Source organism: Durio zibethinus, chromosome 1, assembly GCF_047325235.1.
Source record: "Durio zibethinus cultivar Kanyao isolate XHJ-2024 chromosome 1, ASM4732523v1, whole genome shotgun sequence".
In the NCBI taxonomy this organism is placed as follows: domain Eukaryota; kingdom Viridiplantae; phylum Streptophyta; class Magnoliopsida; order Malvales; family Malvaceae; genus Durio; species Durio zibethinus.
The window spans coordinates 6,836,854-6,979,077 of NC_143162.1; the positions used below are offsets into that span (position 1 = coordinate 6,836,854).

Consider the following 142,224-nt stretch of genomic DNA (forward strand, 5'->3'; position numbering starts at 1 on the left):
CACTTGGATGACAAAAAAAATGAATAATTTAATATAATTGTGAAAAATTAAATAATTTTGAGATATAAATTAATCATATATATATATATGTATATGAAGATAAAAGTTAAAAGAAAATTAAATAAATTATTGTTTCAATCAAGGTGAATAATTCTTATGACAATTTTGGATCTAATCCTAAATTATTGGTAACTCCATCACCCCTTAAATCATTTTAATTCTACAAGTGAAAAGTTCAATTAAAGTGTAATGAATCATATTGTACTAATTGTTAGTGAAGAGTGTGCAACTGAATTGCATTTGATTTAATATTAATTTTTATTTATAGGAATAACAATTATAAAATTTTAGAAGAAAAAAATACAAAAGAGAAATTAATTATAAAAGTTAGACTAAATTGTAAGAATGATATGTTAAAAAATTATTTCAAGAAACTAAAAAAAATTAATTATATTATAAATAATCAAATTAAGTGATCAATTCATAAAACATATAACTAATAAAATCACTATAATACATATAAGTTAACAAATCTATTAAAACAAAAAATTGAAAGGCAAAAAATAGAAAAAAAATAAATATGCTTCAATGACTTAATTATGATTTAGTTTTAAGGAATTTATTTAAAATATAAACTACATATACAATTATTTTTCAATAATTAAAGAAACAAACTCCATATAATTATTCTATTCTTATGCATACTAAGTTTTGATCTTGTTCTATTTGTATTTTTATTTGATGTAAAAAATCATTTTAATTATAAAAAAGGAATCTAACAATAAAAAATTTATAAAAAATGACTAATGCTTTTTAATCAATCACTTTTAACATTTTTGAATTTATATTTTATTAAGGTAATTTTAGTTAATCATTTTTAATACTTTTTTAGTCTAATTATAAAAAAATTTAATAATAAAAAAGAAAATTTGTTTCAATTAAAATTTATAAAAAATTTACTTAGGATATTTTAATAAATCATTTTTAACAATTTTAAATTAAAATTTTAAATAATTTAATGTTACATAAATTTTATTTTTAATTTTAATTTATTTAAATTAAATTTAACTTAATTAATAAAAATTATATATTTAAAAATAAATTTATTAATTTAAAAATTATTAAAAATATTTAGATCAATCACTTTTAATATTTTTAAAATTACATTTTCATATATAAATAGATAGACTAAAGATTAGTTTTAGTTTGTCACTTTTAGCCATATTTTCATCTTTAATCGAGTATTAAATTTTGAGAAAAGCAAACAAGAGAGCGAAAAAAAAAATCTAAACGAAGCTTCAAATTTTTTTCATGATTCAAAACCATATTAACAAATAGTAGTAGGAACTAGGAAGTTCGAATCACAAACAAGAAACAATTTCATCTTCAGGTAAAAAAGAAAAAGTAAAAAGTATGAAAAGGAAATTCACTATGCTAGCGCGCGATTTTCATCACCAATTATAACGAACTAACGAACCTGACCTGAATCTTTTTTGGATTTTCCAATCTTCAACGTTTGAATTTCTTTAATGTCGTTTTTTCCAAACGTTGAAACGGGGAGCTGATCTCTTCATCTCCATCATCGCCATCGCTAATCACTTCGAAATCATTGTTAAGATCAACGGCTTCTCTGTTTCTCCAGCTGCCTCTGTTACCGTTCGTCGAATCCTCTTCCACGAACACCTTGAGTTCATCAACAGGCCACTCAAATCCCTTAACTTCTCCCTTCAATTTTGTCTCTGTTTTTGCCTTTTTTGAACGACTGATCTCGGATGAGACCGCCGCCAGTAGGAATGGATCTAAGTAATCCTCCAGCTTCTTTTTAACCGTTCCACTCTCTATCAAATTCACTTTCAATTGCGAAGAGTTTAAGCCTTCCCTGCAAAAGGAAAATTTCGATTAATCAAACCAGAAATTCAAAGGAAACGAAGCCGCTTTGGATAGACACAGAGATAAACAAAGAGTACGACAGAGAGTGAAGCAAGGAAGGGCGAAGGAGGCGTTTTTGGATGTCTTCTACGGTGGCCAGAGGACTGGAATCTTCCATTCTTATGTTCTCTGTCATTCTTTTCGCGCCTTGAATTCGAACGAGCGTTTCAGTTATGAACTTATAAACCCGTAAATTCAATCTTCAAGCCTTTTTTAAAAAAAAAAAAGAAAGAAAATATTAATCTACAGAAGAGTCTGATTAAAAAAGAGCTTAGACTTTATAAAATTTAAATTGTACAAAATAAAAAAAAAAATTCACCGTATTTTGTAAAATTTTTTTTTGCTAAAATAAATTTGTGCAAAATTAAAAAAAAAAATTTAGTACTGAAATGGTCTCATTATCTCCGTAACCGCAATAAACATAATATGAAAAAAAAAAAATCGTACCCACAACTTAAATCTCTGGTTACTGTTATTGTCTTTGGATTTCAAGTGACTCTTTCAATTTCCTATTGCCATTGATGGAGGTTCACCTTTTATAATACCAGGCCATGGAATTGCTACAGAAACATCTTTAAATGGGAAATGTTCGTGACCTCGAGCAGTGATCACAGTTCTTTTCCCTGTGCCTGTATTTCGAGGCTCCAAACAAATACCTGAGAATTTTCACTTGCACTTGTGACATATTTTCCATCCGAAGTAAATGAAGCTGCAATTTGACAACTGATATTTCGAAGGCCTGATACCATGAAACATATGCAGTATTATTGACTGAAACTAACCAGTACAAAGTTTAAAGCAAGAATGAAAATAGATAAGAAAATAACATATCAAATGTTGTTTGTTGAGAGGGGTACCTCTAAATTTAAAGAAGATTTCTGAACCATTCAAAATTCATATTCGAGAATCAGCAGAAGCAACGAGTACTTTAGATGGACTGATTGGAGAAAACTGTGCAGAAGTAAGTCAGGTTATAAGTGATTTAACTCCAAAAAACAATGTGGAATGTCAGAGTATATATTTATGGACTTCAATGCAACTTGTAAGGTTACCTGGAAACCAGTATCTTTTTAGCATTAACCTTCTTGTTTTGAATGTTAATTTGTTCTAACTGAGTTAATTTGCAATCTACATCATCAATTAAAACGAGAATATATAAAAATTTGATGGTGAGATAGGAAATTTAAATAGAAAACGATATACAAAATTGATTAAGAAAGAGCAAACCATACCATCAGTACTGTACATTCGACAACTGCCCTTATGTGAACCAATTAAGGCACCCTTCAATAATGAAAACATATCTTCAATTTAGAAAGGGAACGAAATTATCTATGATGTATTTGAAGAAACGATTTCATAAGAACATTTTAATCAGGTAAAAAACCAACACGGTTAATGATGACATATGAGCTTTGTTCAATTGAAGCAGTTTCAATGTGACTCCATTTAACTTCAAGGAAATGACAATTACAGTATAAGGACAAGACTATGACAACCGTTTGGTTAACATTCAAATCTTTTAAAGTACCAAAAGATGGTTCATTAATGTCCATTTATTTAGATTCCTTCCCCCTTCCCAACTACACCTAATTATACCCATGGGCCATGGTGAAGTTGAATATAACTACAGTCTACAATTATCAGGAGATAATTAAGAGCCAAAGCCAAGTAAAACCATGACTGTTGTACCAGGAAGAACAGTTTCAAGCAACCACTAGACAGCAAAAGTTACTTAGAAGTTAGAAGGACCTGGCCATCTCGGCTGTATCACGCAGCAATAACCATTTCATGTAGATCAGTCCAATAAAAAAATTCCTATCATGTATGTTCCAAATTTTAACTTTTGCATCAAGTGACCCACTTCTGAAATAATCATCGTCCATAGGATTGAAATGTATGCAAGTTACTGCCAAAGAAAAAACAAACCAAAAGCCATAAGTAGGTTTGTAGTTTGATAGACTCAAACTTTAGTTGAAGTTAAAATGGAATGGTATCTTACCATAATCAATACGGGCAAATAACTCTAAAAAGTTACTGGTTTCCAGTTCCCATAACCTTACAGTTTTGTCCATTGAAGATGAAAGCAGTTGCTGCAACTCCATCAAAGTCACCCTAACAGGTTATATAAATTAAATGTGGATAATATGTGACAAACATTAATAACATGGGCCCATTGTTTGATAAGAAAAATAAAATTACTCCATGATTTTATCAGGATCTGTTAACATATGCTAGCAAATTCCTTACTTTCTAAACATTAATGGCAAGAATTCTGAGAATCAAACCTGAGATCTAGACCAAGACAAGTCCAAAACATCAACCAAATGGCCCTTGAAAGAACGGACTAGTCTGTCTTATAGCGAAAACACAGTTTAAGGCACATGGACATAATCTGGAATGTGATTGCATTTTTTATTAGATGAGCCCTATCCCTTCTTCTTTTTCTCATGTAGATTACCTGCAGCTTCCAAAAGTCCTGATTATTCCTGGGACAAGGATAGAGATGGCTGAAGTGGTGAACTAGCAAGCGATGGATGAAGAGGTGTTAAACTCCCTTCATTCATCGACATAACCTCACATTCCTGAACTTCCCACACATGGATTACCGTATCCTCTCCAGTACTTGCAAAAACCTTGTATCTGTGCTAAACCTGATGGTCCAAATCGATCCCTCATGAGCCTGAATGTCTTGGTATAAATGTAAAGTACTCAACTCCTTATAAGATTTCCCTGTTTGTCTAACTTTCACCCACTGATTATTTCCATTTTTGGCATTCTTTTGATCCGTTGCTAATACATCTTTCTCGCCCCTCAGTATCATAGAATTTGCCACCCTTTTTATACTTCTCAACACGGCCGCACCTCTTCTCTTGCTCATCCTCAAACGTTTGGAAAGATACTAATTAAACTTCCGATCATTGGCGGGATCATTCATCATCCTGTTAACATTTTCTCGACTCAGTAACTCCTTTACCACCGGTGAATATGCCACACATTTCTCAAATTCTTCCATTGTCAACTGCTTCCCTGTTTGAAGATCACTCAGCTTGTTCCACATCCCATCTCGATCGTACTCATTAACTATAAACTCTTTCCCTGTATCCAAATTCTTAATCAAGAAAAAAGCTCCGAACTTATTTTGCAAAAAAGTGCAGCGCTTTGCTTAATTGCACGACTATTCCCTGAATCTTTTGTTGGGAAAAACAACACCCACACAGCTTTGATACCATTTGTTGAGGATCACCACAGCTCTGATACCATTTGTTGGAGAACACTACAACTCTGATACCATTTGTTGAGGATCACCACAGCTCTGATACCATTTGTTGGGCTAAAAGCCTCCAATCCAATCACACCAGCGGAAGCGAAATCAAACAATAAATCAAACACACAAGAGACAACAATTTAACGTGGTTCGATCTAATTGACCTACATCCACGGATGAGAAACAAGATCCACTAGTTGTAGAGAATTACAAACTTACATCAAATCATCAATTTCACTCAACAATCAATACTCATAAGACACTCTCAATCTCCTCTAGTCCTATGGAGTATTCTTAACCCAAATAAACACAAACCCAAATCCTTGTGCACTCTTTCAACATAACCAAACACGTACCCATATGCTTTCATACATCATACCTATGTGGACCCTCTCAGTCTCCTCTAGTCCACTCACAAACAAACACACACACCCATAAGACGTAGGGCCCCAATACGCTTATGAGGTGTCTATCCCATAAAACCCTACAACTCTCTTACATCTTTTTCTCATACCTAACCCTGTAGAGACTTCACATATTTATAACCATATAAACTTGCCCATTAAGAATCCCTTTCCTCTTAGAATTCTTCTCCTGTAAGTCAAACTTGCCTATTAAGAATTCCTTTCCTTTTAGAATTCTTCTCTTACAAGTCAAACTTACCTATTAAGAATCATCTTTCTCTTGGAATTCTTCTTTTGCAAGTCTTCTTATCCATCAAGCAATATCTGACAAATCCCAAACAAATCTCTAACAAATCACAAACAAATCTCTTATAGGATTTGAGTCATTATTCCCAACATCTTTAGGGGAAGCTCTAATGCTTTCCTGGTACGGAGATGATTTTGCATGTGGGGTTGATATTAAAGAAGATGTTCTTTTGAGACGTTGCTTTGATATTGAGCCAAGAAGTTCTTCTTTTCTTTTCTTTTGAATTGAAAGTGACTCAATCTCACTATCGGACCTGGACTGTACGAACAGGAAGGGAAGCGGAGAGTGAGATAAATCATTTTTCGAAGAATCTTCGTTGTTTTGTTGATGTTATAACTGCCCCGGGAACTTCGGGTGTTATCTGAACCTGACAGTTAGGGACCTTGTTGGAAACGATCCGTTTGAGACTGAGAAGTTCTTTGTCAGGAGATAAGCCCGTGCCTTGGAAAAGCCGCTGTCTACGCTCCTTAATGGACCCTGGAGAGGCCATCCAGAATTCCACATATCGTAGTAAGGAGACCTTTGGGTTACCGTTGTCGTTGCAAAAGCTCGAAACTTTGAAGTATGAACCGATGACACCGCGGAAGCGACGGAAATCCTAAAGTCATCGAAATCTTCATTGTCATCGCCTGAACCTGAAGAAGCAAAGTCAAGAGGCACGGCAGAAGATATTCTATTATTCTATCGAAGGATTCAAAGAACTTATCGTCATCGTCGCGTAGGCTATCCCAATTCATGGTCATGTTTTTCTTCGATCCATTTTGCGAGACTCCATTTTGGCACTTTTGAAAAAAAAAAAAAAGCACCCTTTGAGGTTGAAAGTTATGTTTGATTCCACTACTCTTTGTTCTTTCTTTCTTCTTTTGGTTTTCTTTTTTCTTTTTTTTTTTCTTTGAGGTGTCCGGGAGGGCATTGGAGGGAAAAGAGAAAAAGGAAGGTTGGAAGAGAGCAAAAGAGGAGAGATAACCGTTAAGGAGTAAGGACAAGGACGAGAAACGGTCAAACAAGGTCGTTTAGTTCTGCGCACATTGGGCTCGGCGCGTTCCTGCGTGGAGGTGCCTCTCCATGAATTCGCCACGCACTTTTTCTTACCACCTCATTTTGATGGATCGAGATCATGGACTTCCACTAACTTGTTTCAGCTCCAATTTGGTCAACTCAACAACTGTTCAAAATAATGTTCATTACTTCGATTTGTTTAGTGTATAAATTTCAAAACCAAATCAAATTTAAGAAAATAGTACCATTCTGGTTTGATTTTAAGGTTTAGAATGTCATATCGATTGACCAAAAAGCCGTTGGAATGGATAGGCGTCGAAGTGGGAATTGGGCCTTGTCTTGAAGAAACAAAATGGTTGGGTTTTAGCAATGTTTAGGCTTAGGTTTGAGTTGAAAAGGACAGTGATTTATAATCGGTTTTTTTCTTTTTAATTTTTAATCTACCTTTAAACTTTCATCTTATTACATATCTAACGAAAAAATTATTAAATATCTAAATTTTTTCAAATTCGAAATCTTCAAGTGCTAATCCAATAATATAGCAATCGATCTAAAGACTAGTCGGTTGTTATATTGGAAGAACTAAAATACATACGTCGGCAGTGAAACCTAACAGTAGTTTTCTGGTGTTTTATCAATCATGATTATCAAACTTCTTTCTTTACCTTCGATCAAAAAGACATGGCTTAGGTTTCCCTTATTTCTTATGGAGTCCAAAGACCAAATCTAAATCTAGAATAAAACAATAATCAAAAAGAGAAAGAAGATTAAACTAAATTAGAAACTTGATACCAGAGATAGCAACTTTTGTTCTATTCCAAGTCTAGGAACAAATTCTACTTTTTTAAAGGAGCAAATAAAGTTGGAACTCATATATATATATATATATATATATACATATACATACATATCCATCTCTTTTTTCTTGGTCTGTGCTCTGTACCTTCTTGTTTCATCTTTTCCATGCTTTAACTTTATAACAACATTATATCATAAGTTTCCTTACACCAATTCCCCCAAAATTATAGAAAATGGAATATTAGAAACAATAATCAATATAAACAAATAAAGAAACAGATTGCCATTTTCATATGAATATCTTTTATATATATATATATATATATATATATATATATATATATGGATTCTCATTTTACATAAAAAAATTTTATTACCAAATATAGATAAATTGATACTACTAACAATTTAATATATTGGTAAAAATCATTGATTATGATCTTGTGATCGAGCTATCTTGACCTTGCAGTGTAAACCAAAAAGAAGAGCACCAGGACACAAGGACTCGACCTCTTGTGAAAAATCGAGTTGCAGATTCCTGCGTGTGCGTGCACTATTGCTACTACTAGGCGATGCTTTTCTTTTATTTGATGGGAGTGGCTTTGGTTTTCTTGGTGCAGGTGGGCATTGTTTGATCACTGGGATTTTGTGATCCAAAGATGTTGGAGTTTTGAACCCATCATCGTCATCATCCGTTGCCTTCAATTCTCCTAAAGATATCATCTTCTTCTTCTTTCCGCTTTCTTCAGAAGTTGCTGTAACGTTGTTTTCTTCTCCTTTTTTCTCTTCATGATCTCCCTGTATTTCTCGTTCTTCATCATCGTGTGAAGAAGTTGCAGCAGCTTGACTCTCCTCTTGAAACTCCAATACGGGTCGTTTCAGAATATCGAATTCAGACCCTTCTTCTTCATCTTTAACGAGGAATAACCCTGAATTTGACATGCTAAGAAGGGAAACCCGGCTGAATTCTGCGTACATTAAGATCAAACTATACAAGGAAAATGTTGAGAAAGAAAGTGAGAGAGAGGAGCTGCTAAGAAACACAAAGCAAGGAGAAGAAGCTAAGAAGGGAAAAGATGGCTTTGGTATAGAGATCCTAAACAAAGAATGGGAATATAATCATCAAATCACCGTCTTTGTTTTCCTAGAATTCCTATTATTTTAGATTTTCTTTCAGGTTTTTTTCTACACTTTTGGTGAGAGTAAGAGAAAAACAGGAGGAAACAGTTATAGCAGAGAGAGAGAGAGAGAGAGAGAGAGAGAGAAAGAGAGAGGGGCTTATAAAGAGAGAGGTTTTAGTTTTTTGTGCATCGGATCCTTCGCCCCTAGAGTTGGCTTTGAAAGCCTCCACATTCACCAACTGCCCTTTATCTCCTTCTCTCTTTCTCAAGTATAAGTTATTAAATACAATATATCTTTGGTTTTCTGGCACTTACGTTTCGATCTTTTTTGTTTTTCCTTCGAACTTCGATGTAACTATGCACGTGGTTTGCTATACATTGGGGACCATTCACTTGATTGATATGATTATCTAACCCCATCCGATGGAATTATTAGGGAACCTTACATCAGATGCTTCGTTTATCTTCTAAGGAAGGGAACAGCTAACTTTGACTTTAATTTGTATTATTTTGTTATTACCCAACTCTTGTTTTTTTCATTTTAAATGCTATTTTCATACCAATTGAAATCATGTCATCAATCAAATAATTTTAATGATCAAAATTTTATTTTTTAATAATTTTAAATATTAAAAATATATCTTGGAAGAGAGTTTGATTTCAATTTTCAATCATGAAAATTATAGGTTTGATGAATTTGTCCTTGTCCAACGTACAAGGGATATGGATCACCTTTCTCCACTCGTGTGGTATGAAAATATGTTGAATAAAATCTTACATTGCAGTCAAACCAAAAACTTAATACACGGGATTTTCTTCACCAACTCCCCCCAACCTCCAACCCTTTAACCATTCGAGCAATTAACTTGCTAGGTATAAAAATTATTATTATTTTTTTGCTTGATTTAGGCACTGGGAAAGAAGGGAAGGCTTTATTTTTCTATTTTCCCCTTTTTTTACAAAGAACTTGAATTTTCCTTCGACTCAAGCATATGAAATCTGAGAAGATTCAGGGTTTTGAAAGCAAATAAAATCAGTAACAGATATGGTATATCTTCTGATCAACTGGTTCAGCTAACTTTATGCAGTTATTACTTATTTTTGAGAAAAGGTCAATAAAATTTTGCTTTCATCTAATATTTGAGCCATCAATGCTACCCAAATAGGCCTTTTTTTTTATTTGTTGCTTAGCCAAGAGAGTGTTAAAACATTAGGGACCATCGCAAAAATCAAAATGGATGGCACCACAATGTGTAAAAGCGAAATTAATGTACCTCAGTTAGTTGCATTCAAAATTCAATATTGAACTAGAGGGAAGGCATCTAATTGTCAAAACCCCTTTTTTTTTCTGTACAATCAAATAACTGAACATCTTTTAAACCAAAAGGACCACTTCCTTTCAATACCAACAGTGATTTATTCAAAAAATATTGAAATTACCGTAGAAAATTTGAAGGCAAAAATAAAAGATAACAAAGAAAAAAAAAAGAGTTCTCATCTGAATGATGCTGCTAGCTTGTTAATGACTAGCAGTATAATGAATGAATTTGTGTTGCTTTTTGGCTGTGACACAGAGAATAGATTTGTGCTTTAATTTCGTATTGGATACTTTGCTTTGGCAATGAGTCGCTTTCCATAATTTTCTTGCAGTGGAGTAACTGATACGCAGTCTTTGGGGATCAGTAACTTTGGATTCGGAGTTGAGATTTGGTAAACCTTCCATACTCAACTAACGACTATCACCACCTCATATCTGTTATTATCAATTTAATGTAAAGATATTGTAGTTTCAAACTAAATAACTAAAAAAAAAGGTAAGTACATATTGATACATCAACACTCTCTTGAGATGATAAATTGAAGAGAAGAAAATGAAGCAATCTTCTCATGCTTTGAGAGCTTAGCTGGGGACCGGCCTTGGGGGCGCATGGTTTTCATCATCAGATTGTTTTACATTCTATCTTTTTTTCTCCCTTTTCGAGAAGTGAAGAATATTCCAAGCTTTTGTGTGTGCCTAATCTTTTCTTGAGTGATTTAAAGGATGTAATCTCTTACTTCGAGTCTTCGACACCAGAAATATAAGATTTTACTTTTGAAATATTCTTGACAGGAACCGAACCCATATGGATAATGGATTAACTCATATTCATGTAGACAGTAGATATAATCTAGCTTTATTAGAAGTTAGAAATCCGTCACCCCACTCTTCCTTCGTTGATGTAAGAAGATTTACCCAATCAAATTCTGCCAGCTTTGCAGCAAATGGGTTTTGCTTCTTATGTGATTGGAGGGTGTGAGAATGTCTGTTAACGAGGGAGGTGAATCCTGGAGGATGGAACGTTTTTGGGTTTAGGGATTTAAGTACTTGTTAAAAACTAGTTTAATTAATAATGTCTGTTTAGTAGGATAATGAGGGAAGAAACTGTTGAAACACGCTCTCTCTGGGGCAGAATAATTGCATGCCAAAGCACATGGATCATGATTTTGCCTCCATTGCCAACCATCATGCATGTCCCATGCCTCTCACTTATCTCTTCCAATTTCATCTCCCTCTTGCTTTTTATTTTCCTATCCAACCAGACAAATCTCCATTTCTTGTTTGGTTTTACTTTCTTTAAGTAATATCCATATCCCCTTTCTTAATAAGGCTGCCATCTGGAACCCAAGACCCAACTATCTCTATTTTTGGACCACCCCTAGCATATCAGAGCTTTCATATTTTTTTCTGGGGTTTTGCATGTGAACGCTTTATTTTATTGAAACTTTAAGCTTGTGTTTTTTAGGGAAAAAGGTAGGAGAAAGGTTGGCGTTTGTGGTGAAGAGAAGGAAAAGTGCTGTCAAGTACACCTAGGGAAGCAAATTAAGCTTGTTCGAGATGATTAAAGAGGGACTAGTTCATTGTCTCCGAGAGAGTTCCTTAAAGCAAATGTTGCTACCAATCGAATCATTAACCCAATTTCAAATTCCAAATATTGGGCTGTTCAGTTTAAAGATTATAAATATATGCAAGAGAGATTCCTTGCATTTGAATTGAAAAAAGCATGACTGTGAAAAGGAAAAAAAGAAAAAGGCTATTACTTTGACTGCTCCTAAAACCTTTACTGCTAGCAAATAAATCGCAGTCAGTGAGGATTTAAATGATGCATGAGATGTATTGAATTGGACACTCTCATGAAACTTCTACTGCCGATCACTTTCTCACACATATGACAATGTTTAATCAATCCAGGAAATTAATGAAAAGCCCTGTAGGAGACAAGGAACGTGGGAAGATAAAAGGGTCTAGGACACCTAGAGATCAATGCTAGCTAGGGGAGATCAATCAACCAAACAATATTTACTCGATTATTGAATAGAATCATATACCAAATACCCACGTAATTAACATTATAATTACCAAGCTGAAAGATTGTTTATCCTTCAGTCAGTGTGATTATATACACTTTTATTCCCCACACAATATTGCCGGCATGCATGCTAGGTGCAGAGAGCAGTAATTATGTCCTTGGAAGGCTGACACCATAAAACTGTTTACAGTAAGGTTTTTGGATGAAATTAGTATAAAAGCTGTCACCTTCTTACTCTACACAGCACGGACAAGTTAATTTTGAACTTTGAAGTTAAAGAATTTAGTACAGAATATATACATATAGACGTTTTATCAGATCAGTAATTCGAAACCTAGTAACAATTTGGACAGAAATAAGATTTGCTGCTTCTGGCTCGGTTTCAAGCAAGTTTGTGTATATCACAGCTTGCATCACAACAACCGTTCAAGATCTGCCCCTCATCATTTGATCACCCGTTCCATGCGATTTTCTGTAAAAATAGAAGCATTTATATATGAAGTAGAGATTAGTATGTATAATCTGATGGGGATCTGGGTCCATAGATTCCATTACTTTTTCAAGATGGCTTAGCCAATTTGCCAGTAACGTTTTGTTGTTCAGAACTTTTTCTTTAGTACACAAAGTGATGTTGTCCACTATGTTATGTCTCTTGTGACTGACTTAGGCATCGGCATGTCAGCATTCCAACACAGCCATGTAACCTGTTAGGCAACCTTTTTATCATCATGATTTAGACTTCTAAGAAGATTTTAATCACTTTATTTCCTTTTTCTTTTTAGCAATTTCCTTTCTTTTGGGTGTGTCGATCAATCATATCCTCGTCTAAAAGTCAGAAATTAAACCATAATGGAGGGAAAATTCCTCAAAATTTCAATTTCCATGCGGGTCACCTTGAAAAGCAGCTTGGGTTGACTTGAAACTTGATCATGGAGAACCATAGTGCAGAAATTGGCCATTTAGTGGAAACAGGAATAACAGATTTGTTCGACTCAAAGACATAAAACAAATTCAACATTGGATTCCAAAATAGTTTTAATTTCTTTTTAGTGCTTGATCTAACTCTATCTTGGGTAAAAACCTGGTAACAATATCCCTTTGATGATTTGGGATTCTCCCAAGTCTTATCCCAAGGTTTCTATGAAACCAAAGGTCCAAAACTAGAAATTAGAAAGTTTAAAGAACTATGCTTCAAGTCACGAGTTCCTAGAAGGCTCTGAAATTAACCATTGCATGACAAAAACCACTCTATGAGCTATTAAAGGAGCTACCAATAATAGTTTTAAATCAATTTTTACCATTAACATGTAACACACTCCTTATATTCGAACTCGTCGTGTTAAGGGTGAGGTGTGCACGAAATATAAGCTTAATATATTCCTTGTATATTTTGATTCTAGATTACTTACTAAAAAATCCTTCAAAATCATGTTAAGAATCAATAATTATAATAATGATTGACAAACAAAATGAAAAAGATTTCATAAAGGTTTTAAAATAAACTTTGGATATAACACATCTTTATATCCAATTTTTGAATGGTTAAATCATTTTCTCTCACTCTCATTTTTTTCATGGTTTATGTGTTCAAAAAACTCTTGAAGTGCAATCTTAAATTTTTTTCATTTAGACATTATATCTTGAGCATAATATTTTCAAAATTTTATTTACACGAAAGATTATTATCTTAAAAAAAATTTTTTAAAAGTGTCTTACCTAAAATTTTCATTTCTTTTCCCAATTTGGTTGCATTATATATTCTCAAACCATAATATACAACAACTTTAAGATAGCATACAACAATATCATCTTAAAAATTCCTATTATCGTTTCTTTTAACATTTTCCTATGTTAATTTCCATGTCCTAAGTAAAAAACGTTGTAAACATCCAATTTGGTCCAGACCCAGATCAATTGAGCTTAATCCAAATGGATAAGCCCATTTGTAATTTTATTTTTATTTTTTTATTTTTTAAAATTTTAAATTTTAAATTTTTTATTGCTATTATTATTTATTAATATATAATTTATTATTATTATTTATCTATTAACAAATTTTATTATTTATCTAATAATATATATTTTTTTATTATTATTTATCTATTCATATATTATTATTTATCTATTAATATATATTTTTTATTTTATCTTTTTTTTTATTGATTCCTAATTGGGATTAGGATAAGAAAAAATTGGAATTCTGGCATAAATTTGGGACTGACAAAGTTGAAATTGGATTCAAAGATTGAATCCAAATCCCAGAGGGAATTGGGATTGATAAAAAATTTTTATGATCAATCCCTATAAATAGGTGCTGGAACAAACATAGAAAGGACACACATAGAGAGGAAACAGAAGCTAAAAAAGGGTTTTGGTGCATTAGAACAGCTTTAGGAATTTGTGAGAATTTTTTTTCGAATTTTGGAGTTTTTTTCTGAAAATTTTTTTGAAATTTTTTAGAATCCGACAAAAATTTTTCAGCGATATTCAAGTTTTCCGACGAGATTCCAGCCAACTTTGAACTTTTCGACAAGTTACCCAATTTTCAGCATAACTTTTCAGAAATCGATCAACTTTTCAATGACTTTTCGGTGAGAAACCCAGATTCTAACGAGAATTTTCAGAATCCAGTTAAATATCAACTGGTGATCTTAAGGGGGTAGAGAGAGAGGGAGAGAAAAAGAGAAGTAGAGAGAGAGGGAGGAAGAAGGTTATGCTGGGAAAGATTGAAATTAACTTTTTATAGCTCTCCAAAATGATGTCGTTTTAAGCTTAAAAAAATCTCAGGATCCGCGCGTTTTAAAATCGGACGACCCGACCCGAGCGTCAACCCGCGTTGACCCGAGTGCTAGCCAACCTTTGGAGCCAACCCGAGATCCCTGAGCGAAGTCTCCGAGCTGCATTTTCTGTCTTGAGCCGAGCAGTTCAAAATGTTTTTTTTTCTTATTTATTTATTTATTATTATTATTATTATTATTTATTGATTAGATTAAAATTATTTAGTATTTCTTATTTTACTTTATTTTTATTTTTGATTTTCTTTAAATAAAATTTCAAAAAAGATATTTTTGAGGAGAAGTTGAAAGTATCAATTTTTCTTGAAAATAAGTCTTCAAAAAAATATTTTTTTCTTAAAAATAAGTTTTCTAAAAAATATTTTTGAGAAAAAGTTGAAAGTATCGATTTTTCTTGAAAATAAGTTTTCTAAAAATATTTTCAGAAAAAAGTTGAAAGTATCATTTTTCTTTGAAAATAATTTTTTAAAAATGGGTTTTTTGAGGAAAAGTTGAAAGTATCAATTTTTCTCGAAATAAAAGTTTCAGAAAAATATTTTGAAAAAAAATTAAAAGTATCAATTTTTCTTGTGCAAAAGTAATAAGTTTTTTGAAAAGAAAATGATTTATATCAAAGTTGAATCATTTTTTTTATTTCTTTTTCTTTTTGTTTCTTGAATTTTTTTAATGTTAAATAATCTGATGATAGAGTCTCCGTAAGTGAAATAGTAGTTTCCTTACATACTCTTGAGGTGAGAAAATTTTTTTAATTTTTTGCTAAAAATATTAGAGTCATTGAGAATAATTTTCAATAATTAATTACTTGGTAAATTTTTAAGGCTTATTGGATAATATAAAATTAAGCTGGGATCATCTTTCGATGGACGTTGTGAGGGTACTACAACCTTTTTCACACGTAATCGTATTCTTGAACCCTGTTCTGATTAGTAGACCTGAACTTATTTTTTTAGGGACCCTTAAGCTTATGTGTTTTTTAAAAAGATAAATTTTTTAAGTGACCAATCGCATATAAATAAAAAAGATTAATAATGACTTTTAAAATAATATCTAACGATAAATTTTTGGATTTAAACGTTATGACAAATATAATAAGAATTGAAAAAAAAATATTAAAAGTAATTACTCGAGCTTGACAGGTATCCCCATCCTTCAAAGCTTAGTAGCTGATCTGCCTGATTTATGGTTATTAAATTGTTGGGTGAGAGGACAGGGTGGCCTCATTAATCTCCCTTGAAGCACAAATATTTGCATGAAAATAAAAAATTGCTTAATTAAACAATACTCCTAAGTCATAGCCCAACATAAGTGGGAAAATTTTTTCGTCGTTTTTACTGACCACAGCCTATTGCTATACTGGTACAAATCTGGCATTCTAGTGGTTAGGAACTTTAAATTGGACCATGCCCCTTCACTCCTTGCTTTATGAATGTCAACTTTTTGGGGAAAAAGAAAAAGATTTGTTATGTAAGAAAAATACATGAAAAAGATTTAACACATAATACTTTGTATAATTGCTTTACAGTGCATTTGTCTCCATCAATAACGGATAGTTTTTTTTTTTTTTCTTTCATAGTTTAACATTGCTGTTGTGGATAGAAAAAGTTTAATTTGAAAAAATACGTTTGAAAAGTGTGTAAAATATTATTGTGAAAAATTTTAATTTATGATTTTTTTTTTAGTGTTTAGCATTATTACAAAATTTGTTGTAAAAAATTAAAATGTCTAAAAAATCCGTGATATTGGAAAAGAAAAAAATAAATTATTTTGTCAATATAAATAATTGAATTGGTATTTAATAATTTTATCTCCAAATTATAAATTTCAAATCACAACTGCTTCTCATAATTAACTTTTGCAATTGATTCACTTTTAACATAAATCAGAGTGTATTTAGAGTTGTTTTTGCATTAAAAAATTAAGTTTTGAAACCCAAACATAATCTTAAACAAAACCTAAAAAAGGGGAATTTTATGAAATCTAGGGTCTAAACTCAAACTCTATATATAATGCATCCAAGAAATTGCAAAACTAATCACGTAACAAATAATTAGAAAAACCATCAGCCTTATTATTGCATATCATTACTTATCTTTAGGTCCCGATATAAGTCCAATTGTACATGAGTTTAATTTTTCTTTCCTAACTCCCAAAGTTTCTTACTAAATACCAAAATTAACCCTTTTAATAAAAATTTGAATCGAAGACAATAAAAAAATTAAACAAACAATTAATCATTTGCCAAAAAGAAAAAAAAAAGCAAATAATTGATCAGAATTGTTAAATATAAAAAATAAAAATTTATCTTGTTATACTTATAGATGTTAAATGTACTCCATCTGATTTGGTAGACGTGGCGAATTTTACGGAGGCACACCAACCCAAATCACTCTTTAATTCCACGTGGAGAATGGCCCCATCGGTAAATATTCACAAATATTAAAGGCAAAACCGTCATATAAAAACTGACAGCTGGATCTCCCACAATCGCCAGATCAGACTAGCCCCACTCACCTGGACCGTAGCTTTTTGTTAATGCACCATCACCGAAAAAAAACAAAACAAATGGTCTGGAATTCGCGCGATACCGAATTTACTGCACATTAAAGTCGCATTTGATTTTTGAAAACTTCTAGTATATATAATTTTTCGGAAAACAAACAAACTTTGTCTGCTTCTAGTGTTTTGTTTTCGTTAGTTCTTTTCATTTTTTGAAACAACGTGAGGCTCTAAACGCGGGTGGTAGCTGAGAAGACAACCTCAAAGAACGCGAAATCTCAGACTTCTTTTTTCTCTAGAAGGATAATCTTCGATCAATTTTTAGGTTCTTCTTTTTCGATCTTTGATTTTGTTATTCGTTTGATTAATTTCTAGATTGTTTTTTTCCCACATTTGGTAATGTTTTTGTTTTGGAGTATGTAATTTTCGATCTCTAACGATGTTTTTTTGATCTGTCATGTTCTTATGTTAAATCATGTTTTTATTACGCAATTACATTTACTTGTCATGTTTTCTTACTGATATTTTAACCGTTTCTGCGATATCTGAAATTTGTTTCCTATTAACTGTGCGGATCTATAGATTTGCAGGCAATGTGGTGTTATTTCTTTTGGCTATTGGTTTGGTCTTGTTATAAATTCAAAATGTTATTGGTTTTACACTCTTCTTTTTCCTTTTTGTTTGGTTCGTCTGCCTTTTGGTCCAACCCATTTTTAGTTTCTGAATCGAAATGTTGGTTGGGTTGGAAGATGTGAGGGTATTAGTGATTGAATTGTTCAGAAATTTGTTTTCAGACCAATTTATGATATTGTTAGATATGATGTCTGTTTTGAAATAATCTGTATCTACCTGGGATTTTGTTACTCCAAGTGCAAATTATACTGATGTTATGCTATTGGTTCTCTTTTAGGTTGTAGAAGATGGCTGATGGTGAGGATATTCAGCCCCTTGTCTGCGATAATGGAACGGGAATGGTTAAGGTACTAGACCGGATTCCTTATCATTTAAGTGCTATTCCAATAATGCGTTTACAACTTTAATTTAATATGGTTTTGAAAATGGTTTCTTAGGCTGGATTTGCTGGGGATGATGCTCCAAGGGCTGTGTTTCCTAGCATTGTTGGTCGCCCACGTCATACCGGAGTGATGGTTGGCATGGGACAGAAAGATGCATATGTTGGCGATGAGGCTCAATCTAAGCGTGGTATCTTGACTCTAAAGTACCCAATTGAACATGGCATTGTCAGCAATTGGGATGACATGGAGAAAATTTGGCATCATACCTTTTACAATGAACTTCGTGTTGCTCCGGAGGAGCATCCAGTTCTCCTCACGGAGGCCCCTCTCAACCCAAAGGCCAACCGTGAGAAGATGACTCAAATCATGTTTGAAACCTTCAATGCACCTGCTATGTATGTTGCCATTCAGGCTGTTCTTTCCCTTTATGCTAGTGGTCGAACAACTGGTAAGCTGTTCATTTAGTCTAAACTATGATCTATTTCAATTTATCTCTCAATGTTTTGGGTCAATACCTTGTTTTGGGATCTAAAGGAAGGAAGATCACCTGACTTAGCCAAGTAATAATGATTTCAGTGTTGAAAGATCTCTGACTAGAAAGCTTTCTTTCTAAGTTTCATGCTTCTTTGCTTGTTTTAATTGCATAACCTTCCTTGTTCATCATTGAGGAAGGAACAGACAGTTACAATTTGGAAGACATGAAATTTCAAGAATACATATGATTTATAAAAAATTTTATGTTTAGCATAAACAAAGGGATCTTTTTTCTTTACATCCTATTGCAAATCAAATTATATAGTCATCCTTGGCAGGTAGTACTAGGGTAATGCATAGTTATGTGAGATCTTTGTTCTGTGTGTTTGGTGCAGGTATTGTGCTTGATTCTGGAGATGGTGTCAGTCACACAGTCCCTATTTATGAGGGATATGCTCTTCCACATGCAATCTTGCGTCTTGATCTTGCTGGTCGTGACCTCACTGATGCCCTGATGAAGATTTTAACTGAGCGTGGTTACTCATTCACCACAACAGCTGAACGGGAAATTGTGAGGGACATGAAAGAAAAGTTGGCTTACATTGCCCTTGACTATGAACAAGAACTAGAAACTGCCAAGACCAGTTCTGCTGTTGAGAAGAGCTATGAGTTGCCTGATGGTCAGGTGATCACCATTGGGGCTGAGCGATTCCGATGTCCAGAAGTCCTTTTCCAGCCATCTATGATTGGGATGGAAGCTTCTGGTATCCATGAAACAACTTACAACTCCATAATGAAGTGTGATGTTGATATCAGAAAGGATTTATATGGCAACATTGTGCTTAGTGGTGGCACCACCATGTTCTCTGGTATTGCTGATAGAATGAGCAAAGAGATCACAGCTTTGGCACCTAGCAGCATGAAGATTAAGGTGGTTGCTCCACCTGAGAGGAAGTATAGTGTGTGGATCGGAGGTTCCATATTGGCATCCCTCAGCACTTTCCAACAGGTAAGTTTATTTTGCGTGTATCTTCAAGTTATTTTATCAAAGTGCTTTATGAAAAATTTCTAACATGGGACCCGACTTTTCCCTTAATTGCAGATGTGGATTGCCAAAGCTGAATATGATGAATCTGGCCCTTCAATTGTGCACAGGAAATGTTTTTGAGCACAAGGGAGGAAAAGATGGGCTTAAGCTTCTTGCATTTTAATATTTTGGTTTCGTCATCTGTTTTTCTTGTCCCAGCACCTTGTCGTTTGGACAATAACCTTGAAGGATAGACGATTGTTGGGGTATTTATATTTTCAGTTATCATTTTTTTTTAAGTGAGGGATAATTGCCCAACAAACTTGTTGCTAGTATGTTAATTCATATAATCTGTACGTTATTTGCTGGCTACCACCAATTTGATGAATGAATAATCAAAATTTTCGTAGTACGAAACGATTTACCAAATTGTAAAGGTTCATCCATCATATTGATTGCACCATGCAGCTTCTACATTCAATTAAATTGACAATGAGATTTGACGGGAAACTAGTGACCATAATTTTTTTTTTTACAAGGAAGATTGTAGATCTTATATTGAAGATAAAAAATGAAATTACATACATTGAAATTTTAATTTTAAATTTGTTAAGAGATTAATTTAGTTGTTCGATGTTTTTTTTTATAAATAATTTCATGAAATAATTTAATTAAAAAATGAATTTATTGTAACTTTTTAAAAGATTTTTAATTTATTTTTAGATTTTTTATTTTATTATTTATTTGATTAAAAAAATATTATACATATAAATTTTTTCAAACTCGTAATTTTAAATACTAATTTTAATGATATATTAACAGATTAAATCAGATATAAATTGATTCAAAGGTCAATCAGCCAACGTAACCCCCTTCTCGACTGTGAAACTAGTAGGTACTTTTATGGTAATTGGCTTCTCGGTTATCAGCCAAAAAGCTACTTTTTCTTTGGATGATGCTAAAATGTAAAAACGACTCGTTTTGCCTTGTGGGAGAAACCCAATAAATCACCACCAGCAGCACAAAATAAAACGGCGTAGTTTACTTCATTTTGTGAATAAAATTGCAATACCGGCCGGCGCCGACACTGGTGCCCATCCGGACTCCCTGAATTAAGCATGAAAAAAAAATATATATATATATATATATATATTTCTTTTCGTCGCCAAAGCTTGAAAAATGGTAGATTTATCTTGTGAAGTTACTGGGATATCTGAACACCGCTAATAGAAGATAAAACATGGGTAAAATAGCATTGGCGGCGATAGTGAGCGTTTGGGTATTTCCAATATCCATCCTGGTGAGTCGCATTGTTCCTGATCCTTACATGGTAAAGAAAGACTGTCAAATTCTTACTTTCCAATTATTTTAATCGTTACAACAATAGTCAATTTTGAGTCGATTATTTCATCTTTTTATGTGGGCAGGATGAGATTTTCCACATACCTTAGGCTCATCAATACTACAATGGAAATTTCAGGAGCTGGGATCCCATGATCACTACCCACCTGGCCTGTGATGTTCTTTCTCTTCTCTGTTCTCAATTTCATTATATCCCTTTTGTTTATGTGAAAGTTCGGGATTTACTTTACTGAATTTTAATGGGTTGTTTTCAAATATTATAACAATGGGATGGGTTGGCTCTATTCAGTTAGATGAATTGATGTTGCATTAGGAATTTCTTTGCCCCTTCTGCAAAGATGGGGTTTTGAACTAGTTGCTTTCCTTTCATGATTTCCCTATTATTTTGACTCTATGCTCAAATGTTGTAGATTTTTGTTGACACTTAGTTAGAACTGCTTTTACAGGAACTGTCTTTCACTTATGCATGTTGCTGCTTTGTTTCCGGGCGAGTATATTCTACAATTGGTTTCATCATTCCCAGAAGTTTGTTCTACTGCACTGCTTCGCTCTATAAATGGAGTCTTGGCGGTACTATGCAGCATTCTAGTATACGAGATAATAACCCACTTGAGACCTGCTCTTGATGATAGAAAAGCAACGCTTCTTGCTGCAGTTCTAGCCCTGTATCCACTCCATTGGTTCTTCACTTTTCTTTAATAGACTGATGTTGCATCACTTACTGCTGTGCTTGCCATGTATCTTGCATGTCTGAAGAAGAAATATCTATTCAGTGGATTGGTAAATGAGTCAGCTTAAATTTTTTCTTATGCAGTCAATAAATCTTAAAATTTCCTGGATATTATTTCACACGCTGCCTGGGAACAAGATAAACTAGCTATGTATCAGATTGCATATGGAAAACTGAGTACTAAGGTGTTCTTAGATGTCTAACTTTGTAATCTTGCTATATGTGGTTAAAAAGGTACTAAGTTTTGAAAAGACTATCTAATCGAATAGTTTTGGCGTAGATTCACATTTACCTTAATGTTGTCATATATTTCTTCTTTGTTGTTGCATTTAGGTTTTTACTCATTTCCACCTGTGTTCTTGCAGCTTGGGGCAATGGCAGTTGTTGTTCGACAGACAAATATTGTATGGGTGCTTTTTGTTGCTTGCTCTGGGGTCATTGATATTACTCTGGCGCATCAAAGAGATGATGCAAAAGTAGATAATTTAAAGGCATCAAACAAGGGTGCCACTCTGTCAACCATCAATAGCAGTGTCAATGTGAGTTCAATCTTGAGGAAAAGGAAGCCCAAGAGAAATGCAGAGGCTAATAAACATTCCTCTTACTGGACAAACACCTCTTCAACATCCCGAACAGCAGGTTCTTTTTAACATACCTGGTCTTACTTTTGTTAGTTTGTAAAACCATGTAAGTTGTATTGTTATGGACTTACTCGTCAACTGCTTGTTCATAGGATTTAGGCAATTACTCTTTGCAGAGAAAGGGTCGCTATATGCTAATATGATGTCCTTTTGGCATTATAATGCTGGTCTGCTTCATGAGATTCAGGCTATTGCTTTGACTTCATGGCGAATAAAGTGGGACTTTTGGTCTTCTTTAGCCCATTCTTTTTTGTATTGCTGGTATTTGTTGCTTTTCTCTTTTGGAATGGGACTGTAGTTCTAGGTAGTATTCATTTTGCTGCGCTATTTGGTCCCTTTCCCTTCTGTCTTTTCTTCTTCTTTCTCACACTGCCTCCTAATGTTGCAGGTGCAAAAGAAGCTCATTCCGTTTCTCCCCATTTTCCACAAATAATGTAATTTAGCCTCATTTCTGCTCTTTTTGCGGCTCCTCTGAATTTCACAATAGGTCATGCCCTAGATCTGTTTCAGTCATTCCGGAAGAACAAGCTGCATGGTTTTTTCCTCGGATTCTTGGCTTTGATTGCTTGTCTCCTTTCTGTACACTTTTTCAGGTTAGTTCAAACGATCAATGATAGACTGATGCCAGATTATCTCACATGAATTTGGAACTCCTTGTACTCTTCTTTTTACCTTTTTGATGAAACACTTGTACTCTTCCATCATGTGGCTAATGGATTCTTGCAGCATTGCTCATCCTTATCTTCTTGCTGACAATCGGCATTATACCTTCTATCTTCGAAGGAAGATCATCAAATTTCATTGGTCAATGAAGTATCTTTTGGTGCCAATTTTATGTTTATTCATGGTTCTCATTCTTCCATTTATTGGGTTGGTACATATCATTTTCTACCTTATTTTGTACACAGTTTGTCCCAGCTTGTCTAAGGTTGCAATATATCTTGCATTGGCAGACAAAGCGCAGAGGGGATATGGGTATTGGTGTATTTCTTGGCGACTTCTGCTTGTCTTGTTCCTGCTCTGCTAATCGAGTTCAGATACTATACCATACCATTCTATATACAGTCCTTAATGTCTTTACAATGAGAGTGTTCTTGTTTCGGCCATTCCATTGGGATCATGAGCCCGGGTTCCAAAGGTTCATATGGTAGATACGAAATAATAAAAGCTTAAATGAGGGAAGCGTTAGCAGGTCGTTGTCGTTAGTAATCTTAGTATTCTTTAATGAAGTATCGGCATCTGAACTAACCCTATTATTATTACATGTAATTCCATTCATGTCAAGCAAATGAAAATTTCATGTTTGATATGCAATTTTTAACCAAATGATGGTGCTAGTGATGAGCATACTTTAGATTCTTGCAGTTTCCCATATGGCATATAATGATGATTTTTTTTTAATTTTTAAAATATATTTTAAAGGAAACAAGAAATATTTAAAGGAAAGACGTTGAAATAAAATTCAAAGTCGCCGTTTTTATGAGTTCGGCAATCCGTTAAAGACTAAACAGTGAAATAATCTAGAAATACTGAAGACACACTCTACTGCAAATCTTTTAATACTATAAATAAAATCAGCTTTAATGCGAAGAAAAGCTTCTTTTCAATGGCAAATCCGAGGCTTAGCGCAGCTGTCGGATTCACCATCATCTCTCCACTTCGATTCTCGAAAACCCCAACAATTCCTCATCTACCTTCGGTCTCCACGCCACCGATGATCTCGTTCCCTCGACTTTGCTACACAGAGCCAAAGCTACAGGTGCCTGTACCCTATCCCACCTCCCTTATCTCCAAAATTCAACCTTTTTTCTTTGTCTCTAATATAAAAATTAATTATTAGTATTTTAACATTTCAATTAATTTTATTTTTCAGTTTGCTTAGATGGAAGTTTACCTGGATACCATTTTCAGAAGGGCTTGGATCTGGCTCTAGTAATTGGCTTCTCCACCTTGAGGTAAATTCATTACTTTTACTTAAAGTTCTTTTTTTTTTTTTTTAATTATTGCTTTTTACAATAATTTGACTTTTTGTATTCAAATTTTCGTTTCTTGGGTATAGGTTGGAGGTTGGTGTAATTCAATAAAAACATGTAATATTCGAAAGGGAACAGCTTTAGGTTCTTCAAATTACATGGACCGTCTAGTTCCATTTGCTGGGATTTTAAGCCGTCACCCTTCTCAAATCCTGGTAATTTTTTCCATCGTTAATTTGATTTTCCCTTATTTGATAAATTTATGTTGTTTAAAGAATGTGCTTTCAACATGAGTGAATTTTTTTTTTCAGATTTTTATAATTGGAACATAGTTAAGATACGTAATTGTGATGGTGCATAAAACTTCTTAGTTACTTATATTGGGTTTTTTTTTTTTTTTTTTTTTCACATTGAAAAAAGAAAATTGGATTACATTTTTGTTATTGGTGGTTTTGTTGTTGTCTTTCGTGAAAGAGTTTATATTTGATATACTGTTAGTATATGAATTTTATATACTATTAGTGAATCAGATAATGACACTTTATTAATGAACAAATATTAACTTTTAAAGTAGATGTACAAAAATTAAATTTTTTTTAAAAAATTTACTCATTAATAAAATATCATCATCTGAGTCATTTCATTGATAAAGTATCAACATCTGATTCGTTGATAATATATAAAATATACACACTGACAGTGTATCAAATATAAACTCTTCGTAGAATGGAACAAAACTTTTATTTAGAGGCCAACTTATATGGGGAAGCAATTATGAATGTACTCTTATCACTTGGCTTGTCTAAGGCAAAACAGGTAGCGACATCAATGCTTTGTTAGAGTTTCATATTTAAAGGTGAAATTGTTAATAAGTACATTGTTTTCACTTTTCACTATTGTTGTCATGCAATTGTTTCGTTGCAAGGTGATGGATTTGATGACTTTGCAGGCACTTCTTTCAGGATGTTCTGCTGGAGGGTTGGCAACTCTTATGCGTTGTGATGACTTTCGAGATCATCTGCCAAAGGATGCTACAGTGAAGTGTCTTGCTGATGCAGGTTTTTTCCTTGATAAGTATGTTCTTATGGTACAAATCAATGCTTTTTAACTACTACTTAAATGGGTTACTGTTATGAACAGCCTTTAAACATAGTGAAATGTTCAATATAGTATCTAAATTTTAAAAATCTCTAATGTGGTAACATTAACCCTACTTAAATTGATCATACTTGTCTATATACATCTGTGAATGTAAAACTACAGATACATTTATGTTTCTATGTATTTAATAATAGGTGGATGTATCCATCAATCTATGTATGCAAACATGCAAGCAAAAAAGAAGTCATTCTGTTGTTGCAACAAAATTATAGTGGGTGCTGAGATACTTAACTATCCTGATTTAGCAAGTAGTGCCTCATTTATCCATATGATTTGAGTTCATGCATCCTAATTTTAAATTTGGACTTGACTGCATATGTTGAAATCACACCATGCTTGCTTTCTATCATGATGTTGTCCAACTTCAGGTTCTGCTTCAATCTCCTTATTTCATACTTATGTAATATCTTGCCCTGGATTATTCATCCTTAAAATGTTATATCAGTTGGTTTTGGTCATTTTGATGTTTGCCATTAAAAATTTTAGGTGATCTAGGGTACATTCCTTTTGGTCCTTCCTTATCAGTGGTTCCTATTATTTATTTTTCCTTTTCCTTCTATTACTCAACCTTTTAAAAAGTTGTTAATGTCTCTTGCCTGCTTGTCATGTCAGGGTATAGCAAAAAGTTTGCACAAGAATTGTGTGAGAAGAATGGAACCGTCTAAGGCAAGTTTTTGCTTTGTTATCTTATATTTGTCTCTTGTTTCCTTTTGGTATTCATATCACCGTTATATCTGATCATTGTTCTCCTTTGATGTTCAAGCGCAACAAGTTTACAATCTTTACCTGCCTTGGCCTGCTATAAATTGCCATTGCAGTGTATCTTTCCTCAAGAAATTATAAAAAATGTTAGAACCCCGTCATTTATTGTCAACCAGGCTTATGATTTTTGGCAGGTAACTTGTTCAAACCGGACATTTTGCTATTTTTGTAATGCAATTTTCTTTTCTATTTATATGTTCTAACACTGGCAAAATCTTTAGATACAACATATCTTAGTCCCTGTTACATCAGATCCTCATGGCTACCGGAGCAGTTGCAGATTGAACATTCAGAAGTTTTATTCTACCCAGATTGAAAAACTACAAGGTAGTTGGATATGTAATATCTAATATGTGCCCAATCTACTTTGCCTGACAATCCAAGTAGACTTTAGAACATTGAAATTGGAGTTATACATTGTAATCAATATTTCGAAGCACTGAAGCAGCTCTTATGTGGTGGCTTCTTATTACTTCTGCCATATAGGTTTCCGTGGTTCTCTGCTTAAGGCACTAAGTTTGTTTCAGAAAAACAAGGAAGGGGGTATGTTTATAAATTCTTGCTTTGTTCATTGCCAGAAATGGATGGCTGAGACATGGCACTCGCCCAATTCTCCAAGAATCAAAAATAACTTAAGGAATGTTTCTTTAATGAGATCAAATGATAGTTTTCAGCATCTTTCATGATTCTCAGGATGAAAAACTTTAGTTGCAAGTGAGGTAGAATTAAACACAATTGAGTTAGGGCTTATGATTCTGGTTGTATGAATGTTAGCATTCATGGCTTCAATCTGGTCTACTGATGCTTTGATTCATATTTGCTCTTCACTTGGGATTTGAATAATTATTCACCATTTTTGTTGGGTGACGTTTTTGAAACAGACCATTGCAGAATCTGTGGGTGATTGGTACTTCCAGCGGAAAGTATCAAAGCAGATTGACTGCCCTTATCCATGCAATCCCACTTGCTATAACATGGATTTCACGCGAGGTTTATGAAGCACATCTCTAGTATTCTAATTTTAAAATTACCCTGGTGGATATTATTGCAACTTTCATTCAAAGAAGCATCTTGGATATTGAAACACATATGTAGAATCAGATCACTGTTCATTGTTGATTTCAGATCGTCCCTTAATTTGCGCTGTAGCAATGGATTTTATGTTTGACCAGAGGAAGGCAACTTCTTTCATACCGAGACTTTTTGATACCCTGCCAAGTTCGATGTACTCTTCTTTTTTCTTTCTTTTTTTGAGATATTCTTTTTTCTATTTTTGAGATAACTTTGATATACACTTTGTATATCATCCTCCTTGTTACTTTTATACCCATACTAAGAACTTTGCTAATGTTCAAGTTAAAAGGTCTTAATCTTCATTCAATTGCATTTAATTCTAATGTTTCAATATTTGGTAACTTAGTTGAGTGGATGACTTGAATCAAGAACAGTATGACTACCACCTCATAACTTTCTGATTCTTTTATACTCAAAGATATTTTTTCTTTGAATGCACCAATAACAGAACAGAAAAACTAGGTTAAAAATATTGTAACATATTCATTTAGTTGTAAATAAGAAAATTACATGTTTATACATTTATGAGATCAGTCAACTAATAAATTTGTTGGCCAGGGTTGGCTTGTGCCACGTAAACGAGGGAGAAGGCGTTGGTTGGCGGGTGAAGAGCCATCTAAAAGTAGAAATCTAATAAAAGGGAGAATTTTGATTCAGAACCAGACAAAACCAAACCACATCCCCCCTCAACCCGTAATCCATGCTTCAATTCTTTGAAATTCCTTCCTTTGTCTTCTTCTTTCCTCTGATATATACATTTTTTTTAAGAACCAAACACGCAAACACAAGTTGCTTTCCAGCCAATCATTTGACTTCTCAACAATGGCTGATGGCAAAAGCAATGACTTTGGTTTTTGAACATATAATTCTCTTGTCCAAGGTATTATTTATGAAATATATATATCAATATCAGGGTCTCTTTTATGTGTAATTCAGGTTTCTTAATGTTCACTTGGTGATTTTGATTCCTTTTTTTGTTTCTCCTTACTTATGTCGTTTGGTTGCTGGAAATGGGATGTTGGGAAATTTCAGATTAATAAAACAAAACCAAAGGTTTTGGGTTCTGTTTTTCTCCTCTCATTTCAACTTACATGTTATTTATGCTGATTTTAGTATATATCATATATGAAAGGCTGGTTTTAGTTCTTGGGAAGAAAATCAATGATGAGAAAAAAACTCTAGCTAAGGTCCTTATTTTAGGATTAGCAGTATTTCTCACAGCACTTTTTCCCTCTTCCCTTTGTTTTCATGGTAACCAAACAGCAAGTGAAGTTGCAAAATTCATCTTAAAAGTTTGGAAGTATCCAACTGTTTACTTTGTAAACACATATGTCATTACTATTCATTGTATGATGGAACATATCATTTCAATTTTACAACAAATCGATGATTTGTTCCAATCTAGTGGTATAAAATGTTACTTAAATGAAACAGCTATGATTGTTACTTGATAGCATTTATTTCAATTTGAATCAGGTTCAACAAGTTCGTAGCTGAAGTTATTCGTCCGTCAAGTACATTTAACAGGCAATTCTCCGAGCAATGGGGAAGCACATGCAACACAGGAGCACTGGCATCTCAATCCCGCAAGGTTATCCGGGATGCATGTGGGGTATTCTTCATGTACTTAAGTACCAACATTGGCATTGGCGTTTTATTAAGAAAAGACTTCCACATAAGAAGCGTGATGCTGGTAAGCAGAGACTTGGTTTTCATTCGAAACCGAAAATTGTCCTATTATTATATATATTCTTCAATAAAATTGCATTACATTGGAAAACAGATTGAAACACTATAATCAAAGTTTGGTACTTGAAGAAACTGATCATTATGGGAAAGCAAAAAGTTAAAATGATGACGTAACCATCTTTGTTCTAATAGCAGGTTGAAACAACATGATTAATATAGGTATTGTTGCCTTCTAGGCATGCAGAGGTTTGCAGTATCTGTTTTTCTTTCATGGATGCTAACAGCTAATAAGCTTCCTGGTTCTAGGGGCTGAAAATCCAGAGGATGGAGTACAAGCCTCAAATACTGATGATCCGTCAAAATACATGAAAGCTGAAGTGGCTAAATCTAAGGTGAGTTGATATAGAAGTTTTTCTTTGGCACATTTCTGGACTTGACTTGTGCCTTGTATAATGTAAATCATTTCAATAATACACAATTGAAAAGTTTTGTTCCTGTTCACATTGTTTAATAGGAGTTTGATCTGTAGTTGCATATGAATTAGAAATCCACTGATTAGGATTCAGCTATTTCTTATTTTACATGCACAAATAGAGTCATATATAGTTGTATCTAAGTTGAAACTGGTAGGTTGAAGGAAAGAAGAAGCAGTCCAGTCCAGCAACTAAAAATTCAGTGAGATCTCGGCTGAAGGCACTTATTACTGAAGATATGTCTAGAAGGAAGGGACGAGGCCGGCATCACCGAAGTTCAACCTACCCTGCACCCTTACAGTTGAAACGAACTGGTTCAACTCATCATGCAGAAGCTCATATCGATGATATTCTTCCTGAAATAGCTCTAAATGATGGAAGTCCTGGAGTGGCTAACAAGAACAACGAGATCTCCTCCGATAGCCGTTCTGAGGATCAAGTTTCACCAAAGTCCTCGGAGGAACCAATTACCAGTGATGAAAGTGATGAAGAGTTCGGTATCATGCTTAGTGGGGAAGACTCAAGCCTTGATCAAGTTGATGAAATTGAGAATGCCAATTTCTTTCAGGAAGATCCAAATGACAAAAAGCAAGCATTATTGAAACAGAAGTCGATCGCTTCAAAAGAACTTACTCTAGATGCTGCTGCATATAAGTCAAAGTATTTAATAGATGCTCTGGATATAATCAACATGAACAAAGGGTTTTTACTGACAATTCTACAGGATCCAGGCTCTCCTTTGACTCACCATTTCCGTAAGCAACAAGCTATCAGTGCTAAAATGGGAGTAACCAGGTCTGAGACTTTCCCTTCACCTGGTTCATCGAGCAGAAAAGGTTCTGGTTGCTCATCGAGCAGGAAAGGTTCCGGAGGAAGTAGACAAAAACATAAGCAGGAAGCAACTGAGTTTCATGCTAAAGAAGAGGAGTCTGATGTTTGTTTTCATGGACAAAAGTCATCCGATCATGAGTCTGCCGAAGATATCTGTAGAAAGTCAATTCCATTGATAGCTGCAGACCACAGGGCAGATGGAATTCACAAACTAAACCAAGCAAAGGCTGAAATGGCTAATATCTCTTCTTCAGGTTCATCCCACTATTTGAAGCAATCCAGTGGAAATCAAGTGGCAAAAAGGAGATTCAAACATCTTAAACAGAATATAAAACAAGCAATTAAGGAGAGCAAGAAAGAGAGGTATCGGATTGCCATGGATGCAGTCCTTCACAAAATTCCTCACAGGAAAGGGTTTTCCAAGGACTTGACAAAGGACATTGTTGATTATTTTAAGGACCTTTCAAGGATTAGGAATATTTTTTCTGAATTATCTACCGGCAAGAGAAGAATCCAGCACGAGAGAAGAGCATCATCTTTTAATGAGTCTATGGATAGATATACACAGTTGTATGAATCTAGTTTCAACAGAGAAGCCAAAGAACATATCTCCAAAAGGATGCAAGAAATAGGAGAAGAAGAGATAGTTTTGCCTCGTAGGAGTGCAAAAAAATCACTGGGAAGGATTCTTTCCTCTCCTGAACTGCATTCTTATTTTTATCAAAGTGAGGACTCTTCTGATGCATTTTCTTCAGATATGCAAACTGTTGTTGCAGATAGCACTTTGAGCATAAGCAGCTTAACTGAACAAAAAATTCTAGATGTTTCAGAGGCTTTGTATTATCGCTCACACGACACACTAGGAAAAAGTGAGTCTGAAGAGAATATGATAGACATCCGGGAAAAACTTCCATTTTCTTCAGATTTGTTAGCAACAAACTCATCTACAAATAGTAAGACAATAGCTCAAGTGGAACAAACTAGTGATGAGTCGGGAAACTTGATGATAGGGAAAGATGTTTCTCAGAGTGAACAAGACAGTAAGCATGGAATAGTACCTATCACAAAGCAGGAAGAACCAAGTTCTATCCCTTTGCTCAACATCACTTTTGAAGGGCAAAAAGCCAGTCCTGCAGAAATTTCCAAATCACAAGGTATAAGCCCTGTTGATTCTTTCTCTTACCTTATGGGACAGATCATATTCTAGGACTTTGTTTGATCTTTTTGAACTGTTATATTCAAGATTACATTTCATTATCAATTTATCTTCCTGTTACTGGCTGAAATGAATGGTTTCATGTTTAGAAGCAGATTTGGAGCTAAAGCAAAGTCAGGGCCTTCCCAACGTAATGAGGTTTTTGGATGATGGGCAACATAAAATGAGGGATACCCCTAAGGTGGCTGAGGGCATAGTTGAATTAGAGAAAGTAGAGGCCTCAAAGAAGGATTTAGACAATGAACTTTTAAATGACCGAGTAGACGCAAATGACAAGGATAAATTTACATATGTGAGGGATGTACTCGAACTATCTGGATTTAGTGGGAATGAAACGCTTGGCACGTGGCATGCGGATGACCAGCCATTGGATCCTTTGGTGTCTGAGGTAGTCAGAGATTGCATTTTCTGTGATCCCCATTGTTCCAGGGATGAAGAAGTTGGTTACTGTAATCACCCACTTTTGTTTGATCTAATCAATGAGGTATTGATGGAGCTTTACGAAAGATCATACAGTTATTGTCCCAGAGTTTTGTCTTCATTATGCCACATCAGTCCGATGCCAGTAGGACACCGAGTTCTTAAGGAAGTATGGGCAAACATAAGCTGGTACTTGAGCTATGAATCTGGATTTGATAAGCCATTGGATTATGTTGCCAGTAGAGATCTAACAAGAAGTGATGGGTGGATGAACCTACAGTTTGAAAATGAGTGCCTAGGACTTGAGCTTGAAGAGTTAATTTTTGACGATCTCTTGGAGGAACTTATCTTAGACTTGATGGCCTATGCTTGATCAGGTTCATTCTTATTAGAATCATCTTCACTAGCATTAAAAAATTTTGTAACTTGATTGATTTTGTAATTAATACTTGTTTTACCCAAACTCCGAAAGAGATTATGCAAAATATAAGGAAATAGTTACTGGTCGTTTCATTCATACACCTTGTAAAATCAGTGACAAGTGGGAAATACTACTCATAAATTTGTGTATACAAAAATAATTAATGTTAGAAAGGTACATAAAGAGCCTAAAACATGTTATATATAGTTGCCTAGTTCCAGGGTTTTATGGATTTTCATCCCAAGAAGATTCTGTTTCTAATCCTGTCTTACGCTCTGCTGTAACTTTACATAACAAGGAACTCTAGCGAACATTAAGATTTACTCGAGGTTGAAGGTGTAATCTTTGAATGTCTCAATAATAATCGCACCCTTAACGAGCAACAAAGCCCGTCTAGCTCAGTCGGTAGAGCGCAAGGCTCTTAACCTTGTGGTCGTGGGTTCGAGCCCCACGGTGGGCGTATGTTTTCATTCCGTACCTTTTTGTTCTGCAGCTCAACTGATCAAGATTGCCATCCCATCCAGGTCCAGGCGAACAGACAAAACACATCCAATGAAAAATCGACGCTGCTGCTTCCACAATAAATCAACTTCACCAAACAGCATTTGCGTGACCATTGACCTAACACATCCTATCCTATCTTACCCTATCATTAAAGTCTGGAGAATCTAAAAACTGCAAATTTGATGTCTCTTTTTGCCAAGCGCTTAATTTTTACATGCATATTCATTCAAAAAGCTTGGTTTTTTTTTACTTCTGTAATCCAATAAGCAGCATTCTGATGAAACCTTTGATTCTGTCATGGCAAAGTAAACAGATAAATGGGGCTGGGTGCTTCTTGATTCTGTCATAAAGACAAAAAATCTTTGATAAACAAAGAGATTGTTAATGTTTCTTTGCAGTGCAAATTAAACTCAAATGTTAAAAACATGCATATATGGGGCGAAAGAAGACGCATGGGATGTCAAAGTGATTGTTCCAAATGCAGTGATCAAATTAAAGTGAAAGGAAGTGCTTTCAGAAATGATAAGTGATTGAACTTGTTGCCTTGCCCTCCATATCAAAAGATTAGTCTCACATCCACACCAATCGGGCTCAGTTCATTTTGGACCCACCAAAATAGCAATACCGACTGTGGCTGCGTTTTGCTACCTATTCGTTTAGCCCTTGTCGGATGAGACCCTTCACTCTTATGGCTAAGAGGGAAAAAATAAAATAATCAAAACCGTCCACGCATGGTGCACTGAGGGAAAAGATTCGAAGATAGGTAAAAGAGAGGGAAGCCTCAGCCAACCTTTTTGCCAAGAAGTGCATAAGAGAATCAAAAGGATTTCTTCATTATTTGCCAATTTCTAACTTGAACAAAGAAAAATGAACAACTTGGTTATACTGCCGGGGGAAAAATGCCCTAAAAATACTCGTTAGGCCATTGGTGACCTCAGAAAAGGGGCATACGACTATGAGAGCGCTTCATTATTAACTTTTAACCGTCTCATCCGTTGACAGATTAGTGAAAGGTCATCTTCTACCCTTACTGTTTAATGTTACAGATTTAAGAAAAAATCTTGAATCATACATCAAACATAATAAAAGGGTCATTAAGGTATAAAAGGGTTCACACTACCTCTTTCTTGTGAGACATTTTTTGTAAGACAAAATCATAAGATCAAGGAGGTCAAAGCGGACAATACCTCACAAGAATGTGAATCGTGACAGTCAGGCTGATCTAGGACGTCGGATGACTAGATGCCCAGGTCTCGAAGCCGCACGGGTTCGGAGTTTAAGTTTCGACCTGTGATAAGTGATATCAAAGCCAGTCCTAAACCGTTCGATCCATGCCAAGCGCTTTGAGGAAGGTAGGCAGGGTGGCCAACCTCCGTGACGAGGGTGTCACCAGGTTGGGTGAAGGAAAAACCTAAAGAGGAGTCTTGAATCTCACATCGAATATAAAATGAGGGTCACTGAGGTATAAAAGGGTTCACACAATTTCTTCCTTGTGAGGCACCTTTTGTAGGATTAAACCGTGAGGTCAGGGGGCCAGAGCAAACAATACCTCACAAGGGTATGAATCGTGGTAAGTAGACTGATTTGAGACGTCAGATGAGTGGATGCTCGGGTCCTGGAGCCGCACAGATCGGAGTTTAAGTCTCGACCTTCGATAAGTGGTATTAGAGCCGACCCTAAACCATTTGATCCACGCCAAACATCTGGAAGAAGGTAGGCAGGCAGGATGGCCAGCCTCTGTGACGAGGGCGTCACGAGGTTGGGTGGGAGAGAATGTCATGGAGTTCTAAATCCCATATTGAACATAATAGGAGGCTCATTGGGGTATGTTTGATCCACGCCAAACGTCTCGAAGGAGGTAGGCAAGAGGTTAGGTGAGCGAGAATGTCATGGACCTAAGAAAGAGTCTTGAATCTCACATTGAACATAATAGGTAGGCAAAAGGTTAGGTGGGGGAGAATATCATGGACCTAAGAAAGAGTCATGAATCTCACATTGAACATAATAGGAGGCTCACTAGGGTATAAAAGGGTTCACATAACTTCTTTCTTGTGAGACATCTTTTGTAGGATAAAACCGTGAGCCCAAGGACGCTAGAGTGGATAATACCTTATAAAAGTGTGAATCGTGACAATCAGATTGATCTGAGACGTCGAATGAGTGAATGTCCGAATCTCGAAATTATATCGATTTGAAGCTTAAGTCTCGATCCGTGACACTAACACCTATATAATTTCATCTACATACTATTTTTCTGTGCAATACGGACAAAAAGAGAATTACTTATTTTGTTAAAAATGTTTGCGGTATTTCAAGAATAAATGGTAAAATTTAAAAAAAAAAAAAACGGAAGAAAGATAAAGATACTTATGATATTAACATGAAAAATGAAAAAAAAAAAAAAAAAAAGGAAAAGAAAGAGAACAAAAGAGGAAGAAGAAAGAGTTTTTCTCAATTGTTGAGGACAATAAAGGGTTTTTCTGGCATTGACTAAATTATTAAAAAAAAAAAAAAAAAGAAAAGATGGAAGGTTTGGAAGAAGGGTGAACAAATATGGAAAAACAAAGTAGAGAATGAAGGGAGGAAAATAGGGAAACATGCAGATTTTTTTTTTTTAATTTTGATTATAATATATGTGTGAGGTTTGGTATGTTTGGGATTCTTTTGAAATTGATTGTGCCATTGGTTTGGGGAGAAACATAAAAGATAAGTAAGTTTTTTTAAACATTTCTCCTAAAAAAACTTTCGTCTTCTCTCAAATTTACCTTATGTATTTCTTTGTAATTGTTTATAGTTGGGTTTGATTTTTTTTTTAGATCAATAATCAGTTCGATTTTGATTAGTTTATACTTAAAATTTTTTTCTGATTTTGAGTTTTTGCTTTTGATTTTGTATTTTTAGACATTTTATATTTTGTCTAAGCAGCTAAGATAATGTTGAGAAAGTCTACTATTGGCTCACGGGTTCAGAATTGAAAAGCAAGGAAGGATTTTTTTTTCATTTCTTTAAATAGAAAGTTATTTTTATTTTTAAATTATTTTTTAAAACTATTTTAATATCTTCGAGAATCTTCTACATTAATTTTTTTTTTCATTCTTATCTCTTTGAAGACGTGCATTGTTGATTGGATGTGAAGGCTTTTATCGGATAAGATTGATTTTCAGGAAGTAGAAAAAGAAGGATAGATACGAGTTTTTTTATATTAATAATTGGTTATTTCAATAGATTAAATTTAATATTTTTTTATAAAATAAAGTTTGAATTTAAATTTTATTTATGATTATTTGTTAAAATCATTTTAAATGTATAATTTATAATTATTTATTTTAAATTATTAATTATAATATATTTTATTTTAATTTATAAAATTAAATAGTTTTTTTATATAAAAAAAATGATATGAGTTCTCTGTAACGTCAGAGGTTTTCCATCACGCTTCTTTAATTTTACTTTCATTTTAGTTTTCTTTTCTTATTTATATTACATTCAATTTCATTATTTTTTTATTATGCTTTACGTTTTTTGTTCTTTACATTTTTTGTACGAATTTTATCCTGATTGCTTCCTTTATAATTTTTTTAGTTTGATTGTAGGGTAAGAATTTATCTTGATTGAAACAAGAGCATGGAATTTTTAATTTGATACAACGAAAATAAATTGACTATTTTTTTTTAGTAATATTTTTTATCTTTTTTTTTAAATCCCTTTTTTTACTTAGTCTAAGTGATTGTTTATCAAATTCATCATGATTTTATAATTTTTTAAATTTACAAGTTCTTTTTTCATTCATTTTATTTCATCAAATTTTGAAGTATATAAGTAAATAAAGGTGAACTTATTTTTGATTTATTTCTTTAATTTTTTTTATTTTTTCTTGAAATAAATTTAAGTTTTAATTTTTTTTAAAAAAAAAAATTGAGTCACGAGTAAAAAAGAAAAAAAAGACAGAATTGTAAAAAAAAAAAAAAAAAAAAAAAGAGTGTGGAGGTCAATGTAGGCTTATCAAAAGGAAAAAGGTTGGTTGGTAGGATAGAAAAAGGAAAATATGTAAAAAAATTTTTTGCTAATATAAAATTTTGGAGAATTTAAATTTTGATAAATTTTTGTATTTTATTGTAACTTTTTGCAGATTCTAAAATAGAATTGACACACGACTTAAAGGTATGTTTTATATGTGTATTTTACTCTTCATTGAATTATTTTATAAATTGATAAAATTTATAATATTATTTTTTTATCTAACAATTTAAAACGTTTTTTATTTATGTGTTTTTAGTTACATATATTTCACTGCATTTAAATACTTTTAAAACTTACCATTATTATTATCATATATCATTATAATAATATAAAATATTAAATTACCATATACCATTGTAATAGCATAAAATGTTAAATCAATAAAAAGTTGATTTTTACTTTTAAATTTGTGTGATTTCAAAACTAATAATTAATGTAAGAGATACACTCAAGTTACAAAAATATGTAAAAATCTACTTAAGTTACAAAACAGTAAAAAATAATCTAAAAATTATTGAATTAAAAAATATTTATTTACTAAGTTAAACTTATTATCATTAACTTTATGAAAAATAATATTTTGTAGCTTAATATTCATATGCGTAATTCATTTTATCACTTTTTTGCTTGAAAAAGAATGTGTTAATATAAAAGTTAAAAATATAAATATTTAAAAATTTAAATATAGTAGCAATAATAATTATTCTCTTTACTCTATTTTTGTTTCCCACTTTCATTTAATAAAATATTATAATAAACATAATCTTACATGTTAAAAATTATTATCGAAAAGTTTCATATGTTCAAAAAAATAAGTAGTAAGATTAATGACTAATCTATTATTTGACACCTAAGTAGAATCTTTGCATAAAGTAGGATGTTTACATAGTTAAACTCAATACATAATACAAAAAATCTAATGAATCAAATACATATATATATTGTCTATAAATGATATAAAACCAATTTCTTTATTCAATGATTTTTTCTTGGCATAACAAAAAAAAAAACCTCTAAATTTTGTTTTAGTATTTGAAAACGATGATATTGATAAAAAAAATGATTAAAATAATTAAAAAATGTGAAGTAAATAAAAAAAGTTAAAAATAAACAATAATATTAGAAAATAAAATTAATTCAAAAAAATGGACATACTTTAATTTAATTGAAATATTGATCAAACCATTAAAAAATTATTAAGAAATTTGCATTAAAAAAAGAATTTGAATAAAAATAATATACTTCTAGGATTATTAGATGTGGAAATACATACTTTATATTTAATCAATAATCAATGCAAGTTCAATCAAGAAAATATTAAAAGATTTTGAAATTATAAATGATATAATAAGTGATTTTAATTTGTCTAAATTTTTTTAAAAAATATCAAATATTAAAAGATCATGAAGAAATATATAAAAGATATTGAAATTTTCAAATTTAAAATAGATATATGTATATTATTGGAAAATTTTATTTTAAGAGAAATATATCTAAATTATATTTATTTTGTATACTTTACATATAATTAATCTAAATATTTAAAGTAATATACGTAGAAAAAAGTTAAAAAGTTAGTAAAATTATAATGATTTAATCAAAAAATTTTAATATTTAAATGTTAGCATTTGAATTTTGGATTTGATATTTATTGATCGTAAGAGTTAATTGAGATTTTTGTGATTTAAATTAAGTTAAAGTTTATATAAAATTGAAATATTGGATAAATTTAATTTCAAAAATTGTAAAATTATTTGATAAATAATTAAAATTAAAGAATTATCTTATGTATAGATTGTACATATAAGTGATTATGTTAAAATGCTTATTTGGTCGTATATTTAAAACTATCTTATGTATCATCAAAATAAATTCTACACATAGGATTAGACGTGAGCAAATCTTATAAGTTATTCTTGTATGTTGTAATATAATATTATATATAATATATGATTTATTTTTCATTTAAATCTTGATAAACTTTAATCCATAAATATATTTAAACAATAATTTTATCTATAGATAATATCTAATCAGATAATAATATTTAAATTTTGATGTTTTATACCTTTATCTTTTAAAAAGAAATATCTAATCATATAATTACTTGATAAATCTAGACTTGAGAAATTTCATCAAAGTAACCAACATGGCTTATTAGAGTTTAAAAGTTATCTAATATAGATTTTTTTTTTACTGTTATTTAGTTATGTACTGTGATTTTTATGCATAAATAAATGAAACAAATTTATTTAGTTCACTTTTATTTGTTTTTAAATCATAATAAAAAAGATATTAGTGTCATAACATATAGATTCGTAAACCTATAGTTAGACTTAGCAAAAAGAGTTGCTATCAATCTTTTTTATCTATGTGTGATTAATCATCTAAGAAATCTATTTTCTTAAGAAGCTCCTAAGCTTGACTAAGGATCCTTAAAAGAATAGGTTCAGGTCTATTAATCAAAACAGAGTTTGAAAGTTCAGTTACATGTGGTAAAGGTTATAGCACCCCTCAAATGCCCATCCAAAGGATGGTACCATATTTTTTTAAATTTATCATAGGGTCTTAGTTCTAATGGCTTTAATTTTTATGTTGAATATTGAAAATAATTCATAAAATTCTTTCATCAATCTGGTAGAATTTTTAAAAATATTTTCTCACCTCAATAGTATTCAAGAATCTCATTTGATTTCTTAAAAAGGCTCCGTAGTCGAAAAAATATTTAATTATTTTTTTATTGTCAAAAATATATTTAATTATTTCACCATTTAAGTCAAATTAAAAGTATTTTTTTATTTTGAATTTCTAAATTCTTCATAATTTGGGTTTATTTAGAAATTTTATTTATTTATTTTGGATTTTTAATTTTTTTAACATTTGGGTCGATTTAAAATATTTTTTTTTGAAATTTTTAAATTTTTCATCATTTGAGCCTATTTAAAAATTTTTTTTATTTCTCTCTTTTTTTAAATAAAATAATATGACAATTATTTTTCTTGAAATTTCATTTAAATTCTTTCACAATTTGAGATAAATTTAAAAAAACTTCTCACCTATAGATTTATTAAAAAATTTACCATTTAAAATTTTTAATAATCTCATCATTGGATAATTGTCATATATTTTCAACCAAAATTTTATTTTTTATTTTTTATTTTTTGATTGAAAATAAATATTAATTATTGTTATTGAAACTTTATCTAAATTATTCCACAATTTGGGGTAAATTTAGATAAAATTTCTCACCTAAGAATTTTGTAAAATTTACCATTTGAAATTTCTATAAATTTCATCATTGGATAATTAATACTTATTCTCAAAAATATTTTATTTTTTATTTTTTATTTTTTTAATTTTTTTGTAATTTTCTCTAAAATTTGATCATGCAAAAATATTTAAAAATAAATAAACAAATAAAATAATCAAATAAATAAATAAATAAAATACCAAAATGTAATATTATTATATATTTTGTCCATATTAAATATAAAAATACCTTTCAAGAATTATGCATAAAATAAAGTAATTAAATAATCAAATAAAGAATGATGAACTAAGAAAAGTTAAAAAAAGTATCAAAGTTTGACTAAAACGAAGACAAGCATGTGGGTTTCCTTGGGAAAGTCCTCGAATCAATTCAAGCTTTATCAAATCACTTTACTTTCCTTGCTTTTTTTACTTACCCTTCCTACGTTGTTTTTTTTTAAAAAAAAAACCTTCTTTTTTATTATTTCTAGCACATTCTCTCATTCTATCTTTTTACAAAAAAGTACTAGAAACCTAGCCTTATGAAATTGGTGGGTGATATAGGCATGTGGCTACTAGTAATAGTACTAGGCATGTTATAGCTTGTATAAATTAGGAGGAAGGTTCGGCTAATAATGGACTATCCAGGAAGTAACTGATGCTTATTGGGATTTGCTCGATTGCTTCCTCTTTCTCTTTCAATATTGTTGTGTGATTTTTCTCTTTGATCGCTTGTTTTTGTGCTTTTTTTTTCTTGTGTTCTTCTGTATGCTTTTCTGTTTGTATTTATAAAATCAAAACCACAAATCCTAATCCAAACAAAAATTCCAATTCTTTTTGCATTTCAACTTCAACCCTTAAATTCAATTCAAATTCAAATACCTAACTTCATTGGTTTTTTTCATTTTTTAATTTTTTTAATTTTTTTATTAACAGAACTAATCCTAATAGACCCCTAGACAGATTGGGGTGTCTACAGCTACCCCTTTTTGTATATTTTTTATAAAACAAGAATTATGCAAATATGTAGACAACCTAATCAACTCGACATATTTTTTTTGTGATAACCGACACTATAACTGACTGAATAACATAAGGCTCCCTTAAGTAGAGACTCACAATTTTGAAAAACAAATACAGCTCCTCTAAACAGAGGCTTAATGACTTTTTGAAAAATAAATTAAGTCCTCTTAATAGAGGCACCACAACTTTAAAAAATAAAATGCTCCTCTAAACAGAAATACCATAACTTTGAAAAATAAAATACTCCTCTAAACAAAGGCACCATAACTTTGAAAAATAAAACTCTCCTCAAAATAGAGGCACCATAACTTTGAAACAAAGGCACCATAACTTTGAAAAATAAAATGCTCTTCTAAATAAAGGCACAATAATTTTAAAAAATAAATTCAAGCTCTTCTACAATCATATCCAGAGGAATCATAAATCAGGTATGATGAAATTTATAATAGAAACTCAAATATTTATAATTTGAGTTCGAAATTCAAAGGTTCAGATTTGCAAGAACCTTTCAGCTTTGTAAGAATTCACTGAAATTTAATTTTTAAAATTTTAGTTGCACAAGAATTCAAATTTGCAAGATCTTAAGATTTGCATTTGCAATTTGCAAGACTCGCATCCAATATTTAAAGATTTTCATTTAAATTTTTAAAAATTCACATCCAAAAGTTTAAAATTTCTCATTCAAATTCAAAGGTTCACACTTGACAAATTTAGGGTTCACATCCAAAATGTTTAAGCTATTTCATTTAAATTTTAGAGATTCATATCCAAAAGTTCAAAGCTTCTCATTTGAGTTCAAAAGTTCACATTTGACAAATCCTGGAGTTTCACATCTAAAATCTCAAAGGTTTTCATTTGAGTTCTTCTTAAAGATTCTCATTTGAAAAACTTAAAGATTCTCAAAGATTTTCATTTAAAAAACTTAAAGCTTCTTAAAGATTCTCATTTGAAAATGTCTTAAAGATTATCATTTAAGCCTCAAATATTCTCAAAGATTTTCATTTAAAAACATCTTAAAGATTCTTATTTAAGACTTAAAGATTCTCATTTGAAGATTCAGGACTTCGTCAAAATATTCAAAATTTCTTTTTCAAATGACTTTCAAACTTTTACCAAAGTTAAAATTTTGTATGTACTAAATGTCATGATCAATGATGCAAATATTTTCTTAATGATGCAAATGCAATAATCTAGATTCTCATAATATCATATTCTCAACCATGATTCAAATGCTTATTGCATAATGCAAATGCATAGCCAAACCAAAGTTTCAAATATTCTTCAAACAACAACGCAAATGTAATGCATGTAATGCGGATGTCCATATCATGAAATTCTAATTAATTGTGGTAATATAGTTCTTAAGATTCCACTATTTCATATTTGTCTTTTATAGCTCCTTAGTATTTTAGAACAAGTTTTGTCAACTGATCCTCATTATTTTCATCACTTGATCGCCATTCATAGGTATCTCAACACTAGCAATTTTAGAATAAATCCTGTCAATTAATCCACGTTATGTTCATTACTCGATTACCATTCATAGATTTCTCAGTACTAGCCATTCCAGAATGGATTTCATCCATTGATCCTCATCATTTGATCACATCTCACAAGTTATGTCGATCAATCCATCACTACACACATGTCATTTTTCAAGTTTTACACATCTTTTCATTTTTTTCGCCCCCTATCATCCTAGATTTCTTTTCAAAAGAATGCAAGAATCTTTTATGCACATTATCATTAATTTATCATCATTTCAATTTTTGACAACTATAATGCAATCAGACATTTTCTTAATTTATTCTGGAGATACGACAATAAAAGAGCACAAGAAGAATTTGAAGAAAGATAATAAATGAGGAACGGGTTTAGTGTAAAAACAAATAGGCAAAGGAACAAATTTAGAGCATGTCTTTATGAATGATATTGAACAAATAGAGCAACAATATCCAATTAATGAATACTCAAACAATTCTTAACATTAATCTAGAATTTTTCTTAAAAACTCATTCCATTGACTTTCAAAGTCATTGTGAGTTCATTGAACTCTGCCCCAGCTTTGATAGATTTTCATGTCTTTGATCTTCCATTCATGTGAACTATTTATTCAACTCTCAACTCAGAGATTTTTTTTACCTAAATTACCTTTTTAGGTTTTCAATTTGAGTATTTTTTTCTCTCATTTTCACTTTTCTTTTCCATTCTTTCATTTTTTTTTTCATTTTTTCTCTTTTTTTTCATTTTTTTCATTTTTTTCATTTTTTTCATTTTTTTCATTTTTTCATTTTTTTCATTTTTCATTTCTTTTTTTTTTCTCTTTTTTCTCATTTCTTTTTTTTTTCATCCATTAGTGATATCTCTCATCAGTCAATCTCTGAAGTAATGTTAGAGGATTATGTTGTTCCATCACGAGCATGCCTTAGCCTAATATATGATCAAACAATCAAAATGGTTAGATAAACACAATTTATTCCTTTTTGTGTCTTAGTTTTGAGATATATCTATCACTGGATAGGAATGGCTCTATCTTAGGGTTGGCCTTTTAAGTGTACAATATATGTAGGGTTAAGTGATTTTGACTTCTAAAGATTTTTAAATTGTTCCTTATATCATTGTTCATCACAAACTAGTAAGGCAAACCAATCCTCACCCATCACAGGCTACTAACGAAAAAAATTTAATTTGAGTGAGAGTATTTCGCTAGTCATTGTAGAGATTATCATCTCATGAAAGCATAAGTACTTTACTTCCTCCTAAGAAGAACGGAACCTGAGTATAGAGCTCATGTAATACAAATGCATGTGATAGTGTGTGTGAATGAAGATATAGGTTTCATGCCCCAAAAATAAAAGATAGATAACATAAATTATTACAATTTAAAACCATTAGACCAAAGAACAAAATAAATTTAAAAGTTTATGGCTTGACTCTCTATAGCTTCTCCGGTGAAGCTGTTAAACTATCATAACATATAGATTTGTAAATCTATAGCTAGACTTAGCAAAAAGAGTTGCTACCAATCTTTTTTTATCTAGGTGTGATTGGTCACTTAAGAAGTCTATCCTCTTAAGGAACTTCTAAGCTTGACTAAAGGTCCCTAAAAGAATAAGTTCAAGTTTACTAACTAGAACATGATTCGAGAGTTTGGTTATATGTGAAAAAAGTTATAGCAACCCTACATAACTATCCAAATGATGGTACCATATTATTTTAAATTTATCCTAGGGTTTTGGTTCTAATGGTTTTAATTTTTATGTTGAATATTAGAAATAATTCATAAGATTCTTTCATCAATCTGGTAAAATTTTTAAAAATATTTTTTTACATAAAAAATATTCAAAAATCTCATTTGATTTCTTGAAGAGGCTTTATCATCGAAAAAAAATTTAATTATTTTTTTTATTGTCGAAAATATATATAATTATTTCACAATTTGGGCTAAATTAAAAATATTTTTTTATTTTAAATTTTTAAATTCTCCACCATTTAGGCCTATTTAGAAATTCTTTTTATTTATTTATTTATTTATTTGAATTTCTAAATTTTTCACCATTTTAGCCTATTTAAAAATTTATTTTTATTTTTCTTTTTTTTGAAAGAAAATAATATGATAATTATTTTTCTTGAAGTTTTATTTAAATTTTTTCACCATTTGAGATAAATTTAAAAAAATTTCTCACATAGAGATTTATTAAAAAATTTACCATTTGAAATTTCTAAAAATCTCATTATTAGATAATTATCACATATTTTCAACCAAAATTTTATTTTTTTATTTTTTCTTTTTTGATTGAAAATAAATATTAAGTATTGTTATTGAATCTTTTTCTAAATTATTCCACAATTTGAAACAAATTTAGATAAAATTTCTTACCTAAAAATTTTATAAAAATTTATCATTTGAAATTTCTATAAATTTTCATCATTAGATAATTAATACTTATTCTCAAAAATATTTTATTTTTATTTTATATTTTTAAAATTTTTTTTTGTAATTTTCTCTAAAATTTAATCATGCAGAAATATTTAAAAATAAATAAACAAATAAGATAATCAAATAAATACCAAAATATAATATTATTATATATTTTGTCCTTATCAAATATAAAAATACCTTTTCAAGAATTATGCATGAAATAAAGTAATTAAATAATCAAATAAAGAATGATAGAACTAAGAAAAAAAAAAAATCAAAATTTGACTAAAATGAAGACAAACACGTGAGTCTCCTTGAAAAATCTTCAAATCAATTCAAGCTTTATCAAATCACTTTACTTTCTTTGGTTTTTTCACTTACCCTTCTTGCATTGTTTCTTAAAAAGAAAAAACAAAAAAACCTTTTTTAAAATTATTTTTAGCACCTTCTCTCCTTCTATCTCTCTACAAAAAAAGTACCAAAAACCTAGCCTTAAGAAAATGGTGGGTAATATAGGCAAGTGGCTACTGGTAACAGTATGAGGCAGGTTGTAGCTTGGATGAATTAAGAGGAAGGTTCGACTGATAATGAACTATTTAGGAAGTAATTGATGCTTACTGGGATTTGCTCGATTGCTTTCTCCCTCTCTCTCAATACTGCTGTGTGATTTTTCTCTTTGATTGCTTGTTTTTGTGTTTTCTCTTTCTGTGTTCTTTTGTATGCTTTTCTGTCTATATTTATAAAATCAAAATCACATAATCCCAATCCAAACAAAAATTCAAATTCCTTTTGCATTTCAACTTCAACCTTTAAATTCAATTCAAATACCCAACTTCAATCAAACTTTATCACATATTTTTTGGTTTTTTTCATTTTTTAATTTTTTTATATTTTTTATTGACAAAACTAATCTTAATAGACTCTCAGGAAGATTAAAATGTCTACAATTAGCTTAAGTAAATTCTAATTAAATTTATTATGAATTGAGAAATAAAAAAAAATATTATAGTTGATTTAAAAAAAAATCTTACTTGATAAAGTGAATAATATATTTAGTAAAATAGTGTATCTCATCATAAATAAATATGTTAGTTCTTATAGTAAGAATAAACTAATAAAAAGAAGGATTAAATTAATACTAAAAAAAATACGTTTAGCATATATGCTTCATAGGACGTTGAAAAAGTTATATAATTAAGAATTACAAATAATTGGGGTTTTTCTAAGTTGTTTTGATATTTATACATTTTTTTAATATTTTCTTGAAACATTAATACTAAAAGTTTATGACAATTATTGATTTAAATTTAAATTTTATTTTAATTTAAATATATCTAAATTTATTTTTTAAAGCTGATAGATTGTTTATTATAATTATTTTTATTTATTAAAAATATTAAAGATATTAAATAATATTTTTAAAAATTTTGATAAGTTTAAATAATTATGTTAAGTATAGATAAATTAAATAGATAAATTATTTTAAAATTTTTTAAAAATTGAGATTAGATGATGTACAAAAATTTTTTTATTAAAATTTAAATTAGTTTTTTATTAAAATTTAAAATTTTTAAAATATATTTTTATAAATAATTTAAAATTATTAAAAATCTTATGTATTATCTTAATAAAAAATTTAAAAAATTATTTTATATATTTAAAAAAATTATCAACATAAATATTTATTTCAGTAAATACTACTATCAGAATCTGCCGAACAATTATTTCATACATTTTAAGAGCTGTCAACTAACGATTTTGATTGTTCGGCAGATTCTGTTTCAGTACATTTTGACCTTTAGTATCGCGTATTGTCGAGGAGTTTGTTATTCTTACACTCGCATTCAAGGAGCGTGGAAAGCACTGTCAGGTTGTTAAGTGCAGCATTCATTGAAGAACGCGCCATGGAGCGTGAATATTGAAGTCAAGTGAAGATCAGACACCGCCTTTCACTGATCGAAGCAAGGTTTCATGGGAACCCAGAGGCAAAATCATCGGTTGCCTTCGCGACAAATTATCAAACATAAATGAGTTTAATTGGTATTTAAGGCTCAAATAATTTTTTTGTATAAAGGTATGACATGGAGCTTAATATTTATGAAATTATGAATTTCTTATAATAATATATTTTAATAATTTTGCTACAGTAATTATGCCCAACTTATTTCAAATTTTATTTTTTTTTCTAATTGTCATAAAAAAAATTTTAATTTAATTTTTAATCAAATCTTAAATGAACCGACCACGCGCATGTTTTATAAGACAAGAATAATTGGTAAGTAAAAGTTCTAAATTTTTAAATATAAATTTCAAAATTTACAAAGCATGTGTTTTAGTAAATACATATTAATTTGTAAGTTTTTTTATTTGCTTGTTAATTCTTTTTTTATATATATTAAAAGTTATTTGATTATGATGGCAGTTTTGATTAATACATACAATCTCATAAAAAATGTCTCACTTTATTGAAATAAAATTCATTAATAACTAATTTTTCTTTATGATCAGCTGATTTTTTCTAAGTTTATTGATACATTGTTTAGTAAAATCAAAAAATTATTCTAATGAGAGTGTGAAAAATGATTTGGACTAAGTGAAAAATGTTATTACATTTGATATTAAGGTTAAAAGAAAAACTTGTTCCACTCCCAAATGATTAAATAAATACATATTTTTCGTAAAAAATATATATAAATACGTTTTACACATAATTATTATTATCATAAATAATAACATAGTTAAGATTTTTTTGGATTTTTTTTTTGTTTGAGATTTTTTAATATTGAAAGTTATTTTGGGCTTTGATTAATCTAAAGTCGAATTGGGTCAGACTTTATAAGAGGAGTAAGTTTTCTTAAGTTTATTTCTTTTTATTTATAAGATTCGAAACCGAAACTTTACTTAAAAAAAGTTGAATTTCTTACTATTTTGAATCAAGATTTTTTTGAGTATTTACTTTTTAGTTATGAACTGAGTATTAAGTAATAGTAATGAGTGAAGTGGTTAAAAAATTATAAAAAAATAAATTTAGAGAAAAATTTTAAAGGTATCAAATAAAAAAATTATTTTTTAAAATTTTAGTTTTTTTAATTTTAAAAATATCATTCTATTTTTAGATTAGCATCCGCCTCGAGCAGTAAATAATTTTTTTTGTTGGCTAAGGATTAAGGAACCAAAGCATTAAAATGTATATGTAAATAGATATTTATAGCTAGGCTTTCCCATTTTTCTAACGTGTTAGAAAAGAAACCTTATCAACTATAATTACTATGCATTAGAAAATAAATTTAATGCCTTATTGATGACCAATGTCACTTCTGGTTTCTTGATTTTGAAGTTAAATTTTTTTCAAAATTCAAATAAGCAAAAAATTGACATTAAATTAAAAATGTCACATGAAAATAATACCAAACTAGAAAACTTACCTCGGGTCACAATTTTTTTAATATGAAAAAATAGTAGATATTTATAAAATAATATTTAATGTTAATAAATCAATAAATTTATTCAATTGAAATTATAATAATGCATAAATTTAATTTTTTAATGATTCAAAATAAATAATTTATACTTTTTTAATATTAAAATATAAAATAAAATCAAATTGAAATATACAAATTTTGATTTAATTTATAGATATTTATATTATTAAATTGATTTTTTAAATTTAAATTATATTAAATATTAATTACATTCATCCACATTCAATAGGAGTCAATTGAATTTATGAATACCAAACATTCATTAATGATTAAGTTCATGAATAATTAAATTCAAGTAATTTTATTTTGATTTATATTTATTTATATTATTCAATAAATATATGAATTTAAATTTAAAATTCAAATGATATAAAAAATGAAATCACTTTTAATTAATTAAATTTATAAATATTGTAAATTTATAAATTATTAAATTCATAAATAATTAAATTTATGTAATATAAAATAAAAAATAATAGTATTAACTAATAATAATCTAAACATACATATCATACAAGAGAATTTATATAATCAAAATATAAAAAAAATTCAATATTATTTTTTAAAGAAAAAAAATCAATAAAAAAGATTCTGTAGAGAAAACTAAATGCATGATTTTTTAGAAATAAACGTATGTTAGATGACTTGACCTAAACAGGTTAGGATTACCAAAGGGTTAAATTAATGTGGACCCTTGATTGGAAATTGGAGATAAAAGAAACACGTCTCAAAGGCCCATCACCTAAATCATCACCACTGATCTGACTCCTGATCAAACCTACTTAGATCGGACGGCAAGTCATGATGAGTAAGAGGAAAAACGTAGAAAACACTATAGTAGTCCACACTGGCAGTAGAAAAGCACAAAAGGAGAGAGAGATAACATCGACAGATAACGTGGAAGAGCCGGTAAAGCGTTAATTGGAAAGCGGATAACATGACGTAATATCATAACACGTGGACGGTTGATATTTAACTTCTCTCGTCTCTCCCGATCGATAAATTCATAGGCCTATGGCTTTTAGCAAACCCGTTCAAGTGTTTCTCTCTTCATAGCTGTTTTATTTGCGTCAAAATCCTTTAAATTTTTAAATCAGAAAAGTGAAAATGTCTTGCTGTGGAGGAAACTGTGGCTGCGGCTCTGGCTGCAAGTGCGGAAGTGGCTGTGGAGGGTAATTAAACCATTTTTTCCTCAGTCCTGCTGTGAAAATTTCCCTTCTTTCTTGCAGTTATGCTTTTTAAATGACTTAAAATTTTTTTTTTTTTTCCATTGAAGAGTATCTTCAAAATCGTGTATTTTTGTCATTGATCAAGCTTTTCTTGCTACTTGTTTTTTTTTTTTTTTTGATCTTGTAGATGCAAGATGTACCCCGACATGAGCTTTGCCGAGAAGACCACAACCGAGACTCTTGTTCTTGGCGTGGCACCTAACAAAGCGTACGTATCGGAAAGATCAAGACAAGAAAAAGAGAACTTGCTTGTAAAAGTTTTTAAGGTTTCTGATCCCTGTTTTCTAATTGCATGCAGGCACTTTGAGGGAGCTGAGATGGAAGTTGGGGCTGAGAACGGCTGCAAGTGTGGGGACAACTGCACTTGCAACCCCTGCAATTGTAAATAATGAAAGAAAAAAAAAACTCCCTGGCCTCTCTTTTAACAAATAATAATTAGTATGTTTTTGAAGTTGAGTCTCTGGCTTTATTAGAATAAAGTAGCCATGGCTTGTCTATCAGTAAATCTTCTTCATATAAATAGATATAATGAAGTAATAGTATTTACTAGTTTTTATGTCCAATGTGAGCGTGTTTGCTTTCTCAGAATATATTATGATTAGTTATGTTTTGTGTAAGAAAGTAAGTCAGTTTTCTAATGAATGAACTGAAAGCTCGGTGTTTCTCTTTGATTTTTCGATGTGATTTTTGTGATGAGGAATATGGGATTTGGATGCAGAATTTTAAGATGATTTTCATTTAGTTGTAATTGAGGTGTGTGATTTCGGATGGAAATCAAAACCCAAGACGAAGACTTTCTTGCCAGTTTAAATGACTGAAAATAATGGAAGAATGGTCCTTCATTTACTGTGAACTGTGCGGCATGCATGTTCCTGCAATTTCATTTGGCAATGAAAAAGGATACACAGGTAACCATTAATTAAGCTCTCGGGATGAGTTGAAATGGACGTAACATTGTTTAACACGGGATGATGCTATAGCTATGCACATGGGAATACATATTGTAAAGTGCAATACTGGGAAACTATCATGTAAATAAATGATTGGTAAATTTTGGGTCTCTAGAGTCTGGACAGAAATGGGATTGAAAGTATGTTGCAATAAGAACATTTTACTGCTCTAAACTTAACTTGAAGTACAATAGTAAATGTACTGCATGAAAATGATTTCAAGAATGCTACTAATACAATCTGAAGTGACAAAGCAAGAAATAATGATTTGAAGAATGTTAAAGATTGGCCTCATTTTGTCTTAATTTAAACAACATTAAAGTCTATTAGATTAATCTCAGACCGTTGCAATAGAGAAGATTAAAATGCAATCCTTTGTTATGAACAACTGGTTCTTGGTGTTGCAATTTCTGGTCTATCAAATATTCCTTTAGCAGCTTTGCTGAACAAGTTGTAAACCTGCAAAGATGATGATAATAAGCAAATTAGTTTCCTTTGGTCATATTTGTTTCATGACTATGGTGGGAAATGAGAATTATTCTGTTACCTGCTTTGATGAAAGGCCAATCTTTTCCAAGTCACTTAGCTGCAACAAACCGAAAGTGACTGCTCAGTTTTACTCGTTAAAACAACTTGTTTGAAAATAGCGTAGAAAAAGTCTACTCTTTGCTTACCGATCTTAAAGGGCTGGTTTCTCTGAGTTCAATTATGTACTCGGTCATCTTCGATCCAATCCCCTAAACCATATACAAAATGACAAATGAATTACAGAAACAAGGACATTAAGGTGTTATCTGAATAGTATTACTCAGCTGAACTGTACCTTTAGGCCCAGTAACTCTTCTCTGCAAATATAGTAGCCAATGAGGAAAATCAGATTCATTTTTCACCAAATAAAATGAAGACAATGCTAATATGTAGGAAATGAAGAGATTCTGACATAATAAACTAACCTGCTAGCAGTATTTAAGAACTCAATATATTCTTGAATAAGAGAGCTCTACACAAAAATTTTATGAGGTCAGAACAACGGCTGAAATAGGGTTAATAGGGATTTGGTAGGTAGTATAAGACATATAAATACCTTCAAGTTAGAGCTCCATACGTTAAATTTGTCAAGTGGGGTGCCAACATTTTGGAATTTGTTGGTTGCACTGGTGATGGAAGGCGTTTGGGGAGTGTGTGGCTCATATAATAACGAAAATTGATCCTTGGATGATCGTTCCTTGAGGGGTTCTGGAATTATATTGGAATGAATGGGGGATAGGACCTTTCTTAGAGGGCTTTGCATTGCAGTTTTCCTCTCATTAACTGGGGACAATTCAATGGTATCAACCGAGTTTTTGACTGTTGTATCCTCTTCCTTGCTAGATAGTTCTTCTACAAATTGACGCAAACATAAGAAACTTTTTGCCAATCACTTAAAAAAAAAAAAAAGGTCAAAAGTTTTGATTAATTCAGCACTAGGCACTAGGCAGTCCAGACAGATTGATGTCCATAAATCTTATAGATAAATAACATACCAGCTAAGTTCATAGTTGATTCCAACATAATCTCCTCAAAATCAGCTCCAGTTTCCCCTTCATTGCCCTCAACAGAAACATGGAAACTCTGGAATGGTACTTTGACATTTTAGTAATGTAGAAATGTAGATTTAAGAAAAAATGTTCTCCTATAGCTTAAGCATAAGCAAAAACTAAAGTAAAAGCTAATACTGTTTCTTAGTTAATAGAACTTACCTCCAAATAAGAATTAACAACCCCTTCTTTGTTGAATAAATTTCTGGAAGTCACAGATAAACCACTGCATATATGTTTAACGAATCAACTAGTGAATCTGTCTATGAACACAGCTAGCTCTGAAGGAGGAAATTCAAATGCTACTAGTTATTCTATACCTGTGTTTGGCATTAGAAGTACAATCTTTGGCAGAAGTTTTGACTTTACAAGAGCTGTTATAATTAAGCTTCTTCGCAGAGCTTGCTTTGCTGAGGAATCGAGAAGCAAATGGTCCCATTCTTTGTGCACTCTTTGTCTTGCCTTTTGATTCAAGCCAGGCTTTCAGTTTTGCTTCCATATCAACTTTATCCTTTGGAGTCTCAAGTTTTCGAGCTGAAGAAATAGCATTTGAAATATGACGAGACCTAGCAGCCAAGCTAACAGTGTGAACAGATTCTTGGTACTCTCCAGGATTCTGTTCAAGAAACAAGGAGAACATTGATAAAAAAAAGGGACATTTGTAAATAACATGGGTCAAAAGGGTACATGTTTTGGGCTAACTGGGAAATCCCCACCAGGCAAGCAACCATCAAGGCACGGCTAGTTCCTCCAAGAGAGTCCTGCAATATTCGAGTTAATTTGCTTTCTCGATAGGGTACTCGTGGTTTGTTGTTGTTCAATGCATAAATTACATTTGACAAAGCAAATAAGGACTGGTTGATCTTAGCGCTTTCTTGGAGACGGATGCCTTCATTGCAGGTCCTCCTATTATCCTCATTACCTAATAAACCATAATGCAAATTAGTAATGTGACCTGCTAGACATTACCTCAAATACAACAAAAATTTCAAAATGTGCTGAATCAACAACCTGCTAAGTCTATGAGGTTCAGCTTGCCCATCAAAAAAGGCCCAGAACCATCACCAGGAGGAGTGGAAACAGAAATCACAAGGACACCATGACTTCTACTAGAAACATCATTGAGACCAGTATGTGCAACTTTCCTTCTTTGAATTCCACAAGAGAATACTTCATGAAATTCAGACATGGAATTAATAGGTATCCGAGATAGGCCCCTTAGATGAATCTGCCCATCTTTGTCATCCAAAATCGAAATTTCCTTTGTTTTGACTTCTAAAAGATCATAACACCTATCCATGTAGACCTCATAGTATGAAACCTCCGCAATGCATCCTGTGCTTTGGCATATAGACAAAATTGTGGTCATGGCCAAAGGCATTAGACCTGGCAGCTCTTCTGTTCCCTGCAAAATCAAACATATCCCCTCATCTCTTCACCATTAACATAATATCACCCTAAAGACAAGTAATTAGAAAGAAGCTGAACTGAACCATTCACTTAATTAAAAATTTAATTGTAAGGATCAAGGGGTTCGAAAGATTGGACTTAGCAAAGGCCTTGGGATTGAAACACCTAAAGATTTAAATCACTAGACCATTTGGCTACAAAGCTGTGATACCTTATAAAAGCAGTAAATCTCGGAAATAATAAGAGCTTTTCTTTTCACCATACCTGCATGGTATAAGTTTTTCCACTACCAGTAGCCCCATAAGCAAACACAGTGGCATTGAAGCCATGAAAGATTCCTGGAATCAAAGAATTGACTTCTCTGTAGAATATCCTTCTGACATTATCATCTTCTTGGTCAAAGAAAGAGTCCAATCTGTAACATTCATTTCGGCTACGATCCAACAAAAAAAAAAAAAACCCATAATCAAAAGCCAAATAAATTTCCTGTGCTCAAACATCAACCTCCCCTCCCCTCCCAACAAAAGAATCAATCTCTCACCTGGTGTTAGGATCTTTGAGATGAACAGAAACTTCATCATAATTGTCATTTTCTTGTTGATCAAGAAGAAAAATGCAGGACTTTGAATTGCCATTTCTTGCAGCAATTTCTTGAGGAAGAAAAGGACGAACTCTAACAACCACCCGGACCTTAGAAACGATGGCTTGTTTTGAAGGAGTACATAGTGTAACACTTTGGGTTTCCATTAAAACAGAAAATTTTAGGAGTAAGATGGAAGTTTTTGCAGAAAAATGTTAGAGAAAGAGAGCAGTTGACAAGACAACAACAACGACTAACAACGTTTTTCAGATGAGGATTTTGGAATTTAAAAGATTTGACCGTTGGGAGCTGCAAGGGAAGGTCATTTGAATTTGTCTCGTCAGTTGGGTTTGTGGGGTCCACCATCATTAAAAATAAAAATCTCGGTTGTTTCCAATAAAGATAGAGGAAAACGAGAGGGCTTGAATACAAAGATCGGAACGGAATTTTTTCAAATTACCTATAAGTTAAAGGATCTATGAGCAAATTTTTCTGTAATTAATAGGAGCCTTTTTCCCGTTACTTCTGTTACCTGTTAAAAGTAAACTAATTTTTTGAAAAATGGGCAAAAGACTTTTGTTCTTTTTCCCTCTTTTTTGCTGCTGTTCTTTTTAGGTAATACTCGTATCTTTTGATAATTTTATAAATTAATAGTAAATCAACGATCAATATTAAGATGGTCCAAGTGATTTTTAATTAACTTAAACCTATGATAATTATGTTAATTCGATATTCAATAAATGAAGGAGTATAGTTAAGGGACTTTAACAATACGAAGGACTGTCAGGAGAAGTGAAATGAACATACTTTATGTATCACATGAATTCATGATTGTAATTTGAGAAAACATAAATAAATAGGTTAATGAGTGTTTCGAGAACACCTATTTCCTTTAAGATCTAAAGGGGTAATTGGAAAAAGTTTGAGGAGGGATCGACAACGACAATGACAATGAGATGTGTTGGAAAATGGGAAAGCCAATTTGTCCTAATAAATTTTTAACCCTTAAAAAAGTAAGTTAATATTGATAACCTGGCAACAATAATGGAAAATGTTAGAAAATGGCAATAAGGCCAAGAAACAGAGATTAAAAAATATCACAATTTTCTTTTGTTCAAACTCCAAATTGTCAAAAGCAGAACAACATCCTCAAAACACAGCATTTGGAGGCCAAATGTTGATGACATAAAGACAATGTCCAAGAAAGAGCTTAGTTAGACCTTCACCTTCCTTAATTGCCAAAAGCCAAATCGAATGAAGTAAATTTTTGAGCCACTTGGGCTTCATTCAAATGATAAAAAAAAAAAAAAAAGAATTTGGGACTTAATTTAATTATTTTACATATTTCTTTAAAAAAATGTTTTTTTTTTTTAAGTTGAAGTTGGATTCCTAACAATTCTACCTTTGGCATTGGCCTAGAGATTTGGACAAAAATCTTGTAATTATGATCCTTTTTATATGAATAATATTATTATAAATTATATTTTTATTCTCAAACTAGAGCAGCAACAAGATGTGTCTATCATTGAAAAAAAAAAGAGTCCCCATAATTTGACATCCTACCTCCCAAGTTATTTATACAAAGGGTTTTTCATTTTTTTAACAGTAGAAAAAAAAAAGTCAGTCTCATTAAAGTCTAAGCTAGGAAATTTAATTTTTAAATATTTTAGCTTTTCACCTGACCACTTGATTATCTAATTTGCAAGCTCTAATTAAGTAATAGGAAAACTATGTCATGCCTTGTTGTTGAAATTTAAAAATTTCACCCATCTCTTTGGCGATTGTCAAATATATTTTAAAATATTTAATAAACAAATATAATGAATAAAAAATATACTATAATAATTTTAAAATTTAATTTAACCGATTTATTTAATAAAACAATTAGTAAGTTTAAAATTTAATTTTAATATATATAATTTTACACTTTATTTTTAAACTGTGATCTTTTTAAAAAAATACAGAATAATATTATAATTCAATAGTAAAACTTTTCAAACTCCACCCTCATATATAATAATAGTATTTTTTTTTTTCAAAAGGTATAGAATAATAATAGTCCTAAGTAATAATCTGGTGCTAATTAAATTTACTATTTACTGTGGTTACTTTAGAAATTACACAGTGAATTTGATCAAATTAAGTGCTTATTTTCACAGTCCAGCAGGTCCAAAATAAAACAAAAATAAATAAAAAAAGCTTGTAATTACCCACCATTGATCTCCAATCATCAAGACGTTTGGAATCAACATTGAATTTTTTTCCATCGAATAAGAAATAAAGAAAGAAGATGAAATTTAAACTCTCATTTTAATCATTAAACCAAAAAGCTAACGCTAAAATTAAAATCAATTAAAACGTAACTTTCTATTCTCGCCGCCTTTTAAAACCTCGAACACTATTCCTAAATCCAACGGTTCAAAAATACCCGCGAAACCTCATGGCGGCTTGATCACTCGCCAAACTTGTTCGACATTTAACCAACACGTGGGGCTTTGTCAAAGCTAGAGTGCCGTTTGAGGTTCAAACCTTTGCCACCACCCAACCCCTAACGTTAACTTCAGAACCGTTAAGCGATAGGTTTTGAAAAAAAACGTTAATTCCCCATAACGGCAGCTAACGGAGACGTCGGTGGTGATATATTCGTTATAATAAAACCTTCACTTTTATATTTTTAATATTTACTCACCTTTTTGTGTTTTTTTTTTTTTTTCTCTCTCTCAGTTTCAACGGGCGAGGATTTTTCGAAACGAAGGAAGCAACGTTGGAGTTCCTTTTAACAATGAAACGTTTTTCTTTTTGTTTGGCTTGAAAACGTTTTTTCTTGAAGGAGCTGGAGTTTGATTCCCGCCACTCAGGTGAGTTTAGCTTCTTGAATTAGAATTCTATGGTTTTTTTTGGGTTCTTTTTTCTTTTAATTTTTTATTTGTTTTCGCTGCTTTGATCATGTTTCTTGAACCTCAGTACCCTGGATTCGTGAAAATTTTATTGGGTTTTTACTTTTTTTGTGGTTTTAAACCCTAGAATTATTTTTAAGTGATGTGGGATGTTGGTTTTTTTTTATGTGTTTTGATTTGTTTTTATCTGATTAGTGAGTTTAAGATCTGGGTTTTGTCTTTTTCTGTGTCTGACGGTGGTGGGATTGGAGATTTTGGTTAAAAGATGGAATTTTAAGGGTTTGGAGTCATCATGAATAAGTTATTAAAGTTTTTCCTTTTATTTGTTTGTTTGTTGGTTTTTTCTCTTTATTAGTCTTTTTAGTTTATTATAATTTTGGGGTTTTGGAGATGATTGTAGAAAGAGATGATTGACTTAAAGATAGAGGAATGTTGTCTTGAGAATAAACAATTAACCACCGCATCAAGTTCTTCTGTATCCGAAGGCGGTGGCAGTGCAGTTGTAAAGTCCCCAGGCATATCCAGTCCTGCTCCAACATCACCAAATCAGCGGTACTGTCCCTTAATAACTTCTTTAGCTTTTTTGTTTTTTGCCTATAGCTAAACTTGCTTCATAATATTGTAGTTCTTTGCATCACAATTGGGGTTGGATTGTTTTGTTAAATGTAGTGTTTGGATTCTGTTGATTTCGCTTTTACATGTTCACACTTTTGTTTTTGGTCAAGTTTACAATTGCATGGATTACATTAGATGTGGATGCACCGGTACTGATTGTTGAGCGTTTCTTTGTAGTGCTCGAACTTGTTGTTTAATCGATTTGCATTGTGTTTTATTATTTTGAACAATGTTTCTGCCAGTTGAGAGTAATTGTGTTATACTGTATCTGCAGGAGGACGACTGGCCCTATTAGACGTGCAAAAGGTGGATGGACACCAGAGGAGGTTAAACATTTTTTCTCTTTGTATTTGCATTAATTTATAGGAATTACTATGTATATAAAATGCTTCTTTTTATTTATATCCTATCATTTGGTTAGATAATCATTAAGTCCTAGTGAGTTGTTTAATCATCTAGCATAGGTTCTAGAACAATTGAAGTTTCATTCAATGTTTACTCATGTTCATGCTTTGCTGCTGCAGCCTGTTTTTTAACATTATTTTCTTTTTTTATTGATTACAGGATGAGACATTAAGAAATGCTGTCGCAGCATTTAAGGGGAAGAGTTGGAAAAAAATAGGTTTCCTTCATTCTAAGAGTTTGCTTATTTGTTATTTGTGCTATGTTTATCTACCAGCTGTTTTTTTCCAATGTGACAAAGCTGATATTTGATTTTTTTCTAGAATTTATTATATCGTATCTATGTTGTCTAACAGAAAATTAACTGAGGGTCATGCATATTGGATAAAAGCATCACCTTGACCTTTTCACTGTTGTAATTATAGTATCAGATTTCTATTTGAAGGTCTTAAAATTTGCGTATGCTTGTGCAGCTGAATTTTTTCCGGATAGGTCAGAAGTGCAATGTCTACACAGATGGCAGAAGGTCCTAAACCCAGATCTTGTTAAAGGACCTTGGACTCAAGAGGTAGGCATTTTATGCTTATTCTTTTATGCTATCTATATTTGCAGTTCATAAAATAATCATTAGACTTTCTGTTGTTTTTTTTCCCAGGAGGATGATAAAATTATTGAACTTGTATCAAAATATGGGCCCACAAAATGGTCTGTTATTGCAAAATCTTTGCCTGGACGGATAGGGAAACAATGCCGTGAGAGGTGATTTATTAAACTTCTTTTTATTTGCATTCCCTAAGAGTCCTTGAAGTGCCAAGGATTTAAACGTTGATATGATTTTCCCTCACTTCAAATGATTGCCTGCCTTTTATTTTTATTTGTTATTAAGTAGACTATGTACTATAGTTTATTGACTAAGTTTTGTATGATGAGGCTATTGCTGTTGTTTATTTTTTTGGTAATCCACTTTGGTGTCCTAATGCTACTATGTTCATGTAAAGCAATGAAATGGTTTGATTATTCCATGCTTAATCAATGTTTCTGCAGATGGCACAATCATTTGAATCCTCATATAAAGAAGGATGCTTGGACGTTAGAGGAGGAATTGGCCCTTATGGATGCACATCGGATATATGGGAACAAGTGGGCTGAAATAGCTAAAGTTTTACTGGGAAGGTATCATTCTTTTGTAGTTTCTGACACATGTTACATAGTTCAGGTTCTAAAGCTTAGTCCAGCATAGTTGACAAATGAGATTTTGGTAAATTATTTTGAAATCCAGTTGAGGTTTTTGTAATAGCATGCTAGCTTTAACTCATATTGAATTTGATTTATGCAGGACTGATAATGCAATTAAGAATCACTGGAATAGTTCATTGAAGAAGAAGTTAGATTTCTATTTGGCTACAGGGATGCTTCCACCAGTTGTGAAGAATGGTCTCCAAAATGGGACTAAGGATATAAATATAACTGTTACAACCAGAAATTTAATTGTTTGTTCAAAAAAAGAATCAGATTCAACAGCACAAACATCATCAGGAACAACAGATATATGTAAGCCAGAGGAAGATGGAAAAGATCGGTTGGAGTTCTCTGCTCCAGTTCAAGATATGGCTACTTCATCAAGGGTTATTCCAAATGACTCTGCTGATACTGAAACTGCAGAGTGCAAGCCCTGGCCATCTGATGGAAGTCCCTGCTGCTGTAACTCAGAGTCAGGAATGAACTTTGAGAGTTGCAGGGTCAGCTCTGCAATTGTTGAAGACAAAGTTGTTGAGAAACAAGTACGGTGTGGTACTTCAACCTCTGGTTCTTTATGTTATGAGCCACCTAGGTTGCAAGGTGGTACTTCATTAGATTCAGATAATTTAAACAAGAAAGGCATGCAGCATGAATGCACCTCTACTCCTATTACATCACCCATTAGTTTCTTCACTCCGCCTAGTGTGAAGGGCAGTGGTTTAAGTGCACACAGTCCTGAGTCTATTCTCAGAATTGCTGCTAAGAGCTTCCCGAATACACCTTCTATATTTCGAAAGAGAAAGACAGGAGCTCAATCGCTTACACTTCCTAATAGAATAGGAAAAATAAATGAGGAAACAGTCAAGGATAGGATTCAATTATCTGGTGAACAGGAAAGAACTGAAAATAGTCTGGAACAGGCTCAATTTCGTGATGGGAGTTCAGTTGAGAATCCTGCTTGTCGAGGCAATGGCAGCATTGGACCTAATTGTACAGCATTTAATGCATCTCCTCCATACCGATTAAGATCTAAAAGAACTGCTGTTTTTAAGTCTGTGGAGAGACAACTTGAGTTCATATTTGATAAAGAGAGGCATGAAGATAATTCAAAATCTTCGGATGTATCAGTGAATGGTAGCTCTCATATTGAAGATTGCTTGCATGCAACGAAGATGGGGGTCAGATAGAGCTTAAACTGTAAGTTATGGTGTTGTGATTTCTATATGTTCAATCTTTGCTTAAAATACAAGAAAGTAAAGAGAAATTTTATACTTTTTTTCTGTGGTTTTCTACATTGACTGTAAGTCAGTTGTCTTCATGCTTAGGATGAAATATCTGCAGCTCCACTTTGCTTGAAGATAGATTAAACTACCACGATAAACATTACCCCCACTGAAACTTTGCAATCACCATAAACACAGAATCATGTTTTTCCGTGTAATAACTTTTTGCTCTCCTTAATTCTATTCAGTTCTCTATCGGCTTACTGATGATATCAAATTAAAGATGTAACAGTTGTCATTTATTTTCAGCCTGTTATACACATAAACACACACCCTTCTAAATCCATTTTGAAAAATATTGACTGACCATTATGTGATCCTTTTTTCACGAATAGAAAATTTGTTACCTATTTATAAGTGAGTTAACATGGAATAATTGAACATCTTAATGGTAGAATTTGGTTTTCGAGCTAGTCTGCCAATCCTGATATAATGGCCATTAAAATAAATTTGAACAGAAAAAGCTAGTATCTCTAAACTTTGGACTTTCTTTGGTGCAGAAAATCTTACTAAAAGAACCAAGGAAAATCAAGAGATTAGAAAATGACATTAAAATTCCTTGTCTTAAAAGAAACTCACCTACAAGGATGAATCCAACATTTTTTGGGGGAGGGCATAAACAAAGCAATGGCGGAGGATGATGGCTTCCCGAAGATTTACATTTATTATCTCGTAAATTTGGGATGAGTTATATCAATTCCTTTTCCTAGACATTTTCGATGTTAACCTTAACAAACACTAGAAAATAGAACAGAGTGGATAGTATTATCCGTAACCGAACAGAAGCCAAAGCAAAGCCCTTCTTTAAAATTAAAGTGGCACAAACACATGTATTAAACACTTAAAAAGCCAACCCAAATCCCCAACCATGTAAAAACAATCAATCAACCGGCTAGAGTCTACATATATAGATGTAGCCATCTACTTAAACCAGCAGAAACATTTAAGGGAAGAGTTGCTGTCTCGTGAAAATGTTAAAAACTATTTTACGACATGCTACGTGCCCGCATAATTGAGAAAGATTTAACCGCTTTACATTAGAAAATATAGCTCCACTTTCCTGAGACGAAAATGGAAGCCATTTAAAGAGCATATTTTTCATTAAAAATTGTTAAAAGCATTTTGGAAATAAACTCAAAAAATTTATAGAAAAAAGGATCAAGAAACTCCCCAAATAAGTAATGTAGCTAAATAACACTAGTTATGGACTTCACTAATCTTTTCCACTATAATTCCTCTAAAATTTATTCAAAATTTCCAAAACTTTTTGTTTTTACTTGTATATGAAAAAAAAATATATTTAGGAGTATTTTTATTAAAAATCTCAAAGAATAAGTCAAAATATAAATAAAATTGCACTAAAAATAGGTATGAAAATAATGAAATTTTATATATGGGAACAAAGCTTATTAGCAATATGAAACTTTGGATTTGGGTTTAATACTAATTAAGTAACTGCATTTAATATTTTGTCCAAATTCTGCAAGTCTGTTTCTTACATTCCTTACTTGCCACTCTGCTCCTCGTTGCATGTATTTGACAACTCAAAAAGAATCTTATTTTCTCTCCCTCCCTGGATTTTCCCTATATATTTTTTTTCTTTTTTTTTTTTCTAATAGTTATCGTTACTTATTTTCCTCCGCCTGCATTTTGATTAACTTTGGAGCCCCAGTTCTGTTCTGAAACCCAGGCTTAATTTGTTTGAGTGTTTAGAAATGGTGGATACCACCGGGGATTCAACATTAACGCAAAAATTATCTGATAAGAAGGAGCAAAAACCAGAAGAAAACCTAGAAACTGAGCCCAAAATGGATGAAACTGATGATGAGATTATAACTGAAGCACAACCATTGGCATGGAAGCCACCTGCAGATAATTTTCATTACCAACTACTTATGCCTGCTTATAAAGATGGGCAGTGTTATGGATTGCCAAAGGGATGGCAAGTTGAGCAAAGACCCCGCACTTCCCCAAAGTACATTGGCAAAGTAGACCAGGTTGCTTTAACATCTCTCAACTTTTTAATTTGTTTTGGTAATAATTGCTTCTTTTTCTTTGGCTTTTGAATGTATATTTTGTAGCTTTGATTGGTGGAGATGCATTAAAAAATGAGATATGTCAATCTGACCATTTTTAGATCAGCAAATGTTATGCTGATGAGCTGATCTATTGATTATGACCCTTTTGGAACTTATGTCCAATATATTTTTCCTTTGGTCTCAATAAAAATAATTAAGTTCTTTTCTTTTCATAACTGTAACTGGTTCAATTTCCTCTCACTAATGAAGGACTTGAAGGCTCAAATGTAAGATTTATCAAATCTAAGAAAGTGATATACATATAATACTAATTGGTTTTTTGATTGCTCATAATATTGATTAAATTATGCAAATGAAGCACCAAAAAAAGAGACAAGCGACATATAGGAAATCTTTGTTTTGGGCTCGTGGAAACAACTTAATCAAAAGTACGAAGTAATGAATTCCCTATATCAGTTATAAATATAGGAGGCAATGGTGATTTTTCAGAGACCTACAGTAATGATATTTCCCCCAAAACTCTGAACTAAGCCAAACTATTTTGTTGAAAATTATTGACATATACAAGCCTTTGTTCACCTTGATATATGATATTCTATATAAGATCTTACTTTTGTAATTCTCCTCAAATTTGTGCATGAAAATTACTCACCTTATGATCTTCAAATGAGTGGCATGCAATGAAAATTAAGCCTTTCTGTTGCAGCAAATGTTAACAGATTTATCACAGTATATGCTCATTTCATTTCAATGAAAGACTCCAAATCCATAACAAAATGCAATAGATGCTTTTCTAATCTCCATGAAAGCTATGTATGCTTATTGTTATTCTAAAATGATATTTTCATACATCCATATATCTATCATTTGTCGTTATATTTGTTATTAATATTATATATATATATATATATACGTGCATTCACATGCACACACATATTTATCGTTACCCTGTCGTTAATATATTAATATATGTGTATTTAGGTGCATATATGTATGTTTGTCATTATTTTATCATGATATCTTTATAAACGTATACTATTTGTCGTACTTTATCAGTAATATATCATATATACACGTGCATGCATGGGCACATGTGGACATATACCTAGGTATGCAACTTTTATTAGTTGATTCTCATGTTTACCATCCATTAAATGATAATGATCATGAGATTAGAAAAATGCATTTAATTATCAGGGCCTTGCTTCATATATGTGCCAATTAATCAGGACTTGGAAGTAGTAACTTGACAAGGCTTATCCTCAATTGCAGTATTACTATGAGCCCGGGACAAATAGGCAGTTTCGATCATTGAAGGCTGTTCGGAGGCACTTGCAAGTAATCTCAGGGAAACAACATCAGCAACTACCTCGACCTCGACGAGAAATTGATGAGCAAGCGTCAAAGCAAAAAGATGAGCATACACCAGTGGCAATACAACATGGACATCGGTCTGATGAGGTGAGTAGGGGATAACATTGTAACTTAGCTTTGGCTTCTTTGCTGCCGCTTTGGCGGCTTGGCTGCTATAAAATGTACGTTTATATCTATATGTAGGCTTCGAGGAGCTCCAATGGGCATTCGAGGAACAAACTTAGGAGAAAGAGGAAGAGAGCTTCCAGCAGTTTTGAGTTTGACCATGCAAACCCTCCGGAGAAAGTAACATGGGCTCTTACTGATGCTGAAAGTGATCAGTGGAACCCCTTTGTTGGTGAAAAAACCGTTCCAGAAGCTGTCAAGGATTTATGGGTTGACACATTTGTGTCTCTGATCTATCAGAAGAACAAGCACCAAAGCTCTAACTTGTAAGGGTAATCTTCCCTTTTCAGCATTACAAGACAGAAATGCAATTAGAACTTCCCTACAGTATCGATGGTGCAAAAGTTCCCTATAGAACTTTGGACATTGGTAGATACGCCTGGACAGAAATGCTTACATAAATGTGGAGAAATGAATTCCCATAATCATCTTCCGCAAAGTTTCCTTGAAAGAAATCATATAAGCTAAAATACAAAAAGATACAACTTCAATTTCCAAATTACATAAGCAAGGGCTAAAGTGAACAAGATAACAATAATATACAAACATTTCGTCTCTCAATTCACAAACCCCCCATTGGCAGGTATTACAGACATCTGCCCCCATGTATGTGAAATCAGATTCCTTATCTCCCTGAAGCCAATGCCATATCTGAAAAACAAGCCTATCCTCCCATTCCGAGAAGGATTCAAACTGTTTCATGCAATAATTGGAATACAAATTTAATATATTTTAAGAGTTGAATGCAAGATAGAGCATGTTCAGCTAATGCTACTTTCATTCAGAGTGTCCATCCGATAAGAAGATAGTAATATAAATAGACATATATAGTAGAATTTGAGAAGAGAATGGTCGCATAATCAAAAACAATGTGCGGTAATGCCGTCTATTGAAAGCAGAATGCAGACTGCACATAATAGATCTTCCTCACCGGCCATTAGGCTCAGCGAGCCTGGGTCTGCATCCCATTTGTTCAAGGAACTTAGTAAGTCGCAAGTGCTTCGCAGCCCATTGCTCAGCTAATTTTTGCTCCTTTGCTTCAGCATCCCTCCTTAGCCCTTCCAGCTGTTCCCTATATTCAGCTTCAATTCTATCAAGAGTAGCCTTCTGCTCTTCCCTCAGAGCCTTGACCTTTGACTCTATTTCTTCCATTTTCTCCCTTCTACGACATGCCTTCTCTGATTCCAGTTGTAACTCTACCCTTCTTAACCTCCAGGCAGCTTCCTTTTCATGTGCAACCCAAGCACGGTGCCCTTCTTCCAGCTCCCTGCAGCACTCCGCCAGTTCAGATATCAGCAGGTTCTCACCACAAGGAGGAACTGACCCAATGGGTGCCATATTTACTAAAGCAACAGGGGTATTTTCTGACATCTTCTCAGGCTGCAGCCATGGGATTGGGGGAGTAGCTGCCACTGTCGAGGGAGATAAGCTTAAAGTCACAGAAGGGGATGGTGGCCTGACAGCAGAGGCATTACTGGAATTAGAAAGCCAAGGTGGAAGTACAGTTGGTGTAGGGGAAGGTGGGTCAGTATGAAGAAAGCCCCCATTAGAAGTAGCCATAGGAAAGGCTGAGCTATGCCGCTCTTTCACTAGTTTCTCTGCAAAAGTTTCTAGTATCCTATCGTACTTGCCCTCCTCAATTGGGTCAACTGTCTTATTCTTCTCCTTTTGTTCCCTTTGTTGCTTCTCCTTGAACACCTCCCACCACTTGCCCAGTCTTTTAGCAGTTCTGCCAGGGACTTCAGCTGCAATTTTCTTCCATTTATTGCCGTGTTTAGCTTGAAGATGGATTACAAGTCGCTGCTCCTCTTCAGTAAGAGATCCCTTCTTGATACCAGGTTTGAGGTAGTTATTCCACCTTTCTAAGCAAGATTTTGCATCCCTGTTTAGGGGTGCGTTCATGCGCTGTGACAAAAGGTTCCACTCCCTTGGTCCATATTGTTTCACGTATGCACGTAACAAAGCGTCCTCTTCAGCTCTCCAACGCTGCCTCTCCTTCATTTCCAGGTGCAAACACCACTTCCCATTGCCCTAAGCTCCTCATAATGTATCTACAAGAAGATGCATAAGTTTAATCATCACTTTGCTAATATGCAAGTGATGACAACTGGATCCAACAGTTACAAACTAAAAATCAGTAAAAGGACTAAATGACATTAGTAATTAAGGATGAACTTTATAACAAAACTTTATAACAAATGTCATAGCCCATAGAAGAGACAGAGCTGTTCCTCCACTGTACTTACTAGTCCTGCACTAAAACAAGTATCATAAAACCAAGGGTATAACACATGGAAATTTGACGAAAAGTACCATGAGCATGACACGCCCTGGCAATTGTAACCCCAATCTTCATGCAGAATTATAATAACCACACGACACATAAGTTACCACTGTATGGGCCATAAACTTCTGCAATATGATCCATTGAGACCAGGAGCCACTCAAGAATAATTTCAGACAATTAAAAGTGAAAATCAAGAACTCCAAATACCTTCCAAATATTCTCGATTCAGATAGCTAATAGTTTACAACCATAGAAATGGCAACTTTTGCTCACAATACCATAAGCCAGGTACCAATGAAGTCTGAAAGCAAATATGTATAAGGAAACTGATTGAATAACAATGTCAGAATCTCTCACTTGTACAGAGAAATAGCAATAATAAAGGCAAAGCTAAAAACAACACCTAAAGTTCTCTAGTTTCAACTAAGAATCGACGAAATTGCTGGAAGGTCAATAAACAGATGTCTAGCTAATCATCAAAATGAGGATGCACAATCATGCTGTTTAATAAATGTGTCCCGTCCATAAATGATGATAAGTGCTGGTACAACTTGGCATTGATTATAAAGTGAAGTACAAAATTTGAGCAGCATAATGCTACCAAACACTGCACATAAATGACAAGGAGAAAGGGTTCAAATTGGAAAAAAAAAATGAATGCTTAAATTTTAAAATATGATCAAATATCACCAGAAGAAGGCTTTTAAGCAATAACTGAATACAAAGCTTTCAGCTCTGTCATAGCAAAACCAATTATACAGCACTTGAGGACAAACAATATCGGATTCTGCAAAACAATGTGCAAAAAGATGACATGTGGTACAATAATTGATAAAACTCATATCCAAGATTCTCTATTTGATGCTGAATTTGTGTTTATAAAGCTCCCTAGCGGCCCCTGACATCATCATATTGCAACCAAATTGTACGGCAACATATTGTATATACCGCAATATAGGGAGACTTTCATCCATACACTGCTATAAACCAAACTACTTTTACCCTCATTTAAGCTATTAACTAAAACTAATCTACCAAAACATCCCATAGAAAATGTCTAAAGAAACTGTATGAGAAAACCCAATGACAGTTTATTCAAGATGGGAAGTAAATAATCAATCAAACAAGGATGTTAAGAGTTGTATAAACCACCAAATTTCAAGATATTTATAAAATCATATGCTATGTTTATGATTCAAAAATCTTCAGAAAATTACAGTTTCAGGACAGAAGTATGGGATTCATCACAGATTTGGTTGGATGTGAATATTCCCCGGATAAGGCCCGGAATATTTCTGAATTTTAGCAAGAAAAGATGTTCATAGATAATTCTTAATAAATAATTATTCCTTAGAGAAACCCAATTTTAAGAATAGATTTGAAAAAACAAAGGAAACTTTGTTATCCAAAAGGAGATACTTCAAGTAAAAAGTAACATCTTTTCGCCATAATTTATCCACAAAGAATTTGTTTATCATGTTTAAGATTATCTTTAAACAAATATATCACGGTTAACCAGTCAAGGGATTTATCACAGCCCTCTAAATCTTCAAATAAAAACTCCACATTGATTCACCGTTTGGCTGCCAAGAAAACTAAGAAATATAAAGGAAGACCGAAATTTTATAAAGGAAAAAAAAAACTTTTGCAGAAAAAGCAAAACAGAACCTTCAAAACAGATTCTTTCGAGCACAAAGAGCAAGCTTTTTGTAAGTTCACTAACCACGACTAGAGAGTATGAAGTAAAAATTGGTCAAAACAAGTTTAAAAATGAGAAAAACATCTTACCATATTTTCTTTGTTTCAAGTTTCCAAATTTAAACTCTGTGTTCGTTGCATCTTCTAGCTTTAAATCTCCGACAACAGCTCAAAATGAAAAGGAAAATAAAAAACAGAACCGAAACAACCAAACAAAACACTCTCCCAAGTCTCAGACAAACGAAGAAAAAGATACAGTGAGAGAGAGAGAGAGAGAGTGAGTGAAAATGAAAAAAATATATAAAAAAGTTACAGCGTTGTAAAACAGTGAAATTTAGAGAGAGAGAGAGAGATCCGACATTGGGGCGTGAAAGAGGGGGCACGCCAGTGGGACTGAGAAGAGAAGTAAACGGAACCAAATAAAACCAAACCAATAATTAAAAAAAAAAAAAACTCTGGAAAGATAAAAAGAGAAGAGCGCTGGGAAAGGTCGGTATTATTATAAGAAAGGAAGAGCCGATGGATGCTGATGTGTTATATTCTTTTAGGGAATGTGATTGCGCCAGCATGTCCGGAAACCTGCCTCCCCTTCCCTTGTCTTTCCCTTGACCCTCTTATTTCCTTCACTCTTCCCCCCTACCCTACGATTCCTATAGACAGACAGAGTTTTTTTTATATAAAAAATTAAAAAAAAAAAAGAAAAGGTGAAGGTAAGCTCGATTAAAACTGCCGAGAGAAAGAGAAGGCGTACGCTCGATTTCAGCGCTTAATATGCGCCTGCCTCCCTCCATTCTTTTCGCTGCATTCTATTTGGATTTCCATTTTTTTAATTAATACTTGAAACGTAAATCAATTTATTCAGTTGATTGTTTATAAAATATGATATTCAGTTGATTGTTTTAAATACTTCAATTACAGTTTTTTTATATAAAAAATTAATACTTATAAGTTCATTGAGATATTTTTGGCAAAGCGAGAAAACGTTGATCCAAATCATCCCGTTGATCCTGTCCGAAAATCACTATCACTTTCCACTAATTCTCTTTCAAAGTCATTAAAATTTTTTGAACCATCTAAATATTTGTTGCATATAATAGTACAGTAAGTAATTTAATTAATTTTGGCAAAAAAAAGTGGTTTAATTAATTAGTCAATAATTAATATACAAAAATTCCAACGGGTTTCTTTTATGTTAATAATTTCCCCACTTTAGTTTTCTGGTTTCTTTCTCCATTTGAGTCAAGCACAGGCGTGATATCGACGGAGAAATGCTAAGGTGTGGATTAGAACATAATAAAAAAGCATACCAACCTTTTAATGAAAGGCGTTGATGATCAAGGAGCGGTTGTGATTGAAAAAAGGAGAATTATTATAGAAGGGAATGGGGGTGGGGGAAGCATGGGGAAAGAAGGATCTTTGGGGGGATTAATGGCATGTTGGAAAAAGGGATCCAGAAAGGGGGGGACTACTTATGTAGTCCGCGTTTCGCGGCACAAGGAGACGGGTCTGATGTAGACTCGACCTTCTGCTCCACTCAGAAGCCCCACTCAGATGTCAGTGATAAGTTACGTCCTTTTTTTAAAAATTTTTTTCTCTCTATAGTCATATTTTATTTCTTTTATTTTAATAAATTCCAGATTGGGAATTTTTTTTTCTTTGGCCAGGAATTAGTTTTAGAGTCAACAGTTTTAACGTACAGTCCCTCAGAAAACCAAAAAGACAGGCTTTTTTCTTGCTTGGTTTTTACTTCAATTTTTTTTTCTCAACAATTGTGTAGTACATTTTCATGAATAGGTGAAGGAGGATGTTAAAAAAAGACACTAGGGAATACAGTTCTGCGGTCTGAAAGTTGATAGAGAAAACACTTGTGATCATAAATGAATTGATAAAGCTAGTATTAACCAAAAGGTGAAAATGAAAACCAAGCGAGTTAATGTTAAAAAGGAAATCCAATTTCTTTCCTCGTTTTATCTTTGCCTGAATTAAGTAAGTAACAAAGTTTGCCCGTCAGAATTCAAAGTATGGTTACAACTTTTTCAAGGGAAATTGCTGGGCTAAATCTGGAAAGAAAAGCACGAGGGCTAATGGAGTGGGTATCTTTAGCATGATAAGCTGATTTGACATGTCAAACATGTGGTAAAATTGAGGGAGATCCTCACCTAATCTTCACCCTGAATCCCTCCAACCCTACACCCTCAATCTGATAAAGCCAAAAGTTTTTTTTTTTTTTTTTTTTGTGGTAGGGAATGGAGGGGAATTGAGACTTTATTCTTCAACTTTCTTTTACTCTTCCTCCTCCTTAACTTCTCACCCTTTGATTGATCAAACCCAGATTTAATGGTCCTGATTCAGCATTACAGTGGTAGAATATATCAGCCATGTGCATCCTTAAAGTACACTTACAAAATGTCAGTATTTAATGAATACTAAAAAAAACAACACAAAGAAAGGCTGCAGAATTTGTATGGGGATCGGTTAGAGTGGAGGTAGGGAGGATGTGAGCTGAGTGATGTCTGACCTGACCTCTCTAAGCCAACTTAACCCAGCCTGGTTAGGTGAATGGGAAACATCCCCAAACCTTATTTCGAATAATGGTTGTCTCTACTTTGAGCCACCGCCTTCCCCTTGCTAAAAGACTTGACAAAGCAACTCCAGGTCACACGCCTCCCTTTGCTGCTACATTCCTGGGGAAAATACATAATGTGTTTTTTTCAATATACCCTTTTCCTTTTTATTAGTTAGTATTAATTAATGTAGTCCTCTCACTGAAATAAATATCAAAATAGAATAGTGGGCTATAGTAGGTTAGTCCATCGGTAGGCCTTAGCCGGCCTAAATATGTGTCCAGTGTTTTGTTTCTTGAGAGATGACAAAAGAACAAAGAATTGGGCCTCAGACGGTTGCGTGAAGCAAAACCCCTCATCAATAACCCAGTTCCTAAATATTTGTCCAGTGTTTTGTTTCTTGAGAGATGACAAAAGAACAAAGAATTGGGCCTCAGACGGTTGCGTGAAGCAAAACCCCTCATCAATAACCCAGTTCTTATTCGTTTTTCTTTTCATCTTCCTTTCTCGTATGAAAATGAACCCCTACCGTTTCTATATTTTCCCCCTGCTTCTATTCCTGACTTCAACTTCAGTCTTTGTTCCAAAATTACATACATGACACATATAATGTTAGATATTTTATACATTGATTAATCCATTGATTAACACAATATTGAATGCTGTAAACTGTAAAGAATGAATTGATTAACACAGGGCCAGATCTTCAAGCACTTTTGTCCGTATGCAGGTGTCAAAATCTAAATTCTATGAAACAATTTGCTTCCGAGTAGAAGGGAGTTCCTAGAGTGTGAGCAAATATGGAAGCAATTTGAGTAGTTCAAGTGGCAAGGTCACGATCTGCAACCAAACCACAAACTCACCCTAGTGAGGGGGAGATTTTGCAGTCTGGACCATTGGAAACAGTGGTCTATGTTAATTTTCTTCATTAAATTCATAGAATATGTCAATCAGTAACTTTTATTAGCCTCTCGCTTCTTGTATCGACTACTTTTGCTCTAAATGACACTCCAACTATATATTGTAATTAACCGATAAAGGACAAGTTTGTTTTCCATTCCTAAATAGCTTGGCAGACAATGGTTCCTCGTATCCCCGAAAAGAGTCTAATGTTTCTATCAGATCAGCTATGTTCAGCTGCTGAGCTGCATATAGCTATTTGTGATTGGACCACTAGGAATGAAGATGAGAGGGTCGATATCAACTTAATTGAGTATTGAAATTGGAAAGGTCGTTTGACTGCCATGAGCAATGATGGTATACACAGCTTTGTAGTACTTAACAGAAATGTTATCTGGCCGAGGAACTCTATGGACAAGAAAACTGTCTGGCGGAGTGGGCAAAACCTTCTTCAATCAACAAATGTAGAATATTCCGTGTGCTGGATACCCGTATCCAAGGCCATTACTATTTATTGAATCGGGCCTAACAGTTGGCTAGCCTTGCACTTCAATGCTTAGCTGTGAAACTCAATTTGAGACCAAACATGCACAAGGTGGTAATAGAACTTTAACAGCATCAGGAGTTGACATCCCGACAAGTATTGAAATTAAAGGAACACAAAAATAATATTCAAAGTAATTCCACTGGTCATCCCAAAAGGCTTCTTCTTAACGCATCATGTTTTAATACTTCAATAATTAGCCGAAAACTTTTTGATATTGTTGCAGCCATTTTTTCGTGATTTCATTAGCCATTGGGATACTCTTTTGTGATTTTAGGAGCAAAACAATGTTTGAGCAGTGTAAAGTTCTTCTTTTGCGTCAACTATTTTAAACCTACCTTTGAATATGCGATTGGTATCACTTAGGCTGGGTTGAATTCAGTGATCTAACCCCCTCTGAGCATCCCACTCTGTTAGGGGTTATTTTTGGGTTCAAAGAGCAAATTGATCATTTTTCTTGTTAGAGACAATCAACAAATAGTCTGGGGCATTCTAAACTTTAAAATCAACTTGACATGTATAATAATACATTAGCTCGGCTACATCACTATTTTACCCTACATACACCTCACCTTCTGTCTATAAATTGAGATATTCAGGTATTATCCAATCATTTTACTTTTTTCTACTTTCCTTATTTCCTACTCTTATTCCGATCTTCTATCACCAACCTTTGATTTAAGTATCAGAGTGCAAATGTAGGGAACACTCCCTACTTTTGCCTTTAACTGCTCTCTTTCTCTTGTATGATTTTAGAGTTTTCACCCTTAACTCGGAGCTTGGTACTAACATTTGATGCATCAGATAGGGGCATACATTCTTTAGCCGAGTTAAGTAACATGCCGCCTAAAAAGAGAGTTTTTGAGGAAGAAGAGCTAGCTGCCCTAACTAGAACAGAAATCCATACTAACCAACCTACGAAATAAGCTGCCCCTTTAACAAGCCCCACGATGGAACAATTCCTAGCCTTAACTAAATAGAAGCCCTCAAGCAGATGTTCCAAGCCATAACACTACGACAAACTTCTAAAGTACTTGACCTAATCACCCCTAAAAAATAAGTAAAAAAACAACTGATTTTTGAAGACATTGAGGCCTTTTTAGCCCCTTGAGAAGAAGAGCCTACACCATTAATCCACTTTCACCATTCCCATACCTCTACATTGACCACCACTTAAAAGACAAAACAACCCATCCTTGAACCCTAACAGGACAAAAACCTTGAAGCTTGGATGTAAGCCATAGAGAAGGAACTAAAAGTGAAAGTCGTAGCTTTTGAAGGTGAGCTAAAATTCCTAAAAACCTTCTCCTTTACTAAGGAAATTAACCAGACCATGCCTCCAAAAGAGTTCAAGATGTCAACCTTGGAAACTTATGATGGTACTGTTGATCATTTTGACCATTTAAAGCTTTATCGAACTAATATAATGATGAATGATCATATAAGGCTTTATTATGCAATGGTCTGACCATGAACCTCAAAAGATTAGCTTAGTCATGGTACTGTAATCTGAATCTTAGGTCTAGTACTACATTTAAAGAGATCAGTCATTCTTTTTTGTTAAGATATATCAGTAGTAGAAAAACCAATAAGACCACCCTAAACCCAATGTCTATCCATCAAAAGAGAAATGAGTTTTAAAAAATTACGTCAAATGTTTTAATGTGTAAACTACCATCACCAATGGACTCAATATAGAGAGTACCACTTGAAGCTTACGCTTTCTTAAATTGCCAAAGATATTAACTAACATGTTACTTGTTGCAAAAAAATACATTAACACAAAAACTATAATGAAAAATCAATGTGGGAGAGACTTACCCTTTTCCTCAGCAGTCAAGGTGAAAGAGGTTCATCCCCTTCCTCGATTAAAAGAAAAGCAAAAAAATCTACAATTCTTCTTTAAAAAAAAGACAATAAGGATATTTAAGGGCTTAGAGCCCAAGCAAATAATAAAACTACATAGTACTAAATATATTTAGAGAGAGATTTTGATGCAAATAAAAAGGGATTGCAAGCTCAAATGGTCAAAGCCACTGGGATAGAATACTCGACAAGATCTCAACAAAAGATACACATTCTACAAGGACTTCAGTCATAACACTAAAGATTATGTCAACTTAAAAAATGAGATAAAAAGTTTGATCAGAATAGGTTGCTAGGTAGATTTGTAGATCGATTAAGATAAAGATAGGGTAGACAAGACTATAAAAGAGGGAATCAAAGAGAAGAATGAGACAAGAATCTGGGCAAAAAGATAAAAAAAAATGGAGAAAGAAGAGACTAGAAGAATGATAAAGAGGAAGAAGCTCGACCTATAGACCATTAGCCCATTGTCGACATTATTAACATGATAACTAGTGCAAGTTCCACTTTAGCCAAAAAAAAAGCTTGATTAAGGAATGATCATAGCCATTGGGTCCTCAACTAAGAAAGAAAAATGCTAAAAAGATGAGTTGATTTCTTTTAGCTCTAAAGATTTGAAAGGGATTAAGTTTTCTCATGATCATGCAATAGTGGTTACCATGGTAGTGTACAACCATGTGGTAAAAAAAATCATGTTTGATAATGAAAGTTCAATTGACGTATCACTATGTTAAAAATACAAGTTAGTGAAGAAATGTTGAAGCCATTTATCATCACTTTGATTGGTTTAAGAATGAGTATGTGCTAGTGAAGGGGACAAACTGGCTGTTAGTCACACTAAGTACTAAGCCAAAGAGTATCACCTTGGTTATTTAATTTATTATGGTGGATGTACTTTTATCTTTCAACATGATGCTAGGCTAACCTAGCTAGTCTATTTATGTAACTAATTGGCTTAGCACCATACTTAAAAATCAAGTTTTTAACACTGAATAGGGTTGAAGAGGTCAAAAGAAACCAGTCCATGTTGCAATAATGCTATGTTATAATGATGAAAGGTAAGATTGAAAAATAGACTGATAGTTTGGCTAAGAAAAAAGAGCCAAAAAAAAAATGAAAGTGACCAACGTAAAGATCAGAGAAGTGAAATAAATAAAGCAAAGAAACTTTGGTAAGAAACAACAAGAAATCGATGAAAAAGAAATGCGCTGTTAAACTGCTTTGAGCTTTTAAGCTTTATAATTATACAAGCCACAAACTTTTGTAATTGTTGAATGGATCTACAGAAGTTGAGCTCCCAGGCCAACATACAAACTTGTTAACAAAATTGAGCTATTAAGATGGCTACAAGAAAATTTGAAATACAAATACACATTTTTATTCAATTCTACTTTTCTATTACACACTGTAGACACCTCATTTTGTTTGGGATAAATTTATTAGCTTGGTTTTTATTAAATTAAAAATAAAAATAAAAAAATAAAAAGAAAAAAAGAGTTTAATTTGAAAAAGAAGATGTATTGGGTTGTGAGGTAGATTTGGATTAAAAATCCAAGGTTAAAGTTGATTAGGAGATTCAAATAAAAAAAAAACTCTTTTTTTTATTGAAATGGGGATTATAGACCTATAAAAAAACTCTAGCAAAAACAAGCAAGAACACACAATGAAAAGCAGAGAGAAAGCATAAGAAAAAACTTTGAGAGAATTTTTTGGCAAAAAAATATATATATTTGGGTTTTTTTTTTAAATTGGAAATAGTGTTGCTTGAAGGATTTTAGAAGACAAAAGGGATTTTGTGAATTTTTATAATTTTATTTTTGGAAATTTCTAGGAATTCCATAAATTGGTTGAATTTTTTTAGAAGACAAAAGGGATTTTGTGAATTTTTATAATTTTATTTTTGGAAATTTCTAGGAATTCCATAAATTGGTTGAATTTTCTGACGATATTTAAATTTTTTGACAACATTCCGACAACATTTTTCAGTATTCGATAACTCATCCGACAATAATCCCAAATTGAAGCCTATTTTTCTAGAGGCCAGTAATATTCAACCAGCATTCATTCTTTGCTAGAAAAAAAAATGGAGAAAAAAAGAGGAAGAGAGAGAGTAGGCAAGAAAATTTTAGGAAAAAAAAGTTTTAGCCTTATATACTTATAGCAAAATGGCATCGTTTTAAGGTTATATATTTTTAAGATTCGCGTGCTTTGCTAGAGGCTGACCCAACTTAATTACTTGCACTTTCTATTAAGTCGATTGAGCTTTAAAGTTGAGTTTTGAGCCACACACTCCCAAGTTATTTTTTGTGCCTGGAGTCGAGCCGCCTCTTTAACCCCTAATTTGAGCTGTCTTTTTTATTTTCCTATTTTTTGTTTATTTTATTTTATTTATTTGACTTCTATGTTATTTTATAATTTATTTTAATTATTATTTTTTCATTTTAGTTAATTGTTATTTTTTTCAATTTATTTATTTGTTTTTATATATTTTATTTGTTTTAGTTGATAGTTAAAAAAAATTTCAAAATAAATCCATAAATCCTATCAAACGATTGGAAGATTTTTTATGGATTTAAGAATTTTTAAATTATGTTTCTACCAAACAATTGGAGAAATTCATAACAAATTTTTTATTAAAAATAAAAATAAAAATAAAATGATTTTCAATCCTATCAAATGATTGAAGGATTTTAATTTTTTTTTATGAATTCTATCAAACGATTGAAGAATTTCATAATGAATTTTAAGAGAAATAATTTTTTTATTTTTAAATCCAACCAAATGATTAGAGGATTCAAATTTTTGTTAAATTTTATCAAACTATTGGAGGATTTATGACTTTGTTTTTCAAAAAAATTTCATAAAAAAATTTTCAACAAAAATCCCACTATATGATTAAGGGATATGTATTGATATAAAATCTTACCAAATGATTGAAGGATTTTATTGATTGATTTCAAAAAAATAATTTTTTAAAAAATATATTAATGAATCTGATGATGGAGTCTCTTTAGAGTGAGACATGAGTTTTCATGAATACTCATGAGGTAAAAGAACTATCTTAAATTTTTACCAAATAATTGGAGTAATTTTAAGAATAATTTCTAATATTAAATTTACTAGGTAAATTACAAACACATTTTGAAGCTTTGATAATATGAAATCAAATTGGTACCACCATTTAATGGGCACTATAAAGGTGCTATAACCTTTCTCATATATAACCATACTCCTGAATCTAGTCTTGGTTTTTTAGGCATAAATCTACCTTTTAAAGATACCTAATTTATGCTTAGAATTTCTCTTTAAAGAGGGATAGATTCAGTTAGGTGGTTAATTGCCCCTTAATAAAAAAAATTGATGGCGACTCATAAAGTCAAGTAAGTTATAGGTCTATAGATTTATATGTTATAACAGTTTGATAACTCCATTTGGGACAAGGAGAGTCAGGCCAGTAAATGACTTTATATTATACAAGCCTACTTTAATAAATTTACAAGTTTTTGTTTTATCCTTTGTGTTTTACATGTTATATATTATTATTCATGTGCATGTGCATAACATGAGCTTTACACCTGAGCTCCGTCCCTTAAGAGAAAGTAAAGTATCTATGCTTTCATGAGATTTTATGTCTCCCCATGGACTAGCGAAATACTCTCACTAAAATTAAACATTTTTCATTTGTAGCCTATAATGGACAAGGATTGGAATATCTTACAAGTATGTGATGGACAATAATATAAAGAACAATTTAGAAATCTCTAGAATTAACCCAAAACACAAATAGTTAACCTTATCAAGCCTAACCTATAGATAGAACCATGTCTCACTTACCTTCTAGAATTGACTAAAAGTTTAAGATCATATTATTATATTTTGTGCTAACATGTTTTCTGTTATTTCTTATATTGCACTAACTAACTATTTTCTTGCTTTATTTTTCTTCTTTATGCATATTCATAAAACATGCATATAGACTGTATAACATATTTGTCTTGAAGAAATGTGTGATTGCATTTTACTTTTTGAAATTGAAATAATGATTCATAAATGAATAATAGCATGAAAGATTTCTACATTATCTTAGAAAGGTTGAAAGTGATAATGGCAAATATGAAGTATTCAAGGCCTAGTAAGGACACTGTACTTGAAAATGAAAAAAAAATTTCTTTAAAAGGAGAATATGGGTGCTAGCATTGAATGAGAAAGATGATTGAGAATTGAATTGGTGTGGTCTTAGTGCTCAAAGCTTGAATAGTTCGAGATCTAAAGGAAAGAGGCTTAAAAACTTGTTTACCATAATTAATTGACATTTGTATAGCATGCATTGCATTTAGGGATGTCTAGTGAATGAATCTAAGAAATGATTTATAACACTTTTCCTTTAAATACCTTGCAATGGAAGAAATGTGTGATTGCATTTTACTTTTTGAAATTGAAATAATGACTCATAAATGAATAATAGCATGAAAGATTTCTACATTATCTTAGAAAGGTTAAAAGTGATAATGGCAAATATGAAGTATTCAAGGCCTAGTAAGGACATTGTACTTGAAAATGAAAAATAAAAATTTCTTTAAAAGGAGAATATGGGTGCTAGCATTGAATGAGAAAGATGATTGAGAATTGAATTGGTGTGGTCTTAGTGCTCGAAGCTTGAATAGTTCGAGATCTAAAGGAAAGAGGCTTAAGAACTTGTTTACCATAATTAATTGACATTTGTATAGCATGCATTGCATTTAGGGATGTCTAGTGAATGAATATAGGAAACAGGAATAAGGATATTACAAAATCCTGCATTGAGACGATAAATAAGAAAGATTTTTTAAAATTTTAAAGTTGTAGAGCCTTTGTACAAAGGAACACTTTTCAACATTAGAAATGATTTATAAGACCTTTGGGCATAATCTCTTAATTTTTTCAGATGCAATCTATAAAACCTTGGTGTATGATCGTCAGAACCTTTGGGTGTTTATTTATTTTTAAAGTTGTGTGCCTCTATTATAGAGGAGTTTTATATTTTTAAAAGTTGTTGAGTTTATTGAGAGGAACCTTTTATAAAAAGTTGTTAAGCCCCTATTGAGAGAAGCATTTTATATGTTTTAAAAGTTGTTAAGCCTCAATTGTGTGGAGCTTTTTATATGTTTCAAAATTTATTGAGTCTCTGTTTAGAAGAGTTTTTATCTTATTCAAAGAGTTTGATTGTCCGTTTAAAAGAGTTTAAAAATAAAAGGTCGATTATCTAAATATGTGGGCTATCTATATCTTTGTACAATTCTCATTTCACTAAAAATATGCAAAAAATGGCAACTATTTTTTCTAAGGTAAATTTATTGGCTTGGTTCCTATTAAATTAAAAATCAAAAAATAAAAAAGAGAAAATTTTGATTAAAAAAAAAGATTTATTGGGTGAGGAGATGGATTTGGATTAAAAATCTAAAGTTAAAGTTGATTAGGAGATTCAAACCAAGAAAACTTATTTTTTTATTGAAATAAGGATTACAAGCCTATAAAAAGACTATATATATATATAAAACACACACACGCATACACATAAAATGAAAAGCAAAGAAAAAGCATGAAAAAAAAATTTCGAGAGAGTTCTCTGGCAAAAAAATATATTTGGTTGAATTTTTTAGCGATATTTAAATTTTTCAAGCACATTTTGACAACATTTTCTAGTATTCAGTGACTCATCTGCCAACAATCCCAGATTGAAGCCTATTTTTCTAGAAGCCATAAAGTATTCAACTAGCATTCACTTTTTGCTAAAGAGAGAAAGCAAAGAAAAAAAGAAAAAGAGAAAAAGTAGGCAAAAAAATTCTGAGAAAAAAAAAGTTTTAACCTCATATACTCATAACAAAATGGCACCATTTTAAGGTTATATTTTTTTAAGATCTGTGTGACCCAACCTGATCGCACGACTTGACTACCCGCACTTTCTGCTAAGTCAACTAAGCTTTAAAGCCTAGTTTTGAGTCATACACTCCAAAGCTATTTTTTGTGCCTGAAGCTAAGCCGCCTCTTCAACCCTCATGTTGAGTCATCCTTTTTATTTTCTTGGTTTTTTTGTTTATTTTATTTTATTTATTTAACTTCTATGTTATTTTATAATTGATTTTAATTGTTATTTTTCAATTTAGTTAATTATTTTTTTAATTAATTAATTTATTTTTATATATTTTATTTGTCTCAATTGATATTTAAAAAAATTTAAAATAAATCCATAAATCCTACCAAATGATTAGATAATTTTTTTATGGATTAAAGAATTTTTAAATTATGATTACTACCAAACAATTGGAGAAATTTATAACAAATTTTTTTATTAAAAATACAAATAAAATGATTTTCAATCCTATCAAATGATTGGAGGATTTTAATTTTTTTTTTATGAATTTTACCAAACAATTGAAGAATTTCATAATGAATTTTAAGAAAAATAAATTTTTTTATTTTTAAATCATACCAAACGATTGTGGGATTCAAAGTTTTATTAAATCTTACTAAATTATTAGAAGATTTAATAAATTTATTTTTAAAAACAATTTCATAAAAAAATTTTCAACAAAAATCCTACTAAATGATTATGAGGTATGCATCAATGTAAAATCTTATCAAATGATTGAAAGATTTTATTAATTGATTTTAAAAAATGATTTCTTAGAAAATATATTAATGAATATGATGACGAAGCCTCTTCAAAATGAGACACGAGTTTTCATGAATACTTCTGAGGTGAGAAAATTATCTTAAATTTCTACTAAGTAATTGGAGTTATTTTAAGAATAATTTCCAATATTAAATTTACTAGGTAAATTACAAACACATTTTAAAGTTAGGATAATATGAAATCAAATTAGTATCATAATTTGATGGACGTTGCGAGGGTGTTATAACATTTCTTACATGTAATTATACTCTCGGATCTAGTCTTGCTTTCATAGATATAGATTTACTTTTTAAAGAGACCTAAGTTTTTTTTTTTTTTTTTTTGGATAGCCTTTAAACCCAAGAACTTAAAGAGATAGATGACATGTGCATCTAGCCACCAAGATAAAGGAAAGGCTAAAGATTAAGCTTGAGATTTCTTTTTAAATAGGGATAGATTCATTTAGGTGGCCAATCGCATCTTAATAACAAAAATTGATAGCGACTCCTAAAGTCAGGTTGAACTATAGGTCTATGGATTAATACGTTATGACGCACACTATTCTACTAACAATAAAAAACTGTCATGTTAGGATCCTTTTTTCTTGCAGGAAATAGTTCCAACCTAACTGAACAAAAAGAAATAATCGACCAGAGACCTAAAATTGATGACAATAGAAAAAATCGATAGAAAACCTCATCTTTATACCATTTTGAGAGAATAAAACTAGAAAATGTATGTAAATTAAGGTCAAGTTTGACCATAAGGACTAACTAATTCAGTTATTAAAAAACAACGTCGATTTGTTTGTATGGACACTATCAGATATTCTAAGGATCGATCTTGAGGTGATGGTCCATAGGTCATACATCGATCTAAACATGAAGTTAGTTCAACAAAAAAAAAAAGACATTTGCCTTAGAGAATAAAAAGGCTATTGAGGAAAAAGTCGATAAACTATTATAAGCATGCTTCATTAGAGAAGTATGTTACTGTGATTGGATAGCTAACTTGGTTATGGTAAAAAAATATAGTGAAAAATAGAAAATGTGCATCAATTTTATCAACCTAAATAGAACCTTTTCAAAAAATAACTTTTCTCTCTCTAGTATAGATCGACTGGTTGATGATAGTGCCGAGCACGGCCTGTTCAGTTTCAATTGATGCCTATTTAGTAGTGATGGCAACGGGTCGAGTTGGGGCGAGTTTTTGTTCGTCCTGAACCGACCCGACTTTAAACATATAAAATTCATACCCGTACTCGACCCGACAAATTTTTTTATTTTTAATACCCAAATTCGACCTGACCCGACATTGTATAAAATCGAATCTGATCCGATTCGATCTGAAATTAATAAAATATTATTTTTAATATAAATATAAAATTAAATATATATATATAATATATAAAATTAAATAATTAATTAAAAAAATAATTTTTTTATATATATCGGGTCAGATTTGCCTAAAACCCGACCCTGATCCGAACCTAAAATTTTTTTATACCATCCGACCCTACCCGACCCGATACCCAATTTTTTATAAAAAAAACGACCCTAAGAGGTCGAGTCGGATCAAAACCCGTCGATTTTGGGTATTTTTGCCTTTCTTACTACTTAGTCTATAATCAAATTAAAATGCTAAAAGAGGATGAAAAAAAAGTAGTCTTCATAATAGAAAAAATTTTGTACTGTTACAAGACATGCCATTTTGCTTGAAAAATGCAGGAGCAACCTAACAAAGATTAGCTAATAAGGTTTTTAAGGACCAGATTGGTCGAAACGTGAAAATATATACATATTACATGATAATGAAGAGCAAAAGCCCAATCAAATACTTAAAAAACTTGGAAGAGACCTTTAACACCTTGAGGAAATACATTATTAGACTCAACCCAAGCAAATGCGTTTTTGGTATCACGTTGGGTAAGTTTTTCAATTATATGATCAATAAAAGAGGTATAGAGGCAAATCTAAAAAAAGTTTAGGCAATCCTCGACATGTAAGCATTGACTTTAATGAAATAAGTGCAAATATTAACTAAAAGAATAGTTGTCTTGAGCAGATTCATATCTAGGTCAGAAGAACAATACCTATCATTTTTTAAAATCTTTAGGAACATCTCAGATTTTAGATGGACACCCTAGTGTCAAAGAGCATTTGAAGAGTTTAAAGAGTTTCTTTTTTCCACTCCCATTATCTCTAAATGGAGAGTCAATGAAATACTATATTTCTACTTGGCTACAACTTACTAGGCCATCAACTTAGTATTAGTAAGAGAAGAAGAAAAAAGGTTAGACGAAGGAGTCGAACTGACCTTTGACACTGGGACAAGAGGATTTTGAGGTCAAAATCCATCAAGCCAAAAGCTCATCCATTTTATTGTGAGTCTACTCCCTCACTTCATAAAGATCCACTCCTCTTTGGCACAAACACTTTCCTTCAACCTTTTCTGATCTTTTTTTAACATAGGGTTTAACCAAAACGTCACTTTGCTATAGTCTTTTCCCATAATGACAGAAGGGACTTTGTTAGCTTCTTCTCCACTATTAAGCTAACCTTCTATTGAAACCATCTTGTAACTTCTCAAGCTCTTAAAACTTTCATTAGAAGACATAAAAAAAAAAATACTAAGGAAAAAAAAGAAAAGAATATAGGATTGAAAGAAAATAAAGTCTTTAAGGTTGGTAAAGACAAATAAGTTTGAGAGCAAAAACATAAAAAGGTAAAAAATGAATAGCCCCAGAGGCTTTTTTTATAGCCAACATTGAGATCAGATGAATGCTTCAGATTGTGCGCATGTCTAGATTATTACTGAGAATGATTTTTCAAATTTTTAGCTTTAGGGTTTTATTGCCTAAATACCTCTCTCTTCATTAAATTTGATTTTCAAACATCAGAAGGATAAATGGTTAATTCCACCAATTTAAACCAATCAAACCGATCACAAAACTCAAGCTAGACTTGCCAAACAAGCCAATTACAAGGTCAACCCTGTATTAGACCTAAAAATTAAACTCCAACACCAAGAAAAAGTACAAGTCTCATATCAATATGCACTATATTAGACACAAAAAATCATATCAATAGTTACTCATAAGCTTACTTAGCCCTACTTCAGTTTGCTTAGACACAAGGTCACTCACTTCGGCGAACCCAAAACGGACCAATCAAACTTATATCCAAAACCGATGCTTAAGATCAAGCATAGCACGTTTGATCACATATCAAGTCAACAAACTCAAGATCGACAAAGTTCACACTTTATAGTTTGATACTCAAACTATTCAATGGGAGACAGAATATTAGGGGTATTTTCGAGTCCAAAAGATAAATTGGTCATTTCTATGATTAGAGACAATCAACAGACAGCTAGGTGCATTTTGGATACAATGCCATATCAGCTTGGCTATGTCACTATTGTGCCTAACATATCTTTTACCTTCTGCCTATAAATAGAGTCATTCAAGTATTATCTAATCATCTTACTTTCTTCTATTTTTCATATTTCTTATTATTTTTTCGACCTTTTACCGTTGACCTCTGATTTAAAATTCAGTATGTAAATGCAAAAAATATTCTCTATCTTTACCCTTAATTGTTCTCTTTATCTTATGTGATTTCAGGTTTTCACCCACAACTCCGAAACTCGTCACTAACACACTCAAACCGTAATCTAGTTCAGACAACGCCTGAGTTGAACATCAACAAACCTTTTTGTTTCTTGTGTTTTAAGCTACAAAGCCACCCCTTAAAATTTTAGGGAGAAAAAAAAGGTTTCTCTGCTGTTTATTCTTGCATCTGAAGTCTGAAATGGGACGTGGGGACCTAAACCTGAGCATTTTCGTGCGTTCTTCTCTCTCACAGTGCTCATCTTAGATTCCTAGTTAACAATCAACTGATTTTAAAGTAATAAAATATTAGTAGGTATGATGAAGAATCCAAATCTGGGTGTGCAATTATTAGAGAATCATACATGTTTGGGAAAAAGGGCCGTTCTCCTGTGTGTCTTGCTACATGCTTCTGCCCACCCACAAGCAAATTCCTGTTATTCCAAAATCTTTACCTTTTTTTCTTTTATTCTTTTATTCTTTATCCTGAGAGTTGTTCGAATTATAAAAATACACTATTAATATATTAATTTTTATTTAATTTAATTATTTTATCCAAATGATCAATAGCAGAGAGACCAGAACGAAGGTGGGAAAATAGGCTTCATGTTGTTGACTAAAACATTGATCAAAATCCAACGATGACAGATATCACAAGATGCATGCAACAAACAAATTCTAAAAACATACAATCGCATGGCAAAACAACAACTTTTAACGTAAATCCAACGGTGAAGACAATGTTCTTAAGACGAGTAGGAAAAGGTTGACATGACTAATCATTGAGAATCAAGAGGAAAAGCCTATTCAATGACATCCAATGGCTCACAAACACAACTATCAAGTTTGATTATTAAATTAGACCTCTCTTTAAACCCTTAATTTTTCTTTGAATTTTATGCAAGTTTTTAATTTTTAAGGCGTTTTTGGCTTATGGGTTAATTAAAACAAATGTAAAAATGAACATGTTAATAGCTACTAGTTTGTACTATAATATTGTCGCGTTCACATGGTTGTTTGTTGGGGAAAACAGACAAAAGAAGCTAAAACGCGTCAACTGTCTGCGAGATTTGGTTGGCTGAGGTCTAAAAAGAGCTACTCATAAAAGAAGAAAGAAGAAAGAAAGGAAGCAAATCCAATTATTCCAACGGCCGAAGCATTTTTACCTTACTTTTTGGTTTTGCTGATCTTTTCTAAATTCTCAACTTCATCCTATGCCAAACACACCTTCCAAAAAGTGAAAAAAAAAAAAAAAAAAGGGAGCACAAAAGAGATCATATCCAAAATCTTGCTGCCCAATTACACCTACTCCTCTGCTTTGATCTTTCTGAATAGGCAAGTTGAGGTTTTTTTTTCGTTTCTGGTTTGTCTTTCTTTGTGGGAAGTTTGGCCTTGTAAGGGGAAAAAAAAGAAAAAACAAAAAGATTAAAACAAAAATCTGGGTTTTATTCTGTTTTGATGGGAGCTTGCTGGAGCAATCGGATCAAGTCTGTCAGTTCTACTACAGGTGAGATGAATGTTGTTTGGTTCTCGATTTTGCTTTATTTTGCTTAAAGCTTTGAATTTTTTGTTTTTGTTGATTAAAAATGAACTTGCATGCCTTGTTTCTTATTTTGAAATCAATGAAAAGGACTTGATTTCTATTTAGTTTTGAGTGTGTCGTTTTGTTTTTAATCAAAATTTGATGATCACAAGCTCAAATTGTAATATAGATCCTGTCCGGAGCTTTAAAAGTGTGAGTTTTTGTTGAGACAACTTTATATTATCTTATAGAATGTGAAAGTTACTATTATTTACAGGAGTTAATTCGAGGAGTGCGAGCAGAAAAGGAAACAATTTGAGTGTTTCAAGCAGCAGGATTTCTTCAGCTTCTATACCACAAACTCCCCGGAGTGAGGGTGAGATTTTGCAGTCTTCAAATTTAAAGACTTTCACTTTCAGTGAGCTCAGGACAGCCACCAGAAACTTCCGGCCAGACAGTGTGCTAGGAGAAGGTGGATTTGGTTCTGTCTTCAAAGGATGGATTGATGAGCATTCACTTACAGCTACCAAGCCTGGTACTGGCATGGTTATTGCTGTTAAGAGGCTGAACCAAGAAGGGTTCCAGGGTCACAAGGAATGGCTGGTTGGTGATTTCTTTTTTACTTTCTAAAATTGTATAAGTTAGTATTTCAGTTTCATTTTTATTTTTTGGAGGGCGGGTGGGATTGGCAGATATTGCATCTGTTGCTACTTGGTATTAGGTTATGGTGGCTAACTCCTTGAGTACTAAGAGAAGTTGGTCTTACATGGATGCATTTGTGAGTTGGTTACTGTCAATATGACAAATATGATTGTATTAGCACAAGAAACCCGTCCAGTTAGTTAGGTTGTAATAATTTTAAATTTGGTGACAGATGATGTGGGAAATGCATTTTTTTTGTGAAGGCTGTGTTTTCAGGCATTCTCTTATGAGAGAATAATTGATTTCTTTTATATTTTGGTATACAGGCTGAAATCAACTATCTTGGACAATTGCATCAAGCTAATCTTGTAAAGTTGATTGGTTATTGCTTAGAGGATGAGCATCGGCTTCTTGTATACGAGTTCATGGCTCGGGGTAGCATGGAGAATCATTTATTCAGGAGTGAGTTCCTTATATTGTTGAAACATTCATATCTATGAAGTGAAGCATATGTTTCCATCCACTGTTGCCTAATTTGATTTTGAAACAGGGGGGTCGCACTTCCCACCACTTTCTTGGGGCATCCGGATGAAGGTTGCACTTGGTGCTGCCAAAGGGCTTGCTTTTCTTCACAGTGCCAAGACACAAGTCATATATCGTGACTTTAAAACGTCTAATATCTTACTTGATTCGGTACATAACTTAGCTAAAGCTTCCCTTTACATTTCAGTATCATGGTGAAAATATTGGAATTTTATCCATTCTACTCATGTGCTATGTCCTGCTGTTATATTTGATGTTTGCAGAATTACAATGCAAAACTCTCTGATTTTGGGTTAGCTAGGGATGGGCCAACTGGTGACAGGAGCCATGTTTCTACTAGGGTCATGGGAACCTATGGATATGCTGCTCCAGAGTATCTAGCCACAGGTATTGCTCCCAGCTTGGTTTTCTTCTGTAAATACTTATACTATGTCAATCTGTTTGGCTTTTATTTTCCGCTTGTTCCCTCTATCTACAACTTTTCTCTAGATGCTCTGTAATTGTATTGGATCTATGTACTACCCTTTTTACTTACTTTTTTTCTCCTTTTTTATTCTATTCTCATTTTCTTTTAATGAATTTCTACTCTTTACTCGACATGTTTGTCATAAAAATAAACTACTGTATGCCTCTTTCATAATGCATGGAGAAGGGTTCCTAGTCTTTTTGACGCAGTTATGCAGTTTTTCATTTACCTTCTGATTAAGTAACATTTTATCTAAACTCAACTGTGGTTTCCACTGGGAACAAAAGAAAATAGAAAAAAACTACTAAAAAAAAGCCCCAGATTTTGATTTTAACAAGTTCTGCCATGAAATGCAGCCCATGGATGTATTACTATCAGTAATTTTTGAATATCCAATGGCTGTATTATGATCAAAAAAAGAAAATTTATCTTTATGCATATGTAGCCATTTTCAGCTGTTACATATCTATTCGATTCCCATTGCATTTAGCTATTTGTTAGTGGATCATATGAAATGAAGTTGATATACTCTGAGTACTGATATCAACTTAATTTTCTATCGGAAAGGTCATTTGAATGCCAAGAGCGACATATACAGCTTTGGAGTTGTTCTTCTAGAAATATTGTCTGGTCGACGAGCTATTGACAAGAACAGGCCATCTGGAGAACACAATCTGGTGGAGTGGGCAAAACCTTATCTGACCAATAAACGGAGAACATTCCGTGTACTAGACACCCGTCTCCAAGGCCAGTATTCATTGAATCGGGCCCAAAATGCAGCTAACCTTGCACTTCAGTGCTTAGCTGTAGAACCCAAGTTCAGGCCAAGCATGGATGAGGTGGTAACAGCGCTTGAGCAGCTTCAGGAGCCAGATGACATGCCAAAAAGCATTCAGAAGGAACCTCACGTAAATGCTCGCAACCATTCCAATAGTAAACCAACCACTTATCCAAAGCCTTCTGCTTCACCGCTTCATGTTTAGATGAAAACCTTTTGATGCAGCAGCAATTTCTTTCCTGATTTGAACTTCCATAGGAATTGTTTCGGGGATATAGGCAGGTGACAAATCCATGTTTGAGTGGTGTACAGTTCTTTTAAATCTAGCTCTGAAATTTATCAACCCCAGATCAGAGAGGATGCATGAACATGATCTGGGTTTTGCTAAATTTCATACCATCATGTTTGAAAAAGTGAAGAATATATGTTCAAGTTTGCATGAAGATGTTTTCAACCTTATTTCAGGTTTTCTTTGGGGTTTTTTGTTCCTTTTTTCCCCCTAGTAAATGGTCTTGTATGCCAATGTAATTTAGCTCATTTCAGAAACAATGTAAGAATCTTCATTTTGTTCTAGTCCATATGATATTTTGAGACGTATCTCTTTTCACAATTAGTTCAAGTTCTACTCTCCTTCACACTAAAGATCAAATTCTCTATTCTTTCCAAACTTTTGTTGGACTAAGCCGACAGATTGGTGAGCTGCATGTACATATGAATTTTTTTTCTTTGAACATGGAAAAAGAGACAAATTTAGGCTGTCAGGAGAAAACTTCTAGGCCTTTACTTGATTTTAATGAATGTGTGCAGAGGTTCCAACTTCCAAGAAGACTTCGCTTTTACACATTTTTCCCCTTCTTAGACCGAATGGTTTCATGTTCTCAAGGCATATTGGCATTTCCAACTTGTCAATAAAATAAATGGATTGGCAAAGGGAAGTCATCTCCATGGCATTATCTTTTTCAATATGAGGGCAGTTGGTAAACCATTTTTCCTGCATTTTACTGGGTAATAGCTACTATAATACATGTAAGAACTCAACGAAATGGTCTCTCTTTGCTTCATTGCTCGTATGGTTGAAATTATCTGTAGACAGCTAAGATATACAGTAAACAGTTGAAAACGCGTGTAAGAAATACATCTCCATTTTCTCTTTCAATCAATTTTTATTAGTATTCTACTTAGCGTAAGATAAAGAAAACATTCTAAGACCCAGTCAATTGTTTGTCCATCTAATATATGGAACAGCGACAAATGAGTTTTGTCATTAACAAGCTAGCAAATTAAATGCAAATGTTGTGTCATTTTCAATTCATACATGAAATCAAGAATTTACTTGAAGAATACGAGTGGAAGGATTAGAAGGGACATGAAGAAATGAGTGAAGAAAGGGTTAAAAGAATTGGAAAAGAAACGGAAATTGAGAAATGGGGTGGTAGATAATGGTGATTGGTTGTGCAGAAACATCTATGGAGTTGACATTCTTGTTGAAGCATAAAACAGGGCGAGACTTTCCAGAAAAAGTCTTTACAAGATTCGGATGAAAACAGGGAGACTCCCTATCAGTTGAACAAGATCAACTATCCTTCTGTCAAGTGAGAGAGATGGCTAGATGTAAGAAACTAGTTATCTGGTTGGTTGGCATCAAAGACAAAGGTTGTCTTGGTTCTTTTTGGCATTTTCCGAGTTTCATGTTTACGAACTTAAAAAATCTGTATTACTATATTTGAATGAATGGTGCATTTTCTTATCTTTTCTGAATTCGTATATTGATGCATATGTATTTGTACGGTTTACTCCAATATGGAATCATGAACCAAAGAGCTATGTAGATCTGAAGGTGAATTTTACTTGAACATAACCAATACTTGATGTCTCAACGGAATAGAAAACAAACCAATCAAGACCACATATGCAAGACAAGCACAAATACTCCAAGGATGTTCTAACGAGGGAAACGACCCAAGTTTCCTTTCTTATTTATTTATTTATTTTATCTTTCAGTTCCCTTTTTCCCCCCAGTGATTCTTTTCACTTTTTTCCTATCTTTTCCTACTTAGTAGTTTCTTTTCTACCAAGGTTGAAGGCGATAAGGAATAGTAATTCATAACTTTTTTACTCTTTCCATTTTTCCTTTCTTTTCCAACCATGAATATGATTGCTGGCACTTGGTATTGCAGGATAAATCTAAAGGATGTTTTGTCCTTGAGTGCAGAGACAGGGCAAGCTGAAACTTCGACGCGTGAAGTAAAGGTTGTCCTTCCTGATAAGAACATAGCATGCTGGAGAGATTTCAGTTGCAGAAACTTTAGTGCAAATGATTCACTAGCAACACTTCATTTACAAGATATGTTCTGCTATTAATTTTACTTTCAACGAACATGAAAACTTAATTTGAGAACAGCTGATCAAACCAATTTTTAACTGTTAATTCCGAAAAACAACTCCCCCCTAATCATCATCAGATGCTGTATATAATACACAATCTACGAACTGAACACGAGTTTGATAGATATACCGTTAAAATAGCTGATACAAACTTGACAGCACTTTTCCACCGAAAATGTACAAATGAAGATAAGAGATGGAGAAATTTTGGTGACATACTGGTTCCAAGACAGCTCATCGGCCCAACAGCACAACCCGATCCTTCAGCAATGCCTGTGTCAGGTTGATGTCAAAAAGTTCACACCGTATTGGCATCTCCATCTCATAGAACGGATTCTTCAAAACATAATCTGTGCAGAGCTCATAGATGACTTTCAAGAGAGCATCCATACACTGTGTCCCAGGCTCACAGACCACAAAGAACTTTGTCCCTGTATATCAGAATAATACAAATATTTGTAAAATCAAAATTGTACATAGTGTCCACAAAATCATGGTTTAGGAAACATGTATGTGAGAGTCCGTTCCAAAATTTTACAACCTATGTTTGCAAAATGCCATTTCACGTCAAATGCGAGAACAAGAGATCTATTTAGCATAAATTGTCACTGGACCGACAAAGAGATATGAGTAATCAAGCCTTAAAGCTTGCCAATTCTCTGACAATACGATCACGAGGGTTAAACTTATCATTAAAAAGTTCTCACCTTTGATCATCTCAACATATTAAAGTTCAACCCAACGTCTTCTGATATAGATGTCCACTTTGGTTTCCTCTACAACGTGTTTATCATGTTACTCTTTATCCTTTTCACATGGCTTGAAGGAAGGGGTTTATATGAAGAACTAAAGGATTCCACAATAAGTAGATGTGCCCTACAAAGATTAATTTTTAAAACAGTCACAGAATATAAAACGTAGTGAATTTTATATTTCAAGTAACCAGATAGGGGTAACAAGTTTCACAAAGCAGCACAAACCAGATCTAAAACAGATTCCTCCCTTCCAATTGGTAAGACTTAACTAACCTACATATATCACTAATGGCACAATCAGACATAATGAATTTATTTTGATAGTAACATCCTATCTTCAAGTTAAAGCGCAAACAATTTCTTGACAAGCATTCATTAGAACACTTCTACTATTTTGGTTTTAAGCTTCGAGCTAGAGGAAAAGCAAGCACCACAAAATTTGAAGCAAATAGTTAAAACAAAGAGGCATGGCCTACTTCATCTAAAACATATTATGCAAGCTTCATATATTTATATAAGCATCAAATATAAGTAAATTTCCATAAAAATTTCATTTTCTATTCATCATCTTACATTTAGGCACAAAATAGGGCAAAATTAATCTGCATTTTTTTGCATCTCCTAGAATTTAAACAATGGCCGAACAAATTCTACAACTTTCAGTCAACTGAGTGGGAAAATCAGATCTATAAATCAGTTTCTTCCAATTCTACTTTCAAACTTCAAATTTCCCCAATAATTAAAACTAAATAATAATAATAATAATTGATATTTCAAGAAAAAAATTACCAGTAAGGGATTGAAAACAGTGGAGATCAAATGTATCAGCTTCAAGCAGCTCAATTCCCGAACAACCAGTGGTAGGCGATAACTGATGTGAGATTGCGTGCATTGAATGCCATAAACTAGCCACTCTCAAGCTATCATTCGTATCCATGCGTCCCTTTGATCCATAATCCTTTAAAAAAAAACATTTTACCAAATATTCCCGAGAAACAAACAGAAAATGTTTCAAAGTAAAATGATACCTTATAGAAGATCAAACCTCCTGATTTGTTGATTATGTAAATACTGTAAATCGCCGCCATTATCAAGGGAATCAAATTCAAAACCCTAAAGCTCGTTGCTCGGAAATAACTGCTAGTGTTCCGTTTACCTTTTTGATTTGGGAATTGTGAGTCGTTTTCGGTTTTTTAATTTCCAAATTTGTTTTGACGTTTTTGCCCTCACTTTACAACCAATTTACTGTTAAATTGCATCAGTCTTGGCTCCAATATCGCCACGTATGACAGCAAGGATGCTTTCGTAAATTGAAATGAAAATCCAGTGCGTTTTGGGAAGAAAAAGAAAATTATAAATACTAACGAAAACTTTTGGTAGGGAGAACTCACCAGCTGGGAGAAATGGCGGTGATGGAGAGTTCGAAAGCATCGGTGGAGATCAACGGTTTGAGATTCACGTATCCTGGAATAGATGGTCATCCACCGCCGGGATCCACTCCTCTTATCGATGATTTCTCTCTCACTCTCAACGCTGGCGATCGGTGTCTCCTCGTCGGATCCAATGGCGCCGGTTAGTTAGTTCCTATAAACGAGCAAACCAAGGAAAGTAAAATAATAAAATTCAAATTTTATTTATTTATTTATTTATGGTTAATTTGTTTCAATGAATGATAGGGAAAACAACGATATTGAAGATACTGGGCGGGAAGCACATGGTGGAACCGCACATGGTTCGGGTGTTGGGAAGATCAGCTTTCCACGACACCGTTTTGACTTCCTCGGGTGATCTTTGCTATCTTGGAGGAGAGGTCTGTTAAATGTTTTCCTTTTTTGTTCTTTTAGTATTTCCTTGAAGTTAGAATTATGGGAAATCTTGTTAATGTCAAGAAGTTAAGATCATTTTATCTTAGAATAGTTGAATGAACTAAAAACTGTGTCATTGAGACATAATTAGGGGAAAATGTAACTTTCCTTTGCATCAAGAGGGGAAATTATGGGAAAAGTTATTTCTTTGGCTTTTTTTTTAATTGCACCGAATATATGTCAAAGGAATTGCAAGTTATTCGATGTATTCGTTGGTGGTGTATTGTTGTAGAAATTTTCTTTTAAGTTAAACTAAATGAGGGTTTTCTTTTACAGTGGAGGCGTGATGTTGCTTTCGCAGGATTTGATGTTCCAATTCAAATGGATGTTTCTGCTGAGAAAATGATTTTTGGAGTTGCAGGTATTGATCCCCAAAGAAGAGCCGAACTAATCAAGGTATGCACTTTTTAGAGGTATTGTTGATGCAGCATATGAAAGCGTGAAGAGAGGTAGTTTCTGATATTTCATTATTCCCCATATGAATGACTCGAGAAAACTGGGTAGAAATTACAATAATTTGGCTAAGCATGTAAGAAAATGAATAAGCACACTAACTTCAGTTAAGTAACCAGATATTTTCTTGAGATGCAAAGTGACATTTAAATTTACTTGTATTTATGATTTAAAAATCCTCTGGCTTGCTTTTTGCTGTAGGTATTAGATATTGATCTCTCATGGAGGTTGCACAAGGTATCTGATGGTCAGAGAAGACGCATCCAAATTTGTATGGGTCTCCTCAAGCCATTCAAGGTATTCTCAATTTTCTAGATGGTGGTAATGTTTTCAATGCTTCCACTGTCTGATCTTCTGTGGTGCTTGGACTTTTTCTCCTTCCACAAGGAAGTGCAGAAGTTTTGATATCAAGTTTTCATTTTTTTCTCTAGTTAAGTTGTTGCTGAAGTCTGCTTCCTTGTTTGTATAGGTTCTTCTACTTGATGAGATAACAGTTGACCTTGATGTGCTTGCAAGGGCTGACCTTCTGAATTTCCTTAGAAAGGAATGTGAAGAGCGAGGTGCCACAATCATCTACGCAACACATATATTTGATGGTCTAGAAAAGTGGCCATCACATATTGTCTGTCTCAGTTCCTTTCTAAAAACTGCATGTCTCTCAAAATGAATTTGTAAATTGATCATCTATATAGTATAGCTTCTCAATGACAAAATCCCTCATCTTTGTTTCAGGTTTATGTGGCTCATGGGAAATTGCAATTAGCAATGCCAATGGACAAGGTTAAGGAGATTAGCAATTTGTCACTAATGGTTAGTGTTCCTGGTAGAAGCTTGAAATGTCCTTTGGTTATGACTTATGAGTGAAGCTCATTGAAGATTGTCTGTTTATCAGCTATTGAAATGAATCTATTTTCTTAATTATATGTTTGTCAGCTAGTGAAGAGTACTTGTTAGCCTTAGTTCTTTGGATTTATAATGCCTTATTGGTTTTAATTTGCAGAGAACAGTAGAGCGCTGGCTGAGAGAAGAAAGAGATGAAGAGAGAAAGAAAAGAAAAGAGTGGAAAGCATGTGGCCTTCCAGAATTTGAAAACCAGATTAAGGGAAGCCGTGTGACAGGGGATCCAGCGCGAGCTGCTGTGCGTGCATTGAACAACGGCTGGGCTGCAGGAAGGATGCACTCCACAGTTGCTGGTGAAGAAAACTCTCTCTTCAGCTCAAACAGAGTTTTAAGGCAATAGATGAACTCAACTAGGAACGAGTTCTTTGAGCTTACCCTAGGTACTGTTACAATAATAAGCTTAGAGATTCTCAACCCGTCTCTTGCCTAGGTTTTTGTTCAGCAGAGCATCAGAAAGGAAATATGTCCATCATTGTTTGTGCTTGCAAGAAGCCAAGAAATAATAGCCGGGAGTCCAATCAGGTACACCGGTTCTTGATTTGTTGTATTATATCTCATCGTTAAGGCTGTGTAACGTGAGCGTATAGGGTCAAGCATAGCTAGTATCATCTGATTTATCCAAAATGAAAAAGTTCATTAATAAAGCCAAAGATTTTGTGCCCTTTTAATAATCTTAATGACAGAAGGGTAGACAGTGAGACTGAAATCTGCTTCCTATCCCTCTGTAAGGGATGATATCCATCCTCTTGTGATCAACAGGAAGCCGATCCTTTGCCCGTCGTTCTGTTTAAACATGGATTGTTCGCTTATATTCTTTGGAGCTACGTATCAAACCAGCCGTCTTAGCTCAGCCGGTAGAGCGCGTGGCTTTTAACCACGTGGTCGTGGGTTCGATTCCCACAGACGGCGTTTTTGGTGCGTACTCCCTTTTTCCTCTCCTTTTTTATTTTTCAGTTTTACACGTGTGTGCGGAAACTAAAGCCCACGATCAAACCCAATTCAGGCCCATTTTACCCACAATATTCTCTCACAAGATGTAATTTGTTATTTTGATCAAAATCCCAATCCCTTGCAAATTGCCATCCAACCAAAATGTTATTCTATTCTATAAAAGCAATTCTCTAACGCAAAATTGTACAACTTGCAGGGCACATCGAACCTTAAGTAAAAGCCAATTCTCCATTGGCAGAAATTTGTTTGCAAAGTATTATAGTGATGAACCGATAGGATTCCTCAATCCCAAGCATAGATAATGATAGTTTTTGGTACATATTCCATTTCCATTACTGCTTGTCTCTATGCAAACATCTCCAATTGTATGTATAAATATATATATATATATATTCTTTCACTATTTAAAAAAGAGATAATGATATGAATATACTTTGAATTATAATAAAATATTTAATACGATAGTTAAATTTTAAAAATTTTTAATATATGAGTTATAAATTTATTCATTAATATAATACTTGGAGAGTTATTTTTTTTACCATATATCATTATTTGGAATTAACAACATTAAAATTAAAAGTGAGTATCATATTAATTAATAAATTTACAATCTAAATATTACATTAAATATTTTTAAAATTTAGATATCATATTAAATACTTCATTATAATTCAAAAATTATTTATTATATTAACTTTAAAATAACTTTTATGCAAAACAAATGCTTTTTGTATACTTTGTTCTTGAATTCTTCTTCACTTGCTAGTTTAACCGACTAAGGCTATAGTTTCTATCTCAAGACTCAATGGCGTTATCTAAAAAGATTGAATTGTGACAGATTGTGGGTGGGGTACAAATGCGAAGTATCCATTTCCTCCACCTAATCCATTTTTCCTTAAAAGCTTTCTTTTTTTCATAAAAAAAAACCACAAAATAAGAATAAATAAAAGAATTGTAATTACTAAAATTTATGATGATATAATAAATAAAATTAAATAGTACTACTAATTTATAGAACAGGGTTTTGCCAATTTTGTCAAGTTTGGAATCCTAACTTGGTCTAAACTCCACCGGCCTATGGTTTACCTAAAGGGACATACAACATGATATTTTCTTTGAAAAATAATTTTAAAAAAAAAAACACCATTTCTCTGGGAAAATCAGTGATGTTAAGAAAAGCATCATTACAGTCACTACCCTCTAGAATGCAAAACAACGGCACCAAGCAGGGTCAAAACATTCGGATGGTAGTGCAATTTAGACATGGCCAAAGTATCCTTTCACTGATTTTAGGATGATTGCTTTAATATTTTCTTGTCAAGCGAGCAAGGGAAGCATATGTTTGGTTTTAAATTTGGTAAATTATTATTAGTGGCAGAGACTCACAGGAGGGAAATAATACCTCAAATGGACCTTTCTTTTTCTAGATCTGGAATGTGATGTCCATCGGAAAAGCCCACATTGTTGATCACAGTTGCCATCCAACAAGACGAGAGACAAATGCTCTTTAATTATATCATAGAGACAGAAGAAGCTGAAAGCAATCAACTCTTTAAACGAGTTGAGAACATGAAGGGCATAGTTCAAAAAATTTTGTCATATGAAATTGTTTTAGTTTATTATACCTGCATAATATTTTGATCATTCATTTTCTAAGTTCTTATTAGTTAGTCCTTTAGATCGATTGGAGGAAAGGTTAAGTTTAGAAAAAATGAGTATTAAAAGAAAAAAAAAAAGGAAATTAATGAGTTGGTTTGCCAATTTTGGAAGAATTGAAGCTCTGCCCTCGCTATACAACTTCAAAAGTTGAACCGTAAAAAGGATGTTTGGGCGCTGAGAGAAAATGATGGTGCTATGCTATTGCTAACCTGAGTAAAAAACCAAAGGCAATGAAACATGAAAAGACGTGAGGGAATGCCAATTATCAAGGGCACCAAACAAGGTGGAAACCCAAGGGTGGAGCCATGGGAAGATGAAAAACAATAAAAGGAAAAGATAAATAGACAGCACCAGCAGAGTGACAGTCTAGCATCACATGGTCTTTCTGCACCATCCACCGACCTGTGTACTTTATGGAAGGCCTACTTTCCAGTTACCTTTTATGGATGCCTAGCTTCAATTACTTTTCTCAATTCCTTCAATATGGTCATAACTACTACATTACATTCATTGATGTTTGAAGGGTGCAAAATCAAATTGAGACAAATGGAACAAGCAAATACATTTATATAGTAGAAGAAAGTACCGTATTACATTTATATAGTAGCAGTAAAAATGGAAAATTACTATATGACCAAGAGCTGCGGGCCACATGCTTTCTTTGATTTGCAGCCGCTTCAGCTCCCCCTTGCAACCTTTTCACCATTGGCTGGATTTTTTACTATTACCACCAGCTCATTGACAAACAAAAGAAAAAAATAAAAAAGTTACCACACATAGTTTACTTTTAGTCACTTTCCTATCTGTTACTTTCTTTGCCGTAAATCCTACCAAAAACCCCATTTTGACCACATTTTTACTTTTACCCACCCCACCCACCACATCGAATTTTCCGGGGAAAATAAAGGAAAATTGAAGGGCGGGAAACAAAGATTAAAAAGAAAAGGTTAATTAAAGAAGTGACAATAAAAATTGAAGGAAAGAGGGGGAACTGTGACTGTCTGTCTTTCAATAGCGAAAATTCTTTCCCATGAAGGTTTGGCCGAACTGCCAATTAGCTGGTGCCACGTTCCAGGAGGTGGAAGTTCGTTTATCACTGCCCAATACTCTAAAGGAGAGTGCCTGGCCCACCAAAACGGCGTTTGACTGCCAGTTCTGACCCCAGTTACGGCTCATGCTCAACCAAGCAGTTTTGGTTCCTTTAACGCTAACCTTCACGATATCCCCTGCTCCCGCGACGTTGGTGACCAAAACCAAGTTGAAGTAACGAAATCCGTTGACGGTGAATCTGATTCCCCCTCGCTTTCGGCACGGCACTCTGGAAAAATTATTAATTAACCGCGGTAAAAAATAAATAAATAAATAAGAAGGATAATAATGGAAATTAAAAACTTTAAAGCACTCTTTTTTCCGCATTGGTGCGAGTAGCCGAACCCACGCGTGGGATGTCGTGAAATTTGTCGTTCGGGTTCTCTGATTTTCCGGAAAATCTTAGTGACCCTTACATTTACAATACTACCTGGGCAGCCTTTTTATTTTAACGCCCATTGGGAAAAAAGAGAGGTAGCTTTAAAGCAAGGTTGTTTCGGTCACACTATGGATCAAATCTGGATTGATTCTCAAAATCTAAACGAACATCAGGCTTAATGATCTCACAGAAGGGCGATTCATTTGAGCCCCAGTGTTGGCATTTCGAAGAAAGTGATGGAAAAAACCAATTTTTAAAAATAATACAAAATTTAGAAAAAAAACTGTTTGGTTCCTAAGAAAACGGGGAACAGGAAAATTCAGCAGAAATGCACAATCTACATATACGTAATATAAGAAATTTCCTTTTTTACCCAGATTTATGATTTAACATTTAAATACGCAGAGGAGAGATTTTGGCGACTCACCTTCGGAAAGAGACAGGGACAATACCAGCACGGTACTCAGCGATCTTGAGGAACATAGGCATGGCAAGGTCAAAGTGAGGGCGTGGTGGGTTGCACCAGCCGCCATTGTCACTTGGGAGAGCATAGTTAGGAGGGCAAAAGTTAGTTGCAGTGACAAAAATGGAAGGGCTGCCAGGGTGACACCACCTTGGATCACTTGCACACTTAATCTCAAAGCAAGCACCACAGCTGAGGCCGTTGTTGAAAAGTGCTGTGCTTAAAGCTGCTGTGTTCACCCCATAACCTTGACTGTAGAGATTCCCATACCCACATGCACCGCCTAAACAAAAAAAAAAAGAGAAAGAAACAAATTTTCAGAACATTTCCATGGTTTTGTGGAATGTATAGCAAAAGGATGGTAAATCTGAGTTATTTCCTTTGAATGCATGTTAAAAATGGGTTTTTTTAATGACTCTATAAGTGAATGAAGGCAGCCCCAAAACAGAACAAGGCCTCAGGGCAAGAAAACTATACTAATTGTAGAAAATTATGGTTAAAGTTAGGATTACAGGATGAGAAGCAAATACCCATTGTTCCAGAAGCATCACTGCCACCATAAAAGGTAGCATGGGCGGTTTCCCAAGAGCCACCAGAGTAAACTCCAGGGATTCTTGCATTCACCACAGCCAAAAAGGACAGTAATGAAGCAAAGCAGAGCACACTCAAGGAAGAAGTAGCAGCAGCCATTGTTTTCTTTTTCAAAGAGAAAAAAGAAAAAAAATATAGAAAGAGGGAGAAATGGTGGTTTGTTAATTTAGGGGCGAATGGAAAGCGAGAAGAAGGTGGGGGTACTTATTGAGGAGCTGAAAGGGTTAGGAGGGTTGAAAAGGGAATCAGAAGTTTTTTCTGGGTTGGCCCAATAAAAATTATTACCACACGTAATTAATGCAATTTGCTTGTCTATTTCTCATAGATCCATTTTGGTAAAATTAACTGGAACCTCACTACTTTTTTTTCTTAGGTAATGTTTGGTTTTATCTTTTAAGCTCCAAGTTAGGGAATACCATGTGCCTCACACGTGGGCAGTTCATATTAATTTTTATTCGGGGTACATTCTATGGCGGTAAGATTAGTTTTTATAAAATTAAAAATAATAATTATGGTGATATTAATTACTGTAATAATAATATTATATGTATTTAAATATAAATATAATGGATAATTATAAAATTAAATATAATAATTGATTATTAGATCAAAAGTAATAAATTTATAATTAAAATATATCTTCTATTTAAATTTGATATTAAGGCAAATAAACTGTAGCCCAGTAAACCATAAACTCTTTTTCCTCTGATCACCAACTAAAGAGACAGTAAACACAATTGCACCGTTGTATGCTTACCTAAATGCATCGTAAACTACTGTAATAGAATCTAAATGGGACCTCAATAAAAGATTTGGGCAAAGGTTTAAGACCTAATAAAAAACAATTGGAAAGTTTGCATTTGCATAATTGAACTAAGTTATGAGAGAGAATGAAGTGTGAATTTTTAGGGTTTTGTTTCATACTAATGTAGTGGGAATTTTAAACATCTTTTAAACCGAGGATTAATTGTTGGGATTTTTGGGTTTTTATTTCACATTAAACCTTTCTTTTTTATATACCTTTTGAGCATCTTTGATTTGGATATTTCTTCTTTAGTTGAGGAATTTATATCCACTATTGAATTGAGACTTTTTTTTTTTTTTTTCCTCTCTTTTGAAGGACCTCTCCTATGATCTTTATTCTTTGATTACCGACTTGGGGACGGTCTCATCGACTTCATTTTGAAAAGGAATAAAGTTAAATGCACAAAAAAAAAAAATGTCGATTGATAGTTGAGATGTAACGATATTATTTAAAATGTATTTTTATAAAAATACATTATTTAAAGACATTTCCCACTCTTAAAAAAAATTATTATCATATTTTTACTCTTAATTTCATCGTCTCTTTTAAAATATATTTTTTCAAAACACCTAATTGTGGATGACCAAATTATAGTTTTCTAAAAATCAACTACAGAATTTATTTTTGTTAAATTATGGTTTTTTTTTTATTTTTGTAATTTTAAAGTGTGATACCTACTAAAATTGATTTAAACTTTTCAATGAATTAAAGAAAGAGTTGGTTTTCACCTATATTTTCCCAAAACTTGATAATGAGTTTAATGAATCAACTTGAAGAGGTACCTCCAACTCCAATAATATTCCATTTTACCCCATCAATTATCCCTCACAACTTGCTACAGCTTGAAATTAAATCTGTTTGCATTTCATCTTAAAAGTAAAATAGTCAAAATACTGTTAAAATGTAAAAGGGTTGAGCATAAAGTTCAATTTTTTTGGTAAAAAAATAATTAAAAGTATTAAATTTTGAATTTAAAATTTATTGAATGTTATATTTAAAAATAATTATACAAATTAATTAAATTACTATGAATTATATTAAAATTTAATAATATGTAAATTTCATCTGATATTTTTTTATGCACATTAACAATTATTTTATTATAATTATAATTTTTATTAAAACATGAAATTTCATCAGAAAAAAAGTACACCCAATTGTCACTTCGCTTCGAATGCAAGCTAGGATCCAACTAAATTTTGTCTTCATTGTCTCTCCCTCTTTGGCATAAAATAAAACCTAAGTAATAATAATTCTAAAAAAGAAAAGAAAAGAAAAGAAAAACTATAAAGTAAGAAAAAGGAGAAAGTGAATACCTTAAACAAGGAGTCGCAATAAGGAAAGTGAACTAAACCCAAAAGAGTAAAAAGAGTAAAGATAAGACTAAAAACAAGTGGAGGAAGGAAAGGGAAACCGCGTAAACTGGTGAGGAGTGGGGACCAAAGCTCGTCCTTATATGCGTGTAATCAAGCCGAAGCCGAAGCCAATAGAGTCCCATGCATGGCTATTGCCTGCTGGGCTCTAACCGGGAGCGGGACCCATCGCCAGCCCTTCCCTTGTCCTTACGTCTCTCTCTCTCTCTCTCTGCGACTCAACACCGTGTTCAGTTGTTTGTTAGTGGCATCCACAGCCACGAAAGCCTTTTTTTTTTTTTTTATTGCTAGAAAAATATTTTTAAGATATAAAATATGTTGCCTTTTAAAAAGAGATATTAAATGTAAGTAGTTCATAAATTAAAAATAAAATTAAAGTATTTTAATCAATATTTAAAATTAAATTAATGTTTTTTTGACAAAAAAATATTATTGTTCATTAAAAATGATATTAAGAAATGTAAAAAACTATTTTGTATATTCATCGTGGAAAAATACCAAGTTACTAAAACCTTGTTTTTAGATCAAATTTTAAGAAAACTTTTGCATGCAACAAGTTTACGAACAATATTTTTCTATTAGAAAAAAAAACTTATCATTTGCAAAGAAAATATTAAAAGGCTTGTAATTCATGACTAATTTTAATTTTCCTCTAATTTATTTTGATTTTTTATTCACATAGAATACCTCATATGCCCATGGTGAATAAGTAGATTCAATTAAACGTTGAGCTTAGAGCTAAGAACATTTTTTAATGGCTAACTTAAGGTGATTTAGATTCATGCCTAAATGATTAGCTTTTGTGGGATTGATATTTTCATTCTTTTTCAAAGGAAGGGTGATGAAGAAATTAGGGCTTTGTTACAAAGGTTTTTTGCATTTTTTAAGGAATTTTGCGTGAGTGCTTGCACATGAGTTACAAGCTCTCCCTTTTGGCTATTTCTTTCTATCTCAATTTTAGTTTTAAAAGTTCTTAGTTGTATATAATGATTTATAGTGACATAAGTTAGTATGTTTTATAGTTCTTACAATACCGTTGATCCTTTGCATAAGAATTCTTATAAAATTATAAAACTGATCATTGATGTACTGATAAAAAAAATTATTGTACCAAAGAATATTAAAAATAACCTACTGTAGTAAAATGCATAGTTCCATAAAAGTCAGGCCACTTATTCGATGTTCAAAAGGCGCTTAGTCTTAAAAACTAGGTTAGAATACCTTAGTTTTACGCCTGGTCTATAAACTGCTTATATTTAGTATTATTCTTATCTTTTATAGGCCTTGCAATTACTTAATAGATGAACCCCAATACTTTTCATGTACAATAATTTATACCTCACAAGGTTATTCATTATCAGATTCCATGTTTGATCACCCCTAAGAGTACATAAAGTTTCAAAGATGAATTTGTGAAATCAATCAAAAAAATCCTCTTTAGATTTGGCCAAAACTCCAATATGATGTTTCATAAGGTAATTGCCCCATAAACTATAACTTTCAACTCAAAATTGATAAAAAGATTTGTAAGACTAAACATAAGAGTGCATGGCAAGAACCTCTTCCTAAAGATACAAGGTATAAACTTGATCATGTCGGTCCAGTTGAATGGAACCCATATTGAAAACCTCTTGAAATCATTAAGGAATCAGACTTGCAAAACTCTAAGGATATATTTGACTTAGATGATGATTTTGACACTAACAAATAGATAGAAAACTTTGGTTATGATTTTATTCTAAGTGTAGATAACTCCCATCTTAATCTCTTTTAAAGAATTTCTTTCAGCACTCCCTATTTAAATGATGCTCAAAATCTTTCCTGTTCCAATCCAATATATGTATAACTATTTGCGACTTTGTTCAGTGTGCAAGTTTGTTTATTTCTCAAAACAAGTGACAGATGGTGACATTAGTCTTTACATAAGCTCCAGGATCAAGACCCCACATCATGTCATATTGTCAACTTTATTAAAACTATTTTGGTAAAGGAGATTCCCTTAACTCTATTAAAGTTACCTTACTAGTTTGTTTGTATTGCTTTATATCTTTGTCATGGACCCCCTTAGTTATATCAGGTCATGTTCATTTACTTGTCAATGCTTATATAAGTTGTAACTTCTTCATAAAGAATACATCACTTGAAAAGTTCTCTTATAAGAAAATCTTCTCTCGTGAAATATAAAGCTGAGTTTTTTTTTTGCCAATTCAAAACCACTTTTGTAGGAGAAATTCTTTTTTGGTTTCCTTTTTCGATTGTATCTAAAAAATATTTCAATTATATCCATTTTGCATATCCTAATTAGTAGGGATGAAATAAATCTTAAGAAAAATAACATTTGCGACATCTCTTAAAGTTATTTTTATACAATTTTAAAGATTCCATCTTTGATTCATCATAAAGTACAAAAGAACAAGAAGAATTCAAGACCTTTTCAAGCACTAGTCATTTGTTTTCATAGCCTTGTAAATAACATTTATTTGTTGTACACAAAAATTAATAAAGACACCCCTTCTCGCTACATCCTCCCCCCCCAAAAAGGAACGGGTTGTCTTTGTTGTTTTAAGGCCAAAAGTCTTGCACATTTCAATATATATCAACTAGGTTTTTTAACCTATGCTTTGCACAGGTTTTTTTATTGTATATATTTTTTATAATAATTATAAAAAAAATAAATTTTAAAGTAAATTTTATTTGATTTAAATTAACATAAACTGTTAAAAATTTTTAATAAGCTTAATTTTTAAAATGTCAAATATTTTAAAAATTAAATTATTAATTGAATAGGTGTATTAAAAAAAAGAAGATTGGAAATGGACATATAATATTCTTTATAATTCTTAATATATAGGAAATTAATTTTTTAAAAAAATATAAATTTTAAATGGTGTAAATAATTTTTAAAAAGAGTAAATTTTGAAATAAATTTAATTGTATTTAAATTAGAGTTAATAGCACCCGTGGTCCCTAAACTTTGGATCTGATTCTATATTGGTCCCTAAATTTTAAAAATTTTAATTGAGTCATTGATTGCCTAAACTTGTGTCAATATGGTCCCTATGTCTGCTGGACTGTCTAAATTGATTGTAAATCCTATGTGGCATAACACAAATTCTTCCAAACTTTTATTATGTGAAATTTTTTAATATCGACTAAGCAAATAAAAGAATGCAAAAGACACTTTTGCAACGTCCACTAAAAAAATTAAACCAGCTAAAAAAAAACTTTATTTTGCAATTTTTTGTGTGTTGAATAGAAAAAGAAAGAAAGTTTGAAAAGAAGAAGCTGGGGGTTGAAAGAGAAGAACTGAAGATTAAAAAAAGGAGCTACGAGTTGCCATATGAAATATACAAGCTTGTTACTTGTTTGTCATTGTGGTCAACAAACTCAAATTAGGACATCATGGACTGACACTAACCCAAGTCGTCAATTTTTCGATTTTAACAATTATGGGGTAAAAACACAACATTTTTTTTTTATTAATTGAATTTAGGGTTTTATAGATAGAGGAAGGTTTTGACAACACAATAAATGTGCAATGGATTTTGAATATGGGTTTAGAATATGTGAATATAACTATTGGTTTTGAATTTTATAGATATTAAGAATATAATAAATTCGTGTGTATTATTTTGAATTTGGGTAGCAAGTAACAACAGTGGGTAAGAAATTATTGTTTTTATGATTTTATTTCTTTAATTTAGTGTATTTTTATTCCTTTAATTTGGTGATGGTCTTTGTTTAAATTGCAGCAACTTAATGCATGGGGTTGTTTTCAATAGTGTGATCCTCTAATAAATGAATATAGCAAGGCAATCATTCTAGGTTTATTAAAGAGGCTGCATTCAACGGAACACAAAAATCAAGTCCTTTTGGATAATGTAAACAACAACAATTACAAGAATAAAAATTGAATGTGGATTGCTTTCAAACCTTATAATAAAAAACAATTGATTAGATGATACTTGAATTGTTATGTAACATAATAAATAAATAAATGGCACATAACAAATATATAAGTTAAACCATAAGCTTATAATTTACTTTTTATTTGTCAAACATCCAAGTCTAACTATATTGATTTTCCATCGTTAGATCCTTTCTCAATCTTTCAATGAACTAGGTCTATATTTTGGTATTTTAAATTTTTGCTACAGCATATGCCATAACAGTCATTAGCATCAATATTTATAGTAGCAAGCAGTTGGCCTTCATACTTTCCTTTCAAATGACAATTATCAACACTACTTATTGGCTTACAATAATTAACTCCAGCAGCACATGGTTTTAGACAATCATACACTTTTTGGAAGAGAACACCATTTAACTTACATAGAATAGTGAATTCTTGGTTAGTTCATCTAATTTCTTCTGTATAGCTCCCAATCTTAGAATACTGTACTAAGTAAATTCCACTAAGTTTTTTCAAAGCCAATTATTTTGCTCTTCATAACTTCGACTTAGGCATAATCAATACATAGTCTTTGTACATTTGCCTCTCAAACGAAGGTAAAGAAGAATTTGAATCAGCAAGGAAACATTTTATATACCTATTTGCCAACCATCGATAATCCATGTTCCTATTGGTATAATCCTTGCAATAAGAATGCTTGGACTTATAAGTTCTAATATGAAAAGTAGGATCCCCTGGTTCATGGCCAAAATTTTTATCATATAATGTCTATTCACAACCCTTTTTTCATACAGTCTTTAGTCTTTGTATATAATTTTTTTAAAAATTAATGTTTACCTTATCCTTGATGTTAGCATTCTTCATTGCATCTTTTAATTGCTTTTTATCCTTAAACAACATTCCAACACAAAATATAGGGTCATCCATGTCAATGTTTTGAAATTCAAGCAATTTCTTTCTATTATTATCATAGGCAGATCCATCAATGCTATAAAGATCATCATTAGAATTTACTCCTACTTCTTTTATTTTCTCATGACCAATATCTTTATCACTTTTAAAAATCATATAATTTTTAAAATTCACATCATCTTTATCCTGATCTAACTCATACTCATTATCCCTATAGTCAAAGTCCTCATTCTCAGTTTCATTTTCATGAAATTCTTCTACACTAGGCCTTTCTATACTGGTATTAAACTTTTGTACATTAGACTCAACATATACCTTAGATTGTTGGTAAATAATAATCTACCTAATTGGAAGCATATGTTCACACATCTCTATCACATCAGCATTAGTGGTAATTTCTACTAATATATCTATTTATGGGGCATTTTTCAAAAATACATATTAAATCCAATATGCCTTATCATATCTGCCATGCTATAAAGTTTAAACCAAAATATTTTATCAACCTCACACAAGTCAAAATAAGTTATTTGTCTTTTTATATATTGATTACCTAAAAAATAGCCCCCATGATGGAAAGCTATAGTGAAGTAAGGGAAAGAATCATCTGCCATGCATAAAAAATAAAAAATAATATTGTTAAAAGACATAACACTATCAAAGACAGAATATTAAAAAAAATCAACATTAGGTAAAGTCATGACATAAATGAGCTAGCTGATTCATTGTTTATAAATTATGACAGAATCATTGAGCAAGTTGGTTTTTGTATGGGTTGTAACTAGCATTTGTTAGTCTTTTTCATCAATTTGAAATTTTCATTTGGATTTAGTAAAAGCCAGTGGTGTCAATTAATAATTAGTGAAAGGTTTTCTTTTGTAATTTAATATTGAGTCAATAGCACACGTGATTCCTAAACTTTGGGTCATATACTATATTGGTTTCTAAACTTTGAAAAATTCTAATTGAGTCATTAATTACTCAAATGTGTGTCAATGTGGTCCATAATTAGAATTTTTTAAAGTTTAGAGATTAATATAGAATTTGACCTAAAATTTAAGAACCAAACGTGCTATTAATTCGTTAATGTTTGATTATGTAATTTAATTACTAGAAGTTGAGGCCATTGTAAATAGTAATTGTGAGTATAAAAAGACCTAAAGCATTATTAAGTGTTTGATTATTAAGTGATATGTAATTTAATTCCTTTCTTTTTCTATTCAACACCTAAAAAATTATAAAAATTTCTTTTTTTTTTAGCTGGTTTAATTGTTTTTAGTGGACATTGCAAAAGTGTCTTTTGCTTTTTCTTATTTGCTTAATGGATATTAAAAAATTTCATGTAATAAAAGTTTGGAAGATTATTTATCATACCACATAAGATTTATTGTTAATTTAGACGACCTAGCGGATGAATAAATCATATTGATACACGTTTGGATAATTAAAGGCTCAATTAGAACTTTTCAAAATTTAGGGATCGATATAAAATTTGATCCAAAATTTAAGTACCAAGTGTATTATTAACTCTTTAAATTAAGATAAAACGATTTGAAAATTTTATTTAATTATTTAATTTTAAAAATAGAAGTATATCAAATAAAGTAGAGTCATTAATTACAAAATATTTAACGTTTATTGAAGTGTTTCAAATGTCAAAATATAAATCATTTACGTTAAATTATTTTTTACCAAAACAATATAATTTTTATATTTTTATATTAAATATTAGAATATGAAAAGAAAAGTTTAATGGCTCTAACAGAAATAAAAAAGTCTAGGAAGGATTATTTATGCATAAAACAAATTATAACGGAAAAATAACATTAAATATAATAAAACTCAATCAAACTCCAATAATAAAATTAATTTTTAAAAGCATTAAAAACTGATGATTCCTAATATTAGCAACGCTGATAATAAGGATTAATTAGATTAGGAGTAATTAAATTTGTGAACCAATTTGGTTATGATCTACACAAATGTCTAAGCTATCGACGAATGACAGTTTCGTTTAGGAAAAATTAAGAAAGGTTTTATTATGGCTTTCACATAACCGACTTTTTAGTTGAACGGTTAGACGTTGATTACCAATAATTCAAATTATGACATCAATCCTAACCAAACCAAAAAAAAAAAAAAAAATCATACAAAATCAGATCTTTAAAATGCCAAAAAAAAAAAAAAAAGAATAAACATGAATTCAACTCAATTCAAAGTTACTATTTCTGACTTCTAAAATAACTAACCGACAATGCATGTTTTCTCTGTTTGGATCAAATTATGAACATAATTCTATTAAAAAAATTCAAGATTATATTTTTGTAAATAAAAATGATGACATTTATAGTAATTTTGTAAAGCAGTTTGTAGTAAACAATTAATTTTTACAGTAAAACAAAATTAGAGAGGAGATAGCAATATCATTGAAATATAAAAACATTGTCATTTTGCATCATTAAAGCATGTTCTTATACATGATATGATTAACTCATATGTATACAGGCAAATTATTCAAGCATAAGGGTATTAGCAAATATACCTATAACATGGATCCCATACAATCTAAGATTGAAAAAAATTACTAAAAAAAATGCAGTTTGAAACTTACAACTCAACTAAACTGTTCAACTTTGTCAAATCTGAAGGAATATATATATATATATATATATATATATATGTCAAATTCTTGTTGGATAAAAGGCTTTCAAACACCACACAAATTAAATTTGTCATAATATAGTAGTATTTGTTTCAGATATTACAATGAACAATAATGACTGATGTAGGCAACAATCTCGGGTGGCATAAATCTTTACATTGAAAGTATCTTTAGCTGTGTATCAAAGTTACACAGCATCCATGAACATGGATCGAATTTATTAATTAATAAAGTAATGACCATGGAACGTATAAAAGAGTTAAAGCTAATGATAAAATATCCACTATTAACACCTAAAAAATAAGAATAAATGTCTCTGTAATTTTACATTTTGCAGCATATGAAAAATGACACATAAAGTTGAAAAAAGAGAGCAGAAAAATAGAATTGGCTTTAGATAAAAAAAAAAAAAAAAAGTTGTGTTTTAATATATGTGATATTTGATTTTTTTTTAATTTAAAAATAATCAAATAATAAAATATTATTATGAAAATTTTAAAGATAAGAGACTTTTAAATTTAAAAAGATATATATATATATATATCTAAATTATTAAGAAATCTATTTTAAAAGATAAAATATTTTTATATTTGAGATTTTTAAATTTTAAAACATATATATTTAGATTATTAATAAAAAATATATATTTAAATTATTAAAAAATTCATTTTAAAAGATAATAAATTCCAATCATGTTTTTTTTTAGTAATTATCATCATTCATTCATTATAAGAGAAATTCGCCTACAAGGCATTACATAAAAATAAAGGGGGTTCTTCTATCCAGTACATATCCATATTTGCATCTAATCCATATTTAGCTAAATTGTGAGCAACTGCATTCCCTTTTCATCCTACATGCATCAATGCACAGTTAATAAAACTGCCTATTAATACTTTCCCCTCATCTAGTATCGTACCTATAGGAGAAAAGTCATATTCCTTCCGTTGCATTTTCTTCCAGTTTGCTAAAGCATGACCTTCAATTATTATAGACTGAAATCCCATTTCTTAGGCAAAGTTTAACGCTTGAATAAACCCATTCGCCTCCACCACAAACGGATCATCGATCCTATCAATGTTAGAGGCATATGCCTCCATGAATTGGCTGTTTGAGTCGCGGATGACAACACCTCTTCCTCCCTTTATTTCCTTCTGGTCCAATGCACCAGCGAAGTTCACTTTGCAGAAACCAGGTAGATGGGGCTTCCATCGATGATCTGTCATTTCAACTACTTAGTTCTCTTGTTCCTGTGCGTTGTTGAACTCCCTAATGTACGACTTAACAAAGATTGCCGCCTGGGAAGTTGGAGTTCTTGCCTCTCATTGTGTTTCTTTGTCCCTGTTCGGCCAGTTCATCTAACTCGTTACTGCCAACTACTATAATTGCTCTTGAGATAATGTTCTTATCCATTCTTTCAACCATTCCATCCTTAGTATCTCCCTCAATCTGTCTATCCCATGTGTGGTGGAGTTGTTACCAAACATCTCTTGCCACATCACAGCTTTTGAGATCATGAAGTATTGTTTCTAGCTCCTTTTTGCGTCAACTGCAGGTCTCGTCAGCATTAATTCCCCTACATGCTAGGCTATCCATGGTTGGCAATATGCCACAACAAGCTCGTCATAGGAAAACTTTAATTTTGTTTGGTACAGGTGCATCTCAAATTTTCTTCTATAACCCGTTCTCAATCCCTTCATCGTGTGACATTTTGTTTTCTTCCTCCTGGAAAAGCAACTTGTATCCACTTTTTACTGAGTTTCTCTCATTCTCATCGCGATTCCACACCATAATATCAGGGCTTCCTTTCCTACTTAGTGGTATCGTCCTTATGGCTTCTGCTTCATCCACATCAAACCTCTCTTGTAACAGCTTTATTTTCCATTTTCCACCAGTTCACTCTCCATCCACTCCCTCCTTGGTGATCGGATTAAGAAACCATCATTGAAAGGCACCCATTTATCATTCCACACCCGAGCCGATCTCCCATCCCTAATACTCCATCTGGTACCACGTTCCAACATTGGTATGGATCTCCAAATGCTTTTCCACGTTACAGAAGGGTTACAACCCAGCTTGGAGTTAAGAAATGATGTCAGTGGGAAGTACTTCGCCTTGAGTATTTGATGCGCCAATGTTGTGGGATCTGTTAATAATCTCCACCCCTACTTTGTCAACATTGCCATATTGAATCTTTCCATCTCACGAAACCCCGTCCCCCCAATGATTTTGGCTGGCACATTTTCTCCCAACTAAGCCAATGGATCCTTTTCTTTTTTTTTTTTAAATTATCCTGCCTCTACCAGAAATTACTTAAAATGCCGTTAAGTTTCATACATAGTGTCCTTGGTAGCCGAAAGCATCCCATGGTGTAAGTTGGGATTGCCTTTACCACAAATTTTAGGAACACTTCCTTGCCACCTTGAGAGAGCATACTGTTGGGATATGATTTACATGTGAGTAAAGAATTTCACATCATTAGTAAATTTAAATGAGATGTCTTATATATACATAAAGAACCCAATAACCTAATAGCTTAAGCTTTTGGACTCAAGTGATATCTAACATGTATATATGGGCTGTTTGGTATGCTCACATGGACTCTATGTGTGGTTTATCTCCCTAATAAGTAGTATCAGAGTGATGGTTATTTTGAGACATCGATACAGAAGTAGCTCAAAACAGAAGTAAATTCTATTTGAGATCATGGAAGGTGATACAGGTTCCATGATAAAATTGACAGCATCAAATTATTCAATTTAAAAACCTATAATGGAAGATCATTTATAATGCAAAGACTTGTATGAGTCAATATTGAGTGATTCAACTAAACCAACAGATATAAAATATGAAAGCTGAAAGAAGTTAGGCAAAAAGAAGCTGGCTACAATTAAAAAATGGGTTGATATCAGCGTATTTCATCATGTAACGTAAAAGAGAGATGCCTACACTATTTGAGAAAAATTGACAGCATTGTATGAGAGAAAAATATGTATGAATAAAGTTATTCTTGTTAAAAAGCTTGTAACTTTACAGTACATGGATGGACGATTGATTACAAAGCACTTGAGTGATTTTTAAGATATATTTATTCGAATGACTACTATAGAGCTTAAGATAGATGATGAAATGAAGACATTATTTTTTTTTGGGTTCATTGCCAGATAGTTGGAATACTCTAATTGTGACTGTTTTTAATTCAGCTCCTGATTATAATGTGACATTGGAGATGATAAAGGATAGTATGCTTAATGAAGACGCAAGGTGAAAAGATTCAAATCCTGAAAATCAAGCTCTGATCACAAAAAACAGGGGTAGAAATATTGATAGAAGCCAGAACTCAAAAGACTATAGTAAGTCTAAATATAAATCCAAGTCCAGGGATAAAGTGAAGTGCTTCCATTATGGTAAAGCAAGTTATATAAAATGATATTACAAAATCTTGAAACAAGAGTAAAAATATAAGAAAAATAAGAGTTCGGATAATGGCAATGTTACAGCAGTGAATTCAAATAGTGATTTAGTTACTTTGATTTGTACACATGGTAATTGTAATCATGTTGATAATCCCGGTATTGAGTGGATAGTTGACACATGAGTGACATATCATTGTGTTCCTAAGAGGGAGTTATTTACAACTTACAAAGTAAGAGACTTTGATTGCACCAAGATGGAAAATAAGAGTGTGTCATAGATTATTGGGATTGGTAATATTATTGTATAAACTAGTATAAGCTGCATGTTGACTTTGAGAGATGTCAGACATATTTCAAATATGAATAAACTTGCTTGCTATTAATGTCCTTGGTAAGGAAAGATATAAGAGTCGACAAAAGAATGGATAGTGAAAGCTTCTCAAAGGATCTATGATAGTTGTAAGAGAAAAACTATACTATATAATGTATAAGATATGGATGCAATTGAATGATAACCAGATAAATGCATTGAGTATAATGCTTCAACAAACTTGTGACATAAAACGCTGGCACACATGAGTGAGAAAAGGTTACAGGTTTTGACAAGGTAGTCTCTCATTCTCTTGACCAAAGGTATGTCTCTCGATTCATGTGATCATTGTTTGTTTGGTAAGCATCGTAGCATTTTTTTCATAAGAGTTTTTAGAGAAAAAAATATATTAGAATTGATTTATTCTAACGTATGTGATCCCATTGAGGTTGAGTCATTAGGGGTTAGCAAGTATTTTGTTACTTTTATTGATGATGCTTCACGTAAGACTTGGGTATATATATTGAAAAATAAAAGCCAGGTATTATAGTATTCTTAAAAATTTCATGCCATGGTGGAAAGGATGATAGAGCTACCTTTGAAGTGTATTCGAACTGATAATGGTGAAGAATACACATCCAAAGACTTTGAAGACTACTGTTTAAAGTATGAGATCAGTCATGAGATGATAGAACTTGAAACACCACAGCATAATGGTGTAGCTGAAAAGATGAACCACACCATTATGAAAAAAGTCAAATGTATATTAAAGATGGCAAAATTACCAAAACCATTTTGGGGTGAAGCAGTCAACACAACTTGTTATTTGCTTAACAGATCACCATCAGTTCCTTTGGATTTTGACATTCCAAAAATAATGTGAACAGAGAAAGATACTTCATACTCTCAATTGAAAGTTTTTGAATGTAAACCATTCATGCATGTGTCGAAAGAGCAAATGTCAAAACTTGACAGTAAAACCATACAATGTATGTTTGTAGGATATGATGATGAGAAATTTGACTACAGGATAAGGGATCCAATAAAAAAAAGACAATCAGAAGTAGAGATATGATTTTTTATAAAAAAAAACTATAGTCAACCTAAAAAAATGAAAAGATTACATGGATTACTGTTGAATATGATGTTTTACACTGACATGGGCTCCATAAGAAAGAGTCACAAATGGTAAAAATGAGCAAGAAACAGAACTTAAAGATATAAATGAGCCAGCCACAGTTAATAATGAGCCAAATGTAATCAGTTTTGAGTAGAGAGAACAATCTTCTTTACTTGAGAGTGTTGAGCAGGGAAAGCTACCTTCGACATTAGGTGGTGTAGAGTTTCAGCCTAAGAGATTTACTAGAGAGAACAAGCCATCTACTAGGTATCCAAGTTTAGATTTTATTTTAGTTATCAGTGAGGGAGAGCCAGAGAGCTTTCAAGATGTGTAGACTACTCCGGATAGAGAGCATTAGTTAAAAGCAATGAAAGAAAAGATGAAGTTATTGTAAAAAAATGGTATATATGATCTTGTTAAACTTTTAAAATGGAGGAAGTTGTTGAAAAATAAATGGGTATTCAAGTTGAAAAAAGATGGTAACAAGCTAGTGAGGTACAAAGCTTAATTAATGGAGAAAAGTTTTTCTCAGAAACTAAGAATCGACTTTGAGGAGATCTTCTCTCCAGTTGTAAAGATAAGTTTCATTTAAGTGGTACTAGGATTAACAGCTAGTTTGAATCTTGAGCTTAAGCAACTTGATGTCAAGATTGTATTCTTGTAAGATGACTTACAATAAGACATTTATATAAATCAGCCTGAGGGTTTTAAAGTGAAAAGGAAAGAGCACACTTAGTTTACAAACTGAAGAAAGCTTGTATGACTTGAAACAAGCTCCGTGATAGTGGTGCAAAAAATTTGATTCTTTTATGGTAAGCTATAGCTATAAAAGAATAGCAGTGGATCCTTATGCATATGTCAAAAAAAATTTTAATGGTAACTTTATTATTCTCTTATTATATGTTGATGATATATTGACTATGGAAAAAAATACCGGTATGATTCACTGGTTGAAAGAATAATTGTCTAAGTTCTTTAACATGGATAATTTAGGGCTAGCAAAATAGATTCTCAGTATGGACATTATCCGAAATAGGAAAGCTAAAAAACTATGGTTGTCACAGGAAAAGTATGTTGAACGGGTGCTTAATAGATTCAACATATGACATGCTAAATCAATTAGCAGTCCACTTACTAACCATTTTTATCTGAGTAAAAAATCTTGTCCAGTGACTAAAAAGAGCAACTAGTTATGTCTAGTATTCTGAAAGCAGTCAAATTTTTTATGTATCTTAAGATTTGTACATGGCCTGACATTACTTATGCAATTAGTGTAATGAGTATATTTCTTTCTAATATGAGAAAAATTTACTAAAAAGCAGTGAAATAGATTTTCAGATATTTGAGGGACACTTAACAAATGTACTTAAGTTATAGAGTTTCACAACCAATTTTAGAAGAATTTATTGATGCTGATATGACAAGTGATCTTGGTAGGAAATCTACTTTAAAATATTTGTTCATTTTTGTAAGAGGAACTGTGTCTTAGCAAACTAAGTTACAGAACTGTATTGCTTTGTCAACTACAGAAGCTGAGTATATTGCAGTAACTGAAACAGCTAAAAAAATGCTTTGGATGAAACGTTTTTTTCTTGAATTGAAGTTGAATTAGAAAAGATATATGGTGTTCTGTTATAGCCAGAGTGCTTTAAATTTGAGTAAAAATGCCATGTACCATGCTAGAGCGAAGCACATTGATATTAGATATCATTAGTTACGTGCAATAATTGAAGAACAGTAGATGCTATTGAAGAAAGTTCATATGGATGAAAATGTAGCAGATATGTTAACCAAGACACTTTCTAAGGAAAAGCTTGAGCTTTGCACTAACTTGACCAGAATGAGTTCCTTGGCTAAGGTAAATTCTAAATGAAACTGTTATGGTAATGAATCTCTTCCTAATGAGGCTGGAAAGAGAGATTGTTAGGAAAGTGAGGTCTAGTCCCATGGGTTTGTTACTATTTAAAAGCCATGGGCCTTGTGTTTTTAGCCTTCCTTAAAAGAGCCTTAGCTACTTAATAAAAATAGGTGGGACTATTTTAAGGTGAAAAAGAAGGTAGCACCACAAACCAAAAAAAGAAAGGGCAAAAAGAAGCTAGAAAAATAAAGAGAAAAGAAAGAAGGGGAGTTGGTTGAATAGAAGTCGATCCATGGTCCGATTGAGCTAAAATTTGGTCAACAAATTTATGATTCAAAGTTCTACATTTTGAATAATGAAGATCGAGTTTGAAGCTCTATAAGAACAAATCTATGGTGTATTTGTTAAGTCACCTATTTGATTAGATTTTTTCAATTATCTCTCTAGTTATTGATTAGCTCTAGTTTTAACCAAAGAAAAACTTTGTACATCTATTATTTGATGGTAAAAATTTTTTTTTAGTGATCCGTAGTTTTTTCTTCTACACTAGAAGACTTTTCATGTAAATCTTGTTGTACTTCATTTTACTTATATTATTGATTGTTGATTATTATCTATTACTATAGGTTTATTACGATGTATTATTTTTGCGATATTATATTTATTACTTCAGGCCTAACATATCCGATCGATTCCTTCTTGCCAGCCAATTGTGTATTATGTCTTTCAATTCTCTAAATGCCTTCCTCCTATCCTTACCCACAATCGAAGATAGCCTTAAAAGTGTTTTTCCATGTTTGCTGTGGCTTCAATTCCCATTGCCTCTTTGATTTCTATTTGGCTGCTATCCATTGTGTTCTTGCTGAAATAAATAGCCGACTTAGCAAAGTTTATACGCTGACCCGAGCTGTCTTCATCATGTTAGAGGCAAAAGTGTCCTATGCTATTGAGTTGCCAAATGTTCTAACTTATAGCTAAGATTTATATTAAGATTATTAGAAAATTTATTTTAAAAGATAATATATATCATTATATTTGAGATGTTTTAAATTTAAAAAGATATATATTTAAATTATTAAAAAATTTATTTAAAAAAATATATATCTAAATTAAAATTTGTTTGTATCAATTTAAAAGTCATCCATGTAAATATTTACATAAGCAAACTTTTTAAAATAACTGCTTATATGTTTAAAATATAAATTATTCATATAAATGCTCACATAGCATTTTTTATCAAATATATTTTTTTATAATATAATATATTATATATGATTTTATTTTTTTTCCAAATTCAACGGTGAATTAATCTGACAATTCAATAACAAAGTAGCCTTTTTTGGTATTTAGGTACTTTTTTTTTCAAATTTTCATTGCAAATATTGTATAGTCTAATACAAAATTTAGTATTTTATGGTTATTTCTATCTTTAAGTGAGAATATGGACTAGTCTTAAATGTTTGTAAGATTAAATTATTAAAAAATATTAAATTTAGTATTTAAATCAATTGATTTAAATTTAAGTTTTAAAATTTAACACTTACAAATTTTTTTTTTATTTTCAAACTATAATTTTTTATAAAAAATTATTAAAAGAACATCAAGTTTCTAATGCAAATAATTGAGTAAATTTACTTCTAAGTACAAAACATTTAATGGAACACCCGTTACCATAAAGTAAATAAAAACATTACTAACACTTTTTTTTTTGTGTAAAGTACATAAAATGGAATAAAATTTGGGAAGAAAGTGAAAGAGATTATTTTAATTTGCATTTATTATTTTTTGGTTTGTTACAAGTTCTATCGGACACAAAATCGTGATTTTATGTACGTGCGTGACAAAGAATCTCTTCAACATTTTTGTTATGTGTTAACATAAGTTAAAGTACTGTCCTTGCATATATAGGGTAGGGGACAATTGCTAAAAAAATAGTGATTGAATTTTGTGTAAAATTATTTTTTATGAACATTGGTAAAATTTTAAAGACAGACTCATCACATTAATTGATACATTCAAAGATTTTAATATTTTTATAGTTTTATTTTTATTTTAGATTGAACGAAAGTAGTGGTTTTTTTTTTTTTTTAAATTTTTTTTATGCAACTCTATCAGTAATGAACGTATTTTACTTTATATTTATTACTACTAATGATGATAAAAAAAAAAAAAAAAAGGGAGAAGTTAAAAATATAAAATATACATCTTTTCTTTAAGCTCTTCTTAATTCAATTGTAGGTACAATTTTGAATTTAAGGACATCTAAATGACTAAATCCTCAATGAAAGCTTATTCCTTTTCAACTTCCTATTTCCTTTTCAAATTTCTACCATATATTCACATTTATTTTACCACACACAAAGATATATAGTTACAATAATGATAAGTCAATCTTTTATCTCTTTTTTTTTTTTTTTTTGTGTGTAACATACTTATATATGCTCACAATTACATATACATTTATAAATTAAAAAATATAATATAAAGAAAAATTAAAAGAGTAAAATTTTTCATTTTTAAAATAAAAAAAAAATCTTCACAAAAGGGATTTCATGCATAAATTTCTAATCATTTAATTTGAAAGGTAAAATATATAAATAGTCATCAAACTTTACGATTGTTTTAAAATATTTATGAAAAGTCCTCCACTTTTGATTTAGTGACTAAAAAAAATTTATGGAAATATAAAGATCTTAGTTTCGAGCCAATATCTCATTTCCTTTCCCTCTTATAAAGGTTATACCTTCCCTTGAAAAAAAAAGTTATTAAATTATTAATTTTTTTAATTTAATCATTTAAATTTGAGTAAATATTTTTTTATCACACTCAATTGTTAATATCTAATAATGTACTGATATAGCAATATTAAGTAAATTGTTAGGTGTTAAGTAACACTTTCATGTCTTTAGACAAGTCACATGGCATTGTTGACTTAGTATTTATAAATTTGAAATAAATAAATAAATTTTGATCACTTAACTTTTTAAAAATTTTTATGTTGGTGATTAGTTTTAAAAATTTACAATTTGCTCAATGACAAATAAATCCTTAAATTTTATAAAAAATGGGAATAAACATTTAAATTTTTATTACTAGAAATTAAATTATAAATTTTTTATTGTATTGTTATTATACTATTTAAATTTAAAAATGGATGAATATTATCCAATTGCCAATGCTACTAAAATAGCATTAATTCAAATATTTGTGATTTAGTTCATTCAAATAAAATCAAGTAAGCATTTCATATTTCATAATATTGAGATTCTAATTATAATAAAAACTCATAATTTTAATTTCATGTACTAAAATATTAAAAAATATATAAATAATATAAATGTATTATAATTAAAACCTTGACATTATAAAATATGAAATTTATTAATATTTTGGTCACTAACACTTGCAAAATTTATTAATATTTTAGTTTCTATTGTAAATAATTTATTGTCACCGTGAATTTATAATGAATTGATCATCAACATTTATAAAATTTAATATAAAAAATTATTTTATTAGTTATGTTAAATATTGAAATACATTGGGATAATACTGAAATAAGTCATTAAATTTTATAAAAAATATAAACAAGCATTCAATATTTTTATTGCATGAAATTAAACCATGACCTATTAATTTTTTTATAATTATACCATTTAAATTTTAAACATGGATGAATTTTAATTAATTATCAAAATTATTAAAATATTATTACTTTAAATATTTGTCATTCAATTAATCTGAATAAATTCAAGTATTTATTTTAAAATTTTACATTTAGTCACCAATGTTTGTGAAATTATTAATATTTGGATGTCATCCTCAACATAATCGTAGATTTAATCACCAATGGTTTATGAAATTTAATATAATAAATTATTTTATTTTATTTTATTTTTATTTATATATTTTTTAATATTTTATTATATGAAATTAAAACTAAACCTTAACATTATGAAATATGAAATACTTGAGCTTATTTGAATGAATTGAATAACAAAGATTTGCAATAATATTATTTTAATAATTTTTGCAGGTGGATAATGTTTCTATTGTTTTAAATTTAAATGGTATAATCACAATAAAATAAAAAATTTATAATTTAAGTATCAAATTTTTATTTTTATTTTTTATTTATTTTTATTTTTCAATTTTTAAAAAGTTTAGTGATTGAATTTTTTTTCAAAATTTACAAATACCACATTGTTACTGCCATGTGATTTGTTAGACGATGTGATAGTATTATGTGGCATTTAATAATTGATGTGATATTATTATATTAGCATGTTATTAGATATTAATAATTAAGTTATAAAAAATATTTATTTAAATTAAAATAATTAAATTAAAAATTAATACTTAAGTGATATTTTAAAAACGATTTTTAAATTTCACTTACTATTTATGTATTTTATGATAATTTGAATATACTCAAACAATTAACTTTTGTAAAAAAGAAAAAAAAAATCCAACCTATGTTGTACACCTGGATAACATTGAATTGAAGAGACGAATCAATACCAGGAGAAATGTATATGGATATCTGATAATATTATGTTCACAGCAATATTTTAGAGGCAAAAAAATGGTGTCACATCAAAAAGAAAAACAAAATAAAAAGGGCCATGTGCCCTTTCTCCTACCCTAACAGCTGTAAGTCAAAATCTTTTATTATTGAAGAAAAAAAAGAACCATTATGATCCCAAATCTCTCACATGTGAATCAAATTATTGTTTTGGTTGCTTCTTTTTCTTTCCAAACTCTTGCCCATCCCAAGCTACAAGACTATATAACCCACCACCATGTGCCTTCACTTATTGCTTTATATACTTATTGTTTTTCTTCCTTCTCAATTTTTAATATATATGATTAACGGTCTCCATTTTTCTTCTTAATTTCATTTGCATTATCATGTATATTTTTTACATAAATTTTCATACTTTTAATAACAAGATAAGATATCTATCCCTTGTCTTTGTTTCTTCACTTACAATGATTTCACTTTCATTTGTCTTGTCTTGAATGCTATTTTGTTTGGATTTAAAATTTTATTATTTTTTGAAATGAAAAATTAAAATTCATGTAATGTGGCAATATATATATATATATATATGTATAAATATATATACACATGAATTTACCATTTCATCATTCTTTTGGAGTTATTATATCTAAATTAGTTTCTTATCCTTCCCCTTTTTTTCCTTTAAAATTTTTACTATTATCTTGATGGAATAATAAAAAAAAAGAAAAAAATGACTCTTACAAAGGTTATGGCAAAACTAAAGAGACATTTATCACTCATTTACTATGTCATGACGATAAGAGGCTTATGAAGTACTAGACTCAATCTCTTTTTATTTTGGGAAATTAATGAAATAATTCGAACCAGCTTTTTTAGCATGAAAATATACACTAATTATACTTAACCATTTTCACATATATGTATTTTTAATTTGTATGTTAGTAGGTAAAAAAAAAAATTCAACAATATATAAAATGAAAAATATATTATAAAATTTGAAGCTTTAAGATTTATTCACCTCTTTTAAAAGATGAATTCCCATAAAATTATAGTTCGATTCCAACATTTATAATTTTTCTTCTCTAATCTTCTTAATCTATGTTCTTTCTTTGTAATTTTTTTTTAAATGAAATAGCAAATGAAAAAGTTCTGACATGAAAATATTGCTAACAGGTGAGTCAATGGCCACATAAATGGCAGTGATGAATAGTCAATGGTGAGGTTACCGAGACCCAAAAACTTTCATGCTTTCGAAAAATCTCGAAAGATTGTCGGTAATTTTTTTTGTCGTTCAATCGGACAGAAACCTACATTAAAGGAAGAAGAAGGCTGTGATTCGAATTTTCAATTTTGATATTATTTTTAAGATTATTTTAGTCACTAAAATAAACAACTGAATTATTCGGTAATGTTGAAGAGGGTATGTTTCCATCACTTATATAGTTTGGCAATTTCTCAATCTCAAGAATTTGTCTTTCCCTTTTCATTTTTTTTTTTTAGTTTTTTCGTTTTGAATATCAAATTAGATTGATCCGGTCAAAGTCCCACAATTCCCCCTTGAAAGTGAGGAGCACTTCATTCAAGTAAAATTAGCAACAAATAAGTAACCAAAGCCTCTTAAATCAACATAACATTGAAAAAAGTTGAACTCGAACATGTAATTTTCAAGTATGCATGAATCGATGTCCCAATAAGTTTTGATAGATATAGCAAAAACTATTGGTTTTTTCTTTTTCCCTTTTACATAACATTAATCATGATTTGATAAGTTGCTTTAATATTGGAATGCAAATTTTGATGAATCTAGTATAATTTTGGATAAATTATTGATGAGTGTGATTAGAAGTAGATTTATGTTTTAAAGTAAGGTGTATTTATAAAAATTTTCAAAAATTTTAAAATTTATTAATAAAATTAATAAATTCATTAAAAATCTTGTATGTATTAAATACCTTTAAAAAAAAATCTTGAATCCACAACGGTAACAAAACGGTGATTTCATAATTTTGAGTAGGTTTGGGCGTCGAGGGGGTTGGGGGGTCAGGTGGGTTATGGGTATACAAATTTGAACACGTAAGGTGTTGAAACTAAAGAAGTGGCCCACTCACCGACCAAACAGATCTAGCAAATCTGCCACATCAACTTTAGTATTGAAGATTTTCAAAGTTCTCTTGTTCACCAACACATTACCAAACCATGATCAACACATGCTGCTCATGCATGCATGCATCCCCTTGCCTTAGACATGTGAACTCGCCACCAACATCTCTCTTCATTTCTTCTTTGCAAACTACAATTGTTTTCCCTCAAATCTAAAACTTACCCTTTCTCATTCTCATGTGATCACTAATTTTCTCTTTATCATCTATAGCTTATCATTCAGGGCTTAAAACCAAATCCAGATATGTAGTTTTCAAAACCTTTTCCCATTTCTAAATATTTGACTCTATAATTTTATTAAAGATATTTTATGATTAAAAGAGCATAATAGTTTTTTTTTAACAAGAGAGTGATTCACCATAAATTTTGGGTCATTTTTATCATTAGATCTAAGCTAACATAGCATGCGATTTTAAGTTTTGAAATCCACATCAGCTCGATTAGCTCTAAATCTCACTTGATAACATGTGAATTCTCTAACTTGTTATTCTCCTATTAGGCACTCTGCTGCTATATCTAATAGGATTGACCTTGTTAGTCTTAAATCTGGTTCCAAGAGCTTCGATAACCAAGATCTGGACACCTTTCATTTCAAATATAAATACTTTTTCTCATCTCAGGTACAGACAATCATTTTCCCTACATTCTATTTCTTGATTTTCCTTTTTCTCTCTTTTCCAAGTATTAACTTAAGTGTCTTAAGCGTCGAAGTATGAACACTATTCCACCCTTTGTTCTTGATTAATATCTAATCTCCTTTGCCTTTTTGTCATTCAAGTTGAGCTTAGCACTAGGGATATCAATTTTACCCATATCCAATGCAAACCTAATTTTTTGCCCAAATAAATATAGGGATAGATATTACATTATAAGTATAAGAATGGAGATAGATATGATTTTAAATTTTTTTTACCAAGTATGGAGAAGGGATAGATAATATAACTCGCATTCTGTATTCATACCCATACTCTACAAATATATTTATATATATTTGTAAATAGATTTTTTATTAAATAATATAAACTATTATTTTAAATTAATTAAAACTAATATATTTTTATTTAAAAAGTATATTAATATATATTTATAAAAAATTACATAAATATACAAAATAAAAATAAAAGAAAAGTTAAACATATATATATTTACATATATTTTTAAAGTTATAGATACGGATTACTTATACCTAATAAATACTAGTGGAATAGGGATAAAGATAAATTTGAAATATCCATAAGATATGGGTATAAAATGTAAATTTGAAATACCCGTAAGATATGGGTATGAAAAAAATATAATATGAAAATCTGAAAATAAGGATGAGGAAAGATTTACCCACCTCGTATCCTACCCAATGACATTCTTACTCCACACCAACAAATTTAAACAATTTTTTTATTATTTAAAAAAATAGAATTCGAATTCTCCCATCTTAATATTAAAAACAGCTTTTCAAATGTCAAAAGGGTTTTTATTTAATTAATGCTTTTTTTTTTGTGAACGTAGAAAAAACTTTAAACCATTAAAGATCGATGGTTGCATGCATGTCATGTCATAATACGTAAAAATATATGTGAAAATATGATCTAAAATACACGATAGACAATCGAAATTAACATTATTCTAATAGGAATAAAAAGGGAAGAGGGGGAAGAGGTGAAAAATGGGAAATATATATTGCATATAAATCATGCTTTAATTTACAATGCATGATTCTATTATTTGCTTAGGGATTACACAAGCTTCATCACTTTTTTGAGCTTTCAAATTCAGTGCCTACAAAACCACTTGCAGAAATAAAAAAAATGACAAGGTAGTTTGTAATTGCTTTCACACCACACTTTAGTCGAATATTGCAATTAACAATGCCATTTTGGAAATTAAGATTATGAAGAAACAAATTACAGTACCAAAATTCACCATAATATAGAGCAAGGAATATATTTTATGTTCGTCTATACTTATAGATAAAAAAATAAAAATACTTATGTATATATATATATATATATATGTGTGTGTGTGTTCGTGGTTAATTGAGAAGTAAAACTTTAAGCTATATGTGTTAAAAATAAATAAATAATAAGGGTGTCCCAATTCTTCTACTCTCTTGTTAGGCATTGACTTTGCATGTATAATTAAGATGAAAAAACAAGCATTTGGAAAACCATTATCACGTGGGATTTCATAATTGTTTTTTGTTGACATTACACGAAAGTCTTCATAGATATAATTAATAAATATTTATAGCCCTATTAAATCAAAAAGCTTTGAAGATAATGCACTCCATTATACATTATTCCAAATTAATCATCACCAGCATATTTTTTGTCGGTGGCAATAAATCTACCAATAAAAAACAATGTACATAAAAAAAGTCTCTAACTTGGAACTACTATAATTAAAATTCAAATAAAGGTGAACCTAAAATTTAATTTAATTAATTTTTATAATATTTTTAAACTGTGACTTTCGGTCATATTTAGAATTTAAATTTCAATATTTGTAATTTTTTTTTAATTTCAAACTATAATATCTTTATAAAAAAGATATAAAACCAAAGATGTCTCTCAAGTATAAGTGAGGTGACCAAAAAAGAATATTACAAAATATTCAATTGAGAGATTATAATTAATTAAAATTATGTTCATTAATTTTGATTGCTTTATAAGCTAAGGAATGAACTATGATGAATGAAATTAAATGCTACTATAATTCCCATTTCTTCCGTACCACTTGATTGGTATAGAGAGTTTTTCTCACTTAAATAATTATAGCTAAAGTGCATATTAAAAATTTTCTTCTGCACTACAATCTATAAACATAAGATTAAAATATTACATTAATTAATCTTCAATATTCAATAGGATATAGCAACATGCTTCTTTTGTTTCAAATGATAGATTTAATTGCTTAATTTCCCCTGTCGACTTTAGGTTTCTACAATATTCATTCTATTTTTCTAATAAATATTCACTATAGTAGAGATTGTCTTAGTTAGCCTTTCTGAGTAATTTATATTATTCTATTGGAGAAGTATACTTTAATTTAGGAGCTTATATTTGATATATTTTCAGTATATAGATTTTATAAATTTTTAATGAATTAGATGATATTAGTGAATTAAATGATAACATATCATTAATGAGTAAATTTTTTAAAAAAATATTAATTTTTTATACATCTATTTTAAATACTGATATTCGTTCATTAATATGATGACATTATTTAATTTACTAATAATATATAAAATTTATGTTAGCGCATCAAATATAAATCCTTAATTTAATTCTCTTATGAAAGGATCTATATCATGTGCAATTCTCTTTTTTACAATCCGATAATTAATTAATCACAATAAAAGATTACATAAAAATCCATCAATTGAAATTGTAGCCTTTACTTAATTTCTTGATTAGCCCCACACAATGTTAAAATATGATTGATTAACTGTAATACAATAATTATAGGTGATATGCTTCACGTTATGGATATACTACTTGATGGTACCCCATATCTTGCTCACCCCTATCAATAAATATTATATACAAAAAATCTAAAAAATACTTTTAAGTTCCCTTTTGTTTTTCTTTTAGACAATGATTAAGGTTCGAGAATTGCAATCCTGAAATCAATTTCGGTACCTATGAATTTACATAAATTACTTTCATTTCGAGAAGTTTATTTTTCTTCTAAGTTGATATTAATTTTTTTATCCTTCATGCCTTGAATCTAGAAGACCAGATCCTCCAAATGCATGTTAATTTTACAGATTTACTTTATCAGACAATCTTTTGTATTTTTCCAAATGATTTATGTTGTTTTGTTTTGCAACTCAAAAAGAAGTAGCAGACAGGCAAAACAAAACAAAACAGTAAAAAGAGTCTTAATATATTACTATTTTATTTAAGATATTAACGGTAAAATTGATTCAAAGCATGTATGTATCAGGTGCAGCACATGATAGGGACAGAGATGGAGGTGTGAAGAAAGCATAGGCAAAGATGCATGGGGCTGACAGAAATGGTGGGTACAGCCATGTGGGCGGAACCTTATCAAGGGGGACAATGTTCACCATCACAGATTAGACTTGCCTTAACCCGACCTATCACCCATCAGATTTCTACATCCATGTGATCTTTCTCTTCTCTCTCAGCTTGCTTCCACTTGATTCCTCCAATTTTATGGGCCTTTGGTTAGATCCACCCCTAAACGACACTACCTTGCCCTAACATTTATCACTCAAACCACATTTAGGATCAGTTCCATCAAATTCAACTGCATTTAATTATCGCATTTAATGTTCTAATCACTAAAAATCATACAGTACAAGTACATAGGGCTTGGACCACTATGATTTGATCAGTATAAAGTTTTGTTAGGTTCAACACACTACTGTGATACAGATCATATTAATGTTTGTTTAAACAAACCAGAAAACCAATTGTGAGTTTATTAGTAATAATTAATTGCCCAACTAGATTGATTGTTCATTGGATGTGTTGAGGCACTCATCAGCACAATTTTCTTGACCTTTCTTGCTGCTTTCTCACTGGAACTGCTTCATGTTACTAAATCTTTCTTGTAGGTTTTGGGATGTTTCCAGTCGATATCTTGTTGGCAGGATCCGTACTAGAAGCAAGAGTTGATGCCCTCAGTCACTCACCATTTGGGATTCAATATCCATTGTTTTTTTTTTTTTTTCTATTTTGTCCTTTTGGCTCATATATATTCTCAATATCCTCCATAACTCGTCATAAAGTCACAAGTCACAGAAACTAGCATTTTCCATCTTCATATGCTATCTACAAGAATTGAAGATACCCTTTTATACATAGCTAATAGATTAGAATCCTCAATCTCAAATCATCATAAATAGAATCAATGGTGCTCTCATTGGAACTTCAATGGTCCCCCATTTCATTGAAAAAACATTTTTTGCTGTCAACATTAGGATAGGTTTCCCTATTATAATAACTCTTGCAATTTGTGTATGCTAATGAGCTAAGCCTACCTCATGTTATCAACAAAATCTTGGAGCTCTCAAGCTTCCATGGTCGAACATTCTTTATCTTGCAGCCGTAGGCTTCAGTTTCTAAGTGGCTTCGCTGCTTGGCCTGACGAAGAGGTTTTTTTATGATTAGGGTCTCATTTATTTGAAACCCAATTGGATAAATACAACTAATGCAAGAAGCTAGGCTAACACAGCCCAATGGGAAAAATGTAATTATGGTCCAAAAATATTAAAAGAAATCCAACATTTTTATGACTAGAGGCCCCCATATACTGAAAAACATTGCTTTGACTAGTTCTTTACTTTCCAACATCTATTCATGCAGTACATTCTTGGGGAAAGTATGAGTTCATTGCAGACATTTAACTAGAGAGACAGAAGCCTTTTCACATCTCCAGACTCCACAGTTTATTTGAAAATGGCAACAGACAACAAACAGAGTGATATCACATTCAAGGGAAGTCATTTTTTCTTCATGCGTGGTCATTTATGGCACCCACAATTGTAAGATTTTATAGGACAAGTGGCCATGCTTTGTAAATTTTAGGTCAGGGTTTTGATGTAAGTTTATGAACGTGCACTTAAACATGTATAGGGAGTAGACAATAAGACAGTTTCAGCTGATTGGGACGCTCAATTCAATTGATATGTAATACTCTGCACTTACATTCAGGTCAGTACTATTGCCTAAAAAAAAAAAAAAGAAAAACAAGAAAAATAGACAAATTTCTCAAAAAATTTTCCAGGAAAATAGAGATGTTATCCTTGATTGTGTTTAACCAAGTTTTGTTTCTAGCTGAGAATTGAAGTCTGTATAGTAAGGACACGAACAAATTTTCCTGTCACATATTTACTTTCCTGCTCGTTGTTTGGAACATTATTTAAAACCCATCATACCCTAGTTAAAATTTTAATCTCACTTCTTAAATGAATTATTACTGTATATACCTACTGAAAACCATTTGAGGATCAATTACCATAACTACTACACACAGGTTAATTAAGTTGGTAAAGAAAAGGAAGAGCCACCTTCCTTTTTAATCCGGATTTTATTTTTATACAAAGCACCGCAAGAGTTAGATCTTCAACACATCAAACTGATGCAGAAAGTACACTTTAAATTGGCCGGAGGAACAAATACTCCGGTCTTATAAAATAACTACCGTATCAACTAGACACTCTAACTAGAAAGGCCAAAAGTAGTTAGCTAGAGGAGAGGAAATGCTGATACCAACATATTATATTTGGTGGGCATTTGCTCATTGATTGGCATGAAAGCGATTTCGATCAGATCAAACAGATTTGATTCCGTATCTTGAATAATGTATAATATTATAAATTTTTAAATTTAATTTAAATTTAAATAATTTTTTCATATTAAATCCCTAAGTATTAGTAACTATCAAGAGCATTATATATCTATTTCCAACTAAAACTACAAAATTCATATTTCAAATATTTATGATATTCGCAAAAAATTTGATTTATCCTGTATCACTTATCATATCTTTTTAAATTCAATAAAATTATCCATAAATCTTGAAATATTATGAGTAATGTCATACATTCTCTTGACCAACAACATTTGTTAGGTTATATATATGCCCAAATTATGAGTGGTATAACATGATTTATTTAAACTTATTTATGAAATTGTCATCAATAATCATTGAAATTTATTGTCATTGACAAGTTAAGAATGTGGATTTCTACAATATCCAACTCCTTGAGCTAGAATCTTTATCACTGAAATATAAGTTCCAGTGATACGAGGTAAGCCCTTCCCTCAATATATGCACTTTGTATATGTTGTCTTTTTTTTTTTTTTTTTTGGTGCAACTATGAATGCACACATTTTTTTTCAAAAATTATTGTGTGCAAACCTTAAAATTAAAATGTTGTGCAGTGGTGTAATAAATTCATCTATTCTGGAAGATAATCTTTAAAAGCTTTGGTTTTATCATTGTTTCTCACCATTTACATCATTTTGTGTAGGCCTTTGTTTTATGTTAATGTTTTTTAACTTAAACAATTGCTCATACCTATCATAACGTACAGATCTGTGAACTTATCACTATATATAAATTAAAAAAATCACCATCAATCTTTTTCATTTAAGTGTAATTGGTCAACTGACTGAATCTGTCTTATTTAAAAAAAAGTCCTAAGATTGACTTAAATATCTCTAAATAGTAGGTTTTAGTCTTCGAAATCAGCTTTTAAGTTTGAGAGTAAGGTTACACATGAGAAAGGTTACAGCATTCTTACAGCGTCCATCCAAAGAGTGGTACCAGTTTGATTTCAAATTATCCAAACCTTAACCATATTTATGATTTACCAAAATATTTAATAATGAAAATTGATCTTAAAATTACCTCAATTATTTAGTAGCAATTTAAAATAATTTTCTCATATTATGAGTATTCATGGAGACTATTGTCCCATTCTAAAGAGACTCCATCGTAGAATTCATTAATATATTTTTATTCAAGAAAATAATTTGTAAAATCTTTCAATAATTTGGTAATATTTACTTTAATGCAAATCTCTCAATAGTTTGATGATATTTTCTTGTAAATTTTTTTAAAAAAATATGTTAAATCTTTTAATAATTTGGTAAGTTTTAATTTAAAATGCAAATCCTCCATAATTTGATAGGATCAAATCAAAATATTTTATTAGTAATAGTTTTTTTTTTTATAAAAATTGATTTATGAGATTCTTCAATAGTTTGATAGAATTCATAAAAAAATTAAATTCATGAAAAATCTTCCAATAGTTTAGTAGGATTTATGAATTTATTTTAGAAGCATTTTTTTTATAAAACAAAATTCATAAAGGCAATTTAAAAAAATAATAAATTATTCAATTTAAAATAAGTAGCATAATAATAATAATAATAATAATAATAATAATAATAATAATAATAATAATAATATAGGTAAAATAAAAGAAAATCTAAAAAATAAAATAAATAAAAATAAAAACAAAAAATAAAATGAAAAAAGAAAAAAAAAACCTATGGTAGGGTCAGGTTCGGAGGCAGGCAAACATATAGTCACACGCGAGTCGAATGCAAGTTAAAGCATTTTCAAAATAGCATCATTTTGGATGGTTGTAAAAGGCAAGGTCTTGTGTTTTATCTTAGACTTGCCTCAACCTATCTCTCTCTAGCTAGAGTTTTCTCTAGCTTCTTTTTAGACATTCAATAGAAAATTCAACTGGCCAAGAACACCGACTAGATTTCCTAGATTTCTACAGCTGAAAATTCAATTAGCTATTGAAATCTTTAAAGTTTTCCAGAAACAATAATGAATCCAAAATCTAACCACCTTAGTCACCCTCCAACCACCGTGACCTTGGCCAGAAAATTCAAACTTTAACTGTAAAATTTTAAAAATTCCCAGTAAACCCCATAAATTCAATCTTCAACCTAAAAATTTTATAAAAAAATTAAAATTTTCAAAAATTCATCCAAAACTTCAACTAATTCCAAAAGATTTCTAGAAACCCAAACATAAATTCCAAAAGCCCAACAATTCAAATTTTAGAAACCCAATCGTGGTAAGAAACCAAACCTAGAAAAACACTTCCACTTCCCTCGTGAATTTACATTCAATTTATAGCCTGTTTTAGCAGTAATTTTAAAGTTTAAACAGATTTAATCTAGGCTTGAATCCTAGGATTTGCTCTGCTTAATTTGGGTGATTGATCTTAAGCCTTAATCCCTTTTGATTTGGTTCCTAACTTAACACAAATAGATCCCAAAACAATTATTGCCCGATTCTAGAAAATTGATTTGATTTTTCTTTCTTTTTTATTCCCTTAGTTTCCTTATTACAACATAAATGAAGGAAAGAAAGAAAAGAAAAACAAAATAATAATAATAATAATAATAATAATAATAATAATAATAATAATAATAATAATAATAATAACGATTAGGCCAAATAGATCGCACTCCGGTAAAAACAAGTACCCACAGCTACTCAAAATATTGATCGCATCTCGAACAAAATGAATGTCTACAGCTGCCCTTCCTTACACATCCTTGTAAAATAGGGATGATGCAAAAATCTAGACACCTGTTCTGTTCGACAATCAAATCAGGAGGTAAGAATAGCCAAATGGAGTAAACATAAAAAATAATCAAGGTATGTCAAAATATAAAAATGAAAATGACTGAGACTAAGCCATAAGTCAAAAAATTTAATGGTCTGGATTGAACAAGATAGGAAGTGATTGACCAAGATTGATCCATAAGTTGAAAGATAAAAATGACATGGACTAAGTCGAGGTCGAAAATGAGTGATCAGGATTGAACCGCTAATTAAAAAAAGCAAAATGATTTGGACAAGCTGAGATTGAAAATAAGTGACTGAGAATGAACTGCAAGTCAGAAAAATAAAATGATTTGAACCGAGTTGAGATTAAAAAGGAGTGATCAGAAATGAACCGTAAGTCAAAAAAATAAATGATTTGAATTGAACCAAGATTGAAAATGAGTGACTAGGATTGAATTACGAATCAAAAAGATAAAATAATCTGGACCAAGTCGAGATCGAAAATGAGTGACAAAAAATGAACCACGAGTTAGAAAAATAAAATGATCTAGACCGAGCCAAGATTGAAAATGTATGTAATAAGTGATAATGCGAATGATGCAAATGACTTACATATCAAATGAAATATCAATTATGGTACTAAAGTTCTCAAATATCTTTCTTTTGCATTCTAAACTCAGCATATTTCTCGTAAGGAGAATCAAATCCATTTTTTGTCATTCAAAATGGACACTTGTCTTCTTCTTTTGGTGGAATTTTTAAAACCAATATCTTTAAAGATTTCATCTTTTGCCTTTGTCCATTTCAACTCTCCCAAAGTAATACACAATCTCTTATGACAGTATTCAATTATTAACCATGATCCCAATTTCAAAATCTAAGATGCAAATTATACATTTCTTTTATTCATGGCAAAGCATGGAAAGGAAAGTGTAAGAATTGAAGGTAAGATATAGATAGAATGAAATGAATATCATTTATTTGGAGACGAAACAGGTTATAAATGATGGCAATGAGATAAGATAAAGGCATACAGAGATGGCTATTTAGGATAACAATGTCTCATGACAAACAATCAATTAATCATGATAACATATCTCAAATTTTTTAAAACCATACAGTGCCTTCAACATTTTAGAGCCTTTTAAAATACACCAGTTTTTTTATTTTAGTGAGCCTTTCAAAATACACCAATTTTTTACATGCCTATCGAATGTTAGTACGCACCTCTATCGGGGCAACTTCGTTTTCCTTTATTTACAAGGTGGAGACTATATCTTCTTTATCCAAGTTGCCTTTACATGTTTTCAACTTAGATAAACCTCAATTTAGTTCAAATCACCCTTTCAGGTTTTCAACTTGAAATCTAATTTTTTTTATTTTTTATTTTTTAAGTAAAGTATTTCTTCACAGCATCAAATTTTATGGGATTGGAAAGGTCATGTCCATCCATCTCTATTAAAATTGTGGCTCCTCCCAAAAAAACCCTTTTTACAATATATGGCCCTTCCTAATTTGGAGTCTACTTTTCTCTGTTATCATGTTGACTCAGGAGAATTCTTTTCAACACCAACTCTTATTCTTTTATCGATGAGGTCGGATCTTTTTGTCGTGAGCTCTCATTATCTTTTTTTGGTATAGTTGACCATGATAGAGCACCGCTAATCTTTTTTCTTAAATGAAGTTTAATTGATCATAACGCTCTTAAATCTATTCATTTTCTTCTAATCCCATTTCTTTAAGACTCTCAAGGATGAGATTTCCATTTTCATTGATAATACAGCCTCCATCTTGTAAATTAAGGAAAATAAAATTGCTCTGATAGAGGTGCGTACTAACATTCGATAAGCATGCAAAGCAAAAGTTAAATTTTTATGTTAATTTTTATACATCTCAATCATCTTTTTCAAAAAATTTTTGACATTTTTATTTGCAGCTTCTATTGCCCCATTCATTTTTGGGCAATATGGAGTTGAATTATGGTGCTTAATCTTGAATTAAACACATACTTCTTACCTTATCTTGTTGTTTAAGTTCTCTGCATTATCTAAGATGATCCTCTCTGGAAGTTTATATCTGTAGATTATTTCTCTCTTGATAAACTTACAGACTACTAATTGAGTTACATTTGTAAAAAAAGTTGCTTCGACCCATTTAATGAAGTAATCAATCATCATAAAAATGAATTTATTCTTGTTTAATGCTTTTGGGGTAATGGGACCAATGACATCCATCTTTCACATAAAAAATGGCAAAAGTGGTGTCAAAACATGTAAAACAGTGGACAGAGCATAAATCTTGTTGACGTAAATCTGGCATTTATAATATTTTCAAGCATAACCAATGCAGTCATTCTCTATTGTTAAATAGTAGTATCCAACTCTCATAATCTATCTTACCATTATATGTCTATTTGCATGTGCTCCACATACACTGTCATGTACCTTCTCAATAATCTTCTTTACCTCAGAGGCATATACATAGCAGAATAACACCTAAACTCTACTTCTCTTATATAGAACATTTCCATCTAAAAAGAATCCCATAACCAATCTCTTTAGGACTTTCTTGTCATTTTTTATTGCCTGATCCAGGTACTACTGATTCTTTAAGTATTACAAAAAATCATTATACCAAGGATTTTCATCTTTTTTTCCTCCACATTGTTGCAATGTACTAGCATACCTTGACATTTAACTTGATAGGCTGAATATCAGCATTATTATCAATTCATATTATTACAACCAAAGTGGCCAAAGCATCCGCAATCTGATTTTCTTCATGAGGTAAATGTTCAAACTGGACTATTTCGAACTGCTTACAAAACTTCAAAATATATTTATGATACAAGATAAGTTTTGAGTCTCTTATTTCCCATTCTCTCTTTAATTTTCTATCTAAAACAGCTTGCAATCCCATAACCTAAGCCTCATATTCAACCACATTGTTGGTGCAATTAAAGTTTAATTATATTGTAATGGGATAATAGTGTTCTTCTAGAGATATTAGAATTTCTCCAATTCCATGCCCCATGGCGTTAGTTGCTTAATCAAAATACATTCTACATGACTTTCCATCATCATTTTCTTCTTTTAATCCTGAGATGGCCATTAATTCTTCATTCAAAAAATCGAGTTTCATGGGCTCTTAACTTTCAGTCGCATGATCCATAAGAAATTCAATAATGGCATTTTCTTGGATCATTTTTTAGCTCAAGTATACTATATCATACTCTGAAAGTATTACTTGCCATCTTGTAATTTTTTTTGAAAATGATGGTTTCTCAAAGTTGTACTTAATTAGGTCAAGTTTAGCCATAAGCAAATGGTGTGGTAAAGCATATACTACCTGAGTCTCTTAGCCATTTAAGCCAAAGCGCAACATACTTTCTCTAATGATGAAACTTGGACTCATACTCTGTAAATTTCTTACTCAAGCAATAAATAGCTTTTTTTTTGTTAGATTCATCTTATTATCCCAACACATATCCCATTGACTTCTCATGCACCATCACATACAGAATTAATGGTCTTCTCGAAATGGGTAGTACTAATATTAAAAGATTTGACAGGTATTACTTAACCTTATCAAAAGCATCTTGACATTCTTCATTTCGTTCACCAGGGTCGTTCTTTTAGAAGAGTTTATAAATATGATCGTATTTGAAGGTAAGTTGATAGATAAATTGAGAATGTAGTTTAATCTGCCTAAAAAATGTTAGACTTCCTTTAATGTACTTGACAAGGATAAGTTCTGCATGGCTCGTATCTTGTCTGAGTCAACTTCAGTTCCTCTTTCACTAACCATAAAATGTAGTAATTTTTTTAACTTGGCTCCGAATTTGCATTGGGACAGATTTAGCTTAAGCTAAAATTTTTTTAATCTCTCAAATAATTTTTTGAGGTTAGCTATATGGTCCTCTTTTTTTTAAGATTTTATGACCATGTCATCTATATATACATCAATCTCTTTATGCATCATATCATGAAAAAGTATTACTATACCCTTTTGATAAGTTACCACAGTATTTTTCAATCTAAAAGGCATAACCTTATAACAAAAAGGTTTCTCATATAATTACAAAAGTAGTTTTTTTCATATCATTATGGGCCATTTTTATCTTATTATAATCAAAAAATCCATCCATAAAAGAGCAAACTACATGTCGGGCTATATTATCCACCAATGTATCAATATGAGGTAGAAAAAAGCTATCCTTTGAGCTAGCCTTATTTAGATTGTGATAGTCCACACACATTCATACTTTCTATTTTTCTTGGGGATAGATACTATATTGGTCACCCATTCAAGATATTTGGTCACTTGTAAAAAGCCTGCATCAAACTGCTTTTTTACCTCCTCTTTAATTTTTAATAGCATTTTAAGTTTCATTCTTCTCAACTTTTGTTGAATTGGCCTACATTAAAGCTTCAGGGGTAACCTATGTTTTACTATCTCAATGTTGAGCCTAGGCAGATCTTGATAAAACTAAGAGAACACATCTATAAATTCTTGAATCCTCTGATCGTTGTCTATCAACATAAGTGATGTGTCGACCTTGATCTCTTTTTTGTTCTTGTTATTCTTTAAATTAATCATCTCAGTAACTTTTTGATAAGGCTCAATAGATTTATTCTCTTATTCAATTAATCTTATTAAATTTGGAGGTAAAGTATATTCTTTAAAGTCCTCTTCAGTGTTGAATTCATCAACATTAATTGAATTTTTTAAATTAAATCCTCGATTGTTATCATGATTATCTTTATATTCATTTGATGAGCTGAAATTAAATGAAATAGGAAGTATTAGTGAAATGCTTTGTTGGAAAAATATATTGAATAAAAAAGATGAATAAAATGTATGCTCTTATTTTTTATTAAAATAATGGATAATAAGAGGCTTATACATGAGACATCATCTCAACACTTTTAGGCATAAGCGATTGAAAGTTGTAATTACATTGAGAAAGTATCAAGAACAACAGGCATCCAGATGACACTCTAGTTTTTCAATTCAAAATTTGGTGGGTATGGATAAACCAACATTTTTTTTCTTTTAGATATATTCGCCTATCATCTAAATGGACAGTTCAGTGAAAGCTTCTTCCATACTTAATTCTTTTTTCAATCTTTTCCTTAGCTCTTAGGTACATATATCCTTCAGTACTAAATGTTTCGTACAAGTGAGGGATAACCATTGACATATTTCTCATCATCTTTTATCCTTTCATGTCATCTCGTATTCCTTTTACTACACATTTCAAGCCTAGTTTTCCATTATTGTCTATAATTATTAGTTGTTCTTTTATCCCATGCAAACTTTTGCCCAGCCCAACTCCAATGTTTTAACATTTATTAATCATCAGACTGATCATAATTTTATTAAACTTTGGTTGGTACAACTTAAGTCCTCTACCCATATCATTAATAAGTTCAAGGATCGATAAGAGCATTCTAATGATTCCTCTATAGCTTCTACATATGGAGCATTCATCGATTAAGTCACCAGAAAATCCTCTTCTCTAGCCACAATCACTTATCAATCTTCTATATTGAATTTGACCTTTTTGATTTAGAGAAGAAGGAACAACACTTGCCTTATGAATCCATGGTCCCCCCAACAAATAATGTAAGATAGAAAAATGCCCATAACCTGAAGCTTTATATTGAAAACATAAGGTCCAATTTGCATAAGTATTTCAATATCTTTCAATACTTCATGCCTGGTTTCATCAAATGCTCAAACCATCATATGACTGCTTTTGATGCGAGACATATCAATATACAGCTTTTTCTAGCCACAATCATCGATTAAGTCACCAGTAAATCCTTTTCTCTAGCCACAATCACTAATCAATCTTCTATATTGAATTTGACCTTTTTGATTTAGAGAAGAAAGAACAACACTTGTCATATGAATCCATGGTCCCTCCAACAAATAACTGTAAAATGAAAAAATACCCATAACCTGGAGCTTTATATTGAAAACACAAGGTCTAATTTGTATAAGCATTTCAATATCTTTCAATACTTCATGCCTAGTTCCATCAAATGTACAAACCATCATATGACTACTTTTGATGTGAGACATATCAATATACAGCCTTGCTAGAGTAACATGGATATGACATTAATAGTCAAACCATTGTCAATAAAGACATTGGCTATTACATGACTTTTGCATTTAACAATAATATACAGACTTTGTATTTAACTTATTTTCAAGTGAAATCTCATCATTACTGAAGGCTATATAGTGTGGTACCACTAAGTTCCTCGTCAAATGGCTCACATATTCTATCGATACGTTATATACCACATAACCCTGATTTAACACCTTCAACAAGGTATTACGATGTGGTTCTAAATTTAACAGCAGTGATAACAAAAAGATTTTGGCTGGCATTTTGTTCAATTGCTTCACCTTAAAATACTCGCTATGTTTTACTAGCTTCATGAACTCGTAAGCTTCTTTTTTCGACATAATTTTTTGGATGACTTTTTTTGGAATCAATTCTTATTCATTTTATTTTTCCATCACCATCATTTTCTCTTTTTTTGCTTTCTCTAGCATCTTTGGAGTATAATATCTTCTAGTTTTGGTTATGCCACCTACATCAATTATGTTGGCGACATTAGATTTAGGCATGATTTTTTTTTACCGTTAGACTGTTACTTCATAACCATACTTCCATGGCATAGGCTTTTCATTCTTGTAAGGGAATAGACTTGGTACTTTAACAGTCACTGGCCTAGGAATAAGCTTATCCATGATCAATTTTGACTTATCACCATAATTTATAGTTATCGGCTTTGGCACCCACTCATCAGTCAGTCACTTTAGCACCTTTTGATGCTTTTACTTTTTTTGTACAACTCGATTTCATACCCTATGTTTTAAAGAGGTGCAATCTTCGATGGAATGGCCAGTTATTTCATAATGATAGTCACAGTAGGCAGTGAAATTATACCACTTAAGATAAGAAGGTTCAAGTGGTTTTACAGGGTTGAGAACAATAAAGTGATTTTTATAAAGTTTTTGGTACAACTCTGTATAGCTCATGAGAATATGATCGAATGTGGGTTTTTCTTGATTATTCATGGCTTTCATGTACCATTCATTAGGTTTGCTGGATGAATAGAGAGCCTTGCTACAAAGAGGTATTTGGCTTATAGGTGTAGGTAGATAGTCTAAATACAGGTTGGTAAGTGGATGGATAAGAAGGTTATAGAGCTAGATGGTAAGGGGAAGCTGAAACATGATTTATGGTAGGATAATATGTGAGATAAATAGGTTGAAGGTAGTTTCTGAATTGTTGTCCTTCGAAACCTACTGTTTAAGTCTTACTCTCCTTCTTTTTAAGCATCTTTTTAGTAGCAGAGGGCTTTCCCTTTTCATGTTTGTCTTTTTTTATGGCATTTTCAATGATCTTTTTCGAGATCATCATGTCAGTAAAATTTTAATCATATTTCCTATTTTTTTAATAGTAAAGTGACTTTAAAGTATTTACAAATAACACTATTATTTTTTTTCTGTTAATGGGGCTAAACTTAAACGACTATATCCTGTCACTTTTGGACATACTATTTAAAGGATTCAGTTACTTTCTTCTTCATACCTTACAATGAAATACGATTAGGAGTCATATCTATAATATGACGGTATTGATTAATGAAAAATATATTCAAATCCTTCTAAGAACGTATGCGAGCCTTATCTAACTAGACATACCATCTTGTAGTAGACCTAGTTAAACTATCCTAGAACACATGCATGACTAATTTCTCATTACTAGCGTGAGCTACCATTTTACGATAATATATCATGACATGTGTGATAAGATACTTGGTACCATCATATTTTTTAAACTCTGGTACTTTAAACTTTAGGGGTATCACTAGACCTAATACCAAACAAAGCCCCGCAGCATCTATGGAACCATAAAAGTTGATGCCTTCTATAGCTCACAATCTCTCTTTAATTATATTCATTGTGTAATCAGTTTTAGGATCCTCTAAGGACTTAGTCGCCTTTAACTTCAATTTTTCCTTCACTTAATCTAGATTAGGGATTTTGATTGGCTCGACTGCTTTTTTAAAGAAGACAAGATTAATATAATTTTGAACATTTTCTTGACTAGGCGCATAAGGCATTCTTAGGTAGTTATAGCTTAGGAATGCGGGCTATTGTGGTAGAAAATTTTGAGTGGATTGGGTTTGATGTGGACTATAACCCAGTAGATATAGTGGTTCGATGACTTTATATGAAGCATCTTCCTTCACTGCTTTTCTTTTATTTATATTATCCAAAGCTTCAAAGATCTTGCTCAATTCTTCATTGATTTTCTCTTGTGCTTTTTTTAATTTTTCAACATGGCTCGTATTATCTTACTCCATTTTCTTAGTTTGAGTCCTGGTGTTATATGAATGTTGAGCTATCCTTGAAGCTTATGTACCATAATTTAAAATTAGTGATCTTGTTATGAGCTGACATGACTAACAAATGATTGTGAATAAATGCAATGCAATACGTGGATAAAAAAAAAAATTTACCTTTTAAAGATTTCAACAAAAATAAACTTTCATTTATTCCATAAAAGTTTATTTTACATCAAGTCTAATACTCTTCACTTATAAAAATACTTAATTTGCTCATATTGATCTTTAGCCTTCTCAATGAAATTCAATAACCGCTGTCATGCTTTTCTTACTGGTATGACCAAAGTTTTCAATTTCTTCACCTCTTTCGCCATTTCTCTTACATTAATTACTGCTTTGTTATCTAGGTTGTAAGATGTTCTATGTACCTTTGACTTTCTAACCCTTCTTGTTTGCCAAACCATACTTGATAGGATAACTTCCTATACTTCTCAATAAGTTCAATGATATGATCGCCTTGTTCATTTAATTTTTGCTTTAGTGTCTGGATATACCTTCTAAGTATCTCATTTTCTTATTGAGCTTCCATATAATCATCTTTTATTTGGGAATATTTTCTTTTCAGTTTTTCATTCTCATAAGTTAAATTAGTGATATTTATTTCTTTAGCTTTCACTTGTATGCATAGTCTTTTGTGCTCTTGCCACAACTCTATCAATTTCGTAAGGGCATTGTCACGCTCTCGAATAACCTTTTGAGTCTTGCTCTTAACTTCTAATCTCTTGTGTTACTGATGAAATTTAATAAATCTTTAACTACTGTATCACGCTCCTTAGAAATCTCATTTACTTGGACTTTTAACTTTTTTGCTTTATCTTTCCATTGCCCCTTCTTTTCCTAAAGCCTTAGAATTTCTTGTTTCATTTTATCTTTTTCAACTTTAAATTCTTTCTTTGTAATTTCCAACTTTAAAGGCACTTTATCCAACTCTTAATTCACTGACTGGCAATGATCTTTGAATGTAGATGCAATCTCTTTACCCCTCTTAGCTCTTCACACCAAATATCCCTGAGTGATTTTATCAATAAACGGTTTAAGGCTCACTCTCCTGGGCTTTTTCAAAGCCTTGATCATGCTGTTAATTTTTTTTAAATGTTTTAGGTTCCCTATATAAGTAGTTAAATTGGTTGAGCCTGTGTGTTATAGGAATAAACTATTTAGCTTCATACTGTCTCCTCACCATCTGTGGTACATAACTTGTTGGCTCTCATAAACCTAAAAGTGGAACCCTGTCTCATCTTCACATTGATACAGCATGGGTTCTCGATTCATCCATAGAACTAACCATTTCACCTGACAAACTATGAACTTCTGCAACAAATGTTCCCATTCTTTCTTGGTTTTCTCTTTTGGCCATTCACTCTCACAAAATTCTTTAACTGGATTTTGATTGTGAAA

General features: G+C 31.6%; 12 protein-coding genes, 2 non-coding genes and 3 pseudogenes across 28 annotated transcripts; 11 read left to right on the forward strand and 6 right to left on the reverse strand.

The window, feature by feature from the left end:
• Positions 1–1,282: 1,282 nt before the first annotated feature.
• On the reverse strand, positions 1,283–6,961 carry LOC111310619 (uncharacterized; annotated as a pseudogene). Its single transcript, XR_016342545.1, has 10 exons — positions 5,960–6,961; positions 4,484–5,107; positions 4,218–4,390; positions 3,932–4,022; positions 3,682–3,838; positions 3,162–3,213; positions 2,982–3,057; positions 2,787–2,880; positions 2,377–2,668; positions 1,283–2,137 (listed from the first exon to the last, which is right to left on the reverse strand). The product of XR_016342545.1 is annotated as an uncharacterized LOC111310619 (transcript).
• Positions 6,962–8,088: 1,127 nt separating this feature from the next.
• On the reverse strand, positions 8,089–8,821 carry LOC111310620 (uncharacterized). The gene has a single exon (XM_022910082.2). The coding sequence runs from the start codon at positions 8,681–8,683 to the stop codon at positions 8,132–8,134; it is 552 nt and encodes a 183-aa protein (XP_022765817.2). The 5' UTR covers positions 8,684–8,821; the 3' UTR covers positions 8,089–8,131.
• Positions 8,822–17,634: 8,813 nt separating this feature from the next.
• Positions 17,635–20,398, forward strand: LOC111311938 (actin-like). Of its 2 annotated transcripts, none has more exons than XM_022911801.2 (5): positions 17,635–17,860; positions 18,375–18,444; positions 18,535–18,928; positions 19,350–19,963; positions 20,057–20,398. In XM_022911801.2, exons 2-5 carry the CDS (start codon positions 18,385–18,387, stop codon positions 20,120–20,122), a joined length of 1,134 nt encoding a protein of 377 aa, XP_022767536.1. In that variant the 5' UTR covers positions 17,635–17,860; positions 18,375–18,384; the 3' UTR covers positions 20,123–20,398. The 2 variants fall into 2 exon arrangements, with proteins under 2 accessions (XP_022767536.1, XP_022767534.1); XM_022911799.2 differs by having other exon boundaries at positions 17,635–17,789.
• Positions 20,399–20,856: 458 nt separating this feature from the next.
• LOC111310621 (dol-P-Glc:Glc(2)Man(9)GlcNAc(2)-PP-Dol alpha-1,2-glucosyltransferase-like) lies at positions 20,857–24,020 on the forward strand (annotated as a pseudogene). Its single transcript, XR_016342568.1, has 8 exons — positions 20,857–21,311; positions 21,409–21,492; positions 21,776–22,123; positions 22,439–22,707; positions 22,877–23,018; positions 23,103–23,307; positions 23,441–23,588; positions 23,668–24,020. The product of XR_016342568.1 is annotated as a dol-P-Glc:Glc(2)Man(9)GlcNAc(2)-PP-Dol alpha-1,2-glucosyltransferase-like (transcript).
• Positions 23,888–28,001, forward strand: LOC149520314 (pectin acetylesterase 5-like; annotated as a pseudogene). The gene is made up of 12 exons (XR_016326789.1): positions 23,888–23,915; positions 24,588–24,669; positions 24,774–24,900; positions 24,996–25,057; positions 25,413–25,503; positions 25,637–25,774; positions 26,461–26,514; positions 26,604–26,744; positions 26,832–26,937; positions 27,097–27,251; positions 27,492–27,600; positions 27,736–28,001. The product of XR_016326789.1 is annotated as a pectin acetylesterase 5-like (transcript).
• Positions 28,002–28,349: 348 nt separating this feature from the next.
• Positions 28,350–32,937, forward strand: DAU1 (TRM32-like protein (DUF3741)). 5 transcript variants are annotated; one of them, XM_022910455.2, is made up of 5 exons: positions 28,350–28,564; positions 29,161–29,377; positions 29,680–29,765; positions 30,004–31,831; positions 31,983–32,937. In XM_022910455.2, exons 2-5 carry the CDS (start codon positions 29,227–29,229, stop codon positions 32,684–32,686), a joined length of 2,769 nt encoding a protein of 922 aa, XP_022766190.2. In that variant the 5' UTR covers positions 28,350–28,564; positions 29,161–29,226; the 3' UTR covers positions 32,687–32,937. The 5 variants fall into 5 exon arrangements, with proteins under 5 accessions (XP_022766190.2, XP_089617672.1, XP_022766191.2 ...); XM_089761546.1 differs by having other exon boundaries at positions 28,356–28,564; positions 31,989–32,912; XM_022910456.2 differs by lacking the exon at positions 28,350–28,564 and adding an exon at positions 28,574–28,737 and having other exon boundaries at positions 31,989–32,886.
• Positions 32,938–33,121: 184 nt separating this feature from the next.
• TRNAK-CUU (transfer RNA lysine (anticodon CUU)) lies at positions 33,122–33,194 on the forward strand. The gene has a single exon. It is a non-coding gene; the product is annotated as a tRNA-Lys (tRNA).
• Positions 33,195–49,947: 16,753 nt separating this feature from the next.
• On the forward strand, positions 49,948–50,834 carry MT2A (metallothionein 2A). Its single transcript, XM_022911803.2, has 3 exons — positions 49,948–50,106; positions 50,291–50,371; positions 50,462–50,834. Exons 1-3 carry the CDS (start codon positions 50,042–50,044, stop codon positions 50,550–50,552), a joined length of 237 nt encoding a protein of 78 aa, XP_022767538.1. The 5' UTR covers positions 49,948–50,041; the 3' UTR covers positions 50,553–50,834.
• A 333-nt stretch (positions 50,835–51,167) lies between these two features.
• Positions 51,168–55,078, reverse strand: LOC111311939 (kinesin-like protein KIN-10B). Of its 3 annotated transcripts, XM_089761559.1 has the most exons (14): positions 54,642–54,938; positions 54,365–54,533; positions 53,702–54,095; positions 53,524–53,612; positions 53,407–53,451; positions 53,011–53,306; positions 52,853–52,916; positions 52,637–52,724; positions 52,198–52,493; positions 52,067–52,113; positions 51,937–51,958; positions 51,788–51,850; positions 51,661–51,699; positions 51,168–51,572 (listed from the first exon to the last, which is right to left on the reverse strand). In XM_089761559.1, the coding sequence occupies exons 1-14, from the start codon at positions 54,845–54,847 to the stop codon at positions 51,492–51,494; spliced, it is 1,899 nt and encodes a 632-aa protein (XP_089617685.1). In that variant the 5' UTR covers positions 54,848–54,938; the 3' UTR covers positions 51,168–51,491. The 3 variants fall into 3 exon arrangements, with proteins under 3 accessions (XP_089617685.1, XP_022767537.2, XP_089617682.1); XM_022911802.2 differs by having other exon boundaries at positions 53,407–53,612; positions 54,642–55,078; XM_089761556.1 differs by having other exon boundaries at positions 51,261–51,572; positions 52,198–52,490; positions 53,407–53,612.
• A 2,270-nt stretch (positions 55,079–57,348) lies between these two features.
• Positions 57,349–61,104, forward strand: LOC111311941 (transcription factor MYB3R-3). The gene is made up of 8 exons (XM_022911804.2): positions 57,349–57,538; positions 57,978–58,129; positions 58,467–58,518; positions 58,757–58,814; positions 59,068–59,162; positions 59,250–59,353; positions 59,639–59,767; positions 59,931–61,104. The coding sequence occupies exons 2-8, from the start codon at positions 57,984–57,986 to the stop codon at positions 61,018–61,020; spliced, it is 1,674 nt and encodes a 557-aa protein (XP_022767539.1). The 5' UTR covers positions 57,349–57,538; positions 57,978–57,983; the 3' UTR covers positions 61,021–61,104.
• LOC111311944 (methyl-CpG-binding domain-containing protein 5-like) lies at positions 60,896–65,119 on the forward strand. Of its 2 annotated transcripts, none has more exons than XM_022911813.2 (4): positions 60,896–61,030; positions 62,830–63,113; positions 64,428–64,616; positions 64,713–65,119. In XM_022911813.2, the coding sequence occupies exons 2-4, from the start codon at positions 62,832–62,834 to the stop codon at positions 64,962–64,964; spliced, it is 723 nt and encodes a 240-aa protein (XP_022767548.1). In that variant the 5' UTR covers positions 60,896–61,030; positions 62,830–62,831; the 3' UTR covers positions 64,965–65,119. The 2 variants fall into 2 exon arrangements, with proteins under 2 accessions (XP_022767548.1, XP_089617700.1); XM_089761574.1 differs by having other exon boundaries at positions 60,923–61,030; positions 62,807–63,113.
• On the reverse strand, positions 65,111–68,938 carry LOC111311943 (transcription factor AS1-like). Of its 4 annotated transcripts, none has more exons than XM_089761569.1 (3): positions 68,770–68,917; positions 67,189–67,282; positions 65,391–66,745 (listed from the first exon to the last, which is right to left on the reverse strand). In XM_089761569.1, exon 3 carries the CDS (start codon positions 66,693–66,695, stop codon positions 65,622–65,624), a length of 1,074 nt encoding a protein of 357 aa, XP_089617695.1. In that variant the 5' UTR covers positions 66,696–66,745; positions 67,189–67,282; positions 68,770–68,917; the 3' UTR covers positions 65,391–65,621. The 4 variants fall into 4 exon arrangements, with proteins under 4 accessions (XP_022767546.1, XP_089617695.1, XP_089617692.1 ...); XM_089761566.1 differs by having other exon boundaries at positions 67,189–67,307; positions 68,770–68,909; XM_022911811.2 differs by lacking the exon at positions 67,189–67,282 and having other exon boundaries at positions 65,111–66,745; positions 68,770–68,938.
• Positions 68,939–85,834: 16,896 nt separating this feature from the next.
• LOC111311945 (receptor-like cytoplasmic kinase 176) lies at positions 85,835–89,359 on the forward strand. The gene is made up of 6 exons (XM_022911814.2): positions 85,835–86,322; positions 86,615–86,940; positions 87,306–87,441; positions 87,530–87,672; positions 87,786–87,909; positions 88,556–89,359. Exons 1-6 carry the CDS (start codon positions 86,274–86,276, stop codon positions 88,969–88,971), a joined length of 1,194 nt encoding a protein of 397 aa, XP_022767549.1. The 5' UTR covers positions 85,835–86,273; the 3' UTR covers positions 88,972–89,359.
• Positions 89,360–91,060: 1,701 nt separating this feature from the next.
• Positions 91,061–93,092, reverse strand: LOC111311947 (uncharacterized). Its single transcript, XM_022911816.2, has 3 exons — positions 92,935–93,092; positions 92,696–92,864; positions 91,061–91,582 (listed from the first exon to the last, which is right to left on the reverse strand). The coding sequence occupies exons 1-3, from the start codon at positions 92,992–92,994 to the stop codon at positions 91,386–91,388; spliced, it is 426 nt and encodes a 141-aa protein (XP_022767551.2). The 5' UTR covers positions 92,995–93,092; the 3' UTR covers positions 91,061–91,385.
• A 197-nt stretch (positions 93,093–93,289) lies between these two features.
• Positions 93,290–95,786, forward strand: ABCI20 (non-intrinsic ABC protein 9). Its single transcript, XM_022911815.2, has 7 exons — positions 93,290–93,478; positions 93,583–93,716; positions 94,048–94,167; positions 94,426–94,521; positions 94,694–94,846; positions 94,957–95,034; positions 95,225–95,786. Exons 1-7 carry the CDS (start codon positions 93,310–93,312, stop codon positions 95,462–95,464), a joined length of 990 nt encoding a protein of 329 aa, XP_022767550.2. The 5' UTR covers positions 93,290–93,309; the 3' UTR covers positions 95,465–95,786.
• Positions 95,787–95,960: 174 nt separating this feature from the next.
• On the forward strand, positions 95,961–96,033 carry TRNAK-UUU (transfer RNA lysine (anticodon UUU)). Its single transcript has one exon. It is a non-coding gene; the product is annotated as a tRNA-Lys (tRNA).
• Positions 96,034–98,274: 2,241 nt separating this feature from the next.
• On the reverse strand, positions 98,275–100,437 carry LOC111311948 (expansin-A6). Its single transcript, XM_022911817.2, has 3 exons — positions 100,199–100,437; positions 99,633–99,951; positions 98,275–99,055 (listed from the first exon to the last, which is right to left on the reverse strand). The coding sequence occupies exons 1-3, from the start codon at positions 100,356–100,358 to the stop codon at positions 98,746–98,748; spliced, it is 789 nt and encodes a 262-aa protein (XP_022767552.2). The 5' UTR covers positions 100,359–100,437; the 3' UTR covers positions 98,275–98,745.
• Positions 100,438–142,224: the final 41,787 nt, after the last annotated feature.

What these genes read in the sequence shown, in the direction of transcription:
- LOC111310620 (XM_022910082.2), bottom strand. Translation starts at nt 8,683, where the DNA reads ATGTACGCAGAATTCAGCCGGGTTTCCCTTCTTAGCATGTCAAATTCA.
- LOC111311938 (XM_022911801.2), top strand. Translation starts at nt 18,385, where the DNA reads ATGGCTGATGGTGAGGATATTCAGCCCCTTGTCTGCGATAATGGAACG. An exon ending in ATGGAACGGGAATGGTTAAG is followed by an intron (nt 18,445 to 18,534) that starts GTACTAGACCGG and finishes ATGGTTTCTTAG; the next exon opens with GCTGGATTTGCTGGGGATGA. An exon ending in CCCTCAGCACTTTCCAACAG is followed by an intron (nt 19,964 to 20,056) that starts GTAAGTTTATTT and finishes CCTTAATTGCAG; the next exon opens with ATGTGGATTGCCAAAGCTGA.
- DAU1 (XM_022910455.2), top strand. Translation starts at nt 29,227, where the DNA reads ATGGGGAAGCACATGCAACACAGGAGCACTGGCATCTCAATCCCGCAA. An exon ending in ACATAAGAAGCGTGATGCTG is followed by an intron (nt 29,378 to 29,679) that starts GTAAGCAGAGAC and finishes TCCTGGTTCTAG; the next exon opens with GGGCTGAAAATCCAGAGGAT. An exon ending in AGAAATTTCCAAATCACAAG is followed by an intron (nt 31,832 to 31,982) that starts GTATAAGCCCTG and finishes TTTCATGTTTAG; the next exon opens with AAGCAGATTTGGAGCTAAAG.
- MT2A (XM_022911803.2), top strand. Translation starts at nt 50,042, where the DNA reads ATGTCTTGCTGTGGAGGAAACTGTGGCTGCGGCTCTGGCTGCAAGTGC. An exon ending in TGCGGAAGTGGCTGTGGAGG is followed by an intron (nt 50,107 to 50,290) that starts GTAATTAAACCA and finishes TTGATCTTGTAG; the next exon opens with ATGCAAGATGTACCCCGACA. An exon ending in GGCGTGGCACCTAACAAAGC is followed by an intron (nt 50,372 to 50,461) that starts GTACGTATCGGA and finishes AATTGCATGCAG; the next exon opens with GCACTTTGAGGGAGCTGAGA.
- LOC111311939 (XM_022911802.2), bottom strand. Translation starts at nt 54,847, where the DNA reads ATGGAAACCCAAAGTGTTACACTATGTACTCCTTCAAAACAAGCCATC. An exon ending in CCTTGATGGTTGCTTGCCTG is followed by an intron (nt 53,307 to 53,406) that starts GTGGGGATTTCC and finishes TTTCTTGAACAG; the next exon opens with AATCCTGGAGAGTACCAAGA. An exon ending in ATCAACTATGAACTTAGCTG is followed by an intron (nt 52,494 to 52,636) that starts GTATGTTATTTA and finishes GTCAATTTGTAG; the next exon opens with AAGAACTATCTAGCAAGGAA.
- LOC111311941 (XM_022911804.2), top strand. Translation starts at nt 57,984, where the DNA reads ATGATTGACTTAAAGATAGAGGAATGTTGTCTTGAGAATAAACAATTA. An exon ending in GTGGATGGACACCAGAGGAG is followed by an intron (nt 58,519 to 58,756) that starts GTTAAACATTTT and finishes TATTGATTACAG; the next exon opens with GATGAGACATTAAGAAATGC. An exon ending in GGGAAACAATGCCGTGAGAG is followed by an intron (nt 59,354 to 59,638) that starts GTGATTTATTAA and finishes ATGTTTCTGCAG; the next exon opens with ATGGCACAATCATTTGAATC.
- LOC111311944 (XM_022911813.2), top strand. Translation starts at nt 62,832, where the DNA reads ATGGTGGATACCACCGGGGATTCAACATTAACGCAAAAATTATCTGAT. An exon ending in ACATTGGCAAAGTAGACCAG is followed by an intron (nt 63,114 to 64,427) that starts GTTGCTTTAACA and finishes CCTCAATTGCAG; the next exon opens with TATTACTATGAGCCCGGGAC. An exon ending in ATGGACATCGGTCTGATGAG is followed by an intron (nt 64,617 to 64,712) that starts GTGAGTAGGGGA and finishes ATCTATATGTAG; the next exon opens with GCTTCGAGGAGCTCCAATGG.
- LOC111311943 (XM_022911811.2), bottom strand. Translation starts at nt 66,695, where the DNA reads ATGAAGGAGAGGCAGCGTTGGAGAGCTGAAGAGGACGCTTTGTTACGT.
- LOC111311945 (XM_022911814.2), top strand. Translation starts at nt 86,274, where the DNA reads ATGGGAGCTTGCTGGAGCAATCGGATCAAGTCTGTCAGTTCTACTACA. An exon ending in AGGGTCACAAGGAATGGCTG is followed by an intron (nt 86,941 to 87,305) that starts GTTGGTGATTTC and finishes TTTGGTATACAG; the next exon opens with GCTGAAATCAACTATCTTGG. An exon ending in GGAGAATCATTTATTCAGGA is followed by an intron (nt 87,442 to 87,529) that starts GTGAGTTCCTTA and finishes ATTTTGAAACAG; the next exon opens with GGGGGTCGCACTTCCCACCA.
- LOC111311947 (XM_022911816.2), bottom strand. Translation starts at nt 92,994, where the DNA reads ATGGCGGCGATTTACAGTATTTACATAATCAACAAATCAGGAGGTTTG. An exon ending in GAGGTTTGATCTTCTATAAG is followed by an intron (nt 92,865 to 92,934) that starts GTATCATTTTAC and finishes TTTTTTTTAAAG; the next exon opens with GATTATGGATCAAAGGGACG. An exon ending in CTGTTTTCAATCCCTTACTG is followed by an intron (nt 91,583 to 92,695) that starts GTAATTTTTTTC and finishes TCTGATATACAG; the next exon opens with GGACAAAGTTCTTTGTGGTC.
- ABCI20 (XM_022911815.2), top strand. Translation starts at nt 93,310, where the DNA reads ATGGCGGTGATGGAGAGTTCGAAAGCATCGGTGGAGATCAACGGTTTG. An exon ending in GTCTCCTCAAGCCATTCAAG is followed by an intron (nt 94,522 to 94,693) that starts GTATTCTCAATT and finishes TTGTTTGTATAG; the next exon opens with GTTCTTCTACTTGATGAGAT. An exon ending in AAAAGTGGCCATCACATATT is followed by an intron (nt 94,847 to 94,956) that starts GTCTGTCTCAGT and finishes TCTTTGTTTCAG; the next exon opens with GTTTATGTGGCTCATGGGAA.
- LOC111311948 (XM_022911817.2), bottom strand. Translation starts at nt 100,358, where the DNA reads ATGGCTGCTGCTACTTCTTCCTTGAGTGTGCTCTGCTTTGCTTCATTA. An exon ending in TGATGCTTCTGGAACAATGG is followed by an intron (nt 99,952 to 100,198) that starts GTATTTGCTTCT and finishes TTTTTTGTTTAG; the next exon opens with GCGGTGCATGTGGGTATGGG. An exon ending in GTCCCTGTCTCTTTCCGAAG is followed by an intron (nt 99,056 to 99,632) that starts GTGAGTCGCCAA and finishes TAATTTTTCCAG; the next exon opens with AGTGCCGTGCCGAAAGCGAG.